Below are 144,179 nucleotides of genomic sequence, written 5' to 3'. Positions count from 1 at the left end.
AAGGCAAGGGAGGAGTCCCTTTCTCTTTTTAAAGAAAACTTGTTCCTGGAACCCTTTGGCAATGAATCAGACCTTCTGCTGGTGGAAAATTCAGGGAAGAGAAACACGGGCCTCTTTGCACAACTCTTTGTCACTTTCCCCTGCAAGTCTGAGACTCAACGGCAACAGCTAAACTTACAAACAAACAAAAAGTTGCCATAGCCTTGAAACTTTGAAGAATAAAATATTCTTGGGAATGCCCACTAATACTTTCAGAGGATCATAAAACTTTTAATGAGGCACTCTGACTTTTTTTCTTTTAACCCTCATTATCCTGCTTTTAGCAACTAAACAGAGTAACTTTACAACTCCTCGTTACTGCTGAAAGTTACAGGGTGGCTGTTTACTGCCCATCCCCTGAATGCTTGTCAGCGAAGGAGCTCCGCTAGACTGCCTGACCCCAAGAAATGACAACAACAACACAAAAGCAGCTCTTCTTTCTCTAGGGGTGTTTAGCTTCCTATTGAAACAGGGATACGCATACAAAAGAGCAGGTGACAAGTTCTCTCGCTTTTCAAAGTGTGGCTTTGTGAAACTTCTGCAATGTGATCCTAGAATCATTGACTCACGGAATTGTAGAGTTGGAAGCGACCCCAGGGGTCATCTAGTCCAACCCCCTGCAGTGCAGGAATCTCAGCTAAAGCATCCATGACAGATGGCCCTCCAACCTCTGCTAAAATACTTCCAAGGAAGGAGAGCCCACCAACTCCTTGGGTGAGTCTGTTCCACTGTCAAACAGCTCCTACTATCAGAAATTTTGTCCTGATGTTTAGTCGCAATCTCCTTTCTTGTAACTTGAAGTTGTTGGTTTGAGTCCTGCCATCCTAAGTATGTTTGCTTAGGGTAAATAAGACTTACTTCTCTAATGAGTGTGCTTAGGAGTGCAGTCCTCATACAGATTCCTGTGATGTGGCCAAAGCATTTCCCCTTGATGTAAATCTCCTTTGTTAACTGGCCTGACTAGCACTGAGGATCAAAAGCACTGACTGTTGCCCGCAGCCCATTTCTGCTGAGAGTCCCTTGACATGTGCAATGTCATCCCAAAACACCACAGTGCATTTGATGTGCACACCCCCAAGGACATGTGGTCAGCATTGTAGCTCTGCAGGCTGATGCCATGCACGCTTACTCAGAAGTAAGCCCCACTTTCTTCAGTGTGCATGGTAGTGCCACCTGGGTCCCTATCAATAGGGCTACAGGCTGCAATTCCAGGCACTTCATTATTATTATGCCTTTCTGACCTGCCCCACTAACCAACCCAAAATCATGCATTTGGAAATGGACGTGCAGCCCAAGTGCTGCAACTCGCTTGGCGATCAGGCTGCCCCGCCGGCAGCCCCAACGAGGAAACTCTCCCGAAGGAAGATGCCCGCCCCGGGACGCCCTCCATCCGCTCTGGCGGCGCAGCGACGAGGGCGACGCCGATGTCCGGAGAGGAGCGCCGCGGGAAGCAGCGCGGCTCGGCTGGCCCGGCGCTCCGCTTCTCGCCCTCCCTGGCCAGAGCCGCGCTCGGCTCCGCAGACGGAGAAGCGACCTCGCTCGCCGCCGCCGCGCACAAAGACATTCCGGGCCGATGGCCGGCGCCGAACAAAGAAGCCTGGCGGCGGGACGCGCCCGGGCAAGCCGCCCGCCCTCCCTTCCCTTCCCTTCCCTTCCCTACCTCGCCGTCTCCGCGCGCCTCGCTCGTCCTCTCGGGGCGCCGCTCGCCAGGCACTGCGCTCTCGGGCCGCCGGCCGCGCCGCTTATATCGGTGCGTGCGGGGCTGGGCCGGGGCGCGCGCGGCGGGAAGGCGCCTCTAGGGGGCAGCTCGGCCCACGGGCCGCCCCACAGCCCCGAGGGGGCCGGCTCGCTCCGCGCCCGCCCCGCCCCGCGCCCTCCCTCCGCCGAGCTGCGCGCGGGCCGGGAGCACCTGCATCCTGCGGGAAAAAAGCGAGCAGCGCCAGGCGAGGAGCGCGCGATCCTTGCAAGAGGGGGAGGCGCCCCGCGCATTCTTCTTTGTCGCTGGAGTGAAAGCGGCGCGTCTGCAAATCCTAAATCCTCCCGCCCCGAGGAGGATCCCGGTCCTTTCAACTCCGCGGGTCTGGTTTCCCCATCCAAGGGCAGCCTTAGGATCACGTTTCGCAACGTGCGCTTGTCCGGAAGGCTGCGATTTTCATTTGCGAGTCGTTCTCAGTAAGCGGCATGTGCTGAACTTGGAGCGCGCAGCTACTTCGCCAAAGCGGCATGGAAACTCTTCGCGGCTCCGGAACATTTCACTTGCTTCAAAGCACTTCGCGTACTTTAGCTCGGTCGACAAACTGGTCAAGTAGATCATTATTAATGCTCCCGCCACGTTACAGAGACAGAGCAGTGTACCAAAGGTGAGTCCATGGCGGAAATAAGATTCTAACAGATCAATATCTGACATGATATTATAAAAGAGTGACAAATCAGGCAGGTGCTCTTGGAGGGCCTTAATCATAGCTGTCAACTTTTCCCTTTTCTTGCAAGGAATCCTATTCGGGATAAGGGAATTTCCCTTTAAAAAAGGGAAACGTTGACAGCTATGGCCTTAACCCATCCTCCACATGCCATTTCTCCCATTTCTATTGCCACCACTCCAGGCTGCTGTTACTATCATTTATTTTTATTATTTTATTTCATTTGTTATCTTGCCCAAGGCAATCCAAAGTGACTTATAGCCAAGCAGCTATTTGGTTCACTTGAATGAACGTGTGTACATTTCCCACATGAAACAAATAGCAGGCAGCAGTGGGGTGTTAAATCAGGAAAACTGCATGTCTGAATGCCCCACCTGCACCCCGCTCCAAACTACAGCATTGATCCGTGAGTGCCAGTGGTGCCAGGTGCCAATTCGGACTGGGGGCCCAACAGCAAGGGGAGCCAAGGAAAATGGCAGCCACACACACGGAGGCAGTCAGATGGGCTGAGGGCAGAAGGAGGTTGGTGGGGCAGTGCCCCCTTTGCTCTAACAGACAAACCTCCACTGCTGCTTTGATCTGTTGGAAACTAAACCAACACGTTTCCTTGGGCACTTAGTCGCTATGGCACACCAGCTCTCAATGTGTCTCAAGGGTCTGGTGAGGTGGGGGGAAGAATGCTCTTCCAACACCACCAGAAATTGGCTCAGAATGCGGGTGGCGCTGTGGGTTAAACCACAGAGCCTAGGACTTGCCGATCAGAAGGTCGGCGGTTTGAATCCCCGCGATGGGGTGAGCGCCCGTTGCTCGGTCCCTGCTCCTGCCAACCTAGCAGTACGAAAGCACCTCAAAGTGCAAGTAGATAAATAGGTACTGCTCTGGCGGGAAGGTAAACGGCGTTTCCATGCGCTGCTCTGGTTCGCCAGAAGTGGCTTAGTCCTGCTGGCCACATGACCCCGAAGCTGTACGCCAGCTCCCTCGGTCAGTAAAGCAAGATGAGCGCCGCAACCCCAGAGTCGGCCACGACTGGACCTAATGGTCAGGGGTCCCTTTACCTTTAATGCAATCAAACACATAGGTGAAGATCCAGTTGCCACCCTCTGATACTAACTAATAATAAATATTCTTTTTCCAGTAATTAGAAAGCGGAAAGTCTGCCAGAGAAGTGCTGGAGGACAAAGGTGCAAAGGAGAACCGAAGGAAGACAGATTCTTTGCCTCTGTCTTCATTGTGAAAGTTAGCTGGAGAGATGTTCATACGCCACAACCTGCAGCCTTGCTTCCTGGCAGTGTAGCTGAGACACCAAACGGCAAATAAATGTGACAAAGGATAAAGCCTGAGCTGTGTTTCCAGTAAATGGGAAGCAAACGTGACAAAGGCCACAACGGTTACAACACATGCAGAAGGGCAGCGAGACTTGCAGTTGATGAGTCAGCCATGGCTTCTGTGAGGGGAAGCATCGGCTCAACGACACCGGCCTTTCAGAACGACAACAAACACTCTGGTCCAGTGGGCACGGGATTCCTGAATGTGAAGCATAAACAAATAAACCAGAAAGCAGATGGCAGGCATAAATCTTATTATAAAACAGCACAAAGCAGTTGCTTCAGGCAGCAGATTTCCAAGCAGGAGGGCAACCAGCCTCAAATCTCTTTTTCTGTTCCATTAAAAATGAAAACAAAACCAAGTTCCATTCAAGAATAGTGGCAGCCACAATTCTGACATTTTGATTTGGGCTTGAAAATGGCTTATTTCCTGCAATAAAAGGAAATAAACTGCAGGATCCCCAAGGATCTCTGCATGACATTATGGACTATTCTGCATTAATGTACCTGTTGAGCACCATAAGTGAAAACTGTTGAAAACTGCTGCTGAGCATTCAGCAGATCATATACCGGTAAATGAACAATCAGGTGGAGGGTCATGAAGGACAAATATAATTCTTCTTTTTAAAAGAAAAAGGGAAAAAGAAAAGCTGTAGCAAAAGAGCTTAAGCAGGATATTATTTCATAAGCAGAACAACTCACACACCCAGTTTTCCCCAAAAGTAGATGGTTGGTCATCACAGGAACGGAAATGACCTGTGTATTTGTTCTGGTCTTCTGGAGGTGTAGTTTGATATGTGACATGCTTTCACCAACCTAAAAGGAAATGATAAACCTTTTGACATGCAGGCACACTAAAACAAAAAAACCCAGCTCAGATATCCGAAATAAAAATTGAAAAGCACCATATAGCAGACAGTGGAGTCTTTAATGAGTAATGTACACAAGCAGCCCAGAAGCACAAAGGTGTACAGCTGTGCACACACCAGGCCTTTAAAGCACATGGGAAGCACAGTTTCCCCCTCCCAAGAATTCTGGGCACGGTAGTTCATTAATGGCGGCTGTGGATTGTAACTCTGAGAGGTAAGCCAGTTGCCATACACATAAAGCTGAATGCGCACAAGTTACAGGCACAGGAGCTGTGGGCTTGCTCTGTTCCAAATGAGGAGAACTGTGCACAGGTCCTTCAAAAATGCAGAAACAATACAATTCCCATGAAAATGAGTGACGTCACGCATGGCATGTATATAATAAACTCCTGACAACCCGTTCTTGTAGGGGGGAAGCAGCTCAGAGAGTGGGTAATCTGAAGCAGAGAAACATCCAAGGAACAAGGACCCTGAGCCAGGACCCTGCCAACCACACTTCCATTGCAACTCCTCCAAGCTGCCTTCCCCCTTGCAGAGTTCCAGGTGTGCATCGGAATTGTTCATAAATCTCCTTGGAGTGGACAGCTCAAACCCAGTTAATACCACATAGTGTACAGTGTTTCCCAAACTTTAGTCCCCAGCTGTTGTTGGACTACAACTCCAATCATCCCTGACCACCAGTCCTGCTAGCTAGGGATGCTGGGAGTTGTAGTCCAACAAGAGCTGGGCCCCTAAGTTTGAGAAACACTGACTGCATGGGGAAGAAACAGGTATCAAGAATGAGCACAGAAGGGTTTTAGTCCTAACTACAGAGGCCTACAGGGATGCGGGTGGTGCTGTGGGTTAAACCACAGAGCGTAGGACTTGCCGATCAGAAGGTCGACGGTTCGGATCCCCGCAACAGGGTGAGCTCCCGTTGCTCGGTCCCTGCTCCTGCCAACCTAGCAGTTCGAAAGCACGTCAAAGTGCAAGTAGATAAATAGGTCCCGCTCTGGCAGGAAGGTAAATGGCGTTTCCGTGCACTGCTCTGGTTCGTCAGAAGCGGCTTAGTGATGCTGGCCACATGACCCGGAAGCTGTACGCCGGCTCCCTCGGCCAATAAAGCGAGATGAGCGCCGCAACCCCAGAGTTGGTCACGACTGGACCTAATGGTCAGGGGTCCCTTTACCTTTACAGAGGCCTGCATCACCTGGAGACAAGGACCACTTGACCTTGCTCCTTATTTTGACCACTATTTTTTTATCCCACCCTATGATGTCATATGGAGAGACTTACGGTTCTCACCCAACTCTGTTTCATCCTCCTTTCAGGTAGGTTAGGCTGAGAGAGAGCCTGAGAGATCTGAGCTTTGTGGCTGAGCAGGGATTGGGATCCTGGTTCAATGGCCTAACCACTGCAGCTTTCTCTGTAGTAGACACCCCTGCTGCTAGTGCTCATGACGCCCATTCATTTTTGGAACAGGAATCAGACCAGGGTCCATCTAGCCCAGTACTGTCTACCCTGACTGGCTGTGGCTCTCAAGGGTTTCAAACAGAAGACTTCCTTTTGCCTCCTTTTGGGGGAAACGCCATTTTGGAGACTCGTAATTATATGCCACAGTTTACTGATTTTCTTTCCAAGAGGTATTGTTAACAAACAAGCATGAACATGGTGGATGCAAGGGCACAAATAGGGGGAATTATTTTGCTTGGGTGAGCTCATGGCTCAGCCTGCAGTTGTCCCTTCTTCATGAGGCCTAGGAAGCAGCCATTTTTAGGATCTTTAGTGTCTGCTGCCAGTCAAATGAGGCCACGCTTCAAAAACACTCAACCATCACCAGAAGAATGGCATTCGGTACCAAAGTTATGAATCTGCCCAAAGACCAAAAGCATCCCTGCAAGAGAGTTTGTGTATTTGCCGATTCCATATCAGCACGTTGGATCATTTAGCTCCATTTGTAGTCTCAGGATCAGTAAATAACACACTGATAGCTGGCTTATTTAAAACAAGGATAGTTTCTTGTAATCTTTAACTAACGTCTTCAAAAGATATACACAGTTCTAAGTTCTCTGCCCTGTTATACGGCAAATCTTTGACACCACATTCTTTTGTGCTAGGAATATAGACAATCCCAGATATGAAAAGTTATCAGACCCTCAGATTCACAAGAGGTTTGTATAAATCATGAAATTTGAAAGTACAGAAATCTTTTACTTGCCTTTAGTATTTTGAACATTTTGAATATACCATATTCAAACTTATTTTTTAGGCTCACAAATGAAGTTGGTCACAGTGTACGTATTTAAGTGAAGGGCTGAATCCAGTTTGTTCAAACCTACCTGTGGAGAATGAGATTGCCACATATTCAGCTCAGAAATTTTGTTATTTATTGGTCACTGTTTAATTAGCATATTTAATGCAAGTGTTTGTTGTCATGGCAATAATAATAATAATAATAATAATAATAATAATTTATTATTTATACCCCGCCCATCTGGCTGGGTTTCCCCAGCCACTCTGGGCGGCTTCCAAAAGAATATTAAAATACTATGATACATCAAACATTAAAAGCTTCCCTAAACAGGGCTGCCTTCAGATGTCTTCTAAAAGTCTGGTAGTTGTTGTTCTCTTTGACATCTGGTGGGAGGGCGTTCCACAGGGAGGGCGCCACTACCGAGAAGGCCCTCTGCCTGGTTCCCTGTAACTTGGCTTCTCACAGTGAGGGAACCGCCAGAAGGCCCTCGGTGCTGGACCTCAGTGTCCGGGTAGAACGATGGAGGTGGCAACAACCACATGTGTTCACAATTCCCATTTGTGGTCAAGAGGAAGCTGTAGCTCCTATTGGGCAAATATATTTTTGTTATTTATTATCATTTTTAGGATAATTTTCAGTTATGTTAGATCTTTCCACAAATATACAGGGTTTCTGCTTCAGTGGATAACTCAGAAAGATATTGATTCTGTATATTGTCTGAGTTCCACATTTGGTTGGCATACAGATTGAGAATTAATGCTGAAATATAATTATTTGCTCAAAGAAATTCCATGCCTAAAGTGGAATATGAACAGATCTAGCACTCATTCTTGGAAACGTAAGACTTACTGCAATCCTAGAAATACTTACCTGGGGTAAATCCTATTTCATTTAATATAGATGTCCCTAAAATTGTGCTGTTACTCAAAATTAATACTAAGTTTGGAGAAATAAATCTTTGGGTCCAGGCAGCGCTTCCTCGGCGTAGGCTCTGCTCTCCCCTGACCTGGCCAAAGAAATTGCAGAGTAGCAGCGGTCCTGCTTCCGTGTGAGAAAAAGGGATAAATCAGTCCAGAGACAGTCCGTCCTTATCTCTAGTAGCTTTATTTACAGAGCAATAAATTCCATCAGACACCATCGGAGCATTCCGGCATCTTTGTGCTTTCCAAAAGCACTCTCACAGCAGTTAAGTTGAGCTGCTTCTCTGTCCGTTGCAGAGACAGATCTGAAGAGCGTCAGAACAACATCCTGTGACGCACTTCTCTGCATGGAGCTCCTCCCAGCTCCTCCCAGATCCAGATACAGGACACCAGTGAGTTTTAACCCTGTCAGTTCCAAACTCCACACCCCCTCTTGTCCTGCATCTGGAGACAACAGTCAACAATGCTTTCCCCATACACAGACCCTCACAGAACTCCTCGTGCTTCTGGAAGGTTAATGGTTTTGTGAAACCATCAGCGAGGTTCTTTGTTGAGGGACAGTATTTCAGAGCAACTAGCCCCTCATGAACGCTCTGACATACATTCCGGAAACGTATGTCCAAATGTTTGGTCCTCGCCTTGAATTGCCCCGTCTCAGCCAATTTGAGGCAAGGTTGATTGTCCTCATGCACCACAACGGGCAGACAATTCTCTCCACAGATTTCCTTGACCAAACACACATAGAACTCCAGCTCTCTGCAAGCATCTGATAGCGCACTGAACTCGGCTTCAGTAGATGAAAGCGCTATGAGACTTTGCTTCCGGGACCTCCACCCAACTACTGAGTCCCCAAACTTCACCACTAGGCCTGACACTGATTTGCGGTCTTCAGAGTTAGCCCAATCCGAATCCACAAAGCAAGTCAGCTTTACTTCTCCTTGAGCTGGCAACCTAAGACAAAAGTCTTTGGTTTCCTGCAAATACCTCAGAACTCTCTTGATGCCATTCCAGGCTTGCACACTGGGGTTTGATGCTTCCCTGCTGAGCAGATTGACAGCAAACGCAATGTCTGGTCTGCTCCACTGAGACAAGTACAACAAACTCCCTAGGGCTGACTGAAACACTTCAGTATTTTCGAACACAACGCGTTCTGCTTGCTGACTGTCCTTCACAAAATTAGTCTCCATAGGACTTCTCACTCCTGCACAATCAGACATTCTGAACTTTTCAAGCAACTGTGCAATCTTACCTTTCTGGCAAAGCAAAAAGCTACCATCCTCAGTCTTCGCTATTTGAACACCTAAGTAGGATTTGACATCCCCAAGCTGCTTCAACTTGAACCGCTTTCCAAGCTCCCTAGCAAACTTCTGCACCTGTTCACTAGTCTGTGACATCATTAAGATATCATCAACAAAAACAAGAATCACTTCCTGTGTCTCTCCTGACCCCTTCAGGTACAGGCAACTGTCTGCAACAGACCTCTTAAAACCTAGCTCTTCTAAGGCTTCATGTAGGCACATATTCCAATTCCTGGCAGATTGGCGTAACCCATAGATGGATTTGTGCAACCGCCACACGCTGCCTTGCTCACTGACTTCAAACCCTGGAGGAGGAAGCATGTATAACTCCTCCTGGAGATCTGAATTCAGGTAGGCAACATCTACATCAAAATGACTCACCTTCCAACCTCTCTGTGCTGCTATCGCCAAAAGCATTCTCAAAGTCTCCGCTCTTGAGGTCGGCGAATAGACCTCTGTGAAGTGGACACCCTTTTTCTGTGTGAATCCACGTGCCACTAATCTCGCTTTGTACTGTGGTTCTCCCGTTTCTGTGGGTTTCAAGCGGTAAATCCACCTACAACTAACAGCTCGCTGGTTAGCCGGCAGCTGAGTGAGTGAGAACACACCAAGAGACTCCATTGAGTTCATCTCCTTCTGCATCGCCTCACGCCATTTGCTAGCTTCTTCCTGAGGCAACTTCTGAACATCCTCAAAGGATTCAGGCTCACACCTAGCCACACCAACCCAAACACTAGTGGCTTCATACCTTTCAGGAGGCTTACCCTTGGTTGACCTTGCTGACCTCCTCAGCGTGAATTCTGGACCTGCGCCTGATTCACCTGGATCAGCCCTACCATCTCCTGTGTCAGAAACCTCCCCCTCTGACCTGCTGCGCCGTTTGTGGCGTACAGCTGGTTCTGCTGGCGAGGATGGCTCACTCCTCGGCTCAGACTTGACAGAGACCTGTGGAGGGGTCTTGGGACTCCCTTTTGGAGAGGTTTGGGGCCTCTGCCTTGGAGATCCCTGCTCTGGACTCTGTGCCTCAGCAACAGGTTCAGCTTCGTCCTCCTCCTCCTCATCACCTGAGTCTAACAGAACATCTGGGTTCCCGTGAAGACGTTTCCACCCACTCTGCTCGCAAAACTCAGCACTGCCGCTAATAAGCAGCTTAGACTGGTTGCCAGTAGGGTATGCGAAACGCCACGCCTTTGAACTCGGCTCATAGCCTACAAAGATCATCTTCCTAGACCTTGGCTCACCCTTTCTGCGCATGGCCTTTGGAACCAAAACCCAAGCCTGCGAACCGAAAATGTGGAAAAAATCCACCTTCGGTTTCTTCCCATGAAGCAGAAAATACGGTGTGTCTCCTACACTTGAATTGAACACCCTGTTCTGCACAAAGCATGCTGTCTTATAACTTTCAGCCCAAAAGCGCTGTGGCAAACCCGAGTCTGCCAACATAGCATTCGCTGATTCCTGTAAAGTGCGAAACTTCCTCTCCGCCACCCCGTTCTGTTGCGGAGAGTAGGGGGCAGTCAATCGATGAGTGATACCTTTCTGCCTGAAAAACGATTGCAGCGCAGAACCTGTGAATTCCCCCCCGCGATCAGATTGAAAGGAAACCACCCTGGTAGAGAAACGCAGCTCTACCGCTGTGATCCAATCTCTGATCAATGCAGCTGCTTCTGACTTGCATCTAAGCGTAAACAGCCAAGTGTGTTTCGAAAAATCATCAATCAGAATCAGAACCCATTTAGACCCAGCTAAAGAAGGTGTTGGCATGGGACCTGACAAATCTGCATGCACAAGTTCAAAAGGTTTACTGGTCCTTCTCTCTGACCTGGGGTATGAGCATGTTGTGACCTTTGATTGCTTACAGGCTTGACAATCTAGGTATTTGTCACATGCCTTGAACCTACACCCAATTGTGTTCATTGCTGCTTTCCGCACAAGTGACCACCCAGCGTGCCCAAATTTCCTGTGCCATAAGTGAATACAATCATGGTGTGGTGGGACATTAGCACACTGCACTTGGGCATCATCAATGGACTCTCCACAAGCCTCATTTTCCACCAGCCCCATTTTCCCACCAGCCCCATTTTCAATGGGCATCTCCACCAGAAAGAGCCTGTCTTTCCTCTCAACACTGTAGATCTTCTTCCCATCCCTGTAAAAAGAGCACAAATTATTAGAGAACAAAACATCAATTCCAATAGCCATTAATGCTGACACACTCAAAAGAGAATGGGCAAGTTCTGGGACAAAATAAGCTGGCACTTCACAACCTAGAAAAGAGCAAAACAAAGACCCAGATTCAGTCAGCGGTCTTTTCGACCCATCTGCTAAGATAACAGAGCGTGCAGTTTTAACTGTCTTGCAGTTCCTCAGGAGCTCTCTGGAGTTAACGAGGCAATGCGACGCTCCACTGTCGACAACAAACGAAAAAGTGTCTCTTTGGCTGTTTTCCAAAGATGCCATGGCGGTGGTTGCACCCCCACTGTCAGTGTCCTTCCTGGTTGCCATGGCCACAGCCTCCCCCCGACTAGGGCTTTCGCTGCTTCCCAGACAGACCAACGCAGCTGTGAGGTGATAAGACGCCTTGTCTTCCTCCTGGCCTGCTGCTTTCTCACGTCTCTGCTGAGAACCGGCTCTGGGAACCTGCTTTGTTGACATTCCACGCCAGCTGGTGTCCTTGGCAGCCTGGGCTTCCAGCGGATGCTTCCCAGCGCTGTTGGACGTCGCCTCAAAGCACAAACAACTCTTGGAGACTTTCGCTTTCGCAGAGCTCTTGGAACGGCTTGCCTGGCCTGCACCCCCACTCTTGGGTGCTCTGCTGCCTAAGGAACAGCCTGCAACTGCCTTCCTCTTCCCAGCTCTCAGCTTCTCTCCAGCACACAGTCCATCACACAGATGTGGTGAAGCATGGACACAGCTTCCCAAAACAGCTCCAGCCCCCTCTAGACATAGGGCAATCTCTGGGCAACTCTCAGCCCCCTCTGGTCTGGCTCCCACTAAGGCTTGACATGCCATCTTCAGTGCCTGCCACGCGACCCAGGGCTTCCTCCCTTGGAGCTTTGGCAACAGCCAAGTATCAACGCTGGCCCTTAGAATGGCTAGCACCCTTTGCTCTCTTTCCAGAGCAGCCACGTCTGCTTCAGAAGCTTTTGCAGACCTCTCACTGGACTGGGCAAAGACTGGATCGGCCTGGGTGCAGTCCCACAGCTTCCTTTCTGCCAGCCAGCGGTGCATGCTCTTATTCCAGGCCTCCCAATTGGCCCCATGCAGCCTTTCACCGGGGTAGCTCTCATGGCCTTGCTGTGCCTGAGCAGCCATCTCCTCCCCCCTGGGCTTTCAGCGTACTCACTCTGGTCGTCCGAAGCAGCAGCCGTTACCTCTTGGCTCTTGGCTCCGATCACCAGCATTCCTCACTGCCCTTCCTGGCAGGAGATCACAGCAACTCAAAGCTGGCAGCCTTCCTCCCTTCTCACACTTGTCAGGAAACACGTAACTTCCATAACCTTTGGAGAAATAAATCTTTGGGTCCAGGCAGCGCTTCCTCGGCGTAGGCTCTGCTCTCCCCTGACCTGGCCAAAGAAATTGCAGAGTAGCAGCGGTCCTGCTTCCGTGTGAGAAAAAGGGATAAATCAGTCCAGAGACAGTCCGTCCTTATCTCTAGTAGCTTTATTTACAGAGCAATAAATTCCATCAGACACCATCGGAGCATTCCGGCATCTTTGTGCTTTCCAAAAGCACTCTCACAGCAGTTAAGTTGAGCTGCTTCTCTGTCCGTTGCAGAGACAGATCTGAAGAGCGTCAGAACAACATCCTGTGACGCACTTCTCTGCATGGAGCTCCTCCCAGCTCCTCCCAGATCCAGATACAGGACACCAGTGAGTTTTAACCCTGTCAGTTCCAAACTCCACACTAAGCATCTTTGATCTGACATGAAGATTCTGTAAGGTGCTGGAAACTGGAATCTGTTCTATCTACATTGAACTTGACTCTTGTTCTGTAAGGTCAAAATGCATCTATATCTCACCATTCAGCCTCTAAAATGCATTCTCCTTTGAATGAATGTGCACACAAATCTTTTCACAACTCCAGTGAAGTTCCTCCATAGACAGAAAGACTCTTCATAAAATGGAGCCTCTTTCACATAGAGAAAGAGAAAGAGAAAGAAGTATTTCTCTCAAGGGAGGGAGGGAGGGAGAGGGGGGCAAAAGGCTTAACTATTTTCCCTTGGCACCAAAATCTGAAAAGATTCTACAATGGAGGATAACAAACACACCTGGACCAAATGACAGAAAAGCAACATGGGGGTAAAAAGAATTGCCAGTTCCAATCAGCTCAGGGCTCTACTGGCTGTTAGGGAACTAAAAGCAAAGCATTCAGAACATCCCACTTAACAACAAGGAATGTTGCAATGTACCAACTTATAAAAACGTCAAGATGCACACACTTTCTGCTGTACAATTAAATCCAAAGCACACTTCAATTACTCAACAATTTCCTCCCTAGGGAAAATACCAGCTAAACAGTGAGATGCAAGTCAAGCACACCTACACAGCGAAGCTTTTGAAACAGCGCTGACAGCTATAAAACGCCCAACCAGTACATGTGGATGGCATGCACCAAACACTTTTGAATAAAGCAATTCTGTCCCACTAACATGGTTAACTTTTTGGAGGATGTGGGAGTAAGAACAGAAATACCTTAGTTTGAAATTTTATTTTGCATATTTTAAGAAACTCATTTTTAATAACAAATAAGCATTGTGAATAAGCATTACCGTATTTTTTGCTCTATAAGACTCACTTTTTCCCTCCTAAAATGTAAGGGGAAATGTGTGTGCGTCTTATGGAGCGAATGCAGGCTGCGCAGCTATCCCAGAAGCCAGAACAGCAAGAGGGATTGCTGCTTTCACTGCATCGTGATCCCTCTTGCTGTTCTGGCTTCTGAGATTCAGAATATTTTGTTTCTTGTTTTCCCCCTCCAAAAACTAGGTGTGTCTTGTGGTCTGGTGCGTCTTATAGAGCGAAAAATACGGTAATTTAAATCATGCCTGCCAGCTGTTCTTGAACATGCTGAAGCTCTAAATAAATATTACATAAATGTTAGGCTTCTTATATAGGCCTGGGGTGATTATTCAGTTCAGTCCTTTGCTCAAAAGGTGTTTTTTGGTTTTGTTTTGTTTTTTACTGAATGCTCACTGAATAGAACATTCAGATAGATGCTCCAGCACAACCGGGAAGTGGGGAAACTCCACTTCCAAAACTCCAAAACTGTGTGGGACAATCCATCCTGAAAAGTTTATATACAGTACAGTAGTACCTCAGGTTAAGAACTTAATTCGTTCCGGAGGTCCATTCTTAACCTGAAACTGTTCTTAACCGGAGACAGCACTTGAGCTAATGGGGCCTCCTGTTGCCACTGCGCCGCTGGAGCACGATTTCTGTTCTCATCCTGAAGCAAAGTTCTTAACCCGAGGTACTATTTCTGGGTTAGCGGAGTCTGTAATCTGAAGCGTCTGTAACCTGAAGCGTCTGTAACCCGAGGTACCACTGTATATGAATTTTAGAGTAGGAAAGAACCCAGTGATCTTAAAAATCTCAGTTATGACCAAACAAACATACAACAGGATAACGGGAGGTGCTGCAAAAATGTTAATTTTAGAGGGGCCTTGAGAGTGAGGTGTTGATGCCAAAGACCATGCTTCAAATCCTAGTTTAGTTATAGTGATGAATTAGTAAAGTCACAGGCCAGAGAGGGGTAATCCATGCATGGGGGGGAATGTATTTCTGCATATGCATCACCCCAATATATGCAAAAGAGGTTACTGGCACCCCCAGTAACACACAGAAGGGAAGGAGCACAGCCATGTGCTGACTGCAGAAGGTCCCATGCTCCATCCCTAATATCTCCAGGCAGGGGAAAGACCTGGGAAGCCACTGCCAGTCAATGGCCAGCCATCATGGTATAAGGCAGCTTCCTATGGAAGTACAGCAGCTTTAAGATACCCCTTCACTCCCAGCTTCCTTCAGTGATGCTAGAATCAGAAATGCAAGCGAGATCCATGGCTCCTCATCCCACAGAGAAAGGCATACTGGCATACTTACGGAGTATGCGGATGACAATCTCAAGACCTTAGCCCTACTCTCACGCCCATCACTGCTCACCTCAGCTAGTTCCAAAAAGGACCTTTCTTACATTGCTGTCTTCAGTTTGTCTCAGATTAAAAAAAACTACTCCTGAATCTTAGACTGAATTAAACAGAAGTATATATAGGTAAGGTAAAGGGACACCTGACCATTAGGTCCAGTCATGGCCGACTCTGGGGTTGCGGCGCTCAACTCGCTTTACAGGCCGAGGGAGCCAGTGTACAGCTTCCGGGTCATGTGGCCAGCATCACTAAGCCGCTTCTGGCGAACCAGAGCAGCGCACGGAAACGCTGTTTACCTTCCCGCCGGAGCGGTACCTATTTATCTACTTGCACTTTGATGTGCTTTCGAACTGCTAGGTTGGCAGGAGCAGGCACTGAGCAACAGGAGCTCACCGCATCACAGGGATTCGAACTGCTGACCTTCTGATCAGCAAGTCCTAGGCTCTGTGGTTTAACCCACAGCGCCACCCACGTCCCTGAAGTATATATACATACGTTCTATTGTAAAAGTATTAGACCAGGAGGAGGGAGTAACTGATACCAAACTTTTAAATTAAGCATGAAATTCAAAGATTAAAAGGACACATTTGAAATGAGTGCAGAAATTTGACCCGTTTCTAAGAATATGAGGAAAGAAAAAGAAAAATTAACAAGCCATTTTATACAGTGCAAATGCTGCTGATTATACAGAACCCTTTCTGCTCAATAGGTTTTTCATGGCACTTCCACAACCATCTCTCTCTCTCACACACACACACACACACAGAGAGAGAGAGAGAGAGAGAGAGAGAGAGAGAGATTACGATGGCAATGTGATGCACATTTATGCAGGACGAAGCTCCAAGAAAAATGCATCAGGACTTGCTTCCAAGTGAAGATGCATAAAGGGCAAGTCTCCAAGCCTGTGCACATTTATTTGACAGCCTACCTGATTTAACTCAGAGGCACTTAACTTCAGATCAAACATGCATAGAATTAGCCTCATAAACACAAGATCAAACTGAATATCCAGCTCCTTTGTCCGTCAAGAATAGCTTCTTGCTGTTTTATATTGGAATGTTCTATCCCAAATCACTACTATTCTCTCTTGCATCATTCAGGTTTCTATTCAGTCTGTATTAAAGGAGGGGAAATGAATGGAAGAGTATGGGTTTATTGTCATTCTAGTGAAAATGTTTGATGACTAATAGTGCTAGATTTTATCTAAGCTAATGCCTGCTGTACCATGTTTCTATTCTGCAAGGCATTACAGTACAAGATGGCCAAAGGAATTTAACTCTTGCCCCCAAGCAGGTCTAAGTCAAGTTAAGCACCCTCTCCCACAAATGTCAGGCAATCCAAAGTGAGTGCTCTTCTACTGTGTCCTTTATGCCAGTGGATTTCCTTTTCAGATGGAAAGGAAATAGTGAAAATGGAAGGAAACAGTGGAGCACATTGCCTGGCTTTTGTTGGTTTCTTCCAAACCCTTACAAACCTGATTGAAGGCTGCTGGAAACCTTTAGGTGAGTTTTATTCAGACATTGTTTACCTTAGACTGTCTCTCTCCAATGTCCTACAGTGGTGGCCACTGGCACACCCAACCTCCCTGAACAAAGCTGTGTCAGCCAGAGCACACAATTCTTCATCACCCTTTAAATGACCTATGGAGCTTCTAGCATTTTCTTACTTTTTTATTTAGTCACACTTCACATTTCTAAGCCAGATAATCTTTTGGGTAAAAGGATTCACCACACCAGAATAAGAGTTTGAGCTTCTGCAGGATTAATATCAATGAGCACGAAACACACGGATGCAGAAGCACTGCTAAGAACAGTGGGAACTGAGCTGAGATGTGGGGTGTAATCCATTGGAATAGTCAAGTACAACACTCCTTGTTTCCCTAGAATGGTCCCAGGCAGAAGGATGTTATTCCAGTCAGTGTAACTTCCTGTTCCACTGGTCTGGAGCGTCCTCTACCTGCATGTGATCTGAGAGATGAGCGTGACTCCATAAAAGAGCCGAGTCACACAACCATTTTCTCTCTCTTGATCTCTCTCGCGCGCTGATCTCTTGCTTGCTGCTCTCCTGAAGCCATTTTGTTCTGTCTGCTGGCTCTCAGCCAGCAGCACATGATCTCAATCTCCGTACAAGATAAACTCACAGATTGTTATGTAACTACTAAGTACAGTAAGGCCGGCCTTTCAGGGATCAAATCGTGAAGTCAAATGTGAGTAAACTTCTTGTTACTTTTAAGGAAAGACTCTTGTGTCTTTATTCTTTTAAGAGGGATAAAAGGGGACACCAGGAATAATCCATCTGGGCAAACCAGATTGGATTACTTAACTAAAGAGATTCAAACGAATCTGCAAACTAGCTTTCTGCTATTTTGAGGGGAATCTGCTCTGCTATATATACAGTGGTAGCTCAGGTTAAGTACTTAATTTGTTCTGGAGGTCCGTTCTTAACCTGAAACTGTTCTTAACCTGAAGCACCACTTCAGCCAATGGGGCCTCCTGCTGCCGCCGGAGCACGATTTCTGTTCTCATCCTGAAGCAAAGTTCTTAACCTGAAGCACTATTTCTGGGTTAGCAGAGTCTGTAACCTGAAGTGTATGTAACCTGAAGTGTATGTAACCTGAAGTGTATGTAACCCGAGGTACCACTGTACTATATACATACTAGCGTGAGTGAATGAAGGATAATACTTATTCAGTATATCCTTTCCTACTATCCTTAACCTTCCCACATGAGAGTCCTGCTGTCACCTATAGTCTAGAGTTGACAAAAGTGTGTGCTAAAAGTGTGTGCTAAAATAAGACCAGTGGCTTGGCAAGTTGCTCTGAAGCAGGTGGGCCAATCTAGACATACCAATCACACAATCAGCAATTAACAGTGCAAACAAAGGAACTAGCAGGTGGGAGGCAGAGAGGCTTTTCTCCTGCTCTTTGCTGTGGTCCCGATCCAGATCAAGGTCCTCAAGCCTGCTGTGTACATTGGAAGAGACACTTCAGTTAATGCCAGTGGAAACTGTCCTTCCAATCTAAACTGGAAATGTAGACGTCCAGATCTGCACCTGCTATTTGCATTTTTTAAAAAATGTGCACATTTCATAACTGTAGATGCTATCAGGTCTCATGATGAACTGGGTGGACCAATTCAGAAATAAGGCAGATCTTTATAGCGGGGGGTGGAGAGGGGATCCAGATGATATTTTAGTTCCTTCCATGAAATGCTTTGATGCTGCTGGTCCTTGGCATTTCTTTCTAGAAGGGCAAAAGGAGATAAATGGGCAAACCTTTTTTCTGAAGTGCTAAAGCCCAAAACCTTCAGCGTAATTAGAAATCTTTCCCATGTAACTAATTATTGTAGATGACCCCACTTTGTAATCCACCCCCCCCCCCATCTAAGCCTTTGCCCTCTAAATAAAAGTGTAACTTATGGATGTCATTGGTACTTTCATAATTTGCTGTCACTGACATAATTTACTTGAAAAGGCAATGGGCTGTGACAGCACAGGATGAAGGAGGATACTGAGCAAGCATGAAATTCTGTCATCAGCAGTTATTGCACTTAGCTAAGAAAATCTTTAGAGTAACCAGTTTATAATCTAATCATTATTTCTAAAAGGTTTCACTGCCATTCAAAATTGCCTTGGAAAGGGGCCCCAATTATCGAACTGTCATTTTGAGTAGAACTAGAAAGTATTAGGCCTTCAAGGGAGCACTGGATTACTGGGTCCAAATGCCCAGTCCTAGATTATGCCAGAATCATGCCCGTCTAAGGGTGCTAATAGAACATTTCACAAGGCAAAAAACAACAACAACAGAATTTCAGCAATGCAACATATTGTCATCCTTAGCACAGATGTGTAAATGTGTGTGTTGTTTAGACAACAGCAAACAACATTTACCAAGTTATCTTGACGTATAGAACTGGAGCAAATTGCAGTGTGGAATAAGGACTTCCCCCTCTACCTCCTGAACCTTTCTGCCTCAGTCACATGAGCAAAATCTTCTTCCTTAATCGCAAATGACCAAAGGAATGTTAATAACCTTATATTACTTTCTTTTAAATGTTTAGACAAGCCAGAGTGTGAGAAGCAGCCCTTGAGCCACTGAGGCTGGCATTGTTGAAGAGAAAATTGAGACTGCTGTACCACAATTTGCCAGGATTATAGTTTTGTCAAACTCACTCAAGGAAGTTGTATCAGAGGGACAGCGTATTGTTTCTGTTGCTGATAACTGACTTGAATGTGTTTTTAATTATAATAACCTTTTGCCAATCGCTTTGAAATCTTCTCAGGGCTATAAGTGGAATAAATAAAGTGGAATAAATAAATAATAAACAGTGTTATGGGTATTTAGCAAACCAATTAGCAAAAAAGCAGTGCTTATCTGGACCATGAGAGTCATCTAGTCCAACCTCTGGCAATGCAGGAATCTGTTGCCCAACCTGGGGCCACGACCCTGATATGAAGAGTCTTGTGCTTTGGGAGAGTGATATTGGGAGCCCTGATCTGGTGCCTGCCTTGCTTGGCTCTGGGCTTCGGCTGGAAAAAGCTTTGCCTTGTCCTGGGAAGCCAGTTACACCCATTTTGGATCTAGGCTGCCTTTGTAGAACTCTGTTTCCCCTTGCTCCAAGGTGATCTCAGCAGCCCACAAGGAAAGACTCTCACCCCTCTTGCTCTCACCAGCTTGTCCAGTTTCCAGCCTCTCTTTTCCTGCTGTACACTGAAGCATTAAAGGTAAAGGTAAAGGGACCCCTGACCGTTAAGTCCAGTCGTGGACGACTGAAGTTGTGGCGCTCATCTCGCTTTATTGGCCAAGGGAGCCAGCTTACAGCTTCCGGGTCATGTGGCCAACATGACTAAGCCGCTTCTGGCGAACCAGAGCAGCGCACGGAAATGCCATTCACCTTCACCTATTTATCTACTTGCACTTTGACGTGCTTTCGAACTGCTAGGTGGGCAGGAGCAGGGACTGAGCAATGGGAGCTCACCCCGTCACAGGGATTCAAACCACCAACCTTCTGATCAGCAAGTCCTAGGCTCTGTGGTTTAACCCACAGCACCACCCACATCCCTGGACTGAAGCATTACTGTACTTCAAATGCCTGACACTTGAGGAGGGACCAGCGCCTTGTGGTAGAGCATCCGTTATGCCTGCAAAAGGTCCCAGGATCAGTCCCTGGCATCTCAAGGTAGGGCTTGGAAAGACTCCTGCCAGGGCAGATCTACCATGAAACATATGAAGCTTCAGCCTCAGGGCCCCAATCCTGGAGGGGCCCCAGAAGCAACGTTACTCCACATTCCGTAAAAAAATTAAGGTGTAGTAAGTAGACCCAATTTGAGTGGCACAACTCAAATTGACTGATTTTTTGTTGTTGTTGTTGTATATATTTTTGTGACAATTCTTACACCAAAGTAATTGAGTTACATGGGGGAGGGGGCTGAGGTTTACCTAAGGCAATCTGGTCAGTTCAGGGCAGAGGTGAGAGTTAAATCAGTGATTTTGTGATCCATACCTCTGGCTTTTAGTTGCTACACTGACACCAACTCTCAAATCACCCAGACTGTCTTCACTAAGTCCCTATTTCTGTAAAATACTAAAGTTTATAGCAGGAAACCTTTGCACTTTTAAAAATGAAAATACATTTGTAAAATACTTCCTATGCATGTGTATATGCCCAACTGTGTAAACTCCAAGACCCTAATAAGGGGTGATAATATGGGGAGGTTCTGTCTCGCTTGATGTTGTTGTTTTTTATTTAATGTAGACAATACATTGTTAGTTCATTACAATGTTAACCACATTGCAGGAGTTTACATCCCATGAAGGAGTCTTGGAATATGCTTTTGGTTCAGAATTAGGTCAAAGAGTTGAGATGACCTTAAAAACAAACCCAGGTGAACTAAGTCAATGACCCCATTGACTACTGTTTGAAACACGATGAAGTTATAGATCAAGATTAGTTAAGCCCAGTGCAAATAAAAATCCAACGAGAGCACAAGAACAACATTCATGTACTAAAAGAAAAAAGAACCTTGAACTTTTGAGCAGAACTTGGCTCAAAGGTGCCAAGCATCTTTTACAAATAGCAAATGCTTTTTTAAAAGTTTAACCAGTACTGATGCATCAAACAGCTTAGCAATTAGTTTAGACGGCATTGGTCCACATGCATATAGAAGGCCTCTCATTGCACTCTCTTTTTTTTTTGTATAAGATATTTATTAAAATTTTTAAGATATTACAAAATGAAAAAAGAAAAAAAGAAAAACACAAAATGGAAAACAGTTAAAAAAAACCCTCAATCTTTCCATTACTTATTTTTCATTAGCTTGTTTCCCGGACCTCCTCACGCCTCCCTTTTTTGTATTCCAGTTCAATTTGTTAGTTCAGCAAATCCTTCCCCTCTTTATTTATCCTAGTCTTTAATCTTAAAATATTGTAACATTAAATTTTTACCTATTAGTAATCCACTTTTCATATTCCCTTATAAAATTACAGCTAAAAACCACTTAATTTCTATCCAACATCGTTCTAACATTCATTAATTTTACAATATTTCTGTAAATAGTCTTTAAACTTTTTCCAATCTTCTTCCACCGACTCTTCTCCCTGGTCTCGGATTCTGCCAGTCATTTCCGCCAATTCCATATAGTCCATTCCTCTCATTGCACTCTCAAGGCAGATGTGGTTTGTACACACATTGAATGAGGGAACTGGGCAGGCTTTAAGCATAATGTGGGTGTGTGTTAAGATTTAAGCAACCAGTTATCATTTTGTAATTGTAGTCAAAGGAAATTAAAACCTGAAATATTTAGAAATGAGTGGAATTTGACTTGTATTAGAAATGCTACTTTGATAACCTGATACCTTACAGAGTTCTATATTGAAAAGGCCCAATATTTTCTCCAGTGATTTTAGACTAAGAAGCTGATTTACTAGTTTCTGAAGGTCACACGTCACTCTGTTAATTGCTTAATACACATATCAATATCAATCAAGTAGCAAAAGGTCAAAGGCCAAAATGTCACTGTAACACTGACTCTCACTGGAAAACTCTGGGCTCGGGTGTTGTGATGCTGGTTTCCCCTCTTGAATACAACCCTCATTCAGTACGGGGATGGAGAGCAAAGCTTCTGGTGTTGAATAGAATATACAAGGTGACACACAGAGGTGGAAAATGGCAGAAGTAAGTCATGCTGAATCCAATGGGATTTCCTCCCAGTTAAGTCTGTATAGGACTGCTCTGTTAGTTACTCAGGTCCTTAGCTGTTCAGCTCTTTAAAAGTTAAAGCCAGCAGTTGCAATTGAGCCCAGGCAGCAACGTGATGGCAATATTGTGTACCAGTTGTGTCTTCTAAAACAGTGGCAGGGAACCTATGGACCTCCAATTTGCTGCCCTACAACTCCTATCCTTGGTTGGAGTTGAAGTCTAGCAATATGAGGACCACAAGTTCTTCAGCCATTTTCTAAAGGCAACCATATGCATAATTTGTTCTAGGAATACAGCATGGATTACTATGGTGATGCCCAGCTTACCCAGAATAGAGTGTAGCGGGTGATCCTGCTGAAGCCAGTAAAAGCTTGCTGCCACCATCCTCAGCCTCACCTGAGGCTCTAACCATAATGCTGAACCAAGGAATTCCCCCCAAGCCAGGCTACTTAACAGATTACCTGCCCGCCAAGTGCTACTGGCTGGGAGATACCACCAAGCGCTACTGGGGAGATATCATTTGTGGGTTGTTTGCAGTGCTGGAGTGGGCTATCTGTAAGGCTTTTGAGAAAGACGTGCTAGCAACCTGCTTTTCCTAGTTTGTCCTCAGCTTAGACTGTTTAGGCCCATGTGATCCCTTTTTGCGGCAATTCTTACACCAAGGTAATTGAGTAACAGTTCCTCTGGAAACAAGACTACAATCCCAACACCATTTATCTGGAACTAAGCCCCAGACTTCCTTCTGAGTAGACATGGTTAGGATTGTGCCGTAAATTACCATGTTATATGAGAAACTGGACAGAAGCTTATTCGTGTGGGTGGATTTTTATTATATGCTAGAAGCCAAATACTTGCAAAGGAATGTTTCAAAGAAGACAGAAGCTGTCTGAGGAGTGAATAAGTGTCCATATTTTCAGAGAGGAGATGGACATTCCTTAAAAGGTGCATTTGAAATGGTATTTGAAATACCCCGAATGCCTATTTTGTGCAAAGCAGTTGATAGACTATTAAGGTGAGGATGACATGAACAATTTAACAATGCTAGTAGCTACGAAAATTAATCTTAGCTGTAAAAAACAGCAACTATCACCGAAGCCAACAGAGTTTGGGTAGTTCTTCATCATGTATCCCATCAAGGGGATTGGGAGATCATCATCTGTGTTAATCTTAGTCGCCTGTGTATTAGCTACCTTGCATAATAACAGTACGAAATGGGACCACAACAGAAGACAAGGTGAACAAAAAAAGCACTTCCTAATGAGTTTTGGTTCTCTTAATCAGGAGAGTTTATTCAGCAGTTAGCTAGACAAGAAAATCATTGTCTTGCAATCAAACAAATGAAGAGTAGGAATGGAAGGGGCTGTCAGTTTTGGCTTTCTCAGTTTCTCATTCTTAAAATTCAGTTTAATTTTTGCAGCAATTTGAATTTTTTCTTTTAAAAAAATCTTCAGCATTTTAGTATGAATTTATCACGATAAACACATTTTATATGCAGTTTTGACTAATGTACACATTTTTTGCAAGCAATTCCCCCTATTACAGTGCATTTATGTGTGTTATTTTTACTAATATATTCATTTTTATCCACATTTCCCCTATTAAACATATTTTTTGTAAACGCTGTTTACAAGGAACAAGGAAGAGTGATTGCAGTACAGATTGTAGTGCAAAGTGTAAAATTATTTTAGTCAGAATTATTTTAATGGGTCATTTAAATTGGGTGTTTTCACTTGAAATAGACAGAACACTAAAGACACTAAAGAATGGAGACTTCCAACAAGGTTTTTTTTTTTACATGGTAGAGAATTTAAATTTGATAGATATATGGAGAACCAAACACCCATTAAATAGGGAGTTCATTTTTTTCACACGTGCATGAAAGCGCAATAATTGAGGCAATATGGATTTCTAAAGAATTGGAATTAAGAGTTTAAAAGGTAGAAATAAGGCCAAGAACAATATCAGATCATAATCCTTTAATCTTAGAATTGCAAAATGAAAAACATTTCACTCTTAGATGGAGACTGAATAAAGACTTGTTAGAAGATCAGAATTTGCTAGAAAAAGCAGAGAAAACATTAGGGGATTATTTTGAGCTAAATCTAAATAAAGGAACAAATCTTAAGATGGTCTGGGATGCTAGTAAAGCAGTGATGAGTGGTTTCTTTATCAAACAAAATGCATACCAAAAGAAATTGAAAGAACAGAGTAAAAGGGAAATTTTAGATGCCCCGATAAAAAAGGAAAAAGAGTTAACATGCAAACCAAAGAAAGAGAGTACAAGGCAAGCTATTAAGTTATTACAAACACAATATTCAATGATCATTAGCAAAGAAGTAGAGTGGAAAAATTTTTAAAAAATGAAACAAAAATATTTTGAGTATGCCAATAAACCAGGGAAGCCTGTTGGCATGGCAATTAAATAAAAATGAGATGAAAAATACTATTAATAAAATTAAAGTCAAGGGAAAACTTAAAGACAACCCAAAAGAGATCAGGAAAGAATTTGTCAAATATTTTACAGATTTATATAGGACAGGAGCAGAAAAAAGATTGAAATAGAGGAATATCTGAGAATAAGTAAACTACCAAAAATCACAGATGAGAAATTAGTAATTCTAAATGCCCCAATAACAGCAACAGAAGTATTGGAAGCAATAAATCAGGCAGAAATAGGGAAATCACCAGGACCAGATGGATTGTCAGCTAAATACTGTAAAAATTAAATAGACAACTATTAGCACCATTAAAAGCTACAATGAATGAAATTTTAAAGCTAGGGAAGATCCCAGAGATATGGAGGGAGGCCTATATAACTTTAATTCCAAAGCAAGATACAGATTTGATTTCAATAAAAAATTACAGACCTATTTCATTATTAAATAACAACCACAAATTATTTGCTAATATATTGGCTAATAGGATGAAAACAATATTGAAAGAATTTATACATCAGGATCAGGGAGGCTTTCTTCCAGGCAGACAAATGAAAGATAATATAAGAAATATTATAGATGTCATAGAATAGCTGGAAGTAAGAAATGAAAAACAGGCAGCATTGATGTTTATAGATGCGGAAAAAGCATTTGATAATGTCTCATGGGAATTTATGAAAAAAGTCCTTGAAGGAATGACTTTTGGAGAAAATTTTAGGAAAGGGGTCCAAAGTGATATACTTTGATCAAAAAGCCAAATTAATTGTGAATCAGGTAGTAACAGATAACTGTAAAATTCGGAAAGGAACGAGACAGGGATGTCCATTATCACCTTTATTATTTATTTTGATTTTAGAAGTCCTGACAAGAAATATCAGGGCAGATGAAACTATCAGTGGAATTACGGTGGAGAAGAAAATGTATAAATTAAAGGCATATGCAGATGACCTTGTAATTACAGTTGAGGATCCCAAGTACTCTCTTCCAAAAGTGTTAGAAAAAATACAGGAGTTTGGGCAAGTGGCAGGTTTTAAGTTGAATAAGACAAAGCTGTTAGTGAAAAATTTACCAGAAAATGATAAAAAAGAATTGCAACAGAATATAGAAATAAAGATCCATAAAAAGTGAAATATTTAGGAATTTGGTTGACAACCAAAAATATTAATATTATTAAATATAATTATGGAAAAAATTGGAATGAAATAAAAAGAAATTTAGAAATATGGGGAAGAATGAATTTATCATTGTTAGGAAGAATTGCAGTGATTAAAATGAACGTATTGCCAAAAATGTTATTCTTATTTCAGTTAGGACCAGTTATAAGCAATGCAGCATGCTTCAAGAAATGGCAAAAGGATATTTCAAAATTTATCTGCAAAGGGAAAAAACCAAGAATGAAATATAAATTACTTACAGATATTAAAGACAGAGGAGGCTTTCCTCTTCCAGACCTGAAATTATATTATGAGGCTGCCTGCATTGCTTGGATCCAGGACTGGATTAAATTAGAAAATACAGATTTGTTAGATCTTGAAGGACATGATAATAGATTTGGATGGTGTCAGGGAACTGACATCAGAGCTAGAGGCGGAGGGAAGGCTCTCAAATGATGCTGGAGAAGGGCCCAGCAGGGAGAGAGGCAGCTCAGCAGATGGGGAAGCAAATCAGCGCAACACCCGGGATAAAGGGGGGCAGATGGGGGAATCGGCGAGATGGCTCCAGGACTCTTCACCGGACACCAGCGGGGAGAGCACGGGTCCTCCGATACCCACACCCTCCCTGCGCAGAAGGCTTCCGCGCAGGGAGAGTAGGAGGAGACTTGGCGTCAAACAACTTTTATGTTGGAAAAGGTTTAAGAAACGCCCACTGACGAATTCTACTAGCGACTGAGGCAGCCACGAAGTGAAGGGCTGTCCAGACAGAAAGGTTTAACCAGGCAACATAGCCAGGAGAGGCGGCAACTTACGCACGAGCAACCCATACTCATTACAGATGGCATGCGTACTTGTCGTATGATAAAGTGCATAAAGGATTTTATAATCATATAATCAGGAGATCACTTCTAAAAGCCTGGGAAATATATAAAGATTTATTTGAACAAAAGACTGTGGTGGTTGTCACCAACAGAAGCAATATCAATAAAATAAATAAATAAGAAAGAAAAATAGTTTACATATAGAGATCTCTTGAAGAAAAGGAAGGGAAATTAAAATTGAAGGATTTTGTAGAGGTCCGAGAACACATCAATGACTGGTTGCAGTATTTTCAATTAAATGAGGTATTGAAAGAAGACAGTAAGAAAAGATTTAGTTATACTTTATTTAGATTACAAAGAGAAATTATAGACGACAATACTAAAATATTGAGGAAGATGTACAATCTGTTGCTAGAATGGGAAACTAAAGATGAAGAAGTTAAATGTGTAATGATTAAATGGGTGCAAGATTTAGGACATAATATACAAATGGTTGACTGGGAAAAATTATGGGAGGTGGATTTAAAATTCACTGACTGTATAACCTTGAAAGAATTATATGAAAATGATGTATCGATGGTATATGACCCCTGTTAAACTTACAAAAATGCACAGCACAAACTCTAATAAGTGCTGGAAGTGCAAAGAGCTAGAAGGTACATTTTATCGTTTGTGGTGGAGTTGTAAAGTAATCAAAAATCATTGGGAAATGATTTATAATGAATTGAAGAAGATGTTCAAGATAACTTTTGTTTAAAAAAACCCAGAAGCCTTCTTGTTAGGTATTATAGGGCAGGAACTGCCAAAAAGAGTGGATGAAGTTCTTCATGTACACTACAACAGCAGCTAGGATTCTAATAGCCCAAAAATGGAAAGACGACAAGATACCAACGAAAGAAGAATGGCAAGTTAAACTTATGGAATATGCAGAAATGGCGAAACTTACAGCAAGACTCAGAGACAATGACAATGAAGACTTTAAAAAAGACTGGGAACCGTTCATATTGTATTTACAGAAATACTGCGAAGAAATAGACTCATTAGCAGGATTTGAGTAAACACAATTAAGAAAACAAATGTAAAGATTAAGAAACAACAACTTGGAAACTAATTAAGTGTAAGACATAATTGGAAAGAAAATACGGTAGAAAAAAGTGATAAGATTATAAGCACATTTAATTAAAAGATTAACAAAAAAAGGGAAAACAAATTAAGCAGAAGTAGCAAACATGTAATGAACCGGAAGGGGAAGTTGAGGGAAGTCATAGGGTGGGGGGGATAATTGGGTTCTTTTATTATTTTTCTTTTATATGATAAATGTGTGGAATCTTAAATTGTAAAATTATAAAAATTTTATTTTAAAAAAAACAGAATCCGGCAGCTAGACTGGTGACTGGCAGTGGCCGCCAAGACCATATAACACCAGTCCTAAAAGACCTACATTGACTCCCAGTATGTTTCCAAGCTCAATTCAAAGTGTTGGTGCTGACCTTCAAAGCCCTAAACGGCCTCGGCCCAGTATACCAGAAGAAGCGTCTCCATCTCCATTGTTCACTGAGGTCCAGCTCCGAGAAGTGAGGTTACAGGGAACCAGGCAGAGGGTCTTCTCGGTGGTGGTGCCCGCCCTGTGGAACGCCCTCTCATCAGATGTCAAGGAAATAAACAACTGTCTGACTTTTAGAAGACATCTGAAGGCAGCCCTGTTTAGGGAAGTTTTCAATGTATGATGTTTTATCGTGTTTTTAATGTTCTGTTGGGAGCTGCCCAGAGTGGCTGGGGAAACCCAGCCAGATGAGCAGGGTATAAATAAATTATTATTATTATCATCATCATCATCATCATCATCACCTCCACCATCAGCAGAGAAAGCACACTGATGATAATTTACAGATATGCAGCCTATATTCATACATAAAATTAATAATACTGTCTCAATAACTTACTGGAGAAGTTGCAATAATACAGTTTCTTTTTTCCACATGTGATGGACTTGCCCTCAAGTATGTTTGCTTTGGGATAAATCTGTCAGTGAAATAAGTCTTATAATCAGAACTTTTTTTCAACTGGAACTGACCAGAACACAGGTCCAGCATCTGTCAGGTGAGCGCCATTGCCATTATAAGAGAACGAGGGAGGCTCTGATTCTCTGAATTCAAGATACACAAGAAGATGTCACTCAAGATACTTTTGCTTTAAACCCCTAATAAAGAAAGAGGACACAGTATCAATGCTTGTTACCAGACTGTTTGCTGGATGATGCCCAGCAGACCAGAGTTGGCCAGATTCACATGTACCTGTGCTCCACTTCAACACCACCCCCCTGGCAAAATCAGAACATCATCATGGAGCTCATACCTCCCTTTCCCATCTGTTTATGTATCTTTGTGGTTCTAGCCTCAGTTTGAGAGATCTCATACTACAAAGCCAGGTCAACAGGCAAATGCAAAAGGAACAGAAAGATCTCCATAGTGCATGAAGGCAAACTGTTGCTGCAGTTGTGAAACTAACATGGCTTGCTTAAATAAATACATACATACAAACACACACACACACACACACACACACATTTCCTAGGGAGACATCTTTTTCTTAAGGAGGTGTAAATAATTTTTTATGGGCATTAGGGTGTGTTTGACTGGCAGTGATAGCCTTTCACTTATGAGTGCTGTTAAGGGTCAGCTAAACATCTGGCGCAAATGACTCGTTGCTTCCATCTCCAGCACTCTGCACATGGGGCCCTGGCTCTGTCAGAGACAATACCAGAGGGAATGTAGAGCTGCCACCAGGATGTGGGCTGTAACTGTTACTTAAAGTGTTGTGCAGTCTGTTTACACAGAAGGGAAGGTGCCACTTACCATGTTTATGTTGCATCTTGGGAATGAGATGGACTATCAATAATACTTTGTGATTTACTGCAGGTTCAAGATAGGTCAATGTGCCATGAAGAATAACCTCAGGATGGAGATTAATGGTCCACTGGAGCTACTATTTACTTTATGCCATCTGCAATGTAACTTCTGCCAGTGGTGCACAAACTAACATAGACAGGCTGCAGCATGCTGATTATATTAAAACCCGTAAGAGCTGTTTTGTCGAAAGACCACCAGGCCTAACTGCTGAATTAAAAGAAATAGAAACCTGAGGCCATGCAATATCAAAAGGATCATCATCATCAACAACTTTTCACATTCCTCCCTGCTAGTATTGCAGTATCAATATGATTGAAATGTTGCAGGGCAGGAAGTCAAGAGAAGGCTGCTACTCTTTCCAACTCTGCAGGATTACCCTGGAGTTGCTGTTCAGAAAGCGAACACCATGCTTTCCAGAATGACTGGACAGTCGTACCTTGGATTTTGAACAGCTTAGTTCTCGAACGTTTTGGCTCCTGAACACCGCAAACCCAGAAGTGACTGTTCCAGTTTGTGAACTATTTTTGGAAGCTGAACGTCCGACGGGGCTTCCAATTGACTGCAGAAGCCGCGCTTTGGTTTTCGAACATTTTGGAAATCGGACGGACTTCCGGAACAGATTCTGTTTGACTTCCAAGGTATGCCTGTATATGCCTCTGCAAATGGAAGTATGTTTGTACAGTAATAGTGGTCTAGCAACGACAGAGCTGCACAAACTTGTGACAAAAACAGAAGGGAAAATAGCCAGGCTGGGTTTTTTCTTACAAAATGACCTGCTGCATTTCAAGCTTTGCCATTTTCTCCAGCCAGTGATAGTCTACTGTCATCTAGGCTGATAACAAAATTAACCTCTAAAGACATGCACTGAATGATCCCTGCTGCTGTACTTCCAACATGAAGAAATGTATTTTCCCAGGTAGAAAGTTATTCAAGTGGACCATTAATATCTCATGACGTTTCCATCACATGCAGCATTCAAATTTGCCCTTTACCGCCGAACCGGACCAAACGGCAACCAGTTTTCTGCAGATTGCTGTTTGCGTTTGTTCCAAGTGAGTGGTAAAGAACAGGTTTTCGCAGGGAAAGCTGCAGAGCAAATGCAAAACCATTCAGACCTATCCCTAGAAAGCACAAGACAAGCAAAAGGCTTCTTGGATCTGTGCTTTCTAGGCACAGAACAAATGGAAGTGTGGATGAGTCCCTGGTTATGAGACTAAGGTCCCATCCATGCCACGCATTTCAAGCACTATCCTACCACTTTCCCCAAAGAATCCTGGGAATGGTCATTTGTTAAAGAAGCTGAAAGTTGTTAGAAGACCCCCTATCCCCGCCCCCACTACAGTTCTTAGGGTGGATTAGCGATCATTCCCTCTTCCCAGTAAACTCTGGACTTACTGGGTAGGATAGGAGCTGTAGTCCAGCTACATCTGGAGGGCCAAAGTTTCCCCAGGCCTCTTCTAGCACTTAGTCAGCAATTCTGTTTATTTAGCAAATTTTTAATACTCCAGGGTGGTTCACAATATTTCTGATTAAAGCAATTAAATTCTGTACAACAACCAACAAACCCAGTGATAAGCCCATCTACTTAAAAGAAGCAAAACTTAAACCAATACATCTGAGGACATTATCATTACAGCTGGCCTCGAACAAATGATTGATTGATTGATTGATTGATTATATTTCTGTGCTGCTTTTCATTCAAATGAATCCCAAGGCAGTCAAACAATCAGTAGCAATGACATGATAGAACATAATAGAATATCACAAACACAGCACAAATCATATAGAACAATTAACAATTAACAACTGTTTAATCATCAATTAAACAATTATAATCTATAAAACACTATTAACAAAACAGCTAAAAAAGAAACCTAAACAGCGCAATTGCAACCAAAGTTATATTGTAGTATTCACAAAGTATTACAGCATTTGTAATCTATAAAACAACACTAACATTAAAGGCAAACCAGATTCAGAGCGAATATGCCTATGTGTTTTGAAGGAAGTTGAAACTGCTACTCATGCCCTAGTACATTTTCATTATTGCAAGGCTATACATTCTACCTCCTTCATGGATCACTGCCTTGTCGTGGGAAAGGGGCTTGAATAATTCAGAGAAGCTATGAGCTATGCCATGCAGGGCCACCCAAGATGGACAGGTCATAGTGGAGAGTTTTGACTAAACGTGATCCACCTGGAGCAGGAACCGGCAAGCCACTCCAGTATCCCTGCCAAGAAAACTCCATGGACAAAAACAACAGGCATATAAAAGTTATGACGCTGGAAGATGAGCCCCTCAGGTCAGAAGACATCCAACATGCTACTGAGAAAGAGCAGAGGACAAGCACAAATAGATTCAGAGCTGATGAAGCGGCTGGGCCAAAGCTGAAAGGACGCTCAGCTGCGGATATGCCTGAAAGCGAAAGGAAAGTCCAATGCTGTAAAGAAAAATATTGCATAGGAACCTGGAATTTAAGAACCATGAACCTTGGTAAGCTGGATGTGGTCAAAAATGAGATGGCAAGAATAAATATTGACATTCTGGGCATCATGAACTAAAATGGATGGGAATGGGTGAATTCAGTTCGGATGACCATCATATCTACTACTCTGGGCAAGAATCCCATAAAAGAAATGGAGTGGCCCTCACAGTCAACAAAAGAGTGGTGAAAGCTGTACTGGGATGCAATCTCAAAAATGATAGAATTATCTTGATACGAATCCAAGGCAGACCTTTTAACATCACAGTAATCCAGGTTTATGCACCAACAACCAGTGCTGAAGAAACTAAAATTGACCAATTCTATGAAGACTTACAACACCTTCTAGAAATGACACCAAAGAAGAATGTTCTTTTCATTATAGGGGATTGGAATGCTAAAGTAGGGAGTCAAGAGACAAAAGGAACAACTCTCCCTAGAAAAGACCCTGATGTTGGGAAAGATGGAGGGCACAAGGAGAAGGGGACGACAGAGGACGAGATGGTTGGACAGTGTTCTTGAAGCTACCAGCATGAGTTTGACCAAACTGCGGGAGGCAGTGGAAGACAGGAGTGCCTGGCGTGCTCTGGTCCAGGGGGTCACGAAGAGTCGGACACGACTAAACAACAACATACATTCTATATTTATAAGTCCAACCAGTGCTTTTTTCGGGGGGGGGCCGCAGGGGTCGGATACCCCTAAACATTTTGTGAATCTTTGTACTTTTGTCCAATTACTGTATTTATTTTTCCCGATTTGAACTATAAAATGGTGATTTTCTTGAGTCAAAATGAGAGTACCCCTAAACATTTTTTTAAGAAAAAAAGCACTGACTCTAAAAAAGCACTGACTGCTTGGCAGGGGGTTGGACTCGATGGCCCTTGTGGTCTCTTCCAACTCTATGATTCTATGATTCTATGATTCTATGATTCTATTCTAATCCTATGATTCTATGATTCTTTGATTCTATTCTAATCCTGCAGCAAACCCTGAGCTTAACTGATGATTACTGCTTAAAATAGAGTGGTACCTCGAGTTAAGTACTTAATTTGTTCCGGAGGTCTGTTCTTAACCTGAAACTGTTCTTAACCTGAAGCACCACTTTAGCTAATGGGGCCTCCTGCTGCTGCTGCGCCACCGGAGCACGATTTCTGTTCTCATCCTGAAGCAAAGTTCTTAACCTGAAGCACTATTTCTGGGTTAGCGGAGTCTGTAACCTGAAGCGTATGTAACCTGAAGCGTATGTAATCTGAGGTACCACTGTACTTAATAGAGGACAGGGAACCAGAGATTGTTTTAAAAGTGGTTAAATTCTGTGCTGCTGCTATAAAATTAAGGAAGCAAGCTTTGAATGAATCCAACGGCCAATGTCTGAATCTGTTTTAAATTAGTGGTTAAGGTTAGGCACAGGTTCTGTTCTGGGCTGCCGTTCACTTCACTGGGACATGCGTAGGTGGGGAAACGGGTTGGGGTGGAGTCAGGCTTGCGGGAGCAGCCCGTCCTGTTTCAGCACCTGAAGAGAAAAGGAAAGGTGCTGCTCCCAGCCCCACCCACTGACCTACCCCACTTCTGCTGGAGTGCCTCCTTGAAACTCAGCAGGAGGGGGCATTCTGCAAGGCCTTTTCGCTCATCTGCTCTGCCCCGAGGCAATGCAGCCTGCCAGAAGTGGAGCAGGTGGGGTGCTGCTGACAAACTGGAACGTGTCCAGAGGAGGGCAACCAAAATGGTCAAAGGCCTGGAAACAATGCCTTATGAGGAACAGCTAAGGGAGCTGGGCATGTTTAGCCTGGAGAAGAGGAGGTTAAGGGGTGATATGATAGCCATGTTCAAATATATAAAAGGATGTCACATAGAGGAGGGAGAAAGGTTGTTTTCTGCTGCTCCAGAGAAGCGGACACGGAGCAATGGATCCAAACTACAAGAAAGAAGATTCCACCTAAACATTAGGAAGAACTTCCTGACAGTAAGAGCTGTTCGACAGTGGAATTTGCTGCCAAGGTGTGGTGGAGTCTCCTTCTTTGGAGGTCTTTAAGCAGAGGCTTGACAACCATATGTCAGGAGTGCTCTGATGGTGTTTCCTGCTTGGCAGGGGGTTGGACTCGATGGCCCTTGTGGTCTCTTCCAACTCTATGATTCTATGATTCTATGATTCTCTTGCCCTTCTGCCACCTGAGGCAGCTGCTTCACCCTGCCTCATGGGTAGGACGGCTCCGAAAGCTCAGTGTCACGATATTGAAGGGTCCCAGCACCCGGTTTTGTGTGGAATTGTGAAACTATATAAACTGTGCAGATTACAAAGGTGCAGCCGAAGCCCTGAGCAAGGCCTTCTCTGTGTGCAGTGGGCCTTCACTGCCCCTCTCCTGCCCCTGCACAACCTCTGAAGTTGGTTTTGCAGGGGTTGCTCCAGAACAGCACACCGGCTGAACAGCCTATTCTAACAGCTACTATTTGATTTGTAAGCATAAGTTGTAAGCGCACAACAGGAATCTCCACTTGGTTTTCTTGCGTTGCATTTCTTGCATGTCTCTTAAGGCCCTTTCTAATTCTATTTCTATGATTCAGTGATTCTATACAGTGGTACCTCGAGTTAAGTACTTAATTCATTCTCTGTTCTTAACCTGAAACTGTTCTTAACCTGAAGCACCACTTTAGCTAATGGGACCTCCTACTGCCGCTGCACCGCCGGAGCACAATTTCTGTTCTCATCCTGAAGCAAAGTTCTTAACCTGAGGTATTATTTCTGGGTTAGCGGAGTCTGTAACCTGAAGCGTATGTAACCCGAGGTACCACTGTACTGGGAATTTTTTTCATTCTTCACAACTGAAATGCCACAACCACCCTGTGAGGTGGGCAGAGTGAGAATAGTAGCTGGTCCAAGATGAGCAGAGTGGGCATTTGGATCTCCTTGTTCCATGTACGCAACTCTGTTTTCTATACCACAATGGCTCACAAGGTCAGGGGAACTATTAAAACAATGTGTGAACCAATACATTGTGTGGACTTTGCAGGGCTGCTTTCCTTCTAGGTTCTGTTTTCCCCAGCCCAGCTGTTCATGGATTTTATGGTCCTGTTTGGCGCTCATAAGCTTTGCTCCATTGGGACAGGACCAGCTTCTAAACCAATGGCTTCCTTACAGCACTAGCATCTCACATGCTTCTAATGCTGCTTTGTTAGGACCTGAACTAGAGAGGTTTAACGTGCTGTTGCCCGTATGGGGTGGGGTGGAATGAATTGGATTTAAAAATAAATAAATAATCCAGACCACATCCTGTGGATGTTGACGTTGCTGGGATGCACGTGCATAGATATTTACAAATGCTTTCAAAATGCTATTGAAAAAACAAGTAGTAACAAATTACGAACCTTCTTGAGTGGTTCTGGGTTCCCACGATGCATTTTAAAAAGATTTACAAGAATCGTTTAGAGCTCTTTTAATACATCTCTAGTACTTTTAAAGAAAAACACTTTTTGCAGAGCAAATGTAAATCAATTCATGAGAGTTGTTACATGCAGTAATAGGTATCTTGAGAGCCGAAGCCTGTGAAATTCACCTTTATCCATGTAAGTGCATTCTAAGCACTAAAAGCAGAGCGCGCATGTAGCAAGCATAGGACAATGCACAAAATTTTCCCACTTCCAAACACCAGCAGCAGCCAGCCTGCTTTAGTTGAGAAACTGAAAAGGAGACCTACCAGGCTATATTTTTTTACTGCTGTTCATGAGAGTGAGGTCCTTAAAGCAGGAAACCAATTAACCTTCCAAAGTTTTATACATAAGCCTAGCACCATCAACTAACACGGTAAATTTGGAAAGAAATATAATTTGCTATGTGAGTAAACACAGATATAAAAACAGGGTATAAAAATAAAAACAGAGGACTTTCTCCCCTTGTATTTAGGATACAGATCAACTCTCTGCAATCATCCCTTTCCTTCCCTGACTGCATGAATGGGACAACCAGTGATCTGGGTGCTGTACTTCTGTTGATGCAGCCTAGAATTGTAGTAGATTTTAAACCCTGGTTTGATGTAACAATTACTCTGTGTGGCACTGCAAAACACAGCTTTGGGCTTTTGGGTGACCCTGTAACCTCCAGATTTGAGGGTCTATTGCTTCATTTGTGGGGCTCTGCAAAACATGGGGTGTTCACTGCAAAACGACTGCAAAACACTGGCACCAGTTTTGAGGGTGCACAGTTAATGAAGCTACTGCTGACTCATGTTTAGTTTGTGGTCTGCTAACACCCCTGGATCCTTCTCACATGAACTGATGATCTTCTCTCACCTAAATGCAAATTACTAGTTACCTCTTTTGACATTCATTTTGTTTGTGCCCCATTCTCCAACCTGTAAACAATATCTTGAATCATGTTTCTCTGATCTACGGCATCAGCTACCCCCATAGCTCCCATTCCCTTTTCTTGCGAGGAATCCTATTCGGAATAAGGGAATTTCCCTTTAAAAAAGGGAAACATTGACAGCTATGGCTACCCCTTCCAGTTTTGTTGTCATCTGAAAATGTCATGAGCCTGCCCTCTATTTCTTTGTCCAAGTAATTCATGGAGATATTGAAGAACACCAGGCCCAGGAGGACAGACCCTGTGGACCCCACAGCATTTCTCTTTAGGCTGTAAAGAAGCCATTTTGGTACAATTTGTCAATTACTGATCCACCTAACAGTAGCATTCTCTAGCCCACATTTTACAGCTTGTCAACAAGAGTATCAAAAGCCTTGCTGAAACCAATATATATTATATACAGTGGTACCTCGGGTTACATACGCTTCAGGTTAAATACACTTCAGGTTACAGACTCTGCTAACCCAGAAATAGTACCTCGGGTTAAGAACTTTGCTTCAGGATGAGAACAGAAATCGTGCTCCAGCTGCGAGGCAGCAGCAGGAGGCCCCATTTGCTAAAGTGGTGCTTCAGGTTAAGAACAGTTTCAGGTTAAGAACGGACCTCCGGAACGAATTAAGTTCTTAACCCGAGGTACCACATACAGTACACAGCTTAGCCCTGATCTACTAAGATAGTAACTCTATCCCAAAAAAGGAGGTAAGAATGAGTCATACCCTCCTCATTGTTAAGAAACTAGTACTGGCTCTTTATAATCACAGCATTCTTTTCTATATTCTCACAAACTTAATATGTGCATTTGCAATATTCTGGGCCAAAATAATTTGAAATTTGGTTTAAAATATCACAAAACAGATTTTTCTGTGGGATCATTTATATAAGCACCAATTGTCTACATAAGCATTTTACAGCACACTTCTATGGACATATGGGGAGCAGAAAACAATCCTTGGAAGGCTTCCACCCGCTCCTGAGAAAATCAGGAAGTTTGTGGTCTCTGGTGTGTTCTCAGGTTGCCCTTGAGAGAAGGATAAAAATAAAACAGGGAAACGCTGGACAGCCCTGGATTTCTTAGAAGTTTCCATTGCATGCTAAAGAAGCAAGCGGATCTTAGTTTACTTTTTAAAATGTAAAGTGGGGGGATAAAACTACCCATTTACCACTTTCATTGCAAATACTAAATGTGTGAATGCTAGTTGCAAATGCTAAAAAGTGGTTAAAAACCATACAGTGTCTAATTTGTACTGACCACTTTTCAAGTCAGACAGCCATAAAATGCATTCATTTAAGGACTACCCCACTATGAAATGCACCTTGGTAGCCCACTACTAGGGGACTCTGGTGGCGCTGTGGTCTAAACCACTAAGCCGCTTGGGCTTGTCAATCGAAAGGTCGGCAGTTTGAATCCCTGGAACCGGTGGGCTCCCTTTGTTTGGTCCCAGCTCCTGCCAACCTAGTAGTTCGAAAGCACACCAGTGCAAGTAGATAAATGGGTACCACTGCGGCGGGAAGGTAAACGGCGTTTCCGTGCTGCTCTGGTTCACCAGAAGCGATTTAGTCATGATGGCCACATGACCTGGAAGCTGTATGCCAGCTCCCTTGGCCAATAAAGCAAGATGAGCGCCGCAACCCCAGAGTTGGCCACGACTGGACCTAATGGTCAGGGGTCCCTTAACCTTTAACCCACTACTATTCTCCTCTAACCTCAGTGAAGCTATGGGATGGTAGAAACTGGGGTGGAGAAAATTGATAGAATCATAGAATTTTAGAGTTGGGAGGGACCTGAGGGTCATCTAGTCCAACCCCCTGCAATGCAGGGATCTCAGCTAAAGCATCCATGACAGATGGCCATCCAACCTCTGCTTAAAAGCATGCAAGGAAGGAGAGGCCACCACCTTCTGAGGAAGTTGATTCCACTGTCAAACAGCTCTTACCGTCAGAAAGCTGAAAAATACATGCCAAAAGAAAACAGAAAAAGAAATAAGGGGGAACAAATAGGTTACAGGTTCCCCATCTTTGGTTCAAAAGGCTAACAGTCATGAAAAATGAAAAGAAAGAGGACCTAATTATGGATGAGGGACTTAGTTTTCACCCATGAGAAATACTTAGAAAAAGAAGAGTGGTCTTTTAGCAATGTTTGGAATATTTCCCCACCACCACCTGGGGGTGCTCCACACATCCTTTTTATTGTGCTTTCAGCATGGATTGTGTTCAAGATGCCATTGGGGTGGTTATATGCAATCACGTTTTCAATACCATTTGCGCCTGCCCACGTCTCAGGGTGTTTGTAATGCTTTGGTTGCAACTGATGTTTGCCCTGTGGTTTCCTGCTAAAATCCCATAGCTTTCTATGTTCCAAATGCACCAGTCTTTTTCTTATAACCTCTTCCTTATGCTGGACACCGGCAGCCCTGAGGGCTTTCCATAGAAGCAGACACCCATTTGGCACAGCAGCCCCAGCCTGAGCAGGAAAACTGAGCAGGAAAACACTGAGAAAGTGTCCAGATGGAAGTAAGGTGGGATGGCAACACAACGCAACCAACTCACCGTTGAAACGAAGAGGGCGAAGCTTGCACTAGTGTGTCATTATCCCAGCAGAGATTTAACACAGCAAAATATGCAGCAAATAAAAGTGTGGAAATATAGGCTGTAAAACTTTTAAAACGTGCCTTTCCACTGAACTCCAAAAGTATCCCACTTTTAATGGTTCTCTCCAAAGTCCCACTTCCCTAGCACAAAGGTAGACCACACATTTGATAAGTTATAACATATTTTATTTACAAAACTCTTCAAAGGTCAGATTCATGTGCTTTTCCATACAGCGGTCAGAAAAAGTTGCACAGGCAGTAAAACGTTGCTTGGTTACAAAATGGTAAAAGTTCCTAAACTATTGGTATAGAAAAATGGAAGTTTCAGGCAGCGGCGTAGCGTGAGTTGTCAGCACCCGGGGCAAGGCAAGTAATTTGCGCCCCCTAACCCGGGGCAAGGCAAGTAATTTGCGCCCCCCCAGCCCCTAACCTGCCGATCTGAGTCGAGTTGCTGCTGGCGCTGCCGCCCAAACCACGCCGCTTGCCCGGAGGAGGAGGGGGGCAGAGAGGCGAGGAAAATGCAACATGGCCCAGCAGCTGCAGCAGCAGCAGCGGAGGCGGGGCTGTGAGGAGGGGCTGCCTGGCACGTCCTCCGCGGCCCTGACGCGCGGGGCTGAGAGCCGCTGCCTGCCGGACGCCTTCAGCCCGGGCGCGCGCACAGCTCGTCGGTTCCACGAGACATGGGGCTCTGCTACAGCCTGCGCCAGAGGCTCTTCGGCGACTCCGGAGGCAGCGAGCGCGCCCCCCCAGATGTTGCGCCCGGTGCGGCCGGCCCCCCTGGCACCCCCCACGCTACGCCACTGGTTTCAGGCTCCCTACTTGTATGAAACAGAAGAGTCTGGTTAAAGCCATGCAACTGAGCTGGAGCAACCAGCTCAGACCTCCTCACACACAGACTGTGTACTACAAAAGGCTTGGTTGCCCATTTCCTCCCAATATGAGGGAAAGTGGCATAGACTAAGTCCGGCAGGGCAGCTTACTCTAGGGCAGGGTTCCCCAAACTTGGGTTTCCGACTGTTTTTGGACTACAACTCCCTTCATCCCTAGCTAGCAGAACCAGTGGTCAGGAGTGGTGGGAGTTTGGGAAACCCGGGCCAAGAACATTGATTAGACTCAAGCATGCTTGTGATAGGAGGCTGGTTGCCCTACAAGGCTGTCATCAATGTATCCCTGGAGCAGGAGAACAGTGTGGGGGTCAGGAACATGGACAATGGAATGGACAAGGAAGAGGATGGATGCAGTAATTCAGGAACATTCGGTAAGCCTTGCAGAACATGTCCAGAATAAATCCATGTCAAATCTGCTTTTAACGCATCCATGACATGTTGCTGCGTACGCCCACGATAAAACAGCAGCCTTTAGGTTCACCACACCTCACACACTTAGAATTGACCTGTGGTCTTCTTTTGCAGTTTTGTGTATGTTGCCCCCACATTTTTTTTACTTTAAGAATAAGTGTACAGTGGTACCTCACGTTAAGTACAGTGGTACCTCGGGTTAAGTACTTAGTTCGTTCCGGAGGTCCGTTCTTAACCTGAAGCACCACTTCAGCTAATGGAGCCTCCTGCTGCTGCCGGAGCACGATTTCTGTTCTTATCCTGAAGCAAAGTTCTTAACCCGAGGTAATATGTCTGGGTTAGCGGAGTCTGTAACCTGAAGCGTATGTAACCCGAGGTACCACTGTACTTAGTTCGTTCCGGAGGTCCATTCTTAACCTGAAGCACCACTTCAGCTAATGGAGCCTCCTGCTGCCGCCGGAGCACGATTTCTGTTCTCATCCTGAAGCAAAGTTCTTAACCCGAGGTACTATTTCTGGGTTAGCAGAGTCTGTAACCGTATGTAACCCGGGGTACCACTGTATTTCTTCTTCTGATCCACTCTACTTCCTCCTCTGATCCATGCCCAGAAACATTCATCACTTGCTTAATCAACACAGGCCAGACTTGGACATGCATCTAAGTGTGTACTTGAGACTATCCACCGAGTCTCCACTGCGTTGCTCTTGGTGAAAAGGCACATTTCCATCTCTTTAGCGGACAACCTCACTAACAATGACGGTGACATCTAGAGCAATGACCCTTCATCTGACCTGAATTCGCAGGAAGTATTCACATGTGGGGCAAGGTGCTTTGTAAGGCATCATGATCCCAGGCCACTTGGGGCTCTGTAAATCAAATCCAGTCCCCCAGACTTGGTTCAAAAACAAACTGACAGCCAGTACAAATCAACAGAAAGAATTAGATTCTTTCTCTGCAGCCTGCTCTGGCTGAGAGCTGGACCGCAGTGTGCAGAATAAGTTGGAGTTTCCCATAGATTTTGGGGAGCAACACCAGGACTAAAGTGCCTGCACAGAAAATAGCTGTCTGCTTCAATAGCTAGCAATTACATGGTGCCACTGGAACAATTTGGGCTTTGGAGCCAGAGAGAAAATAACAGTCCCCCTGAGCATGTATGGAGTTTATTTACCATAGGATGATAATATAAGTGTGTTAAACTTAGTGCACTTACTACATGTTTCAGCATTTTAAATTTAATTTAATTTAATTATCAATATGTGGTTCCTGACTAAAGGAAAGTCTTAGTATACACATCAAAGCAGCTATTATTTCCTTCCAGTTTGTAATAATATTAACAGTTTTAAGTGGGATACGCTGTAGATAAAAGCTGATTTTCTGGGGGTATCCTTCCAGAGCATGATCACTGCATCCTCCATCAATAGCCACTAATGTGCACAAATGTATATTAGAGCCATATACTTAACAGGCTTCTTTTGTTTGTGGGCATGTGGATGTAGCAATCCTGACAAAGGGCTGCAGCCCGTGAGTCAGCTCGCAAGTCGATCCCATGTAATATGCATTTTATGTTTTGCATATGTTTTGCAGCAATGGAGTGGTTCGGGGTTTTTTAAACTGTAAGTCAATGCGAAATGCTTAATTCCGCATTTATTTTCCTTGCGAAAAGGAAATGGCTTTGTAGCTGAAAGGCACCAAGTAATGAGATATGGCCTATGTGAGACCAGGTCGCAGGTTCAAATCCTGATGACATCAGAGAGGACAAATGCTAAAAGTTCACAGAAACTGATTTATGAACTAATGCAATCAGGATGGTTACCATGGAAACAGACTGGTGGGACAACTAAGGGATTCCTTTCCCACTGCTAGATTTTTTATGCTAATTCTTGGAATGAACAATCAGATCTTTTAATCAACATTTTACTACATATTTACCCCAAAACTAGATGAATTGAGAAGTATGTACTAACAATGTATTTTTTAAAATCAGTATATCAAGGAAACACCATCCTTTCTCTCAACTGAGTAAAAATAAGCCAGAAGTAATGCACAAAGCTGCTGGAAACTTCAGTTGCCTGCAGCAGCCCTGCTCCATTCTTCCAGCCCTCTGCTTTTGCTCTTCCATTACATTGTATGGCACACAATGCCGTACCTGGACTCGCAACTACGAGCCGCAGAATGGGTGACCTAAGTGTGCTCCCAGCCATTCTCTAGCAGCCAGGCTTTGCAGCAGCAATATCAAAGGGTACTTGTTAACTTCCTTCTTAGGCCCTCAGATGTGAAACATAAAGTTCCAGGGTAAAACTCAAGCCGCTGTGGAAATACCTGTGATTTACAAACTTCACAGCAAAGTGTGGATGGGGTAACATCCAGCCTCTGGTAGCCTTCTGCTTATCAAAATAAATGATGTCCTAATTTTATAAGGAACAAAACTTATCTTTATAAGGAATGGAACTTTTATGCCGTGCAATGTTAGAATGCTAAAACCCAGTTCCATCTTAACTGCAGAGTTCTGCCGCAAATGCACCACAAGATAGCCTTCCGAATGGGGGCTTAATATCGCCAACGGCTCCAGAGACTACGAACATTCTTTGGATAGTCTCACTGTTTCCTTTTTCTCAATTTGATCCCTTTTTTCTCTTACGCCAAAGTACTCTGATTTCCTTTGAAGTAAGTCTTTTGGAAATCAGTTCTGAGTGAATCTTTATTATCATCACCATCTTGTTTCTCTCTTGCTTTTGCTTAAAGAGGAGCCCTCGGACTCAGGTGTAAGCGTGCTTAGAATCACAGCCAAATTCCCACCGAAGTAAAGATACAAATGGGCTTAAATTCTCGTAATTTACCACGCTGTGGTTCAAGTTGTGCACCTCTTATGAAATATTCATTGCTGACTGTAGTTAGCCCTGACATTGAAATTGCAGCCAAATTGATGTGGAAAAAATAAGATCTTATATAGACAGCTTGGCGGTTGTTTGTACAAAAGGCAGTCTTTTTAGGAATGCATGTAGGGAAGCTGTGGGAGCAAAAGTGGAGGATGAGAAAAAGCAAACTCAGAAATGCAAAACTATGCAGTGTTTGAGCTGTAGGTCATGAAGAGAACTTAGGTGGGGCTCAGGAAGAATGCATTCTGAGGAGGCTCTGAATTCTCAGCTCTTTCATTCTCAAATTGGATGAAGTTGTCACCCTTTGAGGCTTTAGATACAAGAATGCAGCACTTGGCCCCAGCTGGTGCAATCGCAGTACAAGGACATAAATTAAGACCTACTGTCTGGAGCCAGATGCTTTTGTTTAATTATTGGTGACATCTTTTTCTCAGCTAGTGTTTAAATCACATTGATGTGAAGATTAGCAGGAATATATACAAAATTGTTTTACCACTTCCAGATGAAATTGTCTACTCCCTCTCTGTCTGCAGCAGCCAGTCCAGGCCCCAAATCTGTTTTACAACAGCACTCAAATGCTTAGGGTAGGCAGCAGAAACACACAAAAATGTAGAATAATAGAGATGGTGTTTTTCAGGCCATCAAGTCCAATTGCCTGATCAATGCTGCATCCAAAAGGCGGGACACAAGTACTACAGCATCCCCGGCAAATGGCTATGCAGCCTCACTGTGAATGGTTTGGAACCTAGTTATTTAAAGGGCAGCCTCCAGTTCTATGAAGCTGCTTGGAGCTTAGCATCTGCTCCAGGTACCTGCTCTCTGGCCTGTCCAGGGACAGGGCCCTTTCTGTGGTGGGCCCTCTTCCCCACTAAAAACCCCACCTGGCTGCTTCATCTGTTGTCCTTAAAGTGGTCCCAGTCTAAGCAGTCCCTGAAGACTTCTTAATGCTGCAAAGCGTTTTATTGATCTTAGTTCTGACTCTGTATGCGTGTATTAATTTGTTCTGGGATTTTTATTATTGTTCCATTGTTTTGTTTTAAACATTTTTGTTAAAATGCAAGGGCAGACCCTCCAAGAGTCCCTGTTTTCCAAGGATAACCACTTCCCATCTGGCCTGGGGCGGGGCCTGAAGCCTCACAAGGACTGCTCTGCTGCCCAGGAAGACTTCCCTGTGGTGAGTGCCTGAGGGCCCTGCTCTTGCCACTTCCCATCTGGCCTGGGGCGGGGCCTGAAGCCTCACAAGGACTGCTCTGCTGCCCAGGAAGACTTCCCTGTGGTGAGTGCCTGAGGGCCCTGCTCTTGCCACTTCCCATCTGGCCTGGGGCGGGGCCTGAAGCCTCACAAGGACTGCTCTGCTGCCCAGGAAGACTCCCCTGTGGTGAGTGCCTGAGGGCCCTGCTCTTGCCACTTCCCATCTGGCCTGGGGCGGGGCCTGAAGCCTCACAAGGACTGCTCTGCTGCTTGCCTCCCCTGTGTGAGTGCCTGAGGGCCCTGCTCCTTCTTGCCACTTACTATCTGGCCCAGGGTGGGGCTCCACAAGGATGGTTGCTGCCACTGATGCTGCTACTGCCCAGCAGGACCCGGAGGGGTGCAGAGTTCTTTTTAACATATTTTTATTATTATTATTATTAAATATTTTCCTTTCCCTTTAGATTTTTTATATATGGGGGTGGGATGGATGTTTGGGTGGGCTTGGGACTTTGTTAGATTTTGATGAATTTGTAATTTTTGCAGTTTTTGTTTGTATTGTTTTATTGTTTTCTGGGTTGTTGTTTTTTGTTTGTTTTTATTGTTATAAGGTTTTATTGTTTTAGGCTGCGAAAGAATAACATTAATTGCCATCAATGGAGGCTACCATGAGGCCTGGGATTGCTACCGTGGAGGGGCGAGGGAGGTATGGCGGTGGGGGCAGATGTTATAGGCGAAGGGGATCGAGATATGGACACGCTCGTACCCCTTCCAATCTGCGCCCCATCCCGAGGGACGAGGGTAGGGTGAGCAAGGATTACTCACCTCCGTCACTGGTGCTGTGCAATGCCAGGTCTATAGGCAATAAAACCGCCACCCTGCGAGATTTCTTTATCTCGCAGGGGGTCGACCTGGCTTGTGTGACGGAGACCTGGGTGCGCGAAGGGGCAACAGTTACCTTACGAGAGATGGCGCCCCCGGGTTTCTCCGTCCTCCACCAGTCGCGGACTGTGGGCCGGGGGGGAGGGGTGGCATTATTAATCCGGGAAGATTGTCCTTTCAGGGCTCTACCATCACCATCGATCCCTGGCATTGAATGTGTTGGCCTAGTGTGGGGCTCCGAGGAGAGCTTGGCTGTCTGGCTGGTGTACCGGCCACCTAGCGCACCAGCAGCCACCCTGTCAGGCCTATTGGAGGTGGTGGGCGGCTGGGCCTTGGAGTTCCCTAACCTATTGGTATTGGGGGACTTCAACATCCATGATGACGCCACTCCCTCCTCACAGGCTCTGGACCTGGTGTCTTCCATGGCGACACTAGGGCTCTCCCAGTTTGTTTCGGGCCCCACACATCAAGCAGGCCACACGCTGGATTTGATCTTTGGCGTAGGTATAGATGTGATCATGTCTCCTTCGATGAAGGTGCCATGGTCTGATCACTATGCTCTGAAAGCCAGGATTGACTTTCCACCCCCACCCTGCTTAGGTGGCGAGCCGATTTGGGCTCGCCCGCAGAGGCTGATGGACCCTGATAGATTCCGCCAAGCCTTGCGGGACCTTGCTCCCCCTGGCGACTCATTGACTGAGCTTGTTGAGGGCTGGAATACCCAGCTCCTGGCAGCCATTGATGAGATCGCACCTAAGCGCCCTCTGCGACCCCGCAGAAACCGGGCTCCCTGGTTTACCGAGGAGCTCCGGAAAATGAAGCGGGACCTCAGACGGCTAGAGCGAGTATGGCGGGGTGCCCGTGACGGAGCCTCAAGAACATCTTATAGGGCTTTTATGAAAACCTACGAGATGGCAGTGAAGGCTGCTAAGAAGTCATACTTTTCGGCCTCCATTGCATCCGCTAGCTCTCGCCCAGCACAATTATTTAGTATAATCAGGTCTTTAACGTCCCTTGAGGGACAGCCAAATTTAAATAACAATTTGACACACAGCTGTGAGGCATTTGCGAGCTTTTTTGCGGAGAAAGTCTTGTTGCTCCGCCATGACCTCCCGGCCAATTTGAATACAATAAAGGAACTGGAGGCCCCTCGACTGTCCTCGGGTCCAGTATTGGACCACTTCGACCGGATATCCCCAGCCGATGTGGACAGACTCCTCCGAGCTGGAAAGCCCACCACCTGTCCTCTCGACCCGTGCCCGTCTTGGCTGATTAGAGCATGTCCAGACGAGGTGCGGGCCCTCCTGGGGGATATCATCAATTTGTCCCTAGGCACGGGGACATTCCCAGGGGAACTGAAGGAGGCAGTGGTGCGCCCGCTCTTAAAGAAAACATCATTAGATCCTTTAGATCTATCCAATTACCGCCCGGTTTCGAATCTTCCGTTCCTGGGTAAGGTGATTGAGAGAGCGGTTGCTGAACAGCTTGGTGGGTTTCTGGATGAAACATCGGCTCTGGATCCATTCCAGTCCGGCTTCCGCGCTGGTCATGGGACCGAGACGGCTCTGGTTGCCCTAACAGATGATCTTCGTAGACAGCTGGATCGAGGCGGGTCGGGGCTGCTGATTCTTCTAGATCTGTCAGCAGCTTTCGACATGGTCGATCATGAACTTCTGGTCCACCGCCTTGCCGACGTGGGGATCCAGGGCACAGTCCTTCAATGGCTGCGCTCGTTTCTCTCTGGTCGGGGACAGAGGGTGGCGCTTGGAGGGGAATTGTCATCGCGCCACTCCTTGGTGTGTGGAGTACCTCAGGGTGCGATACTCTCCCCGATGCTTTTCAACATCTTTATGCGCCCCCTCGCCCAGCTTGTTCGGAGTTTTGGGCTGGGTTGCCATCAGTATGCCGATGACACCCAACTCTATCTGTTGATGGATGGCCATCCTGACTCGGCCCCAGACACATTGACCAGATGTTTGGAAGCTGTGGCTGGATGGTTACGTGGGAGCCGGTTGAAGCTAAATCCTTCGAAGACAGAGGTCCTGTGGCTGGGACGGGGCGATATGGGATTGGGGGGACAACTCCCATCTCTTGCTGGGGCGCAATTAGTGCCAGCACCGTCCGTTAAGAGTTTGGGTGTAATCTTCGACACCTCCCTTTCCATGGAGGCGCAGATTGCAGCTATAACAAAGGCGGCATTTTTCCATCTCCGCCAAGCTAAGCAGTTGGCTCCTTACCTCTCTCGCCCTGACCTAGCCACTGTGATCCATGCGACGGTCACCTCCAGACTGGATTATTGTAACTCGCTCTACGTGGGGCTGCCCTTGAGACTGACCCAGAAACTCCAGCGGGTGCAGAATGCTGCAGCGAGACTCCTTACGGGGTCTTCGCTGCGAGACCACATTCATCCGGTGCTATACCAGCTGCACTGGCTCCCGGTGGAGTACAGGATCAGGTTTAAGGTGCTGGTTTTAACCTTTAAAGCCCTATACGGCCTAGGACCCTCGTACCTACGGGACCGCCTCTCCTGGTATGCCCCACAGAGAAACTTACGGTCTTCGAATAAAAACATCTTGAAGGTCCCAGGCCACAGAGAAGTTAGGCTGGCCTCAACTAGAGCCAGGGCTTTTTCGGCTGTGGCTCCGATCTGGTGGAACACTCTGTCACAAGAGACCAGGGCCCTGCGGGACTTGACATCTTTCCGCAGGGCCTGCAAGACAGAGCTGTTCCACCAGGCCTTTGGCCAGGGCACAGCCTGACTCCCTCCCTCGGCAATCTTCGCGGAGCTCTGGCCCAATAGTTGCCAGTGGCTTGAATTAATTAATTTTATAACGAATGATTTTAGACTGTTGTTTATGCTGTACTTTTGTACTGTTTTATTGTTGTTAGCCGCCCTGAGCCCGGCTTCGGCTGGGGAGGGCGGGATATAAATAAAATTTATTATTATTATTATTATTATAATCCTGAATTTACAGAAGCCGTTCCAGTTTCTGATGTGTTCCCGGAATGTCCCACTTTACCTTAAGACATCCCTATTTTTATCAGAGAAATGTTGGAGGGTATGATATGATGTCCCTATTTTTATTGGATAAATATTGGAGAGTATGGAGTTATGTGACCACCAAACCAAGAAGATGAGTAACTATACAACATTTAGAAGACATCTGAAGACAGCCCTGCATAGGGAAGTTTTTTAAAATTTTAATGTTTTATTATATTTTTTTAATATGTTAGAAGGTGCCCAGAGTGGCTGGGGCAACCAGGCCAGATGGGCAGGGTATAAATAATAATATTATTATGATTATGATTATGGAATAGAGCATCCCTATTTTCAATGGAGCAATGTTGGAGGGTAAGGGTAACATTAAAAAAATGTGCTAGCATTTTTAGAGAGAAAAAGTGGGAAAATAGTTTTGTTAATATTTCTCAATCTGCTATGTTTTAGACTGGTGTGGCCTTAGACTAAATGTCTGTGTAGATTTTACTGCATGGATTTTATTTGGTGCAATAAATTACATTGTTTATATGAATGATCCACAGAGGGTGAGTTAATGGATTCACTTTGCTTGTGATAATGTCCGTAGCTTCTGGGAGGCTTTTGCTTAGAAGAGACAAGCATTTGGAAGTAATATTGGTCACTTTAAGCCATGTTTGGCTGCCTTCATCCTCCATGGAAGTCCTTCTAATTCTGCCATTCTATGATTCTATGAGGACGCGGGTGGCGCTGTGGGTTAAACTACAGAGCCTAGGACTTGCCGATCAGAAGGTCGGCGGTTCGAATCCCCGCGACGGGATGAGCTCCCGTTGCTCGGTCCCTGCTCCTGCCAACCTAGCAGTTCGAAAGCACGTCAAAGTGCAAGTAGATAAATAGGTACCACTTCGCTGGGAAGGTAAACGGCATTTCCGTGTGCTGCTCTGGTTCGCCAGAAGCGGCTTAGTCATGCTGGCCACATGACCCGGAAGCTGTACGCCGGCTCCCTCAGCCAGTAAAGCAAGATGAGCGCCGCAACCCCAGAGTCGGTCACGACTGGACCTAACAGTCAGGGGTCCCTTTACCTTTATGATTCTATGAACACTGTCTTTTCCGCTCACCCACAAGGGCAAGTCATGGGTCTCTTAGCGGATGGTTCCAGCTTCCAAATGCTGCCTGCCCTAACAATGAAAGGCCCCATCAAGAGCCCTGCCATGAAGCAGGAGGACCCACAATAGTGGACTTAGGTTTGGAGGCAGGCTCATATCGGGGCGGAGGGATGATTCTTGAGATACTTCCTCAAGCCATTCAGGACAGCGCATTGAATTGTGCCCCGAAGCAAATGAAGATGAGAAAGAACCGGTTTAATGTGATCTGATCTACCAACTCCCATCAAAATAAACCTGGCCTTCTGGATCAATTGCAGTTTCCAGACAGTCTTCAATGCAGTCCTACACAGAGCACTTTACAATAATCTAATCCAGAAGAGACCACAGGATGCATGATCAAGACCAGGTCTGGTGTCTCTAAGAAAAAGGATCAGGTGTACAAAGCAAAGTTGGTAATTCCGGCCACTCCTATCCCTTACCCCACTGCTGACTGGGCATCCTGAGGCGGGACTAAATCCAGGAGTAACCCCAAACTGCAGGCCTGCTGGCTACTTAGCTCTTGAGCTGAATGTTGGAAGAATAAGCCCTGGTTCTGGCATAACACTTCATAGAATCATAGAATCTTAGAGCTGGAAGGGACCCAAGGGTCATCTAGTCCAACCCCCTGCAATGCAGGAATCTCAGGTAAAGCATCCCTGACAGATGACCTCTGCTTAGAAACCTCCAAGGAAGGAGAGTCCACCACCTCCTGAGGAAGACCTTTCCACTGTCCAACAGCTCTTACTGTCAGAAAGTTCTTCCAGCATAGAGGCACAGAAAAACTGTAGCAAGTAGCTTCTCACACAATCTGGTTAATTTTAGTTATGCCAACACATCACTCCAATGATGACGCTGATCCCGCCCTGCCCGCTTTGCTTCCATGATGCCTCATCACTCCTGGTCTCCACGTCATCCTTCTTCTGCTCTGTGCTGCTTTTCAGCTGACTGCAGTGCTTCACTCGGGAGCAGTCAGCCTTTATTTCCAGGTGGTGGACCAGAGTGAAGACTTCTCCACTCCGGCCCGCCATCCAGGCCCCACCCCTCAGCTTGCCCCTGATAGGGCAGTTTTGAACTTCAGGATGGCAGTCAGCTGGGGAGGAGTTCCAACGGCCACTCATCATGGCAAAGTCCTTTCCCCCCTGGGTGGGTGAGGGGCTGCCACTCAGGGCCACAACCACTGCCCACCTCCGGAACAGACAAGCAGCCATTCTCTCTCTCTCTCTGTGTGTGTGTGTGTGTGAGAGAGAGAGAGAGAGAGAGAGAGAGAGAGAGAGAGAGAGAGAGAGAGAGAGAGAGAGAGAGAGAGAGAGAGAGAGAGAGAGAGAGAGAGAGAGAGAGATGGTATAGTTGGCAAATAGATAGTAAAATATAATGTAAATTTAAGAAATAAACAACACAGCCAATAACTAACAGTCTTCCTGAATTACATTTAATTCACAGAGATTTGTCCACTTTCCTGCGTTACTTGGAGCTGTTTTCTGTGACAGCACATTCCTGTGGTGTGCCTGTTATCTAACCGTGGAGTACTGGAATTGGGATTGTATTGACTGAGAAAGTTGGCCATTGTAGCAGTGGTCAAAAACATGTCCTTCTTGTCTTCTTGAACTACATGATAATAGAACAGTCCGTATGTGATAATATGTATGCTAGTCAAATAGTCCTGCCTTGCAGGAAGGTGGACTAGATGATGATGATGATGATGATGATGATGTTTAATTAAATTTATATACTGCCCTATATCTACAGGTTTCAGGGCGATTCACAGATGGCCCTTGAAGTTCCTTCCAACTCTACAACTCTGATTCTATTTTTTGTTTTCCAGTGTTGCTAAATTTGCCTTTAAAAACTGGATAAAAGAGAATAAAAAGTAAGGACAAGAACAGATATTTTCTCTTCATTTTTTTTTTTAAAACCTATAGAACTATTTCGAATCATATGAAGTAGAGCATATGGATCCTCTAATCTAGTCCGTATCCCAAAGCAGGAAATCTTAGGCCTGAAGCTTCCTTGAGAGATGCCTCTCCAGCCCCGCAGGCTGCTAAATGGAGGCCTTTCCACACCTTCCTGTTCAGCTTTGCCCACCAACAGGCTGCTTTTGTAGCAAGGAATATTTTCTCATTCTTTGAGCTTAATATCACTTTCCACTATTGAAAACTGCTACTACTCCCACATCCCTATTAAGGGCAAGAAAATGAAAGATGATTCTGCCGCAGCCTGGTATCCTGTCATCTTGTTCCTGCTTCAGATTGCTTTGCACCACCCCCACCCCAGTCCCACAAGGTAAGCCTTCCTAGATCCTTTGGCCTTTTCACATATTGATTTGTATTCTGGGCACCCCGCCGTTACTCAAGTATTACACAACAAATTCCCAGTTTATAGGAGACTATTCTTATTCCTTGAACCTTTAATTGGATTCCTACTCATTCCATCACATGCCTTGCATTTGTATTGGTGATTAGTAAATTGCTCTTTCAGTCTTCTATAGTCCTAGCTACACATAGCTCAATACAAAGAACTCCAGTGTAATACATCTTCGCTTAAATCCTCCTAAAGAAGGTGCCAGGTGACTGTATATCCAGGACCCCTGAATAACGGATCCCTGAATGCTAGTGAATTATCTGAAATGTACATCACTCTCTAATCGGCAGTTTCTTGGTTTGTGGGCAGCCCTCCATCACTTCTAACCAAGTTATCCCTTGATGGAACATTAGCCTTTTAACACTGAAACATTACAAGTGCGAAAGGAGCTCCCTTCTGTACTGCTTCATATTAATCACTCCCACTGCTGTATTCCAGTTGTGGAATGAGTCATGCAGCCAATAACCATAACCCAAATGTTTCCACTAAAGTCCCAAGGCCTTCTTTTGCATCATTTGTATAAATAACTAAATGCCCCCATAAGTGCACACACACACACACACACACGCCTGTTTTAAATTTTCACTTTCCAAGAGAAGCTGCCAAGAAAGGAATCCACTGCACCAAGCAGCCTTGCACCTCTAGGGAAGGTTAACTGCTTGTGCAATTTGGCATTAAAACCCAAGGATGCTTTGAGGTTAAACACACACCAACTAGAATTTCAGTGCACTTAAGAAACTAACTCCTTTGTCCTGTAGTTTTCTGTACAGAATTCCAGCTGTGTTCATGGACCAGGGCATTTGCAAGTTTTAGGGTGAGTTACTAAGTTCCTGGAAGGCAGGTCTGCATGGGAGTTTCTCCCAGTACAGTGTTTTAGCGTTAAACGAGAAGTCCAGGAAAACTGCCAATTAATGTACAGTGTGGCATGGGAGAATTTTGTGTCAGTCTTGGTAGACAGTGCCATGTCTGATGCCTCTGCTATTGTTCCTGTGCAGGCAGGAGGCAGGAGAACTCAGCACAAACTGAGGCACAAGGAGACATGGCAGCAAGACCCAGGCCTGCCAAGTTCTAAGAAGAAGTAGGTCTGGGGGCAATTTAAAGTTCAGTATGGATGGATGTGGAAGAGGGAATCTGAATGCTCCCTAGCTCATACTTTTTCATTCCATCTTGATTTTAATAACATTTTATCTCTCTCTTGGCGGAGCTAATGTGAAGTCTCATTGGGGGTGAAATAACTTTAAAAAACAGGTTCAGGGCCAAAACATGGGCCCTGCCAGCCCTTTAAATCTCTCACTATGGCAGATCCAATTTAATAGTGAGCACATAACTCCTTCTAACCTGAGCCAGCCCAGGGTGTTTTGCTACCTGAGGCAAAGGACATTTGTATGTCTCCTTCAGCCACAGGAGTCAACTCCTGAGGGCCAATGTCCCTTCACGCCCCCCCAAAAAATATTTGAGGGGTCTGAGCCCCCCTAATTGATGGGCATTGCCATTTAAATGGTGTGCATGTGCCACGTCATGTGATCAATTATGCAGGGTGAAGCTTACCTGCCCCCCCAATATTTTATTCAAGTTGGCCCTCCTACTGTCTGCCCTATTCCATGGACAGAAGCCAAACTGATGGGCAGCTGAATTTTAGTTCCACACTTGAGAGGGGACTGTATCCTCCATGGTACAGGGGGCTGGGGAGGGAGCGTGCAGAGGCGCTCACAGCTTTGCCCTCCAATATGGCAGCAGGGATGACAGGAGGCTCAAGAGGAATGGCAGCCAGATTATCACCACAGCCCCTCCCCAGATCCCAGCAACCAGCACCTGAAGCAGCTGCCTCACATTGTCTCAGGGTGAGTGGGGCAGGCCTCCCAATGGATCCCTTTGTTGAAGGTAGGGGAAGTGTGCTCTGCTCCATGTGCTGAGCTCCTTTAACACACACACACACACACACACCGGCATCTGGTGTTTTTATTCTATTTAAATGACAGAGGAGCAATGGCTGTGTCACCTGTTGTGGAAATGTATAAAATACTTGTACCGTGTTCAGGATCAGGACCTTTGGTCTGGGTACCAGAGCAGCTTGGCTTGTCCCTGTGATTTCCTTGGGGCTCCTCAGGGTGTGCTGGGTTTGCACACACATAGCCTTGGGTCACCTACTCACAGCACACTTTTGGACATAGCGATTTGCATTTGTACACACCATCATCATGCGATCACATCTGAAGTGGCAGCTGCAAGCTGTGTTGTCTGTACACAAAGGGGGGCATGTTTTTGTTAGGTTGCGGGTGAACATATCAGACCATATCAGACGACACAGCGATTCTTCAAACAGCTCTTGCTTATTCACAGGCCAGAACAGAACTGAACTGAAGGGTTCAGCCAGCCTGCTTATATAGAGCTCCACTACAATGCAACTGTAACAAGTTTCTGTAACTATCCAATCACTGAATGTCACTTTCAATCCCTTATTTGCATATGTGGACCTGAGTGAAAACTATCTACAGTATCCCCCTGCTGGCCCAGGGGAGAACTTCAGTACATAACAGTTTTAAAATGAGTGCACAACATTGTTCTCTGTTTTTGTCCCTTCAATTAGTGCTTCCACCATCCTTTTAAAGAGAGAGGGGTTGGCAAATTACTGTACAGCTTCCTGTGTGCCTGTTTCATTCATAGACAAGTTATCAACATGGTGTTGTGGAGTGTCACAGCCCTGCCCCAAAAGGAGGCACCCTCAGAAAACGCTCTCTGTGTACACACATAGGGAGCAAGCTCTTGAGAAGTGCATTCTTGACACAAAATGGATTACTTTACAATCGCATCTTACTCAGGGGTTTGGTTCCAATGGTTCTGTGTATACACAAAAATCATGTACAGTGGTACCTCGGGTTACATACGCTTCAGGTTACAGACTCCGCTAACCCAGAAATAGTACCTTTGCTTCAGGATGAGAACAGAAATCGTGCTCCAGCGGCACGGCAGCAGCAGGAGGCCCCATTAACTAAAGTGGTGCTTCAGGTTAAGAACAGTTTCAGGTTAAGAATGGACCTCCGGAACGAATTAAGTACTTAACCTGAGGTACCACAATATACCCAAAGCCTTGGAGTTGCTCGGCGGCTAGTGGGTGATAGTGAGGGAGAGAGAGACAGAATTCCCAGGGCTCCCAGAGCCTACAAGTTGAGCAGGTTTTGCTCAGCAAACAAGGTGGGGATATTAAAATATCTTTTTACACCAGGTAAGCCAAGTGGACCCAGCACAAAAAGAGCTTTCAAGCTCTCTGCTTGAATTTAACTTGCACAATTTCAACCGGTCTGCCTTCAATCATGTATGGTTGAAATTGCACAAATTAAATGTGTGCAAGATGAGATTGTACTGTATAACTGTATAACAGCAGAATGTGCATTATTGAATTGACAAATAGGGTGGGGCAGGGATGACACGAGGATGAATGCTCGTTATTGTGCAGTATGTACGCAGCCCATGAGAGCTATAAATCATGCTGGCCTCAATACAGTTCAGCACGAGGACCTTAAGGAGCAGTCTCAATCACTGCCCTTTCCTGCGGTATAAAAACTAAACTTTTTATGCTAAACTTTATTTCAAAAATTACATTTTTCATAAATGCATACACTTGAATTAGTTCTTTTGTCTTATTTCTTCCACACACAACCTTCAAAATGTCTGGCTTGTGGGTTTCCTTTTGGCTCCGCTGAAAGGCTTAGGAATGGCTGCACGTTAAGTGAAAACAGAATGTTTTTTTCATTAGTCTTATGGCTCAGGAGGCAGTAACACTTCAACACACAGCAGCAGTTTGAAAAGTATGGAGCCAACAATCACCACAGTGTATTTGATAAACTGGGGCAGCCGCAGTTCGCAGGAAGTGCCAGGGTGGCTAAATGTGTGAACAAATTACGGATGTATATGTTCTCATAGAATCAAACAGCATATATTACAGGCCAGTCATTTTTCCTCTTGAAGGGGGGCTACAACAATCTTCCATTGTGAAAGCCAGACTTCCAAGGACTCAGTATAAGTGATTAATTTCTAAAATGTGGCACAAACCTATCTGGAAGGTATTCCTTTGGACTTTGAATCGCATGTCCCCAATTTGGGATTAGTGAGACAAATGAACTGTGCACATGTTCAAAATACCCTCTTGGTCATTTTTGCTTTACAGATTGTGAAGAAGAACCCCAATAGATTCTGTTGTGATCCCTGGTTCAAAGTACAGTAAGGTCTGGATCCCTGTCAGGTATGACACATACAATATCCTGTTCATTCCAGTTGAGGAAGTCTGTGATGAGCCTATTGGCAGCAGGGGGAGCAGAGGAAAAGAAAGAAAGAAAGAAAGAACTAGATGGGAAGATTAGATAGAATTCACATGCTTCTTTAATTGAAGTTATCTGAAGTGTTGCTGAACACACAATTTGTTTTCAACTTCCCTTTTCAGGAGTCTACAAGTCACACAATACATACCCTCCAACATTTCTCCAATCAAAATAGGGAGAAATACTATTCCTTAATAATAATATTACTATTTATACCCCACCCATCTGACTGGGTTGCCCCAGCCACCCTGGGCGGCTTCCAACATACGTATTTAACAACATAACAAAACGTTAAACTTTAAAAAACTTCCCATTACAGGGCTGCCTTCACATGTCTTCTAACTGTTGTAGAGTTACATATCTCCTTGGCTCATGGGTCACTGTCAGTTTGCATTTCTTAGTGCAGAAAGTATTGATCTGATGTGTAGAGATCTTTCCTTAAGTGGAGCTCTCCTTAATTCAAGAGGGTTCTGGAAGTTTCTCTGTGAAAGAACTGAGAATGCTACCTTCTGAGTTAAAGCACTATTAATATACTGTTACATGGTTATAAACATCTTGTTAGCGATTTGCAATGCACTTCTAGTCACCTCAAACATTCACAGTGCTATGCAAATTACAGCTTCGACTTTCATTTATAAATGCAGCCGATTTTTTAAAAAATGCTGTTAGGATTTTTCTCACACTGACACCTTGGATATTGAAACCATTGTTCTGTATAATTATTATGATGGAGGAAATCTCTTTCCTCTCCCAATAAAATATAATGAAAACTGGGCAGGTGCTAGTTTCTCAATGATTTTACCAAATTATCCACAAGGCTTGGCCTGCAAAGTATATTTCTTAGCCTGTGTTTTCTCAATGGCTTATGGAAATAGTGTCCATTTTAAAGGACAGCAGGTGTTAGAACAATGAGTAGCCGCCTCCTTCACATCTGTGCTACAAAAGCTGCATCAGTGTTTACAAGAAACAGGATCATAAAAAACATCCTGCCACTAGAACACACACAGTCACACAGAGAGTTGCTATTCTTCCCCCCTTTTTTCTCACACACTGGAAGGTTTATTTATAGCCTGTCAATAAAAGCATACCTGCTTGGAAAGAGGGGGAAACGATCCTCGCTTCCATGGGGAAGTGATGCAGAAGCAAATGAAGGGAAGTCCTTCTCTTGACCAGTCTGTTTTCCCTTCTCTTGTCCGCTCAAACCAGATTGTTAACCCTTTGGAGATGCTTTGGGATATTTGGGAAAACAATCCAGTGCAAAGTAGACACACTTGTGAAATATTAAGCATGCACTTCACTGTCTCCCTTTGAAACCAAAGGAGCTTTCAAACTTAATTTTGGCCGACTTATGTTTTACCATATTTGCCAACTTAGCATGTAACACGCAAAAACAAAAAACCACAGCTAGATTTACAAGCCAAAGAGAAGAACGTCCCTTTTCAGCAAAGGGGAAATACAACTGTACTATTTTGTGAACACCAAAGACCAAATTTAGCACACACCATCTTGGTCACCTGCAGGGTGACTTCTGTTGAGACAAAAGAGACAGGAGGAGTACAGCTCTTTAATTCTTGTGGACCTCTCAGTGACTTTTGAGACCACTGACCCTGGTATCCTCCTAGACAGGCTGGCTGAGTCAGGTGTTGGAGGCACAGCTTTGGAATGGTCCTGCTCCTACTTGGCTGGCCAATTCCAGAAGGTGGGACTTCTGCTCAATCCTCTGGCAATTGTGCTTTGGCGTCCTCCAAGGTTCTCTCTTATCCCCCATGCTGTTAAACTTCTACATGAAGAAACTCCTGGGTGAGGTAATATGGATAAAGGAAGAGAAGTGTCAAGAGGTAAATGACAAGTTCTATCTTCATCTTTCATGAAAACCAGAAGAGGCAGTGGGCATTTTAAATCAGTGCCCAGGTGTGGTAATGGCTGAAAACCAATAAACTGACACTGTCTAGGTCTAGGTGTGGAGGAACACTGAAGGGGATGTTTAACCCTATTCCCTCCAGCCGTTTTCTGTTCAAAACCATGCCTCCAACTGTTTTCCCACCCATCAGAAGCAGCTAGCTACTGCACTTATGTTGAGCTGGAAAATGGTAGACAGTTGAGATTCCATCTTCTACTCATTTTCTTATGCACACATATAAGATTACTGGGAAAGATATAAACTAAGATGCCACCATTATGGTATTACAGTTCAGACAAATATAACCTATCATGTGATTGTGGTTGGGGAGTGCAGGGACCCATTAAATATGCAGTTTCCAGAGGATCAGTTTCACTGGGGTTCAGGGCATGGATTTCACATGGCCTTCTCTCTGATGCTCTATTCTCCCTCTCCTGATTCATGCAGCACCCCACTTTCTGCTTTCTGGTCAGCCCATTTTTCTTCCCCCTGCCCAGTCTCCCTGTTCACTTCCTCTCTTCTCCTCTTTCCTTCCTGCTTTCTGCTTAGCTGCCACACTTGAAAAGTACTTTGAGCTGAAAGAGGAAATGAGTAAGAGGATAGCTCTTCCAACTTCCTCTCAGCTTTATGTACTTCTCAAGGGAGCTAAGTACCCTCACCTGATGACGGAAAGGGGGTTCAGAGGCTTGATGGGCACCAGGGGAAGACCTGGAGGGCCCTAACATCAATTTTGGTTTCATCATATTTCCATGCAGGTATAGTTTTAAAGCAGCAGCTATATGTAGAAAGGATCCTTAACCAGCTGTATTCAGCAAGAAAATGTCGTGGGATAATATCCTTCAGCCATGTTTTAAGGTGCATATGGTACAGAGGCAGTTCTATTTCCATTCATATTAAAAACATTAAAACTTGACAGATTGCAGGTTGCAGAAAATATTAAACATTGCACATGTTCTGGCCATCACTGTTTAGTTTCTAATTTCCTGATATTTACTTTTTACTATACTACAAAAATGACCTCTAACCTCCTAACTGGTTAAACTTTGACACTGTTCTGGTGTTGATGTATTGTGAATATATACATTGACCCTTGCAAAATGTTAAGCCAAATAGTTTTCTAAACTATCTGCTAATAAATTACTTGGCTAATAGCCAGAGGTTTAGTATTCCTTTCTTGCCCAAACATCTGGTATATGTTAAGTGCAATTTGTATTGTGTGTAAGATTTGCAACATTATCTGTTTTAGAGTGGCATCCTATATGAACATACTGGTGAAAAAAACGAAAAAAACCCCACCCTGTTTTCCCATGAAAATATTTCATAATAAAGTGTAGTTTGACCTAGATTTGTTTATTATTATTTTAAAATCTACCTTAATTTGCACAAAAAACCATGATTTAGGTTTTTTACTCTGCAGTAAAAAATGTGGCATATGGCATAATATTTAATATCTGGCCAACTCCATTTTTATTATTCATGACATTTTATATTTGTCACCTTGGGGTTACTTCCCCTGTAAGTATGGAGTGGGATTCTTCCAATTAAATTTGAACTTTATGTCTTTCAACTTTCCTCCAAAACCTTTAGGTCCATGCACTATGTGCAGCCCTGAGGAACATGCTGCTACTGTATCAAAGTCAAACAAAACAAACTACAGTACTGTACTGACCATCTTGTCTTGAATTGAGCATCACTGCAGCAGTAGGTCCTTGTAGCCAGCAGCTGTTCCCCACACCCTCAATGCTGCCCACAGACTTCATTACAAGACAAAATGAAGTAGCCAGGAAAGCTTATTAGGGAAGGTTATATGGCCTGAGGACAGTTAGGAACCTGAAATTAAAACTACCACTCATGCTGAAAAACAGACCTAAGTGCCAATCCTATGATTCCAAAAGTATAACTGCACTTGTCCTTTGCAGTGCAACATAAAATGGATTGTATTCAGAAAGTGGAGATTATTATTTTGTTCACTTGTGAGTTCAACAAAGGGTTTCAGGGTGATGGTCAATAAAGTAGTATTAAATGAGTTTAAGGATACGTCCTGGAAGTGGATGCAGGTGGGGAAGTGGACTGATGTGGACTGAAGAGGGAGAAGTGAAGAGAAGTGAGAAGGTAGTAAATCACATCTATGGGTAGCTGGAAAGTAAATGTCAAGGGAATTACCCCCCCCCCCCCAAGTCTAACCACATCTACTCAGTGTAAATCCTATTGAATTCAGCAGGCTTACTTCTGGCTATGGGTTAGGACTGTATGGGGACCTCTGTGCTGCAAAGTGTTTGGGGGCAGGATGGTGGTGGCACCAAAAGAAGAAGAAAGTTTTTTTGGGGGGGTCACAGAAAGAGCAACATATATTTCTAGCTGGCAGAGTTGTGCCCTACACGATCTCTGAAATAACAGGAGTACAGCAACTAGGAGGGGTGGGTGTTGGGGGGCAAGCTCCTTGTTTGTGGGACACATGCTGCCCCCCCCCATCCAGCACCACCCTGTCTTTTATTAACGTCCTTCTATACCCTTTTAAGGGACGCAGGTGGCACTGTGGGTTAAACCACTGAGCCTCTTGGGCTTGCCGATCAGAAGATCAATGGTTTGAATCTGCATGGTGGGGTGAGCTCCTGTTGCTCTATCCCAGCTTCTGCCAATCTAGCGATTCGAAAGCACACCAGTGCAAGTAGATAGATAGGTACCACTCTGGCTGGAAGCTAAATGGCGTTTCTGTGCGCTGCTCTAGTTTCGTCAGAGCATGACCCAGAAGCTGTCTGCGGACAAATGCTGGTTCCCTCAGCCTTTAAAGTGAGATGAGCGTGCAACCCCCGAGTCGTCTGCAACTGGACCTAACGGCCAGGGGTCCCTTTACCTTTATACCCTTTTAAATTTGGTTGTGGGAGTGGGGGGGGGGGAGAGGAGTTATTGGTTAGTTAGTTTTTTATTATTCTTGTTTTTATTACGTACTTTTGTGTTTTTATCTTGTATTTTCATACTGTGAGATCTACGGATGTACACCCTTCGGCGGTATACAAATTTAATTAATCATAATCATAAATATTGTTTAGTTATGACATATGTACACATGCACAGCATAGAAACACAAAATAAAAATACAAAATGCTTAATAAAGGCGAGGAGGCAGCATGGCCAACCCATCACCTCCTTGCTCTTCTGCCTTAGTGTTTGGGGGGGGGGGCGTAGCAGCAGCAGCAGCAGGGCAGGTAGGCAGCCCGGCGGGGGGGGGCGGAGACAGCCTCCCTTTCTCCCCCCCCCCCCGGCACCACGTGGCCCTGCGCTGCTGCCCCGCGGGCCGCCCTGGCCCCCCCCCCGCCTTCGGGTGTTCCCATAGCAACCTCCCGGGGCGCCTCCGCCGCGGGCCTGGCTGGGCCTGGCGCCCCGTTGCTAAGCAGCGCCTGGAGCAGGAGGAGGAGGAGGCTGCGGGTGTCGCCGTGCAAAACCGGGGGCGGCGGGGGCGGCTTGGCTTCGGGCTGAAAGAGCCTTCTAACAAGCCCCCCCCCCCCAGGAACAGGGTCCGGCGGCGCCCCTCTTCGTCCGCCCCGCCAGGAAGGGAAGTCTGGGCTGCCGCCGCCGCCGCCATGTCCCACAAGTAAGTGCGACTCTGCCCCGGCGCCTCGCTCGCGGGGAGGAGGAGGCTGGCTCGCTCGCTCCTCGGGGCCCAGAAGCCTCTTTCCTAGCAGAGGCGCCTCCAAGGAAGGGCCCGATCCCGGCAGAGTTCAGCCTCTGGTTAAACCCCAGGGGAAAACTCTCCCCATGGTGCATATATGTAAGAGACACATATTACAATACGATTCAGGAGCTCAAGTGCTCCTTGAAGATGATCGCTTTGTACGGAAGAAGGCAATCCGAAATTACTTTGGCCTTTAAACGTCGTCATCGCAAATGCTCTGAATTCTGCCTAGAACCAACTTTGAAACCAGTGCAGCTGTTCCATTAGGCGAGCCATGCTCTGAAAAGTTTCCCCTGTTAACATTCAGGACCAAGGAGTTGCCCAGTTTCACATGCAATGCAATAATCAAGATGTGCTTCCTCCAGAAACAGGTGTCATTGGCACACCCATTTCAGCTGGGCCAAGGCCCTCTGGCTGTAGCTGACCCTTGGCCATCCAGGGTCAAAGCCAGGTCCAAAAAAACCACTAAGCCACAGACCTGCATTTTCGGGGGGGGGGCGGTAATCCCATTCAACATTGGTTAAATGTAAGTACCTGTGGATCCCATCGGACTTGGTTAAGGTTACCAGACGTCCCCGTTTCCTGGGGACAGTCCCCAGATTTACAAGTCAGTCCCCATACAAAATCCATTGAAGCTGAAAAGTCTTCCCGGATTCATTGAAAAATATCTGGTAACCTTAGACTTGGTGCTGCTTACTTCTAAGTAGACATGAATAGGGTTGCACTATTTGCTATATTTTACTTCATTCTCTTTGTATGTACTAAAGTGTTCTCTTCCCCAACCCCCCAACCCACTTTATTAGCACTTACAATAAAATGTGGGCAGAAGCCCAGGAGTCCCTCAACTGCCTGTTGCAGAAGGAGATAGAAGAGAAATCCCACAAACCATTGAAAGATCGCCAAGTAGTGTTTCAAATGCTAGGCACTTTCTACATCAAGTATGTGCAGATATTTCGAAATTTGGAAGCTGCTTATGACCAGATTGTTCACCCACAAAAGCGTTTAATTATTCGGCAAATGCTTGATGGAGTAATGGGTCGTATTTTGGAGTTAAAGAATGAAATGGTGGAGCTGGAGTTGTCAGAATATCATTACTTTGATGACATTTTACAAGATCTTAAGCTGGCTCCTGTAAGTATAGTCCCTTCATGTTGTTTTTCATATTGTAGAATCAAATCCTAAATAACTGTTTGTTTTCTTTAAATAACTGACTTTTGTGCATCTTAATATAGCTGTCCAATTGTTCTCTGTTGTAAAAATCACATGAAAAAAATTCAAAGAGCCCCACTCCATTGAATACTTGGTTCTTGAACTGTTATTCCATTTCCATTTTTCAACTACCGTATTTTTCGCACTATTGGACGCACCGGTCCATAGGACGCACCTAGATTTGGGGGGGGAAATAAAGGCAAAAAAATTTATTCCCCCCCCGCCAGGCGCGGGGCTGGGGCGGGGGAAGCCCGAGCTTCCCCCTCCCCCAGAACGGGACCCAGAGCCATGCCGAAGCTGCGCGCAGCTTTGGCATCGCTCTGGGAGCTTGCGGGGCTGGGGGAGGAGGAAGCCCTCCGCCAGCCTCCAAACCATGTCGGGAGACAGCGGGATGGCGCGCTGAGCCTCTCCCGCTGTCCCCCGAGTTTGCGGGGCTGGGCCAGCCTTCTAGCCAAGTCGGGGGACAGCGGGAAGGGCGCGCTGCGCCCCTGCCGCTGTCTCCCGAGTTTGCGGGGCTGGCGACGGGGAGGAGCAGGCTTCTCCCCCCGCCAGCCTGCTAGCCAAGTCGGGGGACAGCGGGAAGGGCGCGCTGCGCCCCTGCCGCTGTCTCCCGAGTTTGCTGGGCTGGCGACGGGGAGGAGCAGGCTTCTCCCCCCGCCAGCCTTCTAGCCAAGTCGGGGGACAGCGGGAAGGGCGCGCTGCGCCCCTGCCGCTGTCTCCCGAGTTTGCGGGGCTGGCGACGGGGAGGAGCAGGCTTCTCCCCCCGCCAGCCTTCTAGCCAAGTCGGGGGACAGCGGGAAGGGCGCGCTGCGCCCCTGCCGCTGTCTCCCGAGTTTGCGGGGCTGGCGACGGGGAGGAGCAGGCTCCCCCCCCCGCCAGCCTTCTAACCAAGTCGGGGGACAGCGGGAAGGGCGCGCTGCGCCTCTCCCGCTGTCCCCCGAGCTTGTGGGGCTGGCGGTGGGGCTCTCCTGAAGCCTGGAGAGCGAGAGGGGTCGGTGCGCACCGACCCCTCTCGCTCTCCAGGCTTCAGCGAAAGCCTGCATTCGCACCATAGGACGCACACACATTTCCCCTTCATTTTTGGAGGGGAAAAAGTGCGTCCTATAGTGCGAAAAATACGGTATAGTATGTGAGGTTTTTTCAGTTTCACCATAGAAATGCAAAAAGCTGCTCCAACCCACAGCAGGTTAAATCTAAGCCCTGGCTACCAAGTGCAAAGAAAATAGTAAGGATGGACCTAAGCGGAGACATATCACCTTCACCTGTAATCAAGGAACACATACAAAAACTGGGCTTCAGTGAGTTGGGGGTGGGGAGCTGATAATACCCCAGCAAGCCTCATTGAGAATCACGGATTTAATTTATTTCTCTCATACAGCTCCACCTGTTGCCCACATCATGAACTGCATCAAACTTTCATTTAAAAAAAGATGTTAAACTGTAAATTCGGCACGTAAGCTATGTTTACATTCACACAAAGCTACCTTTACAAAAGATGGCTACTGAGAACCTTCACATTGCTCCTTGAGAACCCCTAAGTTCCAAAAGCAGTTTTCAAAAGACTCTTTCACCAGGGTGGTTTGAGGGAAAATAGCCTATCAGTGGTGCATCTCCTGTACTAATGGTTAGCAAGCCATAAATGTCTCATTCTTCTCCCACATGCAGAAATACCCACATCTGTGTCTTTGGCTAGCCCTGATCCGTGTAAGCACTTTATCCAAGCAAGAAATACAACAGATTAAAGAAATTGTATAGCTAATTTCTAGACAACATATTGAAGTTATAGCATTCTCTTATTTTACCTGTAAAGGCAGATTACCAAGATAGTATTTGTGAGTGATGTTCAAATATAAATAATACAGCTTTGGCATTCTACAGCCTATTATGTTAGTATAAGTTGCTCTTTCCAACAGTGGGTTGCACTTAAGGATTTCTTATGCAATAATTAGTAATGAATAAGTATCTTCTGTACTGCAGCCTGATGCAGTACCTTTTGTGCTTTTATTAGCATCTTCAAGTCTTCATATATCACATTATCTTGTTGACTTATAACCCATTTCATAGCTGAGCACTCAGTATAAGACAACTGAAAGGCAACATAACCAGATTCAGGAATCCCTTCTTTGGGATTATATATTGCTGAAATAAGTTAAGACAATTGCAGAATAATAGCAACTTTTATGCACATCCATAATTCAGCATTCCCAGAAATGTATGTTTAATATGGGCACTTTTGACTGTTTTGTAGAGAAATTGTATTCATTGAATGACCAGCATGATTTACAAAATTAACTTTTCCTCTCCAATAGGAAAACATTGAAATTCCAATCCCAAGGTATTTTATTAAGGAGAAAATAAAGGTGTTGAAAGAGAGGGAGAAAATCCTTGCTCAGATAATGCTTGATGCTGGGATGTATGATGGCGAACCTGTGAGTATATCTATGTAATCAGTTCAGGCAGAGCTGCTGAAAGAGATGGTTCTACCTCCTGCTGTTCTCTTCTTCCTCCACTGCCATTGCTGACCCATTCCTATTCCTGTTCATCTTCTCCACCCTTGTTTATCTGATGCCTTAGTGGTGATAGCAGAGGCAGTTTCTCTTCTAGTCCCTGCTCTTCACTTACTCACTCTTGGAAGGGCCAAGAGCATCCTTCCTCGCAGCCTGGCCTTCTGGGAGAGGTGCCAGGAGAGTGCCTGCGCTGCCATCAGTGCAATGTCTAGAATTCATGCTTAAACCTAGTAAAAAAAAGATGTCGAACTTACTTTAAAATGTTATAACATTTCCAAAGTTTAAACCACAGTTTTAGCGACTGTGGCAAACCACAGTGATGTTTCATGCACTCTCTTGGCCACCTTGCCCAGAATATATTGCATTTAGTAACGACTCCTAAGGCCTCCCAGGTTGGGTGACCAGGGATACCAGCCGTAGCAGGAGGGCCAGCTGGTGAGAGAACCAGGCAGTAGTAAGTCAGGCAAGGCGGTGGCCCAGGAATGCTCCAGTTTGCACCTGAGAGGTGTATGGGGGGTTAGGGGAGGGCAGTGCCTCTGTGGAGGGAACTCCTTTGTTCACATTTTGCCCCCACCCTGCACTCGGCTCCCACCTGTGGCTCCTGGAAGCTGTCAGCAGGCGACTGCAGCCACACCCCAGGAAATGCCTTTGACTGGCCGGCTAAACCAGGTGAGGGTGGCTGATGCATCTCAAAACCTTATTGAGTTAGGGACTTCCGCTACATGCAAAGAGAGGCTCTGGCGCATTGAGCAGATGAGACCAATAGTGGACCCAGTGGTCAGGAAGGTGGTTTCTGCATGTGCTGTAGAGGGAAGTGAGGGGCAGATGTTGCTCATCAACCTGGGAAAGTAGCCCTCTAGGAGAAGGAAAACTCTGATTTTAAACCTCTGCTGACTTATGGGAGAAGAAAGGGTTAAGGAGAAAATCCGACACAAATCTGGAATGGAGTCCCTAAGACAGTTGGATGGCGCCTAGTATGGCAAGTCCTACAGCCATGCTGGTGCCAAATGTCTTACTCTGCTTTCCTTTGGACCCCATCAGCGAGGCTGAGAGGGGCTTTTGTCATCTGGGCAGCCCAGGACCTCCATACACGCTGCATCCTGGAGCAGTCACTTTGGTGCTGCTGATGCAGCGGTTTGACTTCACCCCTGGAGGTGCACTCCATTTTCTCTTGAGACAGATGGATGCCACCCAACACCACCTGAAATACAGTGGTGCCTCGCAAGACGAAATTAATCCGTTCCTCGAGTCTCTTCGTCTTGCCGTTTTTTCGTCTTGCGAAGCACGGCTATTAGCGGCTTAGCGGCTATTAACGGCTTAGCGGCTATTAACGGCTTAGCGGCTTTAAGAAAAAGGAAACAAACTCGCAAGACGTTTCGTCTTGCGAAGCAAGCCCATAGGGAAATTCGTCTTGCGGAACGACTAAAAAAACGGAAAACTCTTTCGTCTAGCGAGTTTTTCATCTTGCGAGGCATTTGTCTTGCGGGGCACCACTGTAGTGGTCTCATTCTGCCACATGATTAGACCAACCCTTAATACACAGATTCTGGAGCACCCAAAGAAGGCCCATGATCCATTCACCTCTTACATCTGTCATACTGTTTCTGACTCTCTGCACAGCATACCTTTCATTGCAGGAGTGCTAGACGTTTGGACAGAGAGCAGATATTAGGATTTTTAGGTAACAAAGTTATCTTGCTATTTCCTGAGTTGATGGAGACAAAGCAAAATTATGATCCAGGAATGGGGAGTGCTGTCAGATGGTTGCGAGATTACAGCGTCCTAGACAGATATTCCTGTTAGTATTTCCCCCTCTGGTAAATTATAAATGGTGAGCCCCTTCATTCAGGAGTGTGTTGCTTTTATTGTCTTATATAATGCACCATGTAAATGGTCCAATACAAAAATAATATTATAAAATAATCTGTTTAGATCAGGCTGTGAATTACCTTGGAATTCTTTTTTAAAAAATGCTTTATTGATTTTAAAAACAAAACAGTCTACAAAAACAATCGAAAATCGATACATATTACAAAAAAAAAAAAAGATTCATACATAACTAATTCCAACATGACTTCCATTGTGGTTCCTATATTACATTTTCGACTATGCACTTTCCTTTATCTCTCCTAAGTTATTTCAGTTGTATTGGTTTTGTAAAATTCTCTTACTTCATGCAGAAGTCAATTCAGGCCTGCCAAAGAATTTAGATTTTTACAATATTCTTTTAGCTATACTCTGTAAATGTCCCACTCTCTATTAAATATTTGATCGGTATCATCTCGGAATCTTGCTGTCATTCTTCCTAGCTCTGCATAGTCTAACATTTTGGTCTGCCAATCCAATTTGGAAGGAATGGAGTCTCCTTTGCATCCTTTTGCAATTAGAATTCTTGCTGCTGCTATTGCATACATAAAAATTCTCCTTAAATTTTTCAGAATTTCATTACTCATTATACCCAGCAGAAAGGCTTCAGGCTTCTTAGGGAAGGAACATTTAAACATTTTCTTAAGATTATTATATATTGTATCCCGGAATTCCCCCCCCCTTTTTTTGGCAGTTCCACCACATGTGGATCATCGTGCCTTCCACCTCCCTGCATCTCCAACGAATGCTTTACCTGGTTTTATAAATTTTGGCCAATTTTACAGGTGTTAGATACCATCAGTAAAGCATTTTCATGAAATTCTCTTTCAAATCATAGCACACAGTGAATTTCAGGTCCTCCCTCCATAACCTTTCCTATGATTCCATTTGGATATTGTAACCAAAATCTCTGGCCCATTGGACTGTAACTGATTTTGCTTCTTCCTCCTTGACCTCCCAGTCAAGGAGAAGTCTGTACATTTTAAGAGAGCGTTTTTTTTTAATTAAATCTTTCTCAAGTCTTGAAAGTTCTGTGGAAAAGCCTTTTCTGTTTGTCTTTTTGGAATGTCTTGTTCATTTGCAACCAATCTGTTAAATGGGTTCGAATTTCTTCCAATTTTTAAAATTTTAGCCTATTTTCCTTTTCTTCCAATAAATCTTGGTGAATTGACAATTACCTCTCATGTGTTTTTTTCTTTACCAAGAATGCTTCTGTCGGGGATAGCCTCCATGGCGTTTTTGGTTCTAGTAAGTCCTTATACTTAGCCCACACCATATAACGATTTCCTAACCATGTGGTTCAAGAAGCCTTTTCATATCCTAGATAAGTGTGCCAACCGTACTGATAATCATTCCAGATCCAGCAAATCAGTGTTTTGTAGCGTCAACCATTCCCAGATCTAGGAGAGACAAGCCGCCTCATTGATACAGTTTCAGATCTGGCAGTGACCCCCCCCCTTTAACATCAATTAATAGTTTGTGCTTAATCCTGCGGTTTTTACCCTGCCAGATAAATGTTGAGATGTCCCTCTGCCAATCTTTTAAACAGCTTGCTCCCCCTGATCACTGGAATTGATTGGAACAGAAAGATCATTTTTGGGAGCACGTTCATTTTAATTGTAGAAATTCTTCCCCCAAAGGAGATGTTTGACCTGCTCCAAATCTCAAAATAATTTTTTATCTCCTTCCAGGTCTTAACATACCATACTTTTCAATGTATAAGACTAGGTTTTTTTACTAAAAAATAATGTTAAAAAGGGGGGGTAGTCTTATACACGGGGGCATGTTATACACGGAAAAATACTGTAATTATCCTGAAATAGATTAATATTTTTTGTCATGAGCCATATACCCAGGTATTTTACTTTTTTGCTAATTTCCAAACCACAAATTTCTTGTAATTCACTTTTTTCCTGGATCCCTATATTTTTTACCAGTAATTTTGGTTTTTTGCTATTGAGTTTAAAACCCGCCACCTGCCTGAATTCGTTTATCAGTTCCAACAGTCTTGGTAAACTTTCTTTCGGGTTTTCTGTGGTTATAATGAGGTCATCTGCAAAAGCTTTTAATTTGTAGGATTTCCCCTGATACCTCTTATCCTCTCGTCCTCTCTTATTTTCCTATTCAGGGTTTCTAATACTAGAATAAATAGCAGTGGGGACGGTGGGCACCCTTGGCTTGTCCCCTTCATTATGTTGCAACTATCCGTGATATTGCTGTTTATGATAAGTTTGACTCGCTGCTCAAAATTTATTGGCTCTTTTCCTCTGCAAAATGTTTCTTCAAGACCCATTAAGTTGTGTTTTCATAAAGCTCCAAGAGATGTTGTCAAATGCCTTTTCTGCGTCTACTAGAATAAGTACTGCTAGTTTTTCGTTTCTAGCTTCTAGGTATTCTAGTATATTAATAAGGTTTCTTATATTGTCATTTATCTGTCGTCCGGGAAGGAAGCCTGCTTGGTCCTCATGGATTATTGCTCTCAGGGTCTTTTTTTAGTATTTCTGCTAAGATGGCTGCAAAGAGTTTGTAATCGTTATTAAGTAATGAAATTGGTCTGTAGTTTGAGATGAGTGTTAAGTCTGTCCCCTGTTTGGGGATTAGCGTTCTGTATTGGCTTCCTTCCAGTCTCCGTTATTTTTCCTTTGGTTAGTATATCGTTCATCACTTCTTTTAAAAGTTGAGATCTAGCTTCTTTCATTTTCTTGCAATAGCAGGCTTACAGTCCATCCAGCCCTGGCGACTTCCCTGATTTCCCATTCCTGATTACCTTGGAATCCACATGCATTTATTTTTTCTTGTTAGTTATAAATAATGTACTCATATATAGATTTTCTAACAGGGGTTTGGAAGAAGCAGGAAGTTTATGCATGTAAATTTTAATAAAACATGTAGTAGAAGTTACTGACATTGCTGAAGTTTGTAATGTCTTCCTCCTTCTTCTGAACCTTAGGGTTTTTTTATTTGTAACATTTGCCTTTAATCTGAGGCAAACATTACAGCCATGTGAGCCGTTCTGTAGTGCATGTTGTAATCTGAGTCAAAAGGACACTTCTTTCCATGTCTCCCTCCTGCCTTCATAGGTTCTAGAGAACCTGGGAAGTGTTTCCAGGGTGTCTGACATCCACTGAAAGGACTTTGGTGTGCTGAAAAGCTTCCCCTGGCATCTGATACCTAGTATGCTGCCATAGCAGCAAAGAAAAAGTGGGAAGCATAAATGCAGGAGTATAAAATACATGCATTTTGATGGAATTTTGTGCACCTGACACATTTCTGCAAAGAAATAGGAAAGAGCAACATTGTTTAATTGGAATTCCTCTGGGACAGGATAAAGACAATGTTCTAGATGTATTTATTTTTGTCCTATGCTTCCATTTTATGTTATAGAAAAAAGTTGTGAAGCTCATGCCCTTAGAAGAAGCTATTAGAACCATTCAGATAGCTGAGCGGGCTCGTCAGGGCCGACTCCGGGCTACATTCATGAAGCAAATCTATCTGGAAGAAAAGAGAGAGAGGCTAGCAAGGCTTACGGGTGAGAAAGCCCTAGATATAGATGGTGCTGTGTTATTCATTCAGAAGGTAAAATATCTTCTTTTTAATCAGAGATATATTGCTATGAAAATGGAATGCATGTTTAGTTGCCTTTGGGAAAAGATAATAATCTATATTTAAATTAGTAATCCACAATCTCTTCTAATCCTGGCATGCTTTGTTAATTGACTTGGTTTTTCTGAGATGTTTTTAGAGGTCTCTTGGAGAAAGCTCAGGGTTTTTTATGAAAGTTCTGTAAGAAAAAGCTTGGAAAGCCTGGATCTGTGATAATCCCTTATTCTGCTGCCAATAGCCCCCTGCTGTCATTACTTCTTCCTGCTCCTCAAATGTGCTACCACCTCCCTTACCAGGGTTGTGTGGCTGTGGAGGCAGCAGCTTCTGGTGAGGTCTTGTGGAAGTCCTGCAACATCTTTCTGGAAGCTGCCACCACACAACTCTGGTGCTGGAGGGTGACCATAGAATTGTAGGACTCCGCTAGATTGGTAAAGAAAAAGTGTTTTATATGTCTTGTTTATGCATTATAACACTGTGACACCAGATGGCGCTGTGGAGTTCCATTTTTTCCCAATGCGATTTCTTATACAGTGATACCTTGGTTTGCATACGTCTTGGATTACAAAAACATCAAACCCGGAAGTGTGTGTCCCGGTTTTCAGTCTTTTTTTGCATTACAACCCCTTTTTTTTTTTGGATTACAAACAAATTTATTTTGGAGGCCCCATTGGTGAAAGCGTGCCTTGGGTTACAACCTGTTTTGGTTTACAAATGGACCTCCGGAACAGATTATGGTTGTAAACCTAGGTACCACTGTACACAGTTTGCAACACATTTAACTGAAATGCTTCTTTGATGTGTCTAGATCTGGCCATAGAATCTTAGAGCTGGAAGAGACCCCCAGGGGTCATCTACTCCAACCCCCTGCAATCCAGGAATCCTAGCTAAAGAATCCCTGACAGGTGGCCACCCAACCTCTGCTTAGAAACCTCCAAGGAAGGAGAATCCACAACCTCCTGAGGGAGACCGTTCCACTGTGGAACAGCCCTTACTGTCAGAAGGTTCTTCTAGATGTTTAGTCGGACTCTCCTTTCTTCTAACTTGAAGCCATTGGTTTGAGTCCTACCTTCCAGGGCAGGAGAAAGCAAGCTTGCTCCACCTTCCATGTGACAGCCCTTCAGAGATTTGAAGATGGCTATAATATCGCCTCTCAGGCTCCTCTTTTCCAGGCTAAACATACCCAGCTCCTTCAACTGTTCCTCATAAGGCTTGGCTATTAGACCCTTGATCATCCTAGTTGCCCTCCTCTGCACACGTTCCATGCTCCAGAGTATGCTTTGGCACACCCAGGCACTCTAGTTTTCTGTTCTTCCTGGCTCAGTTGATTGAGCCAGGAGGAACTGGGGGAAACAACAACTCCAAGACAATGGATTCTACAATACTGAAATCTGCTGTGACGTTTCCAAACAGCTGTTTGGTGAGCTGTTTGTTTCTCTGATAAAAATGGCATCTTTGGCAGGATAGGGGCACTTAAAACAATAGGGAAGAATTGTAAATTGCCAAAAATATTCTGCTCACTTAACAATTTTTAGTAAACAAATATATCAGGTATAAAGAAAGATATATCGTAATATTGTAATATTTGTAAGAAGTCGTGTCACTGAATGCATTCAAGGGATGGTACTTGAAGCCATCAGGATTCATGTCTTCTAATCTTCCTTGTAGCCCCCCCCCCCCACTGACTGGGAATATTTCAAATGAAAGCTGAGTTGTCTTTGTTTTTAAATGAAAAACTAGTGATAATATTGAAGGAGTAAGCTTCCTAAGACATTAAATGGCAAACAGATTTTTTTATGCCTAGAAGAATGGGCAACCACAGCCCTGTGGAGCACATGCAGCCCCTGAAACAGCTGGAAAACCCATGGGCTCTTGGTAGAAGATCGAAAATCATTCTAGTTTTCATTTAAAAATATAAATCCAACCCTCATATTTGCAGAAAATGTGTTATGGGAAAATTGTCCAGCAGGGTTCTTGATATCAATCAAAGGAGCATTCGTTTCATATTAGATTATATGACCAGCACATGTTTCTCAACAACATGACTCTATGTAAATATGTGTGGGTGATGTTATTTATCCTTGGAGCAGACTCATTGGGGGAAAATTATTAATTTGAATGTGTCTACCCTGAGTATGAATTAGTTGGATGTTACCCTATGATTGTAAAACGCTTTTTGATGAAAGCTTAAGAATTTCCTCCAATTCTTACAACTGTACATATCCCTTCTTACATTACTTCTGCATTTGAAAAGTATTTTTGTGAAAAAAGGATGCAGCTTCAATGATTAAGTCATTTCTTTACATAGCATTTGTGTGCATAGTGTTGTGCAAAATTATTTGAAAAGACAGAGAGAAATAAAGGATTAAAATGGGTTAAAAGATAAATCATACAAATTTCAAATGAATTCACAGAATTATCACCTCCAAATTACACTACAAACAAAGCAGGAAAGATTAAGACCCAATGCCAAAACCCCCAGATGGTAATTGTTAATGATACATTGCTAGATTTGGAGTCTGTTTTTTCCTTCCTCTATTTGTTTTTCCCCTTGCTGCTGTGCAGGAAGTTGTAAAAAGGGCAATTAATCTCATTAGGTTTGTATTCCAAATTCAGCTTTGGCGTGGATATGCCCAGTGGAAGAAAAGTTTGAAACTCAGAGAAGAGGAAATGGTATTTCTAGGGATGGTGAGTCTTCATGTACCTTTCCTTCCAATTTGCCATTTTAAATAATTCCAGATTTTAGATGCTATCAAATGGGTGTTCTAAAACTTTGTGTTATAAAGGTTACCTGCTAACAAGAATAAATGTCTACATCAAAACAGTTCCCAGTTGTCATTACGAATACTGTATCCTGTATACCTAACCAAAATAAGAACAGAAAAGTGATAATTTGGGTCGGGGGTGAATGTAGTATATCACTACTACCACTAAGTGGCAAATGAGGAGAGAAGTGTGGGGTGGTCAGCTCCTTAAGTCATCACCTAACATTGATGATAGAGTAGCTTCTCTCCCACACCAGTATTGAATATGACTCTTTTAAGCTAATAAATATTACAGTTTCCTTTGATATCTGTGCAAGTGCACAGTCCTTGCTATGTTTTGCCTGTCTTTCTGTCACTTCCGGAGGTAGCACTCAGGGAGGATTCCCATAGCGCTTAGTAGAACCCACACTTTGTTGCCCCAGGGCAGAAACATCTTGCATCTCAGGGGAAGGGACTGCTCATTCCCCACACTTCATCCATTTATTTCTTAACCATGGTATACCACTTGTTGCAGGAGAAAACATCACAGTGGAATTTTAAAAAGGTAAAACAATAAAATTATCTCTAAAAATTTTACAGCCATAATTTAAAACTGCAATAGAATAGACTAAAACAGATTAAAGCTGTTTGGCAGGGGCCAAAAAGAACACAGCAAAGTCACTGGCCTGATACCAATAGTGTACTCCTAGTGCATGTGAGAGCGAGGAAAGAAGAGAAGAAGAGTTTGGATTTGATATCCCGCTTTATCACTACCCGAAGGAGTCTCAAAGTGGCTAACATTCTCCTTTCCCTTCCTCCCCCACAACAAACACTCTGTGAGGTGAGTGGGGCTGAGAGACTTCAGAGAAGTGTGACTGGCCCAAGGTCACCCAGCAGCTGCATGTGGAGGAGCGGAGACGCGAACCCGGTTCCCCAGATTACGAGACTACCGCTCTTAACCACTACACCACATTGGCTCCTATTGAACCCCATGGGAATCCTTGCATGGGTACTTCTCCCATACGCTATACCTACAGAAATGAGGTTAAGAATAAAAATTACAAGCAGGTTTTAATGTGCTATTTATTCCAAACCAATCTTGTAAATGACATTGGTGTGATTGAAGAGCATATCAAAAGTTGGATCAGTGGTACTTCTCATAGTCATACACCCCTGCCACCCACTAGAAATGATTTGGATATTGTTGTTGTTATTTATTATTATTATCACTGCCCAACATTTAACGAAAGCTTCCTCTGCCTAATGGGTTTCTGAAAAATATTCAAAGAGCGGCGAAAAATGCTCTCTAAATGTGTGAGAAAGAAAGATACTTAGCATTAACACAATTTCTATCAACAGTGTCTCACTCCCCACTCATATGTAATTGCAAGGAACCAGGGTGGGAAAAGGAAGATGACTCTTTTAAACCATAGGCTGATGCCTTCCCATTGGTAGAGGAATGTGTCCTGCTAAATAATAATTAAATAAATAAATATTTATACCCTGCCCATCAGGCTGGGTTTCCCCAGCCACTCTGGGCAGCTTACATCATATCTAAAAACATAATAAAAATATCAAGCATTAAGAACCTCCTGATACAGGGCTGCTTTCAGATGTCCTCTGAATGTTGTCTAATTCTTTATCTCCTTGACATCTGAAGGGAGGGCGCCACTGCCAAGAAGGCCCTCTGATGAACCAGGGAAGTGGACGCTAGTCTAGATATGCTAGATTTAAATCACTTAGTGTCTTGCCAGTCAATTAATATCCAGTAAAGAGAGTATGGGTGGGATTAATTCAGAATAAAAATGGCCTTTTGTTATTCATAAGTCCTGGTTGTGATCCTCTTTAACATTATGTTCTCTTCCATGAACACTTGGGGAACCTGGTAGGTCTCATACACGTTCGTGTTGATGTTCATGTGGGGTGGGGCAGCAGGTAGTGGTCAAGCCCCCTTTGATATATGATTGTACCAGCATTTTTTTATTATTATTACTATAAAATTATTTGCAGGGCTTGCTTTTCTTACGCATTCAGAGTTACATGAATTGCACATGGTCCTCTGTTGTTATAAACTTATCCTCAAACAAATACTGACGTGTCTAGTAAGAATGACTAATTTTTCCTATGGGGGAGGAAGATATTCTCATCTGGGTTGCTCCTCCTGCTCTAGGAGGCCGGGCTATACAAATCAGGCCATCGTTATTCCTTGCGTGGGAGAGAGCTCCCCCCCACAGTTTTTCTGTCCTTGCTGCTCCAGGAGACAGGGTCAAACTATGTCCTCACCTTCCCTATTTCTTAATCTAGTTTTCCTCCATCTCTCACTTCACTTTTCTTCCTTGCTTCTCTCTGCCTTTCTCCCTTGTTAAAAGCCTGTGTGGCTTTCATGCTGGCATAATGAAGGAGCCATTTCCAGCCAGCCCAAGACCTTCAACACTCAAGAGCAGCCCTCAACATGTAAAGGTAGAGGTACCCCTGCCCGTATGGGCCAGTCTTGCCAGACTCTAGGGTTGTGCGCTCATCTCACTCTATAGGCCGGGAGCCAGCGCTGTCCGCAGACACTTCCGGGTCACGTGGCCAGCGTGACAAGCTGCATCTGGCGAGCCAGCGCAGCACACGGAACGCCGTTTAGCTTCCCGCTGGTAAGCGGTCCCTATTTATCTACTTGCACCCGGAGGTGCTTTCAAACTGCTAGGTTGGCAGGCGCTGGGACCGAACGACGGTCCTCAACATGTAGGAGGGCCTTATTCCTTGCCAGTGGAGAGGAGAGACAAGTTTTGGATGGGTGGTGTTAGTTGCATGCAGGTCAGATATTTTGCTGTTAGCTCATGTACATGGAAACATGATTTCCTGTCTGCCTTGTGTGACATGCAGACAGTCTTAGAGTGGCTGCCCAGAAAAGATGCAACAATCCAAGTGCTGTTTCAAGTCCAGGAAAAAGTCAAGCCCTTCTTGACTAACTGAGCTATGGATGGCCATATACAAATACTATTTTCTTAATCACTTTTAGAATGTACTTAAATGCAGCTTTTTCATGTGAAAGGACATAATTTGACCATCAGTAACTTTTCCTCTCTGTCTCTTTTAATGTGTATCTTATATATATTTATTTAATTACATGGCTTGAATAATGTATTTTATTTCCTCTTGTGCTTCAGCTAGTTAGAAAAGTAAATCTCTCCATAGAATGGCTCTCATTATAAATAATATAAACTGTGGTCAAAGAAATAATTAGATTCCTTATAGCAAAACTTCAAGCTCTATAAATAAGTAGAGCGTGAATATTCTTCAGCTCCTGCAAACGGGAAAATAAGATAGCTCAGGGGTGTCAGATGTCTGTTTCATTAAGCATATCTGAAAATGCCATTTTGGCTTTATTTCTTTTCTGCAGTTACTCTCTAGAGTTCCTTGTTGTGTTACTGATCTCATTAATCCAAACTTTGACTACTTTACATCCTTTTTATACTCTAAAATAACCGTTGTTTATATATCTGCTGGTTTTTCATTTCACAAAAAAGTAGGATGCTCCCTGAAAAAAAAACTTGTGTCAAATAAACTGGACCAGGACCTTTGGAATCCAGAGGACGTAGAGGAATGAAATTCTGAGGAAACCTGTTCCTTAAAGAAAGAGGAGGAGGAGATTCACATTGCATTCCAAATTTAGGAATCTTCTTGTCCCCAAGTTGCACCATGTTCAGGTGTGACAGCCAACCCCAGTCCTAAGCCCCTTTGCTCTGTATAGCTTAGCAGCACAAGCCTGGAAAAGAAGAAAAAGTTATCCTTTACAAGGATAGAGCACTATAAGACTTCTGATGCAGGCTAGCAAGGTTTTTCTTGTTGGTGTTAAACTGCAACACTTTGCGGGAATTGGGATTGGGTGTGTGTGAAATTAGATTTTTAAAACTCCCATAGAGGCAAGGCAGTTTTTGAGAGGGAGGAAGTGGGAAAGGGCACCTTTTTACTTTTCAGGAGATAAGCAATCGCTAGGCGTACAAGAAATATGGTTTTGTCTTATTGTACTAGTGATATAGTGAAAGCAGCTTAAAAGATACAAAATTGGTAAAAGACATTCCACTAGTTCTAAATTATGCATTTTCCAAAAGTGAGCAAGAGGCTGCCGCCATGCAAAAAAAGGAGCCCTATCTATCAAAGGGGTAACACCTTTGGAATTGTGTGCATTTCCCCATTGGGATACCCATGTGGCCAGAGGCATAGCTAGGCTCCCATGTGCCCTTGGCCAGGAGCTGTTTCAGCACCCGCCTTGTCCGTTTCATTCCTCTGCCAAGGCACCCAGAGCAGTGGAGTGGCCCAGGGAGTGCACAGGCAGGCAGGCGGGTTCCGAACCAGAGTGGAGAGGGGCGGTTTTTGTGTCTCCCTGGGCCTGCGCCTTTGGCAGGAGCCAAACTGCCCAACCCCTAGGTATGCTCCTGCGTGTGGCAGGCCTGTTTTGAGCATGCACTGTTTTAGTAATCTCATTTGAATGAGGGGATTACATTAGTAAAAGGGTGTAACAGCATACCCAGAGCACACCTAGAACGTTATCAAGAAAGCAGCTATTTCATTGCAACATTAGTGAATTTAGCAAGAACTCTCATTGTCATATTACATTGGTAAAATATTTCTTTATTGCATTATTGAGCGCCCTACATTCAGAACTGTTGCTCTGAGTTAATTATCAGCTAACCTGCAGATTCCTAGGGCCAACACCAGAGTTTATTTTTATTTTTCAGGTGAATCGAAACTGTGACCATCATGCATGAAATTCAACGAATTCCCATTTTTAAAAATGAAAATAAGGAGTTTTTTCGAGAACAAAGCATACTTTGTGACTGATGGGCTGGAATGGTTTGTTTCATGGACTAATGTCCACTTTTGCCTTATCAATTTAAACAACAGTTTAAGACAAAGCTCATCAAACATTAGATAAGCATTTTAAGTTAATGGGCCATATAGTCCTATCATTTGACAAACACGAGAAGTGCATATTGCAGCCTATTTTTACAGAAACATCAATTATTAATAGGCATATTATTGCTGACAGAGGACCCAGCTAAATATGTGAATTTCGTTATCCTGTTTTGGGTCATTAACTGTAGGAAGCTTGTAAACATAATGGTTTCTATTCACATAGGAAACCTTCATTAAGATGTATTATTCTACTGCTGATATGACCATCACATACTACTAAATATGCAGCCTGCATCTAAGACGTATAAATTTATTTTTAAATGAGTAACTGCTCATAGGGTGAGTTAACAAATTTGAAATTTGCACAACCAGGGAAAAGCTTGAACGTAACAATATGAGGCAATTCTAAAGGAAAAGCATAGGTGCAATACCTCCCAGGTTTAGGAAATCTACATAATGGGTAGAGTGTAAAAGGATCAAGTGTTTTCTTTGGTTTGAATACCCACAATAGCTTACGCACAGATTTTAGTAGGCATTCTGAAGCTTGGGGCACAATTGAAAATGGCACAATGAAAGCAGGTTATTAAGAAGAAGATGAAGAATTCAGTTCTAGGATTTCAAAAAGCCAATTTCATTTCACGTGGTACTTACAAATTCACTCATGCATCAAAATACATGGGAAAAGGCTAAGTTAAGGTGCCTACTTAAGCTTCCATGTCATGTAAGAGGGAAACACATTCTGCTGCCTCACATACTGTGCTCACTTCTAGTTTGGCCTCCACATTTTCATTTGATGCCTCAGCCACAGTCTCCTTACTCTGTTGAATGGGAGCAACACTGATCAGTAGTAAAAATAAAATAAAATTGTAAGATACTTTTTTAAATCTAACCCTTAAATTCTGACATTCAAAGGCAGGGAGGCATCAATAGGAACAGATATCTCCAAGAACCTTGTTTGGAACCATGGCAGTAGAAGTTCAAAATGCATGCTTTAATTTAGGGAAAGTACCAACAAGTTCAAAAGAATGCCAGGGTGCTTCATAAGCTATGTCTAAGGAACTATATTTTTTTTCCAGAAAAGTGAATTCCTGTCTAAGTCAGGAGAATGGAAAGGAGCACAATTCTGGCAAAACTAATAGAAGTGGGGCAGAAATTAAGGAGCATATTACAAATGCATGGAGACTAGGGAACTGAGTGAAAAAGTGATGAGAAGTTATTGGACTTACCAATGAATTAAAATCGATGTTACTAGGCCCAGAGAGCACCCATCCCAGAATTCTAATAGGAATCTAAGGTGAAACTACTGGTTGTCTAACAAAAGAAAGCAACTTGTTAAATTGGCTTATGTTTTAGAGGATTTAAAAATAGCCAATGTAACGTAAATGTTTTTTAAAATATCAAGAGGCAGATATGGACAATTACAGGGCAGTTAGTTTATTGTCCTAGGGAAATTGGTGGTAAACATTATTAAATTTATCAAACATACAATAAAACATTTCTTTCTGAGTAAGGATCAGCATCACTTTTGCAAAGGAAAATCCTGCCTCAAATTTAAGTCCTTTGAGAGTATTAGCAACCACGTGGATCCAGTAGACATATTTAGACTTTCAAAAAACTTGTAACAAACTCAAAGGTTCCTGAGCAAATTAACAGTATGTACCAGTAATTCGAGGATAGGCTCATGGATTGCTAACTGGTCAAAGAACAGGAAGCAGCAGGAATAATGGAGAGATGGGATCTCCTTAACAGTGAAATGGCTACATTTATTGATGACTTCCAATTATTCTGGTTACTGCAAATTTAAATTGGTTTTAAATAGCTCCCATAGCATTGCTCCAAATTGAGCAAATGGACAACTGAACACAGTACTATTTACTAGAAAGCAACAGCAGATTATTATTAGCTTCAGGCATTGCTGTCAACTTTGGGAGCATGTTGGGCTAGATGGACTAGGCATGGGACAACTATTCCAAGCAGTGGCAACTGAATATGCAAGCCCTCCCTTTGAATGACCGGCAGTTCTGCTGTGGTCCCTAAACTAGTCATCCATCTTCCTTCCCTAAGGCAAAAACTGCTCTTGCGGGGGGAAGCAGCTAGGAAGAGGTGGTGGCAGTGCTCTGAATTTATTGTGATGCCAGATTATTTAGAGTTTTTTGTGCCAAGTGCCTTTTCAACTATACTTCCTGTCACCAAAGTTCCCACTTGTGTGTATGACATGAGGCCATCGTCCCTATCATCTGTTACGGGATTTAGATTTGAGTGCAGCAGATTTTGTTGAAATCCTATGCTCTGCTGTGGTATGGACAGTGCAGAAGTTGATTCTTGGGCACTGAGTGGAAGGGTGTTGATGCTCTACCTCACCTCATTTGGGAATGTAATTTTAGTTGGTATGGTGGCTGGGAGTGAAATCTGAGCGAGTTTAATACTCAGGCTAAGGCTGCTCCTTCCCCAGGGAGTCCAGATGGGTCAGCAGAGGCTACATGGAACCAATGCAGAACTCTGGCTGGCTAGTGTGAAGTTGAGCACAGGATTCAACTATTAATTTTTCCAAAACATCTACAGTCACAGTAGTAGGTAAAAATGAACATCTTTTCTTGAAATGTTGTAATAAAAGCAGCAAGAAGGCTGAGCTTTTGCTCCCTATGCTGGTTTACTTTTTCTTAGATGAAGCTATTAAAATAATGGGAAACATCTATAGTATTTTTTTATTAAAGCATTTTACTCTTTTAATTTTTATTTTATCCATTTTACCACAGTTCTCCCCCCTCAGGGGAAGTGGATTTTCTCACAGTCTCTTACCAGCTGCAAGAAAATGCCAGGAAGCAACTGACTAAACAGTGCACATAAAATTTAAGTGAACAAATTAGAAACAATACTTCACTAATTAAACAGAACCAATGGGAAGTGCAAACATTGGGAAATTCAATTTAAAAATCCTAGGCACCCTTCTGACATGGATAAACATTGCATTTGTTAAACAGCAGTCTTCTCACCCGCCTTTATGAAGCGTCCCATGACCCAACACTTAAAGCATTTTTCTACAGTATTGCTAATTGACAATGAAACATTCATAGTAATCCACTGTGTACATTCAGGGATTTTGTCTGTTTTATTTTTAAAGAAGCAGGTCTTTCCTGATGTTGAGAAAATTAGGTTAAGACTGGGAATAATTTGACCCAGCAGCATTTACTATGCATCCTTAGATGTATAGTACAGGCAGTTTACTACTGTTTTAATGTGGAAACTTGATACTGGACTCATTTCAGTCAGTGCTGTATCGACCAGTTGTAGTTACAAAAATCTCTGTGAAACTGATAGTAAAAATCCTTGAACCACTCGGTAGGAGTGGTTCAAGGATGGAGAGACGTGTCTTTTATGGTGATAATTGGTTGAAATACCCTTTACTCATGAGAAACACTGCATCCATTTATGGAATGAAAATGTGACGATCATATGCACACTAATCAGACAATCTTCCATAGCAATCTGTGAATTAACTGATGACTTTAAGTGCTTACGGTGCTATCATAGACTATGAGAAACTTGTCTTCCAATATCTGTTTAAAGTAAAAAATGTGATCGATGGTCCCACATATAGCATGGTATTGAGAAAGGAAACGCTGTGTGGCAGCTTATCCACTCTCTGCAGCTGATCATCTGCAACTCTCTTGAGCTGTTAGCCATTGATCCATCTAGCTCAGCAGTGTCTACTCAGATGGTGGCAGCTCTCAAAAGTCACAGGCACACTTTCCGCTGTGGTAGAACCTGCAAAGCATGCCTTCCTTCCACCACCCAGCAAAGAACATGGCTTGATTTACCACTGAGCCATGCCATATAACTGATATCCATGTGGTTCACACATTCAGGCATTTCTTATGTAGTGCTTGCCAGTGTCACACGAGTGAGTGATGTAGGCTGTGACCTCATCCTAATCCAGATGCTAAAGATGAAAGGAGAAGTGGAATGAAGGAAATGGGCTATTATCCAAAACAAGACACATAAGTGAACATATTAAGACAAACTGGGAAATAACATTTGATTGTGACAGAACTTGAAATAATTGCCTCTGATGTTAGTACAGTGGTACCTCGGTTTACAAACTTAATCCATTCCGGAAGTCCGTTCTTAAACCGAAACCATTCTTAAACCAAGGCTTGCTTCCCTAATGAGGCCTCCCGCCGCCGGTGCCCTTCCACCATTCGGCTTCTGTTCTTAGACTGAGATAACGTTCGTAGACCGAGGTAAACTTCTGGTTTTGTGGAAGTTCGTAACCTGAATCATTCGTAAACAGGGCTGTTTGTAAATGGAGGTACCACTGTACCAGAATAACACAGTTAATAAAACCAGGAATACAACATGGGACTGATTTTGATGTTTATTCCTGCTTCTTTTTTAGATTCCACCTCCTCATTTCCAAAAACCTAGCATTTCAATACTGCGTGCCCAGAAGGTGGATAATATAAGATGTGAACTTCAGGAGAAACATGAATTAGACTTCCAGAAAGCTCTAGTCAGCATCAAAGAGCGTGTGAAAGAAATTGAAGGTCCTGACATCAAAGAGAGCCTCCAGGACCAGATCCGCCAGTGGTTCATTGAATGCCGGTGAGGAACTAGCAGATTTATGTATATTACCACAGCAACTACACTTGTCATTTTATCTACAGTGGTGCCTCGCAAGACGAAATTAATCCGTTCCGCGAGTCTCTTCATCTTGCGGTTTTTTCGTCTTGCGAAGCACAGCTATTAGCGGCTTAGCGGCTATTAACGGCTTAGCGGCTATTAACGGCTTTGCGGCTATTAACGGCTTAGCGGCTTTAAGAAAAAGGAAACAAACTCGCAAGAACTCGCAAGACGTTTTGTCTTGCGAAGCAAGCCCATAGGGAAATTCGTCTTGCGGAACGACTCAAAAAACGGAAAACTCTTTCGTCTAGGGAGTTTTTCGTCTTGCGAGGCATTCGTCTTGCGAGGCACCACTGTAATCCCATTGGAACTGCTTTTGTGCATTTAACGGTTTTGGAGAAACACTTGTTATTCACTTGTAGATTATTAGGCCATCTCATTTCTTTGCGTCATTGTTACTTCATGAGCCTAGAGTTGCTCATGTTGTAGGAACTCTGGTTCAGAAATCTACAGCAGCAGATTGCTTTTTTGCTTTTGCACATGTGGATCTACACTCCCTGCTTCCCTGCATAAAGGGGGATTTGGTGCAATCATCGCTTCCTAGCCCCGCACACTTGCTTATTTACAGGTTTCTAGTACTACTAGATTGGGTCCCTCCTTGCTGTCCTTCCTCTAGCAGGTGAAGGCCTTCTTTTTCCAACAGGCTTTGGGGAACTGGCTGCTTTTGATTAAATGGTTGGTGCTGTGCTTGTTTGTATTGTAATTGTTGGTGTGTTTAAACAGATTTAATTGTATTTTAATGATAGGTTTTTCTATATTTGTAGCAGTTCTTGTTTTCATCTGTAAGCTGCCTCGAGTCCTCTCGGGGGAAAATATGGGGTATAAATCAATATAAATATAGTCCTACCTTGGTTTTCAAACGCCTAGTTCTCGAACGTTTTGGCTCCTGAACACTGCAAACCCGGAAGTGAGTGTTCCGGTTTGCGAACTATTTTTGGAAGTCTGACACGGATTCCGCGGCTTCTGGTTGAGTGCAGGAAGCTCCTGCAGCCAATCGGAAGCCACGCCTTGGTTTTTGATCGTTTTCGAATGTCGAACGGACTTCTGGAACGGATTCTGTTCGAGAACCAAGGTACCACTGTACCAATACCTACTGTACAAAGATACAGTCTCCACTGGTCTTTTGCCTCTCTACCCACATTGGCTAAAAGAAAGTTTGTCCCCGCCCCCCATGTGCTGAATGCAACACCGTGTTAGGGATTGTGAACTGCAGTCTGAATCTCAACTGCAGAAGTTACTATGATTAATTCTTCAAAATAGGTCAGTCTTCACCGGTTCTGAAGAGTTAAGCATTAAGATGCTCCCATTGTAGTTAAAGCAACCCAAAGTTCTGTAGAATGTCGGGATTTAGATATATCTGAAGGGGAATCAAAACATTAATCAAGTAAACACTGGGCCTTTTGGAGAGCGACTCAGCCAGATTCACAATCAAGGCCTTAACCCATCCTGTGGCCTCTGGCTAGAACACATTAGTCTGAATTTCATGGAGGATTTATGTGTTTCTGAAGTGCCCTGGGGAACTCTAAATTGGCATTCCTGACCTAATAACAGAGGATCTAAGTAATAGTAGCTTTCATGTACATACTATGCATTATTCTGACAAATGTAGATTAATTTTTTAGATGGAGAAGAAAGAAATGCCCTTTCAGACTAGGTTTAAATGGATGGCGGGCCAAGTGCAATGTCAACAAGCTTTCAGAGGTTTGTGGAAAGCGGGAGTCAGATGGGGAGAGGAAGTGGAGGATGGAGACAAAAGAATGTTTTCCATAATAAAAGATAAAATAATAGTGCTTGTGTGCTGATGTGAATTCTGTATTTCTTTTCACCATACTTGTACATTCTTGGTCCAAAGATAAATGTAATATTAAGTATAAGTGCTTGATATTATCTGATTCAATCAATCCATAGTTCAGAGAGTTTAGTAATGTTTTCTTTTACCAAGTATTTGTTTTGTCTAGGAAATAAGCCCTACTATAGCTTCACACTTGTGCAATTAAATCAAGTTTACTGTCTTTTTTCCTGTAGTGGTAATAAGATGTTTTTTAAAGCATGTAGCTTTGAGCTTTTTCTTTTGCATTTTCACCTTCCCACCCCCACAGCCCTCTCAAAGTATTTTTACCCTTCCCCCTATAATTTACCCCCTTATCCTTTCATACTTCATTTGTGCCTTAGTCTTCATTCCACCCTGCAATGGCCAGCTTCTTTCATCTCCTCTCTGGCTGTTGTGCATTCACTTCTTCCCTCTGTAAGAGCTTTCCTCTATTACCACCTTAATTTCTAATCCTCCTTGCCACCTTTTCTTTCCCATTTCTCCTTCTCCTCCTCCTCTTACCTCTCCTTTTATCTCGCTTTCTAATTTCCCTCAATACCTCCTCTGGATCTTTCCTCTCAGAGAAGGGAAAACTTTCACTTCTCCCCCCCCCCCCCAGATATCTTGGCGCCTTTACCCACCAAAGAAGGAATTCTTGGTTCAGGAATTGGTCCAACCCAGAGCTATAGCATAGCTTGGAGGTAGAGGCAGATAAGTGAGGAGGAAAAGTAGGCAGTGCTTGCGAAACCCCTGTTCTAGGGAGCATTCTTAGTTCATGTGGCGTGGCTATGAAGCCCGGTGAGCCTGGTGTCAGCAGTCATCATATTGAAGCGCTTGCCAAACCTCCAGACTGAGAGTGCCCCCCCACTTGACTGAGAAACAAAGGAAAAGACTGTAGATCTGTAGAGTTGGAAGGGATCCTGAGGGTCATCTAGTCCAGCTCCCTGAAATGCAAGACTCTCAACTAAGGCACCCACGACAGAAGACCACCCAACCTCTGCTTAAAAACCTCCAAGGAAGGAGAGTCCACAACCTCTTGTGGGAGCCTGCTCCACTGCTGAACAGCTCTTACTGTTAGAAAGTTCTTCTTGATGTTTCATCGGAATCTCCTTTCTTGCCATTGGTTTGGGTCCTGGCCTCCAGAGCAGGAGAAAACAAGATTGCTGGGGACAGCCATTCAGATATTTGAAAATGGCTGTCATACCTCCTCTCAATACAGTGGTGCCCAGCAAGACGAATGCCTCGCAAGACGAAAAACCCGCTAGATGAAAGGGTTTTCCATTTTTCAATGCGCTTCGCAAGACGAACTTCCCTATGGGCTTGCTTCGCAAGATGAAAACGTCTTGCGAGTCTTGCGATTTTTTTCACTCCCCCCCCCTTTTTCTAAGCCGCTAAGCCTTTAATAGCCGCTAAACCGCTAATAGCGCTAATCCGCTAAGCCGCTAATAGGGTTGCTTCGCAAGACGAAAAAACCGCTAGACGAAGAGACTCGCGGAACGGATTATTTTCGTCTTGCGAGGCACCACTGTATCCTCTTATTCAGAATAAACACATCCAACTCCCTCAACCAATCCTCATAAGGCTTGATTTCCATATCCTTGATCTTCTTGGTTGCCTTCCTCTGCAAGTATTCCAGCTTGTCAATATCCTCCTTAAATTGTGTTGCCCAGAACTGGACATAGTATTCCAGGTGTGGTCTGACCAAGGCAGAATAGTGTGGTACTATTACTTCCCTTGATTGAGACACTAGACTTTTCTTGATACAACCTAGAATAGCGTTAGCTTTTGCTGCTGCATCACACTCTTGACTCACGTTAAGCCTGTGATCTACTAAGACTTCAAGATCCTTTTCACGTGTACTACTGGCAATCCAGGTGTCCCCCATCTTATATTTGTGCAGCTGGTTCTTCCTGCCTAAGTGCGGAACCTTACATTTGTCCCAATTGAAATTCATTTTGTTAGTTTTCATTTTGTCCCTCCTCAGATATATCCTGCTTGGTCTCCTTGCAGTCCATACATTTCAGATGGGTACAGCTGTACTGGTGTGGCTGGGTACCACTAGGAAATATAAATCGCCCCAGAGGCCCCTACAGTGACACTGAGCAGTCTTACATTTTGCAAACAGCTCAAGCCAAAAAGAGCACTAGGCATCTGGCTTGCCCCACCCTACTGGGTGAGAAGCAATGTCCTTCGTATTTGAAGTAGGATGAGTGATGACACATGAAGGCATATTTGAAGGAGACCCATTTTCACGTGGACATCCCAAAATCTGGAGTTGGCACTGTTGGCTGTGCCACATATTGACCAGTAATCAGTCTAGCATATTCTTCATGGGCAATTCCTTAGCAGACAATTTGCGTGGAAAGTGTTCTCTGAATGTAGAAAGTTTGAAAATGATTGTATTATTAATCATTATAGGAAAAGAATAAATGCCTGGCTAGATAATGCATTTCTTGATTAATAGATAAGCAGTCAAAACAAATGGCTAAGCGTATTGGTCCACTGAACAGAAGAGAAGTATTTTAGGGGGAGCAGAAGGAACAGACTGAAGGTTAGGAGAGCACTGTAAAGAATGAACACATTGAAGAGGGAAACATCTAAGAATTGCTTTGCAGGAAAATTTTACTCAATTTGAAACCTGAAAGATATATTCAATTGTTGTTAGTTTAATTGTATAACCCTTTTCATACCATTAGTGTGAATCATGTTTATTTCCAAAAAGAAGGTAGTTAAGCCCATATGTAGTCAATCTGTTTTATTGAGTGCTGTGGGATTTACAGGAGGCCAGAGACACTGATGTAGCTTCTGTGCAATGGCAAAAGTTGCCTACTTTAGTCTAGACATAAATATATGGGGTTTCCGACAGTAATGGAGGCAGCTTGGGGGCTTAGGAGAGGATCAGCCAGAAGCCCCTGTTTCTTACATTTTCTGTACTTGATTAAACAAATAGAAAAAGTTAGTTTGCAGTCATATAGCCTGTTGAACACCAGAGTCAAGCCACCAGATACAATATTTTTCCTACTGCATTAACGTTTACAAAATTTGAAATGCTGAGTTGTGTCACCACAACAGTTGTAAATAGTTTCTTGATTTTGCCATTCCATTAAGTGTTTGAAAATGATCACATGTCAATTTTTAAGCAAACCAGATTTTCACCTCCTGGACTAATATGCAGATTATAATACTGTTATCATTTGGATTTTTCACTTCTCTGAATTTTGTGACGTAGTTCTCAGCTCAAAAAATTGTACCAAAATGCATAAAAGCATGCATAGGAATGCATACATTAAGATTAAATGTGTAGTTACCGGTAAATACAGTGGTACCTTGGTTTAAGAACAAACTGTCTTATGAACAAACTCAAGTAAAACTGACATGGACCCGAAATAGGGTAAATGTCCATCCCTGGAGAAATCCAGGGCTGCCAGGTCACCTGAGGCTTCCACATGTGCTTTTTCCTGGAGTTGACATCCTTTGTTTACTCACTTGCTACAGTGCATCCAGACAGTATCAGCCCATTGAATTCTGCTGTTTTCTGTGTTGACTCCTGTGGTTTTTCAGAACTCATTTCTTGTGTGAGCTGGGTGAATTGTATTACAATTGCAGCACCAGCTTGTCTAGTTGGGGCAGGCAAAGTAGTATTAAGGCCTTTAATTGCTGCTTTGCCTTTTATTAAACACTTCAAGTCTGCCCATTTTATTGCTTCCTGATGAGTGTGGGTGGAGGATTAAGCGATGAACAACTTGTAAATTGCCCCTTGAATAGTGTTAATTGCCACAACTTCGGCCTAGGGTTTGTTTTGTTTTGTTTGATTTGTGTGGGGGGGAAGGCATTGATTATAGTTTTCATCTCTTCTTTTTTTTCTTTCTCTGTTTTTATAACATTGGCACTTTTCCATGTTGTCAATGCTTAGCTAAGGTTGTGTCTCTTGTTTTGGGGAAGTTCCTGTAAAAAGTAGATTTATCCTGGAGACCTGTGCTGTTGGTTTAACCTGCAGATCTGTAAAGAAGACTTCTAAGCAAGTATTACAATCACTAATTTTGCATTTTCTTTATTCAGTGCTGTAGTGAAACAGTACGTATCCAGAGATGAACTGGGGTTGCCATAATTCTAGCCAACCTGGAACAGCAGCAACTGAAATCCTTTTCACGCATTCAATGCTGAATGCACAGAATGTGTGTGTGCCCCAGGAAGGGAATATTAAAGGCTAGATGGGTGTTCTCTAAATCTTTGGATCCAGGGAGGACCTCTTCAAGAGGGGCTGTACCACCACATCTTACAAGGCAGTAGATCCATCCAGTCAACCTTGTAGTGGACTTTCCCAGCCATGATGGGCAGAGATCAAGAGGGCTATATGGTAGGGTAGAGGCTTCTGTAGAGTTGAAAAAAGATGTGCTGTTTTCATTCCTATCTCCTGACACACCCCTGTATTGTGTGGGGAAAGGTGTTGTTTTTACTTTGAAGCACAGAGCCCTGCAGCCCTAGATCCCTGATCTGGCTAATTCTCTCTCCCAGTTTCCAGTTTTGTCCCTTTTTCAACTGACACTTCAACATTCCATATATCTTGGAAGCTCACAGAACCTCTGTAGAACAAATTACCAGCCTTCAAGTCACATTTGCAAGCATCTTTGTAATGCAGCGTTGGTCTGCCAGGGGGCCTGGTGCCTGAAGCCAGATCTGTGTAGAGCATGTCCTTGTGGATCCTGCCATCTTCTATTCTATGGACATGACCAAGCCAGCTAGATGTCACTGGGACAGGAGTGCAAACATGTTGGGAACGTGGGCTTGGGAGTGCTCATCTGTGTTTGAATCTGTCTTGAAATGTGATGCCCATGGCTCACTTCCATTAAACAGAGTGCTCAGCACACAAGCCTGGTATGCCTTCATCTTGATATTGGATATTTATGTTCACATTATTTGGAGAGGCAAGCTGTTTCCGTAGCTGCCTTGCCAGTACACTTGTGCAACTCAGCAATGATGAAGAGGTTGCTGGTTATGGTGCAGCCCAGGTAGACAGAATCATCTATCACCTCAAACGTGTGATGACCAACGCTGATGTGTGGAGTATTGGTGGTGTCCTGACCCAGGATACTGGCCTTCGTCAGGCTGATGGTAATTCCAAACTCCCTGCAGGCTTGGGTAAAACAGCTGATAGCTACCTTGGAGTGCGCTGTCACGGCTGCATCACCAGCAAACAACATCTGTATGTGCATGTCTGATTACAGTAGGAATTGCATTTCAGAGTAATGGCACCACTATGCTAAAAGTCTTTGCTTGTCCGTGGGACAATCGGGAGAGGTGCTTTGGATGATCTTGAGTGTACAGTTGTACCTTGGAAGTTGAACGCCTTGCGACTTGAACGCTTTGGCTCCCGAACACCGCAAACCCGTAAGTAAGTGTTCCAGTTTGTGAACATTTTTTGGAAGCCAAACGTCTGACACAGTTTACACGGCTTCCGATTGAGTGCAGGAAGCTCCCACAGCCAATGGGAAACCGCGCCTTGGTTTTCAAACGTTTTCGGAAATCGAACAGACTTCCGGAACAGATTCCGTTCAAGAACCAAGGTATGACTGTATAAGGGACAAGGTGTATAAGGGACAAGGTGATAAGGCAACCTGGTCCTAAGCTGTTTTGGCTCTGTGTACTGCATAACAGCCAATTCCTAGGGGCCAAGGTCTCTTCACCCTCCCAATAAAATATTTGAGGGGGCCAGGTCCCCCCCCCCAGGTCCCCCCCCCAGTCGATGGTATTTAAATGGTATGGGAGAGCCCCATCATGTGATTGATTATGTAGGGTGGGGCTTACATGCCCCCCATATTTTATTCAAGTTGGCACCCCTGATTTACTGACAGTAGGACATGGAACTTAGCTCAGTAATGCACTGGGTATACACAGCTTTCAGCACCAATGTAGTGTACTGATACAGAACTTTCCAACCAGAAGCCGATCTTCAGAATTCTGCACTCAGTGCAATCAACCTAAAGGGCAATATCCCACTCTGAAGGTTACCAGACCAAACGATCTCTGTCCATGAATGGTCATAGCTGGCAGACCACATGCTTCTGCATACCTAGGGAGTCCCTCATGTATACAGAAACCTTACCTTATTTTAGGGATGCCTGCTTTGACTCCTAATCAGGCAGTTGAGATTACTATTTGAGGAAACAGACATGGTAACTACATGGATAAAAACACAAAGCTGTCGGTTTCTCTTTTGCAAATATGAAAAGTGGGAGCTAATGAGATTGGCATCCCAAGGCACTCTAATGTGTTTTTTGGACTGCAAAGCTAACAGAGTTTTTCAATTAGCAGCACTGATAAATGGGCTCTCCGCATTAGACTAGGGCTAGCTTCTAATTGAAGACATCTGGTTTATTTCTCTTCATCATCTTTCACACTTCAGAAGTCACAGAAAGCACGCCAAGGTTCTGGCCCATTTGTATCAGCTTATGCTTTGTATTAGGAATCTGGAAGGTATTTGATCTTCACTGTCCAGCATCCCTGAAAAATAAATAAATTCAAGATTACATTTCTGTATAACTAAACTGATAGTCTAGTTTCTCTTTTCTCCTAAGCATAATGGTTTATTTAGAGCAGGCCCCAGAAACAAGATAGTGTGAAACCATTGTAACCGCTTTTGTATATATGCTATTTATTCCATTCTTGTTCGAATAAAATCACTATTACCATGAATGAAACTTAATAGTTCTCTTAACATGCAGTGTAATGTTCTGATATAATAATGTCTAGTGTGTGCTAAAAATTAAGCATAGGAACAACAGTCATCTAATTTTTTTTTAATGGTAAATTGCCTTCTCCGATTTCTTTAGTAGAAAATGCACTTGTAACCCTCCTTAATCAAAGTGCCTTCTCAAGCGTAACAGTAATGTCATTAGCACAACACTGACATGAGGCTAAAAAATGCCTTGCACAATTCAAAATATTGATTATAAAAGATTTAATCCAGGCATAAATTACAGTCACTTGTAAGCATAGACAATCTAGAGGCATAAATGATTCTTCAAAAACGTCAGAAAGGAAACCATTTAGAACAGAAGTACACAGCAGCCTTCAAGAGAATCAACATAGCAAAATAGCTTATTGTTACTGGCTGTGAGGTAAATAAATTCTTGGTTTCATCCATATTTTCTAAATAAACTGTATTTGCTGTGCTGGGAATTTGTGGGTGGGGGGATTCTTATAGCATGCCATTAGAATTGAATTAATGTTTAAGTTAGTTTAGTTCACATATCATATTAAGCCAAACTTCGAATTCTGGTAAATTTGCTTATGACCTGCATTAAAATATAGGCTGGATTTGGTGGCACAAAAATAAATTTTCAGTGGGCTGAGTGAAGGTTATGTGTTAGTGACTGAAAAGCAAAGAAATCCAAAATTGCACAGTTCTTTTCATTTCATCACAATGTTGTGTTCTTGTAAAAAAGAAAGGAAGGATCTAACATAGCCAGTTTCGATTGTTTTTTCAGTGCTTAGGCTTATAGTTTGTCCATTATTTGTGTGAGGTAGTCGGAGGTGTGATTCATGACAGAAACATTTATGACCCTATTTCTGACCCTATCCTTGGAGGCCACTGCAAGCAAGCACCCATGGCAGCTTCTCCATCAAATGCCCATAGTCCATAGCTCAGTGAAATTATGCAGTCGAGTTTCCTGCATTTGGGGAAATCGCAGGGATCAGCACATATTGCAGCTGAAGTTCTGATCCCTGGCATCTTACCTCTGGCAGCAGTAGCCAATGATCTAGGTCAGTATAAGACGGCTTTCTGTGTTCATAGCATAGCTTAGCATGCAAATCTTTCATACCTTATGAACACTCCACAAAATGTGGAAAAGCGAGAGGATTTTCTGACCACATTTCCCTTTGCCTTTTGGTTGGCTTCTGGAGAGGCCAGCTGCTGTTCATTTGAGCCTGGCTTCTCCAATTGTTGATATCCCCAATATCCCTTTCTTACTTGATAACATCAGACTGAAATCTTAACTGCTTCACTTTCTGGTTTTCCATCTCGGGAATGGTTTGGATGTGTCAGATGCTTTCTTAAGTCGGTTCTTTAGTGAATGACAGAATTTCAGAAATTTCTAGTCTCTTGCAGTTTAATAGTGCAGGCAATTTTTCCCTTTTTCGGTGTTTCAGAAGCCAGATGTGAAACACATCACCATAACTAGGATGCTTTTATAAGTTACAGATATTGGGTTTCTCCATTTGTTCCACACTTCCTCCTCCTCCATGTAAGGGGCAAAGCAGACAATGATATCACAGGCAGGGTGGGGGGTGAACTTCGCTCTCAGTTTGAGTTCATTTGCTATGTGTGCCCATTCAAAATCAGCAGCAGAGATTATGAGGTCTGGAAGCAGTGATTTAAGCCATGAAGCAATAAATTGTGCAGAATCATTCTCTTCCGCTCCTTCTTCAAAAAAACCCAGAAATGTAGAAAATCAAAATAGGAGAATCAATTTGCATCTTCAAACTTCTTGCATATATCTCTCTTTTCATTCTTTGATCTTTTTGTCATGGATTTGGCTTAATTCTTTTGTTGCTGTACAGGCAGCCTCCTGCTTACGCAGGGGTTACGTTCGGAGGTACCTTGTGTGTCGGGGAAATCATGTAAAATTGAAACCCATTGGAAAGCTGCAAGCATCCCGTCCCATCCCCAGCCTGCCCCCATTCTGCCCTTTCAGTGACGTTTCAGTGACGTCTTTATGATGTTTCTGGGTCACTTCCGGGTCCTGCCTGATGCGCTTACACATGGTTGCGCACGTACTGAACATGCGTAAATGGGGGGGGGGGCTGCCTGTAGTTTCTGTTAAAGAGTCTAGCCCCGTGTTGAGTTCTGCCAACTTCGTTTCCATTGGGAGCATTCGCTCTTTCCAAGTGTTTTCAATAAGCTCCTTTATGGCTTCTTGTTGTGCTGCAAACTCTTCCCTTTAGATATTCTTACCATTTTCTTTCTCCAAAGAGGAAGAGGCCTCTTGAGGGCAGTGCCATCTTCGCTGCCGCCTGCGTTAGTGTCCTTGAATGCATTAGTGTTTTTTGAATAAGATCTTTTCTTTTCAGCTTTTTGGAATCCTTTTGCTCAGCCCTCTCTTTTCTTCAAGGTTTGGGGTTTTCTTAGACAGCAGGGGGCTTTCATTCCAAGCTGTTTTTCTGGGCTTTGGAGCATAGCTTAGAGTTTAAGCAGCCCTCTCCTTTCCTTCACGTGCCCCTGAGTCTCGGCCTTTATCAGTCTTCTCCAAGGATTCACTCTTCTATATTAAGGCTGCAGCCCTAGACTGACTACTCAGGCGGACATTGCATTGAATACAGTGGGACTTATTTTTCTGAGCAGACGCAGGTTTTTGTGGCCCCTGGGCCCTTCTGAAGCAGAAGGAGGATTTTGTTGCTCAAACATTCAGTGCTATAACAATCCCTCCTTCCCAAACCGTTTTTATTATGTAATAAAATTATGCAATAAAAACAAAAATGAATAAAATTTGCCTCATAACTGGTTATAAAGAATGACTAAAAGGTGGGATTTTGAAACACAGAGCCCATTACTCCCCAGAAAGATTGACTGTGCTTCTTACATTGCACAGTAATTTTTCATGTCTTGTTTCATAACAAATCTAACATTCCTTATAATCTTGAAAATGAGTGCAGCTATCCTTATTCTCAGAAGAACTATTTTTTTATTATCTTGACAGAGCCCTTTAGGCAATTAGGGAGAGGAGTTATGGCGAGAGGGAGAAGGGAGCAGCACACGTAAAGCCATGCAGAAATATAGAGATTAGGTAGTACACAGTTGAGTCTATTACTAGGGAAATGTTTAGGTTAGAGTTGTACTGACATAAATCTCCATCAGTACCGCACTTTGAAGGATACAGAGAGTAAGTTTTAAATTGAGAATGATTTGCAAAAAGGTGGGTAGGGAGAAGTCTGTTAGCTTTATTTGGGGTGTACAGTGTGCAGCTCCTTTGTGTATTTTGACACAATTAATTCACTGCATATCTTAACTAAAATAATTTGGAATTCTTGGCTGTCTTTAGGGCATTTTTTGCCAATTACACTTGAGGGTCCAGGTAAATAATATGCTTTAAAAAACACATACACATTTAACTCAGTTCTAACCAAATTTCCAAGTAACTCATAAGCAGAATGAAACAGCTACATACAGGTAAGGGAGGGGAAAGTATTTGGAGGGAAATATAGCATACCAGCTTATTTCACAAAGTGAAGACCACTCCATGTAAACATTGGAATTTTGTTTTACAAAACTGAATATGTACATCTTACACAGAGAATTCCTCATATCTTTACCCAAAAGAGTCTCTGTTATTCTATCTCACTGTGCTTTTCAATTTATAAAAGAGTGTGTTTTGAAATATTTGTTATATATGCTTGTGGCAGAGCCAGACATTCACTCATGGGGAACTCTGTTGCCTCCCATTATTTGAAATATGTTATAGCTCCATCTTAATTGCCCTCAACTGCTATTTAATACTTTCCTCCCTCCCCACTCCTTGCTGTCAAATATTCCTTCCCTCCACCCCAATTTTGTCCATCTGACACATACTGTAAACACTTCAAGAAGCATCTATTTCTGCGCACTGAACCCTGCAGGGGCTGGCCTTAGCTATTTCAGACTTTGTGTGGCAGAAAACCTGGCTTACGCTGCAACCCCAAGCAGTGCTTTTCTTCTAGGAAAAAAGGTGCCAGTTCTCCAGAAAGAAAGCATGGATCCTAACCATGTCTTCTCAGAAATAAGTCTCATTTACCAGTATTTCCGTGGGAATTCCTCCCAGGTAAGTGAGGTTAAGATGGCAGCTTTAGCCACCAAGGCTGCTTGAACACAATCGTTTGTTTGGTTTTTATTATGTTTCCATGATTGTTAATTTCAGCAGTATATTTGAGCTTTCACATTATTTAATGCTACTTTGTAAATATAGCAAAATACAGTGCAGGTTTAGTATTCATGTGAAAGCTCAAATATAATGGGAAATTAATGTTAGGGAAACATTGGGAAAACCTATATGAATGCAGCCATGAAAAATCACAGGTAATCACAGCTCCCTGACATATATTTATATAATGCAAGTATTTACAAACCTCTATTTGCCATATTCACACTGACTTTATAATTGTATTCATGAAACATCCTGGATGTGAAAATATAATGTGTGAACTGAGAGTACTTTGTAACAATTCAAGGGATTTCCAACTTTCCCGTGAGTTGCACACCGTTGCACCTTTTACTGTGTATTTTATTGTTAGCCATATTGGGCATCCACACAGAAAGGCAAGATACACATTTTAACAAATTAATAATAAATACAACCAATGTTGAATTTTCAGAACCTTTTTTATTTATTACAAATTCTTTGAGTGAACCCCCCCCTCCTTCCACAGAGAGATCCTTCTGCTACTACATACAATTTTTAGAGATCAATTCAACATATGCTGCAGCCAAACCCCCAGGATTGAGTATTGCTTGGGTTCCCTCTTTTTAGTCCAGGGATCACCAGGGGTGGTACTTCAGCAGCACCTTCCTATTGGACAAAGAGGAGGAAGGGCCAGTAAATTAAGTTGTTTTACCTGTGGTGTTGTTGTTTTATTTTATTATTATTACAAATAACCATATTTTAATTATTTTTTATGTATTTCCTTTATTTGTGACTCACTATATTAAATGTTTGCAAGTGACTTACAGCTATAAAAGCATACAGAATACAAAATTTTACAAAAAGTTCAAAAAGGGGAATGAACATTACTGACTAAAAGTGGTCATCTTGTAATAACAAAAAAAAAGGATGAATACAAGCCATATTCTTCCATAAGGACATATTTACATAGTTTTAATTGTATGCCACCTTCCCATAGTTCAAACCATGTTCAAGGTAGCTTACAACAGGAAAAAACCTCATAATTTCAAACATAACAAAAATAGTCATAAACCATAAATAAAACATCAAAAAGTACACAATCAAATCAAACAATTTCCATGTACATCATAAAAATAAAGATACATAAATTAATATAAAATAACAGCAACAACCCCACCCCAGCAAAAGCCCCTAAACAGCACCCCAGCCCAAGAGTCTGTTCAGCAGCTTTAGCTTTTGTAGCTGGAGTCTGTCAGGTGGGCAAAGGCTAGCAAGGCAGGGAGCAGGTCTTCTCTTCCAGGCCTCACAGCCAAAGTGCCCTCTGGCTACCTTGAGTCAAGGCTGGGAAAAGTATTCCCAATGCCCTCCAGTTGTACTGGCAATTACGGTAATTAGGTCTGCCTGTCTGCAAGCCAATATGTACATACCTGCGTTTTCTGCATTCTGCAAGCCACACTCTGTAGAGGTCCATATGTTTATTGGATCAGAGGTTATGGGAGCAATACAGCTTTAGAACTGCCAGACTTGTGCCACCTCACAACTTGATTGAACCTGGGATGTTTGCCACAACCAAGTTTCATGCGTGTTTCCATTGTAAGGTGGCTGCAATGACGAAAGGGGCATACCAATCTAATTTTAGAAGCATTCTTTCTCTTCAAAGTCTTCCAGGCACCAGAAAGAGTTTCAGAACTATGCTCTAATTGGAGACTAAAGAGTATGATTAGAGACTTCCTTGCAATTCAGTGCTGGGTATTTTTTAAAAACTGGGAAAGCTCTTTGTAGCTGAAGTACTCTTAAAATAATTTAACTTCATCATAATACTATTATTTATAATGAGAATATTTTTTGTTCATTTGCTTTAATAAACTGTGACATAGTTCTTTGTTATACTACTCACTTTTCTTTGGCATAGATTTTCAAAAAATACTTGAATGTTGTTACAAATTCAGTTCTTTTGAGACCTACAGTATAATTGTAAACGTGCTTGCTTACAGGTGAGTCCCAAGGAATACAGTAGGTCTTATGTGTCAAAGTAGTCATAGGAGTAAAAAACGAAAGGATTGTATCCAACTAAGTTATATATAAGTAGACCCATTAAAATGAATGTCCCGAAATCAATCATGCCTGAATAGGACTAGTATTGGATGCCACCCAAAGAGGGCAACTTCTCTGTACACTAGAGGCAAAGAGAGAGAAAGTGCTTATTTTGAATGCTTTCAGTTAATCTGCTACACCCCAACATAGGCTAAAAGTGAGATAGAATGATGGCTAAAAGATATTCGGATTCTTGCTTATGTGAACATAAGGAATTATTTCAGAAAGTCAGTATTGAATCTACTGCCTTTGGAACAATTCTGGCTTCTCCGAACATTTAAACCCTAATGATCACTGTCTCTTATGTGCTGTTCTGGGGGTATAGCTATGCAGTGCCAGGACTCCTGCAGACCTGAGGAAAGTGTGGATCATTGTCCCTGGCATTATCTACACTGGGTAATGTTGTACAAAACTCCTTTTAAGGTGGAGCCTTTTGGAGAGTAATGGTTCCCAAATTTTCTCTTTAACACTAAGTTAGTAAATGAGCATCATAGGGAGTACGTGTGTGAACCATGGAAATATGAGAAGTTTCTTTGGCCCTCTGAAACTGAGCCTTTTTTATTGGAGATAACTGTCCTGAGTTAAACAATTAATAAGTTGGCCTTGTTGTTGTTGTTGTTTAGTCGTTTAGTCATGTCCAACTCTTCGTGACCCCATGGACCAGAGCACGCCAGTCACTCCTGTCTTCCACTGCCTCCCGCAGTTTGGTCAAACTCATTAAGTTGGCCTAGCAGAATCTAAAAAGCAGTCATAACTGCAATAAATTACAATCACAGCCTTAAAACAACCCCAGATATTAAATATACATTTTAGGCTGCAAATGATTTTTATTACTGCATTTTGAGAACAGGATAATCCAGTTGATGCCCCAACATTGGGCAGGATCCAGCAGGCGCTGTGGCCAGTGAAGCCCTCTGCCTCGAGCTTGCTTGTGCTTGGCACAGGGACACAACACATACAGTTCACAGTGGGAGGTCAGCACCATGTTCCTCTTCTCCTCAGTTTCCCGAACCTCAACATTACTCTTGTTCCAAAAAGGAAGAGGGCTTCTTTGTGCCCTACATTATTGATTTACAAAAGGTAATTCAGCCTTCTCTCTGCATTGAAGTTCTTTATCATCTGCACCTAGCTCTTTGGAACATATTTGCAAGGTCAGGATGTAGTAGAGAACAGCATGTCAGCCTTTGCCACTGCAGAGATTCAGCTGGTGTACATATGTTTAAAATTTGACTAATTGCATAATGTTGAGGCACAGTGCAATGGAGCATAGCGCAGATGTACAGAGCCTGAAACCAGTGCCTCGTGCTGGACCATCTTTCCCCACAGAGGACATGACAGATTAATAATGGGAACAGCTGAAACTGCTAAAGAATTGACTGGGGGGCAATCAAAGGCTGCAGTGAGTCATTAGTTATGCTTGTTTTTAACAACACATTTCTCTCTAATGTGGCCTAAATATGAAGCAAGCCAAATCATCTGTACTTCAGTTCTAGTGCCAAGTGCCATTTTTCAAATGCATGCATTGAAAGGCAGTAAAAAAATAAAAAAGAATAATCTGGCATGACTTTTAATATTTAAGTTAAATACAAAATTGGATCTGTACCTTATATTTGTTCTTCTTTGTTAGAAATAATTCTGTATGTAAAAACCATTTCCCCCGTCATGTTAAAAAAAATCTGGGAAAGAAAGAAAGAGCCATTTACTGCTCAGCTGTGGGATTTACTCTACTAAAAGTTGAAAGTAAGGGAAAGAGAGATGTCCATTATTGGGGGAGATATTTCACGTTAAGCAGATTCTGCCCCTTGTCCAACACTTAATTTTTATGGACAAGGAGAACTTTGCAGAACCAAGGGAATGACTTCAGAAGAATGAAACACAGAGTTTCATTTTCCACATGTCAACAAACAATTACTGAAAGGTACTGTATGGGCACTGAGCTTGTCAGAGAATTTCTGAATTAGATGGAACAATGTATGAATGCAATTTCAGGAAGCTAACTTACATAAAAATGTGGTCCAACATCTCATTCTTACAGTTTTGCCTCAGTAATTTAGAAGATAGGATGAAATGCATGGTACATAACACAGTAAGACTTAATGTAAATGATGTTTAGGGCAGTTGATCGCAAGAACCCTTTAAGATGGGAGCAACCCATCTCCATTGCATACATTTGGAATAGAGAGAACACGGCTTGCCTTAGAAAGGAGTTGCATCCAGGTCTTGCGAATATATAGCTGTCTCTACCACATCACACTTCATCTCTAGTTATTTGCTTCACCTGCCCACATCAAACTGCTTTTGAGTAGGAACACCATTTTGCTGATTAGCCATATATAATTATCTAACTGTTTTGAATTAATACTTAAAAGCAACATGTGGCTTTGTGCTGTTTTTGAAATGGAGCCTTTTATTTCACACAGGCACATGACAGGAAGATTTCCGGACTACCCTGACGAAGAACAAGGCGGTTCAGCTGTTCTTTTTGCTGAAAAAACTCCAGAGGAGGTAGCATTTGTTTCACACATAAGGTTAAAAAAGGATTATTATTTATTCCCTTTTTGAAACAATGTATGGTAGGCCCATGGCGTTTCCTTGCGCTTCTCTGGTTCACCAGAAGCGGTTTAGTCATGCTGGCCACATGACCCGGAAGCTGTACGCCAGCTCCCTCGGCCAATAAAGCAAGATGAGCACCGCAACCCCAGAGTTGGCCACGACTGGACCTAATGGTCAGGGGTCCCTTTACCTTTACCTATGGTAGGCCCAGATTTATAGTACCAAATTTGATCTTACTGGGTTGGATCCACAGGTGCAGCCAAAAAGGATATTAGGAGACCCCAAATTAAAATTAAAATCTCATCTGGAACTCAGAACACAGTTGCACTAGGGCTTTTTTATCCCCCTTACTAACTCATATTCTCTTTTTAAAAAGCTTGTTACGTGACTTCTGCATAAGAGAATTTGATTCTGAGGCACTGATTACAATTTCTAGACACCAAACAGTTCCACTGCGGAGTCCTTTAATGAGATCTGCCAGTCAAGTCACATGAAGGTTCCACACATGTATTAACAATTTCTGCCACATTCCAGGAGCCATTCCCCATCCCATCCGACATCTGGAAAGCAATGCGAAAACCAGCCTAAAGTATTTCTATACCCACAGAACGCTAGGCGTGCAAATCTCCGTCAGGGTAGGCAGCATGGTGCCTTCCAGATGTTGCTGGACTCAAAGCTCGCATTGGCCTTGAGCATGGACTGAAGGCTGGGGCTCTCTGGGGGCACCACATTGACTATCCCTGGTTTATGCTACTGGCCACACTTCTTCTTCAGCATGTAACTACGTACAGTGGTACCTCGGCTTACATACGCTTCGGGTTACATACACTTCAGGTTTCATACACTTCAGGTTACAGACTCCGCTAACCCAGAAATAGTGCTTCAGGTTAAGAACTTTGCTTCAGGATGAGAACAAAAATCGTGCTCCAGCGGCATGGCGGCAGCAGGAAGCCCCATTAGCTAAAGTGGTGCTTCAGGTTAAGAACAGTTTCAGGTTAAGTACGGACCTCCAGAACGAATTAAGTATTTAACCCGAGGTACCACTGTACTGTGTTAACATTGCCCCATGACAGTGTTCCAGAAGTTACTGTTTCTTTGGTAAAGACTAGCCTACAGAAACCCATGTCATAATAAATCTATTAATCTTAAAAGAGCCACAAGATTATATAGTGTCAGCGTTTTGGAATTTGTTACATATATAGGGACACTCAGAGTTGAAGATTTGACACTGGGTGTCCATATTTAGGAGATACAACTGTAGAAATGAACCTCACTCAGCTGCTGTGACCTTCTAATTTGTCCACGTCTCCTGGGAAATGTGGGGTGGGGGGAAGAGAGGGGGGTCGTTTCATAGTGGAGGGGGATCTTGCGCTTGGATCCTGCTTACAGGTTTCCCCAGAGGCTTCTGGCTGGCCATTGTGAGAACAGGATGCTGGACCTTTGGCCTGATCCAGCAGGATCTTCTTATGCTCTTGTGTTTTTATTTTTCCTCTGAAATAATTATAAGTGTCATCATTTCCATGTTACGGGTGCGTTGGGGGGCTGAGATAGCGTCGGCTGCTCTAGACAAGCCACTCTGGTGAATTTGTGACGGATGATATGTGACCCTGGAGACTCCCATGTGCAGCTTGGACTATTGTCTGCTTCTCCAGGCAAAAGATTCCAGGTGGGAAGGAATCTACTCAGTTTCTTACTAGAACCCCAGATCCACCAGGTGCAAAAGACAGGCACTTGGAACTAAAAATTTTGAGCCTAGAAGTTGGTTTTGAGTACCAGCATTAAACAGAGCTCACAGCGCTTCCACAGGAAAATTCAGTTCTGCTCGCCCTCTTCCCCAAGCTTTTTAAATAAAGGTAAAGGGACCCCTGACCATTAGGTCCAGTCATGACCGACTCTGGGGTTGTGGCACTCATCTCGCTTTATTGGCTGAGGGAGCCGGCATACAGCTTCTGGGTCATGTGGCCAGGATGACTAAGCCTCTTCTAGCGAACCAGAGCAGCGCATGGAAACACCGTTTACCTTCCCGCTGGAGCTGTACCTATTTATCTACTTGCACTTGGACGTGCTTTCAAACTGCTAGGTTGGCAGGAGCAGGGACCAAACAATGGGAGCTCATCCCATCGTGGGGATTCGAACCGCCGACCTTCTGATCATCAAGTCCTAGGCTCTGTGGTTTAACCCACAGCGCCACCCGCATCCCAAGCTTTTTAAATATCAGCAGTATAATTTACTTCTTTGGATGTGGGGGTGGCTAATCAGATCATCGATTTGATCAGCCAAAGATCTATCAGTAGATCCTGATCTGCCTTGTGCCCATTCCTGATTACTGTTCATGGAAAGCACTACTTCCCACTCTCTTTTAAGCCTATAGGCCTTCCTGCAAGGTGAGGCACATGCCTGTCTTTTCTACCCCAGGCCAGGTTAAGAGTACTTGCTGAGCAACGGGCTGCTGCAGCCTTCCCCAACCTGGTGCCCTCCAGATGTTTTGGACCAGTACTGGCTAGTTTTCATGTTACAGTTATTCTGTGCCAATATCTCTAAAGTAATCTTTTTAGCTATAGACAAAAAATGAAAAGGTATTTTTTAAAATATCACAGTAAGAAACACGAATCAGAAAACAGGAGACTGATAACGAATCTGATAGTGGTAGCAAGAACATTGATTGCTAAAGGTTCCTTCTTTTTTAGGAGTGGCTACATGAAATGTTATGATTTGATTGTGAGTAAAATAATAGTGATGGTTCGTTTTTGTTCAGGGTGGGCTGATCTTTGTGGCTGAACTCTATATCATTTAGCAAGAAAATATTTATTCAAGATAGCATAAAGTTGCAAGGGTTAACTATAAATGTTTGTTACATTTGTTGGTTTGATAGCTGGAATGAAGCTAGTTGTTTTGTTTAGACTCCTTTCTTTATTCTGCCAGGTGGCTGCTGAAATAATTGCTAAAGAAGAAGAAGAACTGAAAAAGAAGAAAAAGAAAAAGGGGAAAAAAGAAAAGAAAGAAAAAGGGAAAAAGAAAAAGCAAGGGAAAGAAAAAGAGCCGAAACCAAAGAAGAAAGAGCAGGCAAGCAGTGCTAATGCACAACTGTTTTCAAATTTTGTTGATTCAATTAATGTTGGGTAGAATCTGAATGAGAACTATGTGTACACTTTGAGACCCACAATAAGCTTCTGCTTAGGCTTCCAGCCAGCCTGGAATATGAGCCATATGGACTCTCAGAGGACCCTTTCTTTGTTTCCCACCCTCCTAAAACTTTCCTCCACTGTGTTAAATAGTTCCTAAAAACCTTAGGATCAGAGCAGGCTGTCAGATTCAAACCTTACTGCTTTACATTGCCATATATAAGCACAGGGGAAGAATCGAGGAGGAAAGCTATCTGTGTTTCTTCCCCCCCCCCCCCACCTCTCTTTCTCCATTTCTCCTCTTCCCCAAGTGACAGCTGTTACTGATATAAAGAAGCCAAGCATGAGGAAAGGGGTTGGGATTTGCAAGTTTAGCCCCACATCCAAAGCTATTTGACTCCTCCAGCCGTCACCATGTTGAGACGTAATGTTTGCTGTGGAGAGCTTGTTTCACATGTGAGGGCTTACAGCACAATCTAGAACCCTGATTATCCACCCTTTAAATTGCAAGGGTAGCCCCTATGTGTATTTATTCTTTTTTTATTTAACCAGATTTATATACCGTATTTTTCGCCCTATAGGACGCACCGTCCCATAAGGCGCACCTAGTTTTTTGGGGGGGAAATAAAGGGGAAAAAATTATTTTCCCCCCCCCCAGGCGCGGGGCTGGGGCGGGGGAGGCCCGAGCTTCCCCCAACCCCAGCCCCCAAACAGGCAGCTCTCTGCAAGCCATGGGAGCCCAGCGCTGGCTCCCGCTGCTTGCGGAGAGGTCCGCGAAGCCTGGACGCGCTGAGCTGAGCGCGCGCAGGCTTCAGCATGCCGGCAACTCTCCGCAAGCAGCGGGAGCGCTCCCGCTGCTTGCGGAGAGGTCCGCAAAGCCTGGACGCGCTGATCTCATCGCATGCAGGCTTCGGCATGCCGGCAACTCTCCGCAAGCAGTGGGAGCGCTCCCGCTGCTTGCGGAGAGGTCCGCGAAGCCTGGACGCGCTGATCTCAGCACGCGCAGGCTTCGGCATGCCGGCAACTCTCCGCAAGCAGCGGGAGCGCTCCCGCTGCTTGCGGAGAGGTCCGCGAAGCCTGGAGAGCGAGAGGGGTCAGTGCGCACCGACCCCTCTCGCTCTCCAGGCTTCAGTGAAAGCCTGCATTCGCCCCATAGGACGCACACACATTTCCCCTTCATTTTTGGAGGGGAAAAGGTGCGTCCTATAGGGCGAAAAATACAGTACCACTTCATTATCATTAGAGCAAACAGCACACAGTGTGTGGGTTATTTCCCCATATATTTTTTTCCTATTTGTGATCATTAACATTGAGTGTTATGAGAAGACTTTACAGGGTGGGAAAATCTCATTTCCTAGAGAATCCAGGGGCATCTAATGAAGCTGAATGTTGAAAGATTTAGGACAGGCAAAAGTACTTCACACAGTGCCTAGTTAAACTGTGGGATTTGCTCTCATAAGAAGCAGTGATCCCCACCAACTTGGGTGACATCAGACAGATCACAAAGCCACCAACGGCTGCTAGCTATGTGAGCCAAGTTTCACCTCTGCTGTCCTCCTTTACACAGATGAGGCAATCCTGATTTCATACACCCAATTGGGATTGCACAGACTGATGAATCGGTTCAGCTTGTACTGCAAGAATGAGCATCTTACTATAAATTACCAAAAAACAAAAGTTATGATATTTGGCAAATCTAAGAAAACTTACAATTGGTCGCTTGAAGGAAATACACCGCAGCAAGTATTCTCATTTAATCTCAGTGTGGTCTTTCAGTGGACAGGCAGGTGGTTTGCACAGGTCCAGTCAAGTACTCTTAATAGCTGATAGAACTTTAAACAGACTACTACAATTCCACCGTACAAAAGGGGGTAACTGGGTGCAGTTTTGAACTTTATAAGACCAGGGTGTTGCCAAAGTTGTTATATGGAGTGCCACAACCAATTTAGATTCACTGGAGAGAGTGCAAAACAATTTTTTGTGCAGATTCCTGCCAGTCCCTACCTCTACAAAAATAGCACTACTCTGTACAGAACTGGGTGTAATGCCCAATAAAGCCAAACCCCTTAGACTAGGCTTCCTTTTTGGGTTAAAAGCTATTTTAAAGCAGGTATCAAAATCCCTCGTTACACCTTTAGAACACATGACCCCAAACTCATGTAAACGTGAAATTCAATTTGCTGCCAGGAGGTTGGGACTCTCTGCCTCCTTTCTTGTGTTGCAGGTTTTTGAGACGGTTAAAGCAAAGGCTTAGAGACACCAAGATGCAATCACAAACTGCTGAGATCAAGATCTGTCAATCTAACAAATTGTATGCTTTTTTTTTTATTCCATTGTCTCCATCCTACCAAGATATCTGGTAGATTTGCCAAATGTTAAAATGAGTGTAGCCTTCCTGCAGGCAAGACTAAATGTCCTTCCGTTAGCAGATTGTACAGGCCGACATAAAGGAATTTCTAAGAAGGATAGAGTTTGTGGCTGCAACTCTATGTCAATAGAAGACATAACTCATGCTCTCCTTGAATACCCTTTTTATTATGACCTTAGAAACAATTACATTCACCCATTGTTAAGATCGCAGAAGGGAAGGACGTCTCTTGCAAAGACCTGTTTTTTGTTGTCTGATGTAGAGAGGTATATGTACTTTGGAGCATCCAAATTTTTTGCCAAGGCTTTACAAATTTGTGTAATAAAACTTAAAGGGAGAATGGGAAATGGTTTACCCTTTAAAGGTCGGGAAGTAGAAATATAAACCACTATTATTAGCAGTATTCTTGTTATGATTATTTTTAATGCATGTAATGGCTGCTCACTAAACACAGTAAATCAAACTGAACTGAATCTGTCGGAGGCAGTAAGAGTCTGAATATCTTTTGTTGGGAATGGCAGGTTGAAACAGTGCTGTTCTGCTTGCAAGCTTCCCTCCCATGGGCACTGAGAGAACAGGATGGTGGGCTGGATGGGCCATTGGCCTAACCCAGCAGACTCTTCTTCTATTCTTTTGAGCCCCTAATTCTTTTTACCAGATCATAGGGGCTCCAAAACACCAGCACCTCTAGCTTTGTTAACCCCATCCACTCAACCACAGTTTCCAGAAACTGATGAAGAACAATACTGATTAGGTTGGGAAAAGAAAACTTATCACTTCATGAAATATTAGACAACAAGGATGTCTTCTGGACATCAGTGCTCCAATTTCAGCCACCATAAGAGTGAAATTGGAGCACTGATGCCCTGATGAAAGGAAGTGGAATCTTGTTGTATGGGGACCACTGATACCATCCACTATTGATTTTACCTGTTTTGTAACATCAACTTTTAATTGTTTGTGTTTCTAAGTTATTGAGGTCAAGGTTTTATTTTGTAAATTAAGGAAGAAGAAGAAGGTTGGAAAATGTCACCTAGTAATTTTCTCCCGGTAATGGAAGCAGGAAACAACAAATACAAAGGCAAGTAGAGAAAGCATAGTTAGTGTAAATCTTGACTGTAAAATTTAATGCATGATATTCAGGCAAGTCTGTGGATCTAGAGTATACTCCATTGCTGGGCACAATCATGACAGCACAAAACCATTTAGCATGTGCCTAATTCAACAAATGAAAATGTAGATTGAACATTCAAGCTTTAAGACATGCCTAATGAGATAAATTTATGTGGGTTCTTTACCATAGGGCTTGTTTACCATAATATGTAAGCAAGACTCCAGAAATACAAATGAGGGGGGGAATATATATATATATAGATTTATGTTCTAAATATGCATCTGGGGATTTCAGAGCAGCTTAACAGGATATGGTATGGTGGATTTCTTCATCAAACAATTCCATTTGTCACGTAGACACGGTGGCAAGAGGAGGGTAGTGTTAATATCTTGAGACCTAACTGAAAACAGATGTGTGCATATTTCAAGGAGTTGCCAGTATAGGAACTCCCACTCCATTGTTATAAAAACCGTACATATATTAGAGGAGGCCAGCACAACTTGTGATCTACCGACCCAAATATCAGGCAGCCCACCAGAAGCGTCATAAACCTGCATTTCTTGGGCTGGAAAAAAGAGCAGGTTGTCAAGAAGCTGAAAGGCCAGGGTAGGGCTGGAAGGCTGCATTTGGCTTCCTTATGAGTCACAGTTTCTATAAGACTATGCTGGGAGCTGGGAAATTGTTTGGTGGAACAAAGAAAGGCAGCTGGTGAATTTGCCTCTAGCTTAATTTTCCTGCTTGGGATGATTACATGTGGAAATACACTAATGTCCCCAAGCTTTTACTGTTTAATACAGATGGTGTGTGATACTTGAAGTGTTATCCTAAGTTAGTGTGGGTGTGGGAGTGTACACACACAGAGATATATACAGATGGGGGTTGTAAAAAGTGAGGTTAGAAGGAAATGAAATGCAGTAAAGATTGTGATAATTAAGTTTTTAGCAGAAGTAATTCATAGCTGTGTGAAACTGTTGAATTATGGTCAAAAGTTTTGGTGCCATCACGTGTGTACTGACTGAGACAAAGAATTTTTAGCATTTTTTGTGTTAACTGGCTTACTAATGCCATAATGTTAGTGTCTTGAAGAACTGTTTTGTGAATTGGAATTGGATTCTGGGGAGGAATCATGGTGGATTAGACGTCTCTTGTCAACACTCCATTGACAAAGATAATTATGTGGTGATTAATAACAGTCAAGCCATAAATCTTGGTTATCACATTATCTCTGGAGGAACAGAAAAAACAGGGAATCATAGAATCATAGAATTGTAGAGTTAGAAGGGACCACAAGTGTCATCTAGTCCAGCTCTCTGTAATGCAGGAATCTTTTGCCAAAAGTGGGGCTCAAACCCACAACCCTGAGATTAAGAGTCTCATGCTCTACCGACTGAGCTATCCCAGACTTCTAGAGTCTATAACAGCTAAGAGGTGTTCCAACTGTGATAAATTTTCATTTTATTGTGTCATATTTTTTGGCCTTCCAGTTTCTGCAGATGGTGGAAAGGAGTGCGAGTCTGAATCATCTGACAGACTTGAGCCCCACAGAGAGGCGCACCCTCCAAAAAGCCCTGAGAGGGTGCTTAGGGTGTCAAGAGGTCCAGCAGCCCACAAAAGGGCTCTCCTGCAACCCCCAAACCCCAAATAATCATAAAATAATAATAAATAATAAAAGTGATGGCAAAACAATAACAATATTTTAAAAAACAAGGAATCCTGTCCATAGAATTATATTTGTAAAACAGATAAACATTTTGGGGGGAAGGGAAGAGAAGAAGAGAAAGGAATGTTGGAGCATTGGTATACAGTATTCTGTGTGTTTTGTGTTTTTATTACATTCCTTCTGAAATTCAAGTACTAAAACTAGATGACTTTGCAGATTTTTTGCAAGATACTGTCACAACTATGAACATATTTCACATTTATTTGAATAAAGGTTACCCTATACATACCTTACTAGTTATAATATGTGAACATTGTGACCTTAACCTTCTTACCATTCCTTTGAGGTAGAGTGAAGTCTTTGCTTGCCTTGTCCTTAGAGAAATGGTATCATTCATCTGGTTACATATAAGTACAATAAATAAGTTCTTTCTTTAAAAATCCAGTGTGGTCCATCAATGAATAACAAATAACTAGGTCCTAATGTCCATGTGAAAACATAACACTCCAAACTTGCTGACCCACCCAGAAAACTCTGTAAAAATCAAATAATCTATATAATGGTCATATTCCCCACAGGCTTAAAGTCCAAACTCTGGTAACCCTGATGGAAGTGTCTTTTTAACCACTACCATTACTAATACTGCATGCCAGCTTTCTCAGCTTATATATCTCAGTGCATCCATCATATTATTTAAAAGCTTAAGAGCAACTTTTAAAAATTAATGCTTTTCAGCATAACCCATTTTGGTTGCATATGAGAAAAGCTCACTAAATGTTTGTTTTAAGAACCTAGGAAGAGTCTCCTGTTCTCACAGTGGCTGAACAGTTGCAGTGAGGATCCGAGTGAATCCTCACAGGTCAAAGTGGCCATTCCGTAGACATGTTATTTCTGTAGAGCAAAGCCTCCAACTTGTATAGTATTTACAAATATATACAACGTGAAGGTCTTTTGAGGGGTTCACAGCATTTATACCCCAAGAGGGTTCTGCTTCTTCCATAGCCACAGCCTTGGATTCCAGCAGAAACTGGGCATGGTTCTGTCTCCCAGCTGCAGTTTCTCACTTCTAGTTTTCACCCACATCACACACACACACACACCATTTCTCGTCCAGCACAGAGCCACTTCCTTTGTTGCTTTACTGGCCTATACTTAGAGGGCCATTAACTCACCAGGAAGCTAGCCTGGGTATTCCAGGAATTAAATCAGTTCTGGATCCAGGAATTAGAAGGGGGCTCGGGAATACAGCCTCCGCCACCACCCCCGGGGAAAAACTCATAATACTATCAACCTACCTGATTTAGTCACATATTTCACAAAACAGGGCAACCTTTGCGGGGGGGGAGGGGTAGTGCAGTATGGCCATCTTTGATTAATGCCTTTGCTGATCCAGATCAGTGACTCAGGAGAAACAAAGTAGATACCCAAACATATTTTGCCAGGACAAATTTGCCCTGCTGATTCCTGTGTTCAGCTTGCAATACTGGCATTTGGTGCCAGTCCTTCATTGTGCATCTTAGAACATCACAGAAGAGGAAACATGGGAGAATCAGGAGAGGTGAGCTGGGCGTTTTAAGTAGTACTACGTTCTCCTCAATATTCTGGGTATAAAGCTTGGCCAAGGACTGTGGTAGGAACCTGATCATGCACTCTTGGAATCTTGCTCCAAGGTGATTGACAGGCATTCTCAAACCTATTCTTTCTAGGCACACAGGGAATGAGCAGCAGTCTTTCTCATTTTATTCCAACAGCTTTGCAGGGATAGGCAGAATTAAATCATAATGGGGGAAATTATAATATACATCATAATAAGACAAAAAAAACCATGAAAAAGCATCTTCCATGCATGATATTTATAACTATAATATGCCCCAAGCCTCCTTTGAACTGAGATTCAAACAGGCCATGTGCACTAGTATGCTACTGGTGGTCTGCCTTCACCAAGAAGACAGATGTGTCATTCTTTTCCTCTTCTTATGGAGGAGTTAAAAAGGTTGTTAATTTCAGCTGCTCTGTTGTAGCGTTCTTTTTTAAAAAAAAATTACAGTGGTGCCTCGCAAGACGAAATTAATCCGTTCCGCGAGTGTCTTCGTCTAGCGGTTTTTTCGTCTTGCGAAGCAACCCTATTAGCGGCTTAGCGGATTAGCGCTATTAGCGGCTTAGCGGCTTAGCTGCTAAAAGGCTATTAAAGGCTTAGCGGCTTAGAAAAAGGGGGGGAAGTGAAAAAAAAATCTCAAGACTCGCAAGACATTTTCGTCTTGCGAAGCAAGCCCATAGGGAAATTCGTCCTGCGAAGCAACTCAAAAACGGAAAACCCTTTCGTCTAGCGGGTTTTCCGTCTTGCGAGGCATTCGTCTTGCGGGGCACCACTGTACTAATAATATAAATTATGAGTAGGTTTCATTAAAAGCCACAAACCTACAACAGAACAGCTGAAATTAAGCAATTTTATAACGTTATATTTGCCATGGACTATGTAAAAATCAGTCTAATACAATTGCAACTAAAAGTTGAAACTCAATCATTACAGACAATGTTGGTTTTCCATTTCAGAATATGATTTCATGCAGTAAACTTGATAAAGGCGGCAGTCCTTCTGCAATCCATGGGACTTACTCCTGAGTAGAGATGTATAAGTGTGCGGTGTAAAGATGCTAGGGCTTGTTACTGTTATCCAGTTGTCAGATAATAGCAATATAAACATCACTGTAAGGCTACTTTAAAAAAATATAAAACAAAGCGAAAACGCCACTCTCTTTTTTGCTCTTGGATAATAGATGTTTGGCAAAACAGAGATGAGGGATGGAACTTCTCACAGGAATATGACCCTGAACTGATCAAGGAGGAAAAGAGGAAAGAAGTTGAAGAAGAGATCAGAATACAGGTGAACCTCCAATAGCAGGCCACAAACACTGGCTGTTGCCAAAGAGAATTTCTAGTAAAAGCTTGTTAGGCATATTAATCGATTGACATCGGTCTGCCTTTCCCCAGTCACTCTGTGCTATGAAGCAGCTAAAGTATAGTCCTTTGATAGTTCCTTTGGTTAGAAATGGGGGCTCTTTTACAATTGAAAGTTGCTTTGAGACATTTGAATAAATGCCAACAACAGTAGTTACTTAGCATTTATATAGCACTTTAGGACATTACATGCATTATCTCGGGTCTGATCTACACATGCAGTAGAATGAGGTGAGAATAAGATAATAGAGTTCTTAGGTGACAGAAGAGATTGTACCATAAATTTTCAGGTTGGGATCAGATTTTTAATGCTCTCCTATGTAATCAAAAAGAATTAGCAGGGAGAGTTGTGGGATAAAACTTTTTTATTTGATATGCCAGTTTTCATTTTGAATGTGAAGTATTTAAATCATAATCCCCCATCTCTAATCTCAAGTAAGACTATACCACCTCAGGAACCTTGATGCGATGCCCTCATTCTGCTAAATGTTTAGATCAGTACCGTATTTTTCGCCCCATAGGGCGCACCGGCCCATAGGGCGCACCTAGGGTTTTTTTGGGGCGAAAAATACGGTAATCTGCGCAACAAGGATTGCTTGCAGAAGCTGGATTTCCCCCTGGATTTCTAATGGGGATTAAGGGCGGGAGACTCTTGCTGCCTTAGTGGCTTGCCTAAGGCCACCTGCAGAGTACCGGTAGTTGGAGAGTAAGAGTGAAACTGTAGACTTCCCAGTTCACACCCTTAGCCACTAAACTTCACCAGCTCTTTTGCTATGCTTCCCAGGGTCCTCAGCACAATGTAGGATTGGAAGAGATCACTTCATTCCCCTCATGAATGCCATAGTAGTATCTGAGGTGTTTAATCACCTCAACATAAAGCCTAGAACCTCTGGGCAGCAGCTGCACTGCCCAGGAGACTCCATTAATTTCAGACCAGATATGGACCCTGGATAATGTGAAGTCTCGGATGAAAGAATTCACAAGGGATTGGTCGAATCTGATAAAAAATATGCTTGATTTTGCCATTAGCAGGCTTCCAGTTCCTGCCCTTCTGCCTCCTGATCTTGTAAGATTTTACACGCCCAATCTTACAGTACATAGCAAAAATAAAAATATATATACCAAAATTTGATAGTGCATGTTGTTCACCTATTTCCAGCACATGATTTGTGTTTTCTGGTTAAAGAGACTTTAGGAGTAAAAAGCATGCCTTTCCAGACTCCCTGTATATATCTGTCCAAACAGGTTGATGAGCTAATGCGCCAGGAACTGAAGAATTTAAAGCTAGCTGTGGATAGAGAGATAGAGAGAAAAGGCCAAAAAGGCAAAAAAGGAAAGGTGAGTAGACGTTTATAGCTATATTAGAAGCAGAATTACTAATTAACTAGGAACCAGTGCAGACACTGTTTTCTACAAGTTCCCAACAGAAATAACTACTTGTGGTTTATATTGCTTCAAACAACAGTGAGATGTAGCCAAGAGTTTTTGTTGGCATATTGGATGTGGTTTGTCTGGAGCGAGACAAACCGCAAGGCCAGATTCAGATGTAATGGCAGAAGTAGGAAAGGAGCAACGTGTCTGTGATTTTTCCTGTGAGTACCTGCACACTTAGTCATAGTTTTACTCAGGCTTCTGTGTGAACTGGACCTGTTTCTCAGCTATCCATAGGGCAGAAATAAAGAGACAGCTTTTCACATTCCTGTGAACTTTTCTTCCTAATGTCTGCTATCTGTCTTCTCCTTCTCCATTTCTAGAGTTAGCTGTTATCCAGAACAATTTCTGCTTGAAACAATAATACAAGTTTAATTCACCAAGTAGTTTATCTCAGAAAAAAGAGTTAATTCAGTTTGTAATGAAGAGCTTTCTACAACAAAAACATAACTCACAACAGTCCACAGGCTCATAAAACATTAGTTCCACTTTAAATGTTCAAATAAATGTCAGCTACTGGGAGCTGCTGCCAGCCTGAACCCAACACCTAAAGCAGTTTGAGTAAAATAGAATAATCTGCACTTACAATTTTCATATCCATGAAACAGCTGGTCAGCTTGGAAATATACAGAATCTATGGATGTGCCAGGAGACCTTGAAAATAGTATGCCTTTGGGAATGCGGCAAGTTAAAGAAGGGAAATAAGCCTCAGCATGATGTGAATGGACCACTTAATAATAACAATAATTATTTTTTAAAAAATTATTTATATGACTGGGTTGCCCAAGCCACTCTGGGCAGCTTCCAGCAAAACATAAAAACACAATAAAACATCAAATATTAAAAACTTCTGACAATGTGCGTGTGTGAAATGCCAGGAATTGAACAGCATGGCTCTTTAAGTGCCAGAAGATGCTTCATAGATTTTGATACTTCATGGTTTTATCCATGCATATCTGCACATGCACTAGAGACAAGGCGCACTCACCCACTTACTTTGAGATGCAGCTTCAAGAGATCCTGCAGAAAGAGCTGATCCCTGCTAGCAACTTACAGATCATGACAACAGCAGCAACTTACAGATGATAACAGCAGCAGCAGCAGCAGCAAGGCATGATCAGAAGGCAAAAATAAAAATAGGAACAGACTAGGATAAGTGATTTACCATGGAGAAATAACAACTCTCACTCTCTCTCTGTGTGTGTGTGTGTGTGTGTGTGTGTGTATGCTTTATTGAAATGAAAGAAAAGTAGCAAACAGAAATTCGTCCAGAAAAATAAAAACTGTAGTTTTTACATCAAATCACAGTAAGTTCTTCTTTCATCTATAACGACTTCCCATCTACCACTTATTTCGTCAAGCGCACTATCCATTTTCCTTTGTTAATTTTCATTCACGACTTACTATTCTGTTAAGTATTCACAGTATCACAGAAGGCGTTCAAGGAAACAACAACAAAATAGAGGCCATCCCTTTTATAATAAAGCACTTGGGGTATGTGCAGTTCCGAAACATTTGTCCAGGTATCATATCATCAGGTGCAAGCAATAATATATATATAGAGAGAGAGAGAGAGAGAGAGAGAGAGAGAAAGTAGGACATTTCAACAAATATAATTTAGAAAAGGCACACCTTATTTGTAAGAAACTCTTATTTAAATCAGTTCTCCTAAGATAAGTTTCTCTGTTCGTCAGGATTCAAAAATAGTATAAAATGGTAATTTAAACCTCGGAAAGCCGTGTAAAATGAAAGCATTCCATGCAAGTCCAGTATTTTGCTCTGGGGCAGCTTGATAGCAGGTTCCCTTTACAAGTGGAACTGGAAAGGAAAAAAAACACAGATGTCTTTCTGTATTTCATATTTGCCTTCTGCTTTCCATAAACAAGTTCATACTGAGCAGGGCTCCCGACAACGCCAGCTACACCAAGCCATATTTCACTTAAACTTATAAAAGCAATATAATGAATATATCAAATTCATAAAAATAAGACACAAAACAGTTCAATAGATTTTTTAAAAAATGAATGATAGTAATAATAATTACTACCTAGCAAATTATCAATTAATTTACTAATCCAGTAGCATTGCATTAGACTAAATAAATAACATAAATAGCTCTCAGTGCAGCAACTGGACTGTGGAAAAGTTTCCCAACAGAGATGGCAAATAAAATAATTTCGCTAGCCAGAACCTTCCCATATGAAACAGATTTGAAGGAAAGATCCCTGATGTCTAATGATTGAAAATCATGTTGGATATAGCTAAGAGAGGACCACTTTGCAGGTGTCAGAAAACATGTCTATTTTGCTGGTGCAGCAAAAAATGGGGCAAAACTGGAAGACATTTAAGTAGGTGGTTAGGAGGGATTTGGGGACGCGGGTGGCGCTGTGGGTAAAACCTCAGTGCCTAGGACTTGCTGATCGCATGGTTGGCAGTTCGAATCCCCGCGGCGGGGTGAGCTCCCATCGTCCGGTCCCAGCTCCTGCCCACCTAGCAGTTTGAAAGCACCCCTAAGTGCAAGTAGATAAATAGGTACCGCTTTATAGCGGGAAGGTAAACGGCGTTTCCGTGCGCTGCGCTGGTACTGGCTCGCCAGAGCAGCTTCGTCACGCTGACCACGTGACCCGGAAGTGTCTTCGGACAGCGCTGGCTCCCAGCCTCTTAAGCGAGATGAGCACGCAACCCCAGAGTCGGTCACGTACAGGCAGGGGTACCTTTACCTTTTAGAAAGGGCTTATTTCATTTTATACCCACATTTGGATTGACTTTGAAATAATCTGAGCAATTCCCGATTATTTTCTTAGGAAGTAGCTTGGTTTATTTCATTGTTGCATAGAGTTTGGGTTTCATGGACTTAGAATTTGAGACTTCAGTGAAGAATTCAAAACACACATATCCACCAACACCTTGATTCCCCCCCCCCAGCAAAAAAGTGCATGCATTCAACAGAAAAAGCCACAAAGAAAAAATCAAAGATGCAAATAAAGAGGACTGCTGCTAATTAACTGTTTTGATATGTTTTTGTGGTTTTCATTAAATGTGTTTCATTAAATTCATAAGGGGGTTAAAAGAGTTTCTCTCAAAAGGAAGTTTTTCTATGGCATGAACTAGAGCACATAGGAAAGCCACAAACAAAAATATTTTCTCAGTCTCTGCTTAGCACATGCCAATTTTTCCGTAAATCTTGATGTTAATTAGAAAGACTTTTCCCACAGTATACTGTATATAAAACTTCCAAATTACTCTAGTGGAGAAATTGCCTTAAGGAAGCTAACAGTTGGCCAATATGCTGAACATATGCTCATTGTCTATGTAAGCAGAAATGATCTAATCTCCATGATGTGATCATTTTTAAATTAGGGAAAGATAATGGGCCAAAAGATAATAGACCCTAAAGAAAAGAAACAGGGATGGGGAAGAGGAAATTGGTGCATCTTCAGTGTCTTTGCGGTGCTAAACAAAGATGTATTGTGTTATGTATCCCATAAGAAGCTTTGATTACTAATACCAGATGCATGCATAAAAAATGTTACTGTAATATGTTGTTATATTTGTAAATCCAGTTTGATATTTGATGCACTTTCTGGTGATGCCCAAACCGCTTTAATGATAGAATCCGATCTTGCATCAGTAGAGCTTCTATTTATTGATTAATTGATACCTCAGACTGCCTCTGTGTCTGTCTGTGTGTGTGTGTGTGTGTGTGTGAGAGAGAGAGAGAGAGAGAGAGAGAGAGAGAGATCCCTTGCGTCATAGAATGTTCTGCAAGTATCCAAAATGTATTGCTAATAAATGTGCATCTGTCTGATAACAGATGGTAGTGTGATTCCTGTTGGGCCTTTCCAAGTTCAAAGACAGGACTATGGGATCATCAAGTGAAATTGATACAAGTCAATGGTGGGTGGGGCTGGTGCCAAAACTGGATAGGACCCAAGGCAACTCCACACATCCATCCATTTACACACAAGCACCCACCTCATTCATTGGCTTTCTCAGTCACTCATAACGCTCAGAATCATTGGCCATTGCAGATCCCCGGCCTTCAATGAATCAGTCACTTTCCTCAAATCAACAGCCTTTTAGTTATTACTGGTTTTTTTTTTATTAAATCTATATACTGCCCTTCATCTGAAGATCTCAGGGTGGTTCGCAAGATAAAAATACAGGATAAAAGCACAAATGAATAGTTAGAAGAAAAGCAAAACAATAACAATAACCCCCTTCCCACAAACACATTTAAAAGGCGGTAGAATATTAGTCAGCCAAAGGCCTGGTTGAAGAGGAACGTTCTCGCCTGGCGCCTAACGATGTATAATGAAGCTTTTTAAGAAGTTGTTTGATAGCTCTATTGTTTCATGTTTTTTCAATCATTCCAGGAAGTGCTGTCATTGGGAATCTTGCCCCCACTGCCTCCTTCATCCACTGCTTCACCAGTTCCTCAAAAATGGATTTTCATGCCCTTAGGCAGACACAGTTTTATTTTGTCTTCGACGTTTTTAAGCCTAGCAGGAGAAAAAGAGTGGTGGTTGGGGAAACCGTTGTGCCAGAGTCTCCAGCTGTCTCTTCCTGGAATGAATGAAATGCTGGTAGTTGGGAGCCAACATCAGGCTACCTGGGCCACTATAAGTGATCCTGGCACGCTTTCACCTTTAACTCCCCCCCCCCCAACTGCCAAAAAAGCAAGAAGGGCGCTGCAGAGGTGTGTGCTGCAATGTCTGGGTTGTATGTCACTCTACTGTTTCTGAATGTCACTGCTGTTACTCGGAGAAGGGCAGAGGTTGAGCCCAAAGGCTGTCAGGCCAGTGGAAAAGACTCTCAGGTCTGGCTCCTGCCTGTGGGCCACCAATTCCCTGCTGCCTTAACACTGTTCCAGGCAAAATCATGCAATACAGATGCCAGGAGTTGCTGTTGTGGCAAACCCCCTCTTAACTACAGCTCAGGTTTTGGTTTTTATGAAGAAGACTCTTCTAGGGAGAAGCTAAACAGATAAAAGGTTTTATTTTACAGAACAATTGGTAAAACAAAAGATGTGTTAGGAGATAGAATTCTTTCAAGAAACAGATAACTATCTGTCCTCTCTCTCTCTCTCTCTCTCTCTCTCTCTCTCTAATTTGGTGGCTGTTTCCTGCCAACCTAGCAGTTTGAAAGCACGTCAAAGTGCAAGTAGATAAATAGGTACCACTCTGGCGGGAAGGTAAACGGTGTTTCTGTGCGCTGCTCTGGTTCGCCAGAAGCGGCTTAGTCATGCTGGCCACATGACCTGGAAGCTGTACGCCGGCTCCCTTGGCCAATAAAGCAAGATGAGCGCCGCAACCCCAGAGTCGGTCACGACTGGACCTAATGGTCAGGGGTCCCTTTACCTTGACCTTATAGGCTTCTCAAGGTGGTAAACACATAGCTTCTTTTCAGTTATTTCACTTCAGCTCCTTAAACTTACAGTGGTGCCCCGCAAGACGAATGCCTCGCAAGACGAAAAACCCGCTAGACGAAAGGGTTTTCCGTTTTTCGATGCGCTTCGCAGGACGAATTTCCCTATGGGCTTGCTTCGCAAGACGAAAATGTCTTGCGAGTCTTGAGATTTTTTCCCCTTTCCCCCCCCTTTTTCTAAGCCGCTAAGCCGCTAATAGCCTTTTAGCCGCTAAGCCTTTAATAGCCGCTAAACCGCTAATAGCGCTAATCCGCTAAGCCGCTAATAGGGTTGCTTCACAAGACGAAAAAACCGCTAGACGAAGAGACTCGCAGAACGGATTAATTTCGTCTTGCGAGGCACCACTGTAATTGTATAGTTGTTACATCTTAGGTCTTAACATTTGGATTCTGATACTTTCTGTTTGTTTCCCAACCTTCTATAAATCACACTCCTGGAACTCCTCTGGTCGGATGACAGCGCCAGGGGATCACTACACCCCTCTTAAACAATGCCAGGTCCTCTTGTGGTATCTCAGCATGGAAAGAGGTTTTAAGCTCTTGTCCTTGCTTTAAAGGCAAGGCCTGCTTGGTCTGCCAGCTGTGAGACTGGTAAGGGTGCTCTTCTCTGTTGAGCAGTACTTACACTGCCAGAAGCGGAGGGGACAGAAAAATGTGATAAATTTGAGGCCCACAGTGTCTCATAGGCTATACGGCACGTGCTGCTGAAATCTTTGTATGCCCCAATTAATGAGATTGATGCAGTGATTCACAAGTTGCAGCCCAGACCACACAAGTGTCCTGCAAGTGGGACCGAACTTCACCTTGAAAAATGAAGGCTGTGTGTTGGAGGATGCATCCAACATGTCTCCTCAAGAGGGAGGAGGACCATGTAACGTTGAAGAACATGGAAATAATCACAAGGAAATAATGACACACCAGGTGGAATTGCAGCTGGGCTGGAATTCCTCACCAGTGTGTAGCCAGAACAGTCCCATGTGAGCCACTGCAGACTGGGCAAAGGGGAGAGAATAAGGCTCAAGGGAAATGTTAAATGTTTTGGGAGTTGGTCAAGAAAATACAGGTACAGTGGTACCTTGGTTTAAGAATAGCTTAGTTTATGAACAACTTGGATTAAGAATGCTGCAAACCCGGAAGTAGGTGTTTTGGTTTGTGAACTTTGCCTTGGAATAAGAACATGTTTCGCTTCCTGCTGACTGTGTTCCATTTGTAAATTGCGTCCCCCGCTGCTATGGGAAAGCACGCCTTGGTTTAAGAATGCTTTGGTTTAAGAACGGACTTCCAGAACGGATTGAGTTTGTAAACCAAGGTACAGTTGTATTTGAGTGTAGTTAAGTGTGCTTGCAATTTTCATCCAAGAACAAATTGCAAACACTAAAGTGAAGAAAGCATAAACAATGTGTATAATATATATATATGGGCAGGAGGAGTTAAATCACTAGAGGCCACTAAAACTATTCAGAATCTTGTGCTAACTTTTAGCTGGGTGTAGAAGTATTGCCTTTGCTAACTTTCTCCATTTATGATCCTTAGAAAAAGAAAAAAGGGAAAAAGGGTGGAAGGAAGAAAAAATCTAAGAAGGAGAAAGATCTGACTCCTGACAGGTAAAAATGCACCTGCTCCTCTGAGATTCACATTGACACATCTCTCTCTCTCTTTGCTTTGTTCAAACACAAAAGAGAGTCAAAGTTGGTATGCCTAAGCCTGAACCTGGTAGCTCCAATTCCTTAGCAATTATGGAGAATCTAACATAGAATTCTTTTAAAATGGATAACATATAGAGAGAGATTTAGATAGGAAATGTCAACCACCAATTTGCAGAGAGTTCATTTTAGGTTATATGTACTGTGGACCTTAGTTCTGTGCATTTTCATCATATCTCTAATGGTTCTTTGAAGAATTGTCATTAAATTTTATTCCTTGTGGCAGGTGTAGGAACACCTGGTAGTTTCAGATTTGTATCAGATTTTCCATCTGTTTTTAACATCCCTGAAATAGGACACTAGCTAGTCCTTCTGTAATAATTGAACAAAGCAGCATTTATTCCCTATATAAAACAAATCATAAAGTATAATCCTTGATGCTGCCTTGTAGATTGCTGCCCATTGGGCTGAAGGTAGGAAGCTTAGGGTAAATAGTGTTGCCGGCTGCTCTGGAAGCTCTTTGAAGCCATATTGGTGGGGTGGACATTAAAAAACAAGCAAACAACAAATAGCTGTAGCTTTACTACCTTTGCCAGTTACCTGACACTACAAATCGAAATGTCTATCGTTGTTTTTTATTTAGATTTTTCCAGACTACCACAAATAACATTACTAAACTCCATCTCCATGCAAAAGAGTTAATGCCATATTCACTGAGTGGCGGGGCGGCGGGGAGGCCATCCCACTCTCTGAACATTACTGACTACCATTTCCAATATTAAATACAGAATAGTGCCCCTATGATTCATTCACAAACAAGGCTGGCCCAAAACATTTTGGCACCTGAGGTGAACTGCACAATGGTACCTCTTCTGCCAGCAAAGAAGGGGTGGGTGAAGATTGACACCAGAAACAAGGCTGGGAGGAGACCAGCAGCTCCTCCTCTTCACCAAGAGGCCACTGTAGAGGTGGCATTGGGAGGGCTGCCGGGCAGCTGGATCTGACGCCCCTGTGGATCCTGCCACCTGAGGCGGTCACCTCACCTTGCCTCATGGGTGGGCTGGCCCTGTGTGGTATTATACCACTAACTAGGTCCAAGATAAGATCTGTGTACTACGAAGTTGCCTCCAGCATTTCAAAATACACAATCTTTTTCTTTCTTTTTAAAAAATACCTTCCTAAGAGCTGCTTGTTCACCCTGTTCTACTGACTTGCAGGAACTTTGCAATGATGTTGAACAGTGATGTTATGTTTCAAATAGCCTGGAGGTAGCAATGTGAGAGGACTTGTGTTGGGAAAATGTTTAAACTCCAAATTTCTATGAAATAATTTCATTATTGTATTGTTAGTGTTCCACAGTATTTCATACCGCTAATAGATGGAAATTGCTGTTAATGTTACAATAAGTGTAGAAGTGCTTTCCCTAAAAATGAAAATGTAATTATTGTACATTTTAGCCATATGCAGACATTACAGATGCTTACATGAGGGTGTGTTTTTTAAGAGATGATTTGCATTTTTATCTGCAAATCTGGGTGTTAAATTATGTATCTCTTTGTAGGACCATTGATTCTCTCTACCAGGAGCTGGTAGAAGCACAGATATTAATAAGAGCCAAGAAAGTGAAACTCTGCGATTATGTGGGTAAAGTATTAAGACAAGCCGCACCATTCATACCGATGTAACTGGTTCCAGATATAAAAATTAATATAAGCTTAACTTCTGACTCAGTATGACAGTTGAAGCAGAGATCTTCAGGATTTAGTCTGTGATTTATAATCTTCATATTTTCTAATTCTGGTGCTTCGTCATTTGTACATCTGGCTGGCACCAAGCACTAAATTAAATGATGCTTCCAATAGCATTTCCCTACCTGTATTTTGAAGTTGTTTCTTGGGAAGCTGCAAAGGTCAGACTGTGTGCTTCAGAGATGCCACAGGAACTGAGCACAATTCTAGTCTCATAGTTAAATCTGACCCCCTTGCTGTTGCAAAGGCATTGGCACCAGCCATCTCCAGGCTGTTTCCCCTTACAGGCTTTTAAAACCTGGGCAGAGAAAAGTAACATCCACATCAGCCCTAAATACAGAAGAATGTAAGCATTTATTCAAAAGCATAATTTAGACCAAGTTAAAAACATCTGATAGAGTATAAGTGGATTCCGCTATGGTGCCCCTTCTCTGACTCACTTTTATACTCTGCTCCAGTTATGCAAACCGCTTCGGGTCCTGATGTGCAAATCAGTCATCCAGCCTGCGTATGGGGGCAAAAGACCAACCGAACCATCCAGTAGCTGCTGCTTCCCTCTGAAGTTTCACTCGGGGTAGCCAGTGCTCATTACCCAAACCCTCCTGCAGTTTATCTGGTAAAGCAAATGATTAGTGGTTCTTTGGCTGAAACAATCTCAACATATGCTCAGACTTTTAATGGCAAACAGGTCTGGCTTGCTGGCATGGAGCTGGATATTCTATTAACTCTTGCGCCCCTCTGAAACAGGCTTCACAAGCTTGACCCTTTTCAGGATCTGCCTCATGGGTCAAATTTGAACAGGTAGGCAGGGGCAACCCACGTGGATATCAGATGATGTCAGCGTCAAAATCCCTTGTGCTCCAATCTCCAAGGCAGCAAAAGATTGCAGCGTAGAACGTCCCCGTTCAGGGTTCCTTCCAACCAGCCAGAATACTCTTCTCCACCACCCGCACGTCAGTTTCCATTCCCCCTCCCAAACTACAGTCAGTATTCTATGCCCACTGAACATTGATGTGTGTGTGTGTAGGGGTGTTTCCTCTCCTTATGCTTTAGTCTTCTAAACATTGTTTGCACTTCCTCACACCTTGGTTTTCATCCAACCCTGCAAACACTTCCCTTTAGTACAGGGGTGGGGGAACCCTTTAAGCCTGATGGGCTAGATCTTGCCCACCCACTGAGGGCCAACTTTATCAGGTGGGCAGGACCACCTGCCTGTCAATCATCTGACATCAGGGAATTGTTCAAAGATGGTTGCTACACTGCAGCCTCCTCTGAGCATGCCTCAATCCTTTTAGCTGACAGTCAGCTGATGGTTGCTTAGAGGGAGCCCCTTTGAAGTCTCAGCATAGGGGAAAATCTCCCTAGAACTGGAAGACTTTCCCCTGTGCAGAGAAAGCAGCTTGTATTCAAAGTGATGGGAGAAATGCTTTGAGTACGGATTGTGCATGGATTGTGCTTTTGGGTGATACAAAGATCAGCTTTAACAGAATGGATTTGCTATTGCTATATAAAATACCAGAAGCTGCCAAATTTGTCCAGCACTAAAACGATCTGCCAGCTTTACAAATCCTTAACAACCAATGGGCAACTAAACTGGTCATTTATGCCGTATTTTCAGTGTTCAAGGTGCCTCACACCCATTGCCGCACTCTCCTCACAGCAACCCTGCGTGGATGCTGGGGATAAGTATTTTCATAGGGAAGAGAGGAGGCTGAGAGTTAGTGACTTGTCTCCTCAGGCCAAGTGAGTTTGTAATTGAGATGAGACTTGAATTAACAACCTCCTGCATCACACCTCATTATCTTAGCCAGTGCACCAGCTCTCTACTGTGGGCTTGTAAAGAAAACACCCACTTTTTCTATTTTTATGATTCCGTCTTATTTAATTTACTGTTTGATAAATTTGCATTTATCAAAGGCACATAAAGGTTTCAAAAGCAAAACATTTAAAATATGTTCATGTAAATAAATACTAGCAATAAAAAGTTTGCATAAATGTATGCCGTCAGTACAGATTATGCTTCTACTGATGATGATAAATGGTACTCTTAAGACATTTCTCCTCACCGCATGTCAGTCCTTCTTGACCCTGTGATTATGTCCATGGGTTGCATACTCTGGTGTCTCAGCAGCTAGAATCCACGTTTCCATGTTGAATGACTCAGCTAGCAAGGAGAGCCACTGTGGTCCCAGAGATAGCACACTGGATGCCAGCTGCATTTAGAGACCTGTCAAGCACACCCACAATCAAGCCCTTGTTCTTTACCTATAAAATTGGAAGAGTGTTAACCTATCTCACATCAGTGCTGCAAGGATTCAATCTATTTAGTTTGTCCATGAATTCTGCCCACCGTGCAGTTGTCATTTTTATGTACTTGCCAATTGATGGTATACTTGTGAAATAATTTACACATTTGTAGAAAAATAGCATGAGGGTCAAAATTCAAGTCCACATTCATTTAAATTGCCGGCTGAATATTTCCACTTCTATTTTTATTTTGTATTCAAGTTGGGGGATGCATTCCAAAACCATATTAATAACTATTAGAACTCATAGATTTGAATCTGTTATGGCTTAACAGGATGCTAAACTTGTACTCCCTAGCAGTTTCTAATGTCTGGAGTTACACATTTTGTAATAATACAGTATCACCTATGAAGAAGCCTTTGTCTCTTCCCTGTAGGTGAGTACAGCTATCTGGGGTCTACCCTTCGGCAGAAAGACATAGAACCAATGCCCTCTCTCACAGATGTCAGGCAGCTCATCGCTCTGTATGGCATATTGCCATTAGGTAAGATCACAGGAGATATGGTCAGAGGGCAGGCACCATGCCTTGCCTCCTGTCAGCCTCATATACTTTTACTAGCTATGACAGTGCTTGATTGATTTTGGTTGAAAGCATTCTGCAGAATTCTTTTTCAATTAAGTATTCTGAACTGATACAGTATGGTTTTAATAGCATACTTAAAAGGGGAGCGTGGTTGCTGTGTGTTTGACATGCCGTTTCGTTGCCATTTCTTGTTTGCATGTTAACAGTTTGGGAGCTGTAGCACATAAAGGAAGTCACCTGGGAAAGGTAATAGCTAATACAAGCTCCAGTGATTATAAATTTAATCAAGTTAGGGAAAAGGCTAAGGTTGCAATTTACCTTTTACAAGCCAGCTAATGTGTCTTGCTGTTGAACAATGGAAGCGTTTCTGGAATTAGTCAGCTCATTTCATATATTGGAGAAAGTGCTTTTAATTGTTCTTGCCTTCTAAAACTCTAGAAATTAATAACCAAACATGTATGTTTTCTTATATGTACTATCTGCATAGTATATTGTTCAAATATGATAAGTATAAACCTTTACTCGGGGGGCGGAGAGGCTTTTCCTTAGACTGCAGTAGAGCTCCTGTCACTTTTCTGAACATGATCCAGTCAATTTTACAGAAAGAACATCCTATCACACCTCCAAACTGGGACAGTTTGCAGATTTTCAGAACAAATCCATGTTAGCAGTAGGGATGGAAGGATCTGTCAATTTCGGTTTCTCATTTTTCCAATCTAGAATTCTGCAAGATTTTTGCAATTTAAAAAAATTGTGAAGAGTAGTCAGCATTTTTGTGTGAATTTCTCCCAATAAACAGGTTTTTGTTTGCAGTTTCTCCCAATATAATACTTGTTGTATATAATTTCCAGGAATATAATCATCTTTAGGCACATTTCCCCCTAATACATGCATTTTTCTAAACATAGTTTGGATGGAGAACTGCATCACAACATTCAGATAAGTGTGTATTTCGAAGGATGGCTGTGTTTTCGTTCTCAGATTATATCGCAAAGTGCTAATTTGTAAATTCAGCTTTAAATACCACATTGGCCCAAATATAAGCCACACTTTTCCCCCAAATTCTGACCGCGAATAGTTAAAGTGCTGCTTATATTCGCGACCTTGCCAAAATTGGCTTTTAGATCGGCTGTGAGGCGGCACACTGTTGCGGGGAGCCATTGAACTGGTCTGTGGCAGCACCACTGGTGGATTTGGCGGAGCCTGACTGCAGCGCTGGGGACCACGTGGGCTCCAGGCGCACTGCAGAAGCCTTTCAGCTGTGAGGCAGCCTTCCCCCATGCTGAGCAGCGGCTGCGGCCCACGCAAGGTCTCCTACGCGCTGCAATCTCTGGTCAGCTGTGAGGCAGTTCCTTTACAGCTGGGCAGCGGGCGTTTTCCGGTTACTGTATACGGCAGCGGACGACCGCATGGGCTTCAGTGGTGAGAGTGTGCTTGTTTGGGACAGGTGCTTGTTGACCCCCTTTTCATTCCCCCGTCCCTGGGCAAGCGTCGTGTGTGTGTTCCTCGTTGTGTGATTGCGCTTCGTTGGGCGGGTGCCTTTTGGAATTCCCCCCTCTCCAATTTTAAGGGAGAGGCTTATATTTAGGAATTGTCTTTTTTCCTTTTTCCTCATTGAATCTTAAAGGTGTGGCTTAAGGCTTATTATTCGGGCCAATACGGTATGAACTGAACTGAATTCCCTCACCTCACAAGCCATGGCCAGAGAAGGAGTGAGAACAATTAGAAACTCCCAAATAGCAAGACTGCAATCCAGTCAGAGTTACACACTTGGAAATCTTGTTGATTTCAATAGGATAGTTAAGTACTTGCTCTTTTACTGAAATCATTGGGGCCTACAAGTACATAACTTGCCAAGTGTTTTGCCATACTGAATTTCTGCAGATGCATTACTAGATACACTATTTGTAGAAGGGCGGGTGGGTTTTCTTATCTTTGTCTGTTTTCTAAACTATTTAGAAGCAAGAGTTGTTTTTAAAAGTTTATGGGTGATATCTACTCAGAACTAAATCTTATTGAATTCAATGGGACATACTCCCAGGAAAGTGGAGTTTGGTCAGAGTAGACCCATTAAAGTCAATTGACTTCAATTACTTAAACCCATAAATTTCAATATGACTATTTGGAATTGCCTCTAGGAGACGACTCCATATTTTACTTGTTCCGTTTGTAATTATTGTAGCTCTTATCCTGTTGTATTGTGAAAAACTTTAATAAAGATCTTGTTGGGGGCGAAATGAGTCTATTCAGAGTATGTCTAATGTTAAACATCCCCCTACATGTTCCAGCTGCTGACCTGAAAACAAAAGCTCTTGGTTTGGGACTGTCAAGTCTTCCCCAAAACCACTAATGCCTGGGTCAGCACTTGGGAATCACATGGTGGAATACTGGAATGACTACATATGTACCTATACATCGTCATGTTGTTCCCATATCACCTTCATAGGTTCTCAGTCTGTACATGAGAAAGCACCTCTGGTGAAAGCCTTGCTTTTGGCTGGACCTGAAGGAGTCGGGAAAAAGATGCTTATTCATGCTCTCTGCACGGAAACGGGAGCCAACCTCTTCAATTTATCTGCAGCTAATATTGCTGGCAAATACCCTGGCAAGGCTGGTCTGCAAATGATGCTTCACATTGTGTTTAAGGTAGGAACACAAAAGATCCTCTCATTTTAATTTTTTCTGCAAATTTATATAAAACTGTATTTTAGTTGTACAGTAAGTATTCTATTCCATATGCTAATAGGTGATTTATTGTGTATCTCATTTTGATTCATTGTTATAATAATACAATAATACATTAGGGAAGTTTTAATGTTTGAATCTTTATTCTGTTTTTAGTCCTCTGTTGGGAGCCACCCAGATGGGCGGGGTATAAATAATAAAATTATTATTATTATTATTATTATTATTATTATTATTATTATTATTATAAATAAAATTTTATTATTATAAATAAAATTGTAAGGCAGGCCCCACAAATAACTCAGAGATGCATTTTAAATAAAAGCACACATTCTACTCTTGTAAAAACACGCTGATTCCTGGACCGTCTGCGGGCCGGATTTAGAAGGCGATTGGGCCAGATCCAGCCCCCAGGCCTTAGTTTGCTGACCCATGGACTAATCATTCACTAGTAACCCCAGTTCTAGCAGAGAGTGTTAAATTGCTTACCAACTTAAAGTTTCAAACATGACAGAGCACATGACACACTTGGGAAGTAAATAGTAAGAATTCTACTAACATTTTAATCATTCTTTTTAACTGCCTATTTATTAGCAACATCTTTTTTGTACAGTGGTACCTCGGGTTACCTCCTGCCAACCTAGCAGTTCGAAAGCACATCAAAGTGCAAGTAGATAAATAGGTACTGCTCTGGCGGGAAGGTAAACAGCGTTTCCGTGCGCTGCTCTGGTTCTCCAGAAACGGCTTAGTCATGCTGGCCACATGACCCGGAAGCTGTCTGCGGACAAATGCCAGCTCCCATGGCCTATAGAGCAAGATGAGCGCCGCAACCCCAGAGTCGGTCACCCTTTACCTTTACCTCAGGTTACAGATGCTTCAGTTACAGACTCCGCTAACGCAGAAATAGTACCTCAGGTTAAGAACTTTGCTTCAGGATGAGAACAGAAATCATGCGGTGGCAGTGGGAGGCCCCATTAGCTAAAGTGGTGCTTCAGGTTAAGAACAGTTTCAGGTTAAGAACGGACCTCCAGAACGAATTAAGTTCTTAACCCGAGGTTAACCTGTGCGTCAGAAACAATGCACAGTCTCAATGAGATGGAAAATCTGTGATGGATGCTCCTACATACGAAAGAAATCATTAATATCCTACACATAGAAGAACAGCGTTTCAGGAATGAATGTCCTGGTATAGTCTTCTCCCTAACATATAGCTTTCAATGTTGTTGGTTATTTTTTGAAAAGAGGAACATCATGTCAGATGCAGGTGTACCACTTTAGTGATCGCTAGATGTCAGTGTCTGGCACCTAGTTGTTGGCATCCATCCGTCTCATTTGACTATTCTTGATTCCAGTTCTTGTGTGCAGCCAAGAACTGGAAGACTCGTTCTTGCAGTGCATAATCCAACTATGGCTCTCCCTCCCGCAGCAGACAGTGATGGCCACCAGCTTTGATGGCTTTCAAAGGGGATTAGACAAGTCCATGGAAAAGAGGACTATCAGTAGCTACTAGCCGTGATGGACGGCTTTGCTCTACTTTCACAGTCAGAGGCAGCCGTGCTTCTGAATACCAGTTGCTGGAAGTCACAGGAGGGGAGGGGGCTTCTTGTGCTCAGGTTCTCCTCTGTGTTTGGCCACTGTGAGAACAGGATGCTGGACTAGATTGGTTGTTAGCCTGATCCAGCAAGCTCTTCAGGAATGAATGTCCTGGCGTCTTTTAATTTTGTGACTGCTGTCACATTTGCAGTGATCATAGAGCCCAAGTCATTAAACTAATATGCTTCAAATGTAGAATATCTGAATATTTATTTTTATAATTTTTTTTGTAAATATTGTTCAAAGCTACAAGCTTTGTGAAAAAACAAGTAAGGAGGCTCACCTGGTGCCTTTGTTACGTAAGTCTAGGCGCCAGGCAAAAACATTCCTCTTCTCCCACCCCTTTGGCTATTTAAGCAGTCCTTTTAAATTGTGTGAGGAGGGTTTATACTTTGTTAACTATGTTGTGTAATTTTGTGTTTTTATATTGTAAACTGCCCTGTGAGCCTCGGATGAAGGGTGAGCAACCAACCCCTAAGCTGAACTGATAGGCTTTCTAAATAAAAATGATGGGCATGTGAAGCTCATGGAATTAGATGGGGGAAACAAGGAGGCCCAGAGCTTCGTCCTCAGCTCCGTGTTTGCATCAGGCGCCTCTGGTGGAAGAGGAGAGCTCTGTGGCAAAGCAAGGCAGAACTCACGCTGAGTGCAAGGCAGACTGAGGCAAGGCAAGCGCGAGAAGGGTCTGGGCTGATCTCAGGGCTCAGGCTGTTTTCTAGGAACACAGAGCTCCAATGTTGCATTAGCAAGGAACAAATGTGACCCCTGCCAGCCCTGTATAGCAGCCACAGCAGCATCTAATGGTTAGCACCACCTGTACTGAAAGGTGCTAAAGGGACTCAGCCCTCTCCAGCAGTCTCCTAGAGTGGCAGAGCAGGGGAGACTCTAGCCTCACAGGTCCTTCAGTAGAGTCCAAGGGTAGTAGATATGCTGGGTCCAGGGGTAACCCGGGAAACGCGGTCCAGGACCAGTCCAGAATCTGAAGGTTCTGCTAGGAGTCAGTCCGACAGGGTCAAGGCAGGACACGAGGCAGGAAACCAGGCAAGGACAGGTACAGGATCTCAGACAGGATCTAGCATACAGCAATGTTGCTCCCGCAACCTGGGGCGGGGTCCGACAGCCTTTTATCTTTGTCGGGGTAGCGGCCGGTCCTGATCCCCCAGCGACTCACCTCCCTGTTTCGCCCAAAGGCGAGCACTCCTCCTGCAAGTACTCAGGTCTCTCCTTCTCTCAGACCTTAGTCTCTGCAGCTCGGGAGACGTTGGTGGGTTACTAGACCCAGGGGCCGCCTCAATCCAACTGGTAGTGGAGCAGCTGTAAGTGATGGCCCAGCTGAAGGCAACGAGGTCATCCCCGCATCTGGAGCCAGGGCAGGCTCAGGCCCCTGACTCGGCCCAGCTGGTGTTTGTTGCAGGGGAACCTGTGCAGACTGGGACTGGCCCTAGACTTGGTACAGATGATGCCTGAGGCAAAGGATCCAGTGCAGACTGAGTCTCCTCTGGGTCCGAATTTGAGCCCAAGTCCCAAGCCATCACAGTAGAGCCACACCATCTGGGAGAGGGATGCTGGTCTCACAGGTGTGTCAGGTAACAGCGTTTCTGCTTGCCCCACCCCTTCCGAATTGGGAGTCCTCAGCTCCATCACCTGAAGAGGAATTGCATTCCTGGTTCCCCACAGAAACCTCTGCCCTCCCACCATTGCAGATTAGGACTTAAAATTGCCCAGAATTTGCTTTTGAAACTTTCCAAAGCAGTTAGTAGCAATACTGTGGCTGCTGTTCAAGAACTAATAGAATCATAGTATTGTAGAGTTTGAGGGGACCCTGGGGGTCACTGAGTCCACCTGTCAAGGTGGTGTCTCCCCTTCACATTAGCACCCCAGCACAGTCAGCTTGGTATTTACAGACTTTATTACATATGTACAAGAAACAGATGGGACGCGGGTGGCGCTGTGGGTAAAACCTCAGCGCCTAGGACTTGCCGATCGCATGGTCGGCGGTTCGAATCCCCGCGGCGGGGTGCGCTCCCGTTGCTCAGTCCCAGCGCCTGCCAACCTAGCAGTTCGAAAGCACCCCCGGGTGCAAGTAGATAAATAGGGACCGCTTACCAGCGGGAAGGTAAACGGCGTTTCCGTGTGCTGCGCTGGCTCGCCAGAGCAGCTTCGTCACGCTGGCCACGTGACCCGGAAGTGTCTGCGGACAGCGCTGGCTCCCGGCCTATAGAGTGAGATGAGCGCACAACCCTAGAGTCTGTCAAGACTGGCCCGTACGGGAAGGGGTACCTTTACCCTTTACCTTTACCTTACAAGAAACAGCTACAGTTCAGGATTATGCGTCCAAACCCATTGAGTCAGATTCGGGGAGTGGCTTCCTTTGATTCCCGCGCCAAACGTCTTTGACCCTTACATTTCATTTTCCTCCTTGCCTGTGCTGATTTGAAAGCTCCCTCCCTTCCAGAATCTGAGCTCCCTTCCCGAGCCTCTGGGCAGTTGAAGGGCTCTGCATTATCCCTGAGCCCCAGCTCTCCCTGGCTACTCTCCGCCCTCTCTTCCGCTTCCTCTGTCTCTGGGCGGTTGAATCCCCGAGCCCCTGCTCCGCCTCTTCTGTCACTTCCTCCTCCGAATTCTCCCTGACACCAACCCCCTGCAGTGCAGGAATCTCAGCTCTTCCAACCTCTGCTTAAAAACCACCAAGGAAGGAGAGTCCACCACCTCCAGGGAGGGACCATTCCACTGATGAACAGCTGTTACCATCAGAAATTCATCCCTGGAGTTTAGTCGGAATCTCCTTTCTTTTAACTTGAAGCCATTGGTTCAAGTCCTATCCTACCCCCCAGAGTAGGAGACAACAAGCTTGCTTTATCTTCCATGTGACTGCCCTTTAGGTATTTGAAGGTGACTATCATATCTCCTCTCAGTCTCCTCTTTTCCAAGCTAAACAGACCCTGCTCCTTCAACCATTCCTCATCAGGCTTGGTTTCCAGACCCTTGGTCCTCTTGGTCGCTGTCCTCTGCACGTGTTCCAGTTTGTCAGTATCCTTCCTAAATGGTGGCTCCCAGAACTGGACACCTTGGCTTTGTGGAACATGTTATGCAGTCTTTTAGCCAATGTGTGTTAACTTTTGTTGCAAATTTGCTTGTCATTCATTTATAATGAATACAACATTTGTACTAAAGTGTTAGTAATATGCAAATTTAAATTTAACAAGTGTGGTTACTCAGTTAACCAACTGATTAGCATATTGATTAAATGTAAATACATTTTACTGTTTGGTAACAAGAAAAAAAAACTAATTGTCTTTCTCTCCCTGGGTTTTGGGAGGGAGGCACTGACCTTCGGAGTTTGGGAAATTGACATATTACTTGTAATTCGCTGATTCTTCCAGAGAGATTGGGCACTGGAAGTTCTACACTGGGGTGTGCAAAATTATCACAGGTGATTATAATCATCTGTTTTTCAGCTGGCCATACCGGTTAACATACTAGCTAAATTTAATTTAAACAGAATTGTAGAAGGCACTCATTACTTCCCCAGTCAAAGGTAGTTTTATGTTATCTTGAGATGCAAGTACAGTTGGACCTTGGTTCTCAAACGCCCTGGTACTCCATGTTTTGGCTCCCAAATGCCGCAAACCCGGAAGTAAGTGTTCCGGTTTGTGAGCATTTTTCGGAAGCCAAACGCCCGACGTGGCTTCCAATTGAGTTTAGGAAGCTCCTGCAGCGAATCGGAAGCTGCGCCTTGGTTTTCGAACCGTTTCGGGAGTCGAATGGACTCCCGGAACGGATTAAGTTTGAGAACCAAGGTACCACTATATATTTACATAGGAATGACTTAGTTAATGTCACTATTTTATAAAAGCTGGGTAAACAAACAAGTATAGCATTTATATTGTGTTAGTGACCAGGCCAATGACATTGGAAAATAGGTATATATTATGCTGAAGTAAATGTAACAGATTACTAAGTATAAGTATCTTATTCGCATCAGGTAGAAAGGAACAGATCCATAGAATAAATCTTGAGTTAATATCACTTTATATCTATATAAGCAAATAATTAGACTTGCCTTTTAACTTCATGATAACTTGCAATCCTTTTGGTCTTTTCTGACCATGTATTTGTAATGTATCTGGTAGTAGTAGTAGAAAAATAATTTGAATAATTGCAAATATTATCAGTATTTGATGAATTAAGGTAAAGGTACCCCTGCCCTTTCAGGCCAGTCTTGCCAGACTCTAGGGTTGTGCGCTCATCTCACTCTATAGGCCGGGAGCCAGCGCTGTCCGCAGACACTTCTAGGTCACGTGGGCAGCGTGACAAGCTGCATCTGGCGAGCCAGCGCAGCACACGGAATGCCGTTTACCTTCCCGCTGGTAAGCGGTCCCTATTTATCTACTTGCACCCGGGGGTGCTTTCGAACTGCTAGGTGGGCAGGCGCTGGGACCGAAGGACGGGAGCGCTCCCTGCCACAGGGATTCGAACCGCCGACCATGCGATCAGCAAGTCCTAGGCGCTGAGGTTTTACCCACAGCGCCAGTCTGCCAAGTGAACACTTAAACTACAATACACCCAGATTTCTGAGTATAAATGTTATTCTTGTGAATATCGAGCAAAGCACGAGATAATTCTCTGCTTAAAAGCATGATTATATGGTTATTTGGTTTCTGAGTCTTTTTTTCGGCTGATATCGCTGGATGTGTAAAGTATTTCTGTGCAACCTTGAGTTTAAAAATATAACATTAAGAAATAGTCTTGAGGCTACAAATTGCTCACACATAATAGAAGCCTCAAACAGCTGTTTTTATTGCTACTTCTCTGTAATAGAAATAGACTGCAATCACAACATGAGAACAAGCAACAAAGGAATAAACTTCTGCTAAACAAGCATTAAAGGGCTGGTTTACAGAACACTTCCTGGAAACAAAGGCTGAACAGTTGAGAACAACAAGCTTCATCTGCCATGAAATGCTATCAGAGTCTTCACTTAAAGCAGTATTAGAAAGGTTAAGGAGCCATCTGCTGGTGGCTGCAACAAAATGAAGAGCAAAGCACTCTAATAAAATTTCAATTATAAATTAATTGCATAGTCCATTTAATTATACATAGATTCAAACTACTCATGGATAATTCAAATGAAGTACTTTCATTGGAACATACAGTCTGCTACATATCTGCCAACAATTTCAATTAGATACCAATGGATTGTGGGTGTCTCATTTGGTTAAAAAATACAGCAGAACAGCAGAATCTTGATCAGATCAAGACAACAGAATACCCCTGTTCTACACATAGGCTAATCTGCTCATTAATAGTTAATTCTTGTAAACTAGAAAATAGAGACCATCAGATAGATGATTTATCTGAGTTAATATAAAGTGGGAACACTCCCTGTTTTGCTTTAGGTTATTTAACAGCAAAACAAACAGTAATATTCTAGGATCTGCACCTGTCTATTTAACAATATTGATTATACTGTAGAAGCTTAATTGTACAGTGTGTTTAACTGATCAGCTCCTTAGAACAAATGTATTTAAAAAACAAAAATGCAGGAAGAGAAGGAAAAATAGGAATTCCAAAGTCACATAGTTTAAAAATCCATAATTTTAACTAGAATTATTTACAGAATAAATTGGTAGAATTATCAATGAATTTATTATGTACTGGCTAAAGGGTGCATTTTATAATGTTCTTGGGTTCAGCAGGGTAAAGGGGTGTTAGGGGATACATTGTGCTCCTTCTGGGGTAGTTTGTCCACCTTTTGCCCCACCCTCGGGAGCACTCACCTCTCACCTGGGGCTCCTGGAAGCTGTCAGCAGGCGACTGCAGCCACACCCCAGGAAATGCCTTTGACTGGCTGGCTAAACCAGGTGATGCATCTCAAACCCTCAATGAGTTAGGGGCTTCCACTACATGTGAAGACTGAGTGGACAAGGTCAAGAAGGCTGTTTCTGCACATTCTATAGAGGGAGCGAGGGGTAGATGGGGTTCATCAACCTGGGAAAGGAGCCCATCTAGGAGAAGGAAATCTCTGATCCTAAACCTCCCCTACCTTGGTGCGGGGCATCTTTGGGATAAGAAAAGGCTATGGCAGAAGTTTTTAACCTGCGTGCCTCAGCACCCTTGGGTGACTTAATGATTGGTCAGGGGCGTGGGGAGGGGCAGCTGCCCCCTCAATAAAAATCAGTAAAAATACAAAACTAACTGAGGTTCTGCCCCCCCTCCCAAACAAGAGGCCTGCCCTCCCCCAACAAAAATCCTGGCTATGCCCATGGTCAAGGTCCTCCTCTCCCCCCTCCTCCTTCCTCACATCAGCCATCCTTCATATCTGCAAATCTCTCTGTGTCTTTATCCCTCTCTCTCTGTCTCTTTCCCTGGCCCAGCCCGAGTCCTTCTCCTTTTCCTCTCTGCATTCCAGTCCCGTCCAGATTCCTTCTCTTCCTCCTCGGCAGCCAAAGGAGCCCCATTTGAAAGTCGTTCCCTTGGCTGTGACTCCTTTGACTGAAGTCAATGAGGGAGATACTGCATGGTCTGGGAAGGCACAAAGAAGCTCCCATCCCTGGAACATGGCGCTGGGTCAAGATGCAGAACTCTCGTCTTCACTTAGCCTGACTGGTATATTGTAGTGTTATGACATGAAACTCTTTCACCTCTCAGGTCGCCAAACAGCTACAACCATCAGTCATATGGATTGGAGACGCGGAGAAAACTTTCTACAAGAAGGTGCCTAAAGCTGAAAAGGAGGTAAATCCAGTTTTCCATACTATAGTAGCAGAATCACAGGTTCACAAACAAAAGGTAGCATTTCACAGCATCACAAGACTGAGTGGCTAGCCTTCGTTTTTCCTTTGAAAAACAGACTGCCTCATCCTCCACTGGTTGGTCACGAAACATATGCTAATTTCTGGCTTATACAGAATTCTTCACTGGGCCCTATGGAAATGGAAAAACCAAATCATTTTAAAAGGCAAAAAGGAGAGGCGAGTTTAAAAGTAAAGGTAATGGTGACTTTATGGAGAACATTGAAACCAAATTTTCAGTTTTGTATTGATGTTAGAATCTGAATTTTTTACTTTTTAGAAATCAGTTACATATAAGACGCTCAAATGTGAGTCTTGAACAAGCACAGATGTATCAAGCTTCAGATCTTGAAACTCTTATCTACTCATTAATATGTCTTAATTACTTTCTATTCATCATTTGTTTTCATGATAAAATGAAAACAGCAAATTTGCCTATTAGTGAAATATTAGTTGAAAAGAAGCTTTAATCCTGCAGATGTTACCCCTTGATTTTAGTTCTCAATTTGGTTGTTTCTAGGTGTAACTGCAGAGACATATGAGATAAGCTTTTCAAAAATTGCATGTAAATGTTGAACCTGGCTTTGAGGTGACTGATGCCCTCTACTGGTTAAAGTTGGCATAAACAGCTTGCCACACTGATCTCATGGAGTAAAGCTGCATGTGTTATTGGGCCAATGTTCTTCCACAAACTCTTTCATGTACTCTTATAGCAACAGAAAGTACTCCATTAAATGTTTTGTATCTCATACCCTAACATGAAAGAGTCCATTAATCTCAAACTGTTCCACATAAACACTTAAACTGTGACCAAGCGTTGATTTTGTACCCTTTGTGTGTAAACGTTTGAAGGTTCATAGAAGGCAGTCAAGTCAAAATGAAGCACATTGATTTCAAAGGGAGAATTTAACAAATGATTAAATCTCAGCCATCAATATTAGTGAACACAATAAGTGTTTAGAGTTGGCTGTTAAAGCTGGTTAAAGCTAAGAGTCCATTCAGTGGTGGCCGTGTTACATGCAAGAATAGCCTGCCTAGTCCAGCATCCTGTGCTCACAGTGGCCAAACAGGGAGCAGAACATGAGCCCCCCACTCTCTCCCCTCCCCTGGTTTCCACCAACGGGTTTTCGGAAGCATGGCTGGCTCAAACCGTGGAAGTAGAGCAGGGGTATCCAGGCTCGTAGCCATCGATGGCCCTCTCCCCCAAGGACTTGTCCTATCCTCCTTTAAAGTCATCCAAGGGCATTTTGATCAGACATACAGGAATAGCTTCTTCTTCCTGTTTTCAGAAGCTTCAGAGTGCTGATTGACTGGTTCTTACCCACTTCCTCTTCTCCTTTCCATGGCAGTTAATTCAATTTGAAATATTGAAAAGGGGGGATTAATTAGTTGAATGAATGTACATATAGCACTGTAAGAGATGAAGATGGGCGAAACATCATTCTGTACCTTATGAGATGCTGCTCTAATGAGGCCCCTAACTTTGGGTAGGGTTTTCTGGCGTATGGGGGCTGCTGCTTGAAGGGGGAACCTTTCAAGTCCCCTGAATGTGAATGGAGCAACCCTTACTCCAGTCCCAATCCAGAATACCAAAGCACCACCCAATTAATTACTAGTATATCTATCAAATTTAGTTGCAGCATTTACAAACTTGTAATTAATTTAAACCAAAAACTAGCTTCAGAGTTGTGCTTTGTAAATAACCATTTCTTTAGCATGGACAGGAGGACCATGGTAAAGATTAGTGCTATACTTTGACTCCTGGGTTCTAGCCTTGAAATCTTGTTACACAAGACTTCTCCCTATCTAAGCCAAGTTTTCCACAGATACAGCAGAGATCAAGTATATTCTTTTGTGGATTGAGTATTTTTTATTCCTAAGTATGCCACAGTATTTTAACTTAATAGTTACATGTGGGTCCCACTTAGCGAACACAATGTTTTTCCTGGAAATCATTCATTGGGTGAGTGTTCACATAACGAGTCCACAATTTCCATTATTTCCTATTGAAATATTTCCAATCCGGGATTTGTCTGATCTCTTCCCTGCCCCGCTCTCTTAATGATTTCTTCCTGAAATGGCTTCAGCCAATCCACAAAAGAGAGATAAAGGGGGGGGGGAATGTCTGAGCTCCCTGATTTATCCGATTTTTCCTCCTCTTTGATTCGTCTGATCTGCCCCACCCTTTGATTTCTGCCTGAAAATGGCTGTTGCTGGCCAGCAAAGCACAAAAAAAGGAAGTAAGGAATTCATCTGTTTGGATAAGTGAATCTATGGGGCATATAGTGGGTTTTGGGCATAATTCTCTTAAGTGAGGATAAGTGAATTTTCAGATAGTGAGTGTGCAGATAGCAGGACCTGTGTGTTATTGGTATGGGAATAATTCCATAACTTAAAAAGTGTTATCTGTTTACACACTCTTTCTTGTGTATATTAATAGCTTTGTTCCAAAGTGTGATCCATCAGGAAATAGGCTGCTGGAGTAGCAGCATATATTTTACTGTAACATTGGAACATCACAATAATGATGTAAGAACATTACTTTGATACTGTCGCTAGATCAGTGCAGCTCAGCAGATATATAAACAGAATGTCTAGGAATTATTCCAAGAATATTAACCTGAGTTTTAGCAAGCGTCTCAAGGCAGAGTTTTTAATTTGTAAATTCAACAAGGGTGGGTCTGAACCTGTAAATGAGCCTAAGCAAGAAAAGGAAGGACAGAATCACCATGACAAATCCTATCAAATATGTCACATATTTGTTCTATGAAGATTGAACAGGCTACCCAAAAAAGCTTTTGGTTTACTGTAATCAAAGCAAGTCCTGCCAAATAGAATTGACTATTCCTGCAAATATATGAGAAGTCTAATACTAAGTTATGCCTTCATAATCATAAAATCAAGTGAGTTTGTTCTAAAATCGTATATTGGTCCAAATAAAAGTTTCACGTATGATACCTACTCCTATCTAACATTTCACTTACTTGTATTTGATCTGGAAGTTGGAGCCCAGACGACTGAAAAAGCAACTTCCTAAAATTTTGAAAACCCTGAAAATTGAAGACAGAGTATTGATAGTAGGAACCAGTAAGCGTCCCTTTGATGCAGACCTCAAACCCTTTTGCAGAGTTTACAAGAAAATCATTCTGGTTCCAAGGCCAGACTACGCATCAAGATTTGGCAAGTATCTGAAAACGTGATGAATGTGCTGTTTACATAAAGCTAATTTATGCAAACATGCTCAAAACATTTGTAAAGTGCATTATATTAAATAGGCTGTCAGAAATGTATTCTAGACAAAGTTGTCTGCAGCGTGTGTGGTGCCCACAAGAGTTTCTCTGGGTTTGAAATGTGTCCATGGGCACAAAATGATTGGTGGCCCCTGGACTACACATTGTAACATGTCCCCCTCCAAAAAACACCATCAGGAGTAGCAGACTATACAGTAGTTGGCTGCACAGTAAAAGTCAACCATTGGCTTGTTTCACTAAATCAAAGTTAAGATGAGGTGCAGTTTGTTTGTGTTCAGATGTAGCAAGTCACCACCATTAATTGAAACAGAAGTGAAAGTTTCTGATCTCCAGAGGAGACAAGGAGAGAGGGAGCATGCAAACCCGGAGGCCCTAAACCAGTGTTTCTGAAAGTGGGCAATACCGTCCCCTGGGAGGCGCTGGAACGATCCAGGAGGGCGGCAGGAGCCTCGGATGCAATGGGGGGAATTGGATAATAATAACGGGGTGGTGGAAGCGTAAAGAAAGGAGAAAATTTTGAAAAACTGTTTCATCTGTTGTGTAATGACACTTCCTGCCAGTGGGGTGCTGTTGCGGGATGAGATGCCTCCCCTGAATCTGGCACTTGTTCTCAAGGCAAGAGGTTTTCCTGGGTTTGGGTGAACCCTTTTCGTCTTCACTCAGCCTGGGAAGTGGATCATAGCTTGCCTGACTATTTGGCAGACAGGCTGCAACACCAAACCTGCCCTGCCCCTGGGGTGAATTGGACTGAGCACAGGGGGGCAATGAGTTGTGTTTTTGTTTAAGGGGTCCATAAGCCAAATAAGAGGGACGTGGGTGGCGCTGTGGGCTAAACCACTGAGCCTAGGGCTTGTCGATCAGAAGGTCGGCGGTTCGAATCCCCGCGACGGGGTGAGCTCCCGTTGCTCGGTCCCTGCTCCTGCCAACCTAGCAGTTCAAAAGCACGTCAAAGTCAAGTAGATAAATAGGTACCGCTCCGGCAGGAAGGTAAACAGCGTTTCCGTGTGCTGCTCTGGTTTGCCAGAAGCGGCTTAGTCATGACCTGGCTCCCTCAGCCAGTAAAGCGAGATGAGCGCCGCAACCCCAGAGTCGTCCGTGACTGGACCTAAAGTTCAGGGGTACCTTTACCTTTTCAAGCCAAATAAATTTGGGAACCTCTGTCCTAAACCATTCTTTATGGTACGTGCAAAGTAGGCCAAGGTTTATATTTTTTTACAGAGGGAAGGTTCTTTGTGCAGCATTTGCATAGTGCTGCTAAGACTGATCACTCTCATACTGATGATTTGCCCTGGGATCTTAGTCTAATATGGAGAAATGGGTAGCCAAATTTTCTCCAGGGTTTTAGGGGTGATATAACCACAATTTATAGAACAGTACTGTAGAGTTGCCACATAGTTGGTCGCCTTCATTTTAAAAGCAAGCAACTGAAATAAGCACAGTCAGAGCAGATTCCTGCAGCCATATGACCTTTGCTGAAGCAATTGTACTTTTACCTTTGGGGAGAGTTTTGCAGGATGAGCCAGTCCTGGGAATGATTTTGCACACAGAGACAAAGCTTATTACATTCTGTATCAGTTTTTTAAAAAAATATTGCATCAGGATATGTGGAACCACAATTTTGAGATTAATTGTAGTGTCCATTCAGAGTCTTCTGAAGAACGTCAGCATGGGATACCAGACATTCTCGTTGTTTCTTAAATTAGTAGACATGCAGTCAGATGCTTAAACTGATTGTTGTGTTGCTAGAGCTGCTACTGCTACACAAGCAGGTTTCTGAACATTCAGGTCATAACCTGATTGTCTTTTATTATTGGACAGTTTTATGGAAACACGTCATTGAACAGAATGGAGGGGTATTCTCCAAAAATCTGAACATCAGCTGCCTGGCACAGGTTTCTGATGGTTACACTCAGGGACACATAGTCAAAGCAGTTCAATCCGTCTTAACTGAACGACGCCTGATGCAGCTGAACAAGAAGCCACTGACTGCTGCTGAATTCCTGGTGTGCCTAGCCAGGCAGGATCCAGTTTACAAGGAGGAGGAAGAAACATACAAGGTAGTGCTTGCCTGGTGATAATCCTTTTTGCCTTAATTAAACAGAAAAACAGAGTTTTGCACAGCACTTTCAAGAGTATGGTTTGCCCCCGGGGTCTCAACATATATTTGGAGGTGTGTGTTAACATCCTGATTTCCCTTCACCTCCACAGATTTGGCATGATGCCGGCATGCTGTGTGTGTTGCATGCAGCGCAGATATGCCTGATAACCTGTGATCTTTTGACCATCCTGATCTAGAGGGATAAAGACTCCGCAGCATCTTGCGCACCTGCCTTGCAATCGGTTCTCACACATTCCATGTAGATACTACATTCCCCTACTGAGGTGAACTAGAGTGGTACAGTGGGGTCAATCCTGATGTCCCACTGCATCCTGTACACAATATATGAATGAGCCTTTTACCGTGTTTTACATACTGTATAAGCCACCAGAAAGTCTTCCAGCAAAGGGCAGGAAACAAATTTTAAAAATAAATGAAGGAAATACAATAATGTGGAATGCAAGCTGATATTCTCTACCAACCATATTGAGAAAATGATGAGAGGGCAAAATCTGTTGGTGCAAGAAAATGTTTTGTTGACTAATTGGTTATACAACTGTCCCGTATTTACAAAGAGTTAAATATCCCACTGAAGATGACCAACATGCACTGAAACCAACTATCTAGCTTCTAGCCTATGTCTCATCAGTACATGTAGAAACATCATAGTTTTTATTCTTCTATCACGTTTATATTTAAGCTTTCTTCCAGCAACCTCTGATTCTCCTGAGTCCAGTCCACAGTCACATTTCAAATGAATATTTCTTCTATGGAATCAGGCACCCCACTTTAGAATAACAGGAGTACTTTCTATTATTACTGTACAAAACATGACATGCCTTACATGACATGCCTATAGTAAGAGTGCCAGTCCACAATGAGAAATATCCGTTATCCCAAGTTTGTTGAGATGAATACCCAATGAATTCATTCTGTCAAGAAAGAGACCCATCTCAAAAGCAGCCATTTCCTACTTCTTGGGATACCGGCAGTGTTTTAAGGCCAAAGAATTCCCATATACTGTAGTATTTGAAAACCAAGTGTTGCAAAATGATTTTAAAATTTTCTATCACCTAATTGTAATCATTGCCCGCTTGCATCTACTTCATTTTTGTAAAAAACGAAAACAGTATTAAAATTCCTAGCTGACATTCCTTGTTTAATTTTTGTAAAAAAAAGAGAAAGAAAGAAAATCAGGAAACAGTTAATGATTTCCCCGCTCACTGAAATCAGATAACCCAACTCACTCATCTTGCGACATTGCCAAATTTCAAAGAACAGAATTTTCAACTACAGTTATATACCCTGGGAAATAGGGTTGATCACAGAGATTGTAATGCTATCATAACTATAGCAACTTAAGTACCACAGCTATGTATTCATGTTAATGAGCCACTTCAAGCAGATGATTGCTACTGTTCTCGTTATAATAGCGTTCTCAGGAGATCTAAAGACTGTGATGCCGCTTCTACATGAGCCACCCACAATTAGGGTTCTTATCAGAAAAGGACTACAGCGGGCAGGAAAATACATGTTACTTGCATACTTTCAAGCTTCTAAAAAAAATTATTTCCGTCTGATTCTGTAGGCTTGGTATGCAAGGACTCCTTTGGGGAAAGCTCGAATCAAGTCGCTGACCGTGAATGAAGATACCGGAAAGGGGAAAGGGAAGGGGAAAGACAAGGGGAAAGGGAAAGAGAAGAAGAAGAAAGGGAAGAAGAAGAAGTAGGAGCAGTTGCTTGCTACTCAACACAGCTGATAGCATTGTTACCTATTGAATGGATGGGGGGGGGGGGAGTCTTCCTTTGAAATCACAGTTCCCTGCTTGATATCCCAGAACAGCCTATATCTAAAAATGTATTGAACAAGGCATCAGTGTGACGCTCAAATCCTTTAAGGTAAACTAGTGACCACTGAACTTTACTATTGCTACCTAGACTATTTCGTATAAACTCAGATAGGATAGATTCTTAGAAATGTATTATTAAATTTATGGTAATCTGCCTAAAAATGTAATTGCATATTTAGACGCTCGTTTTTTATCATTCCTCCTCCTTCACGCTTCCCCCGTTGAAGGTGCAGCTTAAACACACGCAAAGGAATCTCCTTGGGGCTCCACAAAGCCCCATTTCTCACTTTCCACCTTCTTCATCAGCCCACAAAGAGCTGAGCAGTGAATGGGGAGTCCCAGAACTTGAAGAACTTGTCAGTGTAGAGAGAGGGAGGCACACAAATTCCCATTCCTTGGGCATGGAAGTTGGGGCAGGTAGGAACTCAACTGAGCATTATGGGGATGCTTCTCTGTGTTATAGGTCATATATGTTTATGCCTGACAAAACTTTTTTAGCCTCTGTATGTATCTGTAGTCTTGATGTATTCTACTTTTCAATAAAATGTTCAGAGCTCAAAAGGTTATTTTCTATTTTAATTTAACTTCCATTTCAAAACATGGTATCCAAACCACTGAACATAGATGATGATTATTTTTAAAATTACAGGGGCCTGCCTGGGTATCAGGTTCCACAGATTCCAGAACCAATGAGTCCAAATTTCAGAAACGTTTGGATTGGCTGGAGTTCATAATCTACAAAGCAAATGACTAGATGCACATGCAGTTTTCAATAATATCAAAAGATGCAGCCAGTTCAAAATGTGACACTATGTATAACTTACTGGGGGGGACGGGACACAGTGGTTTCATTTTAACTGCACAAACAAATTCAAGATGAATGCTAGTTGCAAATCAGAATGAACACTCGATAAAGACCAGAACCGTCTGTGTAAGCTTTGCAGAAGCAGATCGGGATGGATGCTCA

At 43.3% G+C, this 144,179-nt stretch overlaps 2 protein-coding genes and 1 long non-coding RNA gene across 4 annotated transcripts in view; 1 reads left to right on the top strand and 2 right to left on the bottom strand.

The window, feature by feature from the left end:
* The window catches only part of ACKR3 (atypical chemokine receptor 3), a 16,721-nt gene extending 14,874 nt beyond the window's left edge, over positions 1–1,847 (bottom strand). The window contains exon 1 of the mRNA XM_080998191.1: positions 1,700–1,847. The gene's annotated coding sequence lies outside the window, so the exon portion shown is untranslated. The remainder of the gene's footprint in view (positions 1–1,699) is intronic.
* A 59,592-nt stretch (positions 1,848–61,439) lies between these two features.
* DRC11 (dynein regulatory complex subunit 11) lies at positions 61,440–143,773 on the top strand. Its single transcript, XM_081016677.1, has 19 exons — positions 61,440–61,718; positions 62,603–62,930; positions 65,318–65,437; positions 70,766–70,957; positions 73,598–73,669; positions 83,027–83,232; positions 100,509–100,593; positions 103,564–103,704; positions 107,137–107,212; positions 111,683–111,789; positions 113,109–113,201; positions 120,255–120,325; positions 121,926–122,008; positions 124,796–124,903; positions 127,389–127,588; positions 135,872–135,958; positions 139,017–139,194; positions 141,084–141,322; positions 142,952–143,773. Exons 1-19 carry the CDS (start codon positions 61,708–61,710, stop codon positions 143,090–143,092), a joined length of 2,538 nt encoding a protein of 845 aa, XP_080872803.1. The 5' UTR covers positions 61,440–61,707; the 3' UTR covers positions 143,093–143,773.
* On the bottom strand, positions 91,472–114,941 carry LOC308484758. Of its 2 annotated transcripts, XR_013990104.1 has the most exons (6): positions 114,927–114,941; positions 114,283–114,333; positions 99,692–99,764; positions 97,422–97,596; positions 96,545–96,660; positions 91,472–91,621 (listed from the first exon to the last, which is right to left on the bottom strand). It is a non-coding gene; the product is annotated as an uncharacterized lncRNA (long non-coding RNA). The 2 variants fall into 2 exon arrangements; XR_013990105.1 differs by lacking the exon at positions 91,472–91,621 and having other exon boundaries at positions 96,455–96,660.
* Positions 143,774–144,179: the final 406 nt, after the last annotated feature.

The sequence above is a fragment of the Podarcis pityusensis genome, assembly GCF_964106645.2.
Source record: "Podarcis pityusensis genome assembly, chromosome: 1".
NCBI classification, from domain to species: Eukaryota; Metazoa; Chordata; class Lepidosauria; order Squamata; family Lacertidae; genus Podarcis; species Podarcis pityusensis.
This window is presented reverse-complemented; position numbering and strand designations above follow the sequence as displayed.

Bases quoted from the DNA above. Each gene is read 5' to 3' on its own strand.
- DRC11 (XM_081016677.1), top strand. The intron at 83,233-100,508 runs GTGAGGAACTAG...TATTTCACACAG, and splicing joins CAGTGGTTCATTGAATGCCG to GCACATGACAGGAAGATTTC. The intron at 135,959-139,016 runs GTAAATCCAGTT...TTGATCTGGAAG, and splicing joins TGCCTAAAGCTGAAAAGGAG to TTGGAGCCCAGACGACTGAA.